This window comes from Taudactylus pleione, unplaced genomic scaffold (genome assembly GCF_031769625.1).
Source record: "Taudactylus pleione unplaced genomic scaffold, aTauple2 ptg000134l, whole genome shotgun sequence".
Lineage (NCBI taxonomy): Eukaryota > Metazoa > Chordata > Amphibia > Anura > Myobatrachidae > Taudactylus > Taudactylus pleione.
In genome coordinates this window covers 236,208-380,386 of record NW_028284536.1, presented here as the reverse complement: position 1 = coordinate 380,386, position 144,179 = coordinate 236,208, and the positions used below count along the sequence as shown (strand labels likewise).

Genomic DNA, 144,179 nt, shown 5'->3' with positions numbered 1-144,179 from the left:
CTCTGGTGCCTAACCCTAACCCTCCCTCTGGTGCCTAAACCTAACCCTCCCTCTGGTGCCTAACCCTAACCCTCCCTGCACCCTATCACTAAACTTCCTCCTAGTGCCTAACACTAACCATCTCTCTAGTGTCTAACAGCTAACCTCCCCTCTGGTGTCTAACCCTAAATCTACCTCTAGTGCCTAACCCTAACCCTCCCTCTGGTACATAACCCTAACCCTCCCTCTGGTGCCTAATCCAAACCCTCCCTCTAGTGCCTAATTCTAACCCTCCCTCTGGTGCCTATCCCTAACCCTCCCTGCACCCTAACCCTATCCCTCCCCACTTAGTGCCTAACCCTAACCCTCCCTCTGGTGCCCTAACCCTAACCCTCCCTCTGGTGCCTAACCCTAACCCTCCCTCTAGTGTCTATCCCCAACCCTCCCTCTACTGCCTAACTCTAACCCTCCCTGCACCCTAAACTTATCACTCCCCACTTAGTGCCTAACCCTAACCCTCCCTCTAGTGCCTAACCCCCCCTCTGGTGCCTAACCCTAACTCTCCCTCTAGTGCCTAACCCTAACCCTTCCTCTAGTGCTAAACCCTAACCCCCCCTCTGGTGCCTAATCCTAACCCTCCCTCTATTGCCTAACCCTAACCCTCCCTCTAGTGCCAAACCCTAACCCTCCCTGCACCCTAACCCTCCCCACTTAGTGCCTAACCCTAACCCTCCCTCTGGTGCCTAACCCTAACCCTCCCTCTAGTGCCTAACCCCAACCCTCCCTCTAGTGTCTAACCCCAACCCTCCCTGTAGTATCTAACCCCAACCCTCGCTCTGGTGCCTAACCCTAACCCTCCCTGCACCCTAACCCTAACCCTCCCCACTTAGTGCCTAACCCTAACCCTCCCTCTGGTGCCTAACCCTAACCCTCCCTCTAGTGCCTAACCCCAACCCTCCCTCTAGTGTCTAACCCCAACCCTCCCTCTAGTATCTAACCCCAACCCTCCCTCTAGTATCTAACCCCAACCCTCCCTCTAGTGCCTAACTCTAACCCTCCCTGCACCCTAAACCTAACACTCCCCACTTAGTGCCTAATCCTAACCCTCCCTCTGTGCCTAACCCTAACCCTCCCCCCCAACCCGCTACTTACCTTTGGGTTCCCAGCTGCCAGGATGTGGGCGCTAATATTCTGAAGCTGGTATTGTAAGGATTGGCATCCCCTTCGCCAGGATGCCAAACACATACCTTATTATATACATACTTCTGCCGTAGCACTATCCCAGATACTAAGCCAAATGCTTCTTTCTTTTGCTGGTCCACAGAATAGCCATAGAGGCTTCTATATTCACATGTCTCAGAGTCTGAAAGAAGCTGTAAGCCCGATTCAGCCTGACCAAAGTATGATGTAGAACTCTGTCCGAGTGTCTGGGCTCCCTCTTTTAAGCTTTAGGCCTGATTTAGAGATGGACGGATTTGCACAGATGTGCACAAGCGGCTGTACAAATCCGTCCATCTCCAATGCGTTAGACACCTCCTGGCTGTGGGCCTGATTCAGAGCCGGACGCAATTTGCAGACGGTCGTTCAGGAAAAGGGGGTGGCTATTCAAATGAACCGTTCGCTCTTTGCGGTCTGATCACGCCTCTATGTCTGAACGAGCGAACAAAACTTGCGATAGTTTTTTGGATAACTACGCCCCCTGGCCGCTTGCATCCTACGTCATATCCGCTATTTATTAGATTAATCGAGTACATCGACCAGCGTATGAACTGCTCGCTATTCTTGTGGTTGGTTTTTCCTACCACAATCTTGCGAGCAGTTCTGACTTTAAAATACCCCAGTGACGTGGTCAATGACGCTGCTGTATTAATTATGCACACCCATAAAACGCCCGTTTTGACCTTTAAGCACGCCTGTGTTCGGATCTCCACCTTCCCCTGTTACCACCCACAAACGCCTCATTCTGTCACTCAAAATAGCAGGCATTCGCAATTTAGCGAACAAACGATTTTCGGCTGCACTGACTGGTTCGCGCATGCGTTTTATGATCCGTATGCATGCGCAGTTGGGCAAACATCGCTCGGAGCGAACGAGCAGCCACTTGCGTCCGGCTCTGAATCAGGCCCTGTATCTGCAATCCCAGCACTGTGGCCGATGTCACAGGCTGGGATCACCATCACGACCATCGCTCCATTGGTCAGGCTGCGGTTCTGAAGCTTCCCGCAGCCTGGTCAGGTCCTGGTCACATAAGAGGTCAGGAACTTCTGCCGTCTACTCAGACCCTGGCCTCGTCCCCCCGGAAAATGGGGGTGACATGCCCATAGGCAAATGCAGAGGGGGTGTCCCCATCCTTAAACCACAGCATGAGGACCACAATATAAATAGCATATAATAGTAATGTTAATGTTGCATGTTTTTAAAATCCCTTCAGTGTCACAAATGAAATAATTAAGCTGCATACACACACAACCATTTTGTTACCAGCGATTATGAACGTTTATCTATCAGATTTCTGTCAGATTTTTTAAAGTGTTATTATGGTGCATACACACGGTCAGATTTTTCTTCAGATCTGAACGATAACAATTTAAAAAATCGTTCAATCGTTCATATCTGAAGGAAAATCTGACATATCTGACATGTCTGAACGATGAACGGTGAACGATGCGCGTTCCCGATGGTCAGATAACGATATCTGACATCTGATGTGTTTGCAGTCAGACTTGGACGATTCCATTCCTTTTAATGCAGTCAAAAATCGTTCATCTGACAAATCTGACCGTGTGTATGCTCCATAATGAACGATTTTTATGAACTACAAACAATTTTTACGTATATTAACTTAATGAAAATTGTTGAGTTGACAAGTCTGACTGAGCTACAAACTACAAACGTGAACGCGCATGAACGATAATTGTTCATCGTTTGACTCTTAGAGTGAACGATTTTTTCAAACGATTATCGTTAAACGATATCGTTTAACGATAATCGTTCCAAAAATCTTTGTGTGTGTATGCAGCTTTAGCATCATCTGTTGATCTTTTAAAATGTGTCAACCGGTAATGAATATACTTGTACACCAACTAGGAGATCTGGAAAACATGCACTGTTAGGGATGCACTGATACAGACAATCTACTTTATAGAGTAAATTATTAATACTGTATAATAATACACTATCCAGCACATAAGGAGACCGATCTGTACATCTATGTCCAGGGCAGTGCACATCTGAACTAAAAACATTCAGAAATATAAGGGGGGTAATGCAGATGCACACTCTATGCACTAAGAACACTGAATATCACTATATATATAATAAACTATCAATAAACATGGTTTTCAATTGAGGTTCTTAGTACATATTTGGCCAAAGATATTTGCCCACCTACCAAATCATGGTGAACCTCATCAGGTGGGTCCCTAACATCCCTAATACTGACACATTATATACATTTATCTAGGACTTACCTGTAATAGTGCCCATTACACGTGTGTACTGCACTGCGCAGGACCCATACTAACTAACATCACCTGGGGCAGGTGGGAGGCGTGCCAGCCCAGGAGAAGGGGTCTCACCAACAAGTGTACCTTATATACACACATACATAGGAAAAAAGGGAGGCTTGGACTGCACATCCTAATTTAAACACAATAGGAAGTGCTGCCTTGCTGAGACCTGTAGTTCCACAGCAGAAATAGAAGGGGGGAAATGCATACGCTCACTCTAAGCACTAATAACACTGTATATCACAATACATACAGTACATCATACATTCTGCAGGATTGGTTCCAGGGCACCCTGTGGTAACAGCAGCACAAGCCCCTGGTTTATGCCAGGCACACATCACACACACGCCTGCCCCCATGCAATATAAAGATCCTTTATGAGCAACAGAAATATTTATTAGGTATTTTTTAAACTGCTAAAAGATCTCTAATGCACTAATATATTAGTAACACATGCAATAAATAATATATACTGTAGGTAAAATAGTTTAAACACACTTGACATAGCAAATTCTATGCCCGAGTGACAAGGAAAGTAGAGCAGAGTATTCACAGCATAGATTGTGTAATGGTTAGCATTGCTGCCTCAAAGCACTGAGGGCATGGGTTCAATTCCCACCATGATGGCCCTAACTGTGTAGAGTTTACATATTCTCCCCGTGCTTACTTGGGCTTCCTCCGAGTACTCTGGTTTCCTGCCAAAATATATAGGTAGGTTAACTGTCTCCTGGCAAAAGATTAACACTAGTGTGTAAGTGTTTGTATGACTGTGTGGTAAGCTCCACTGGGGCAGGGCTTGTGTGTGTGATATATATATATATATACAGGTTGAGTCTCCGAAATACGGAATCATTTTGCCATGCCTGAGATAATAAAACCTTTAATTTTTGATGGTTCAATGTACACAAACTTTGTCTAAGGCACAAATTATTAATAATATTGTATAAAATAACCTGCAGGCTGTGTGTATAAGGTGTATATGAAACATAAATGCATTCTGTTTGTATATTTGGGTCCCATTCCTAAGATATCTTATTATGATATATAAATATTCCAAAATACGGAATATTCCGTTATCCAAAATATACCTGGTCCCGAGCATTTTGGATAAGGGAGACTCAACCTGTGTATGCAAATAAATTCACACCCAGCTAATTGCAAGCACTTACCCCTAACAACCCCTCCCTGTGCCTTTCCTAGACATATATCCATCCATCTATTCTGGATATGCCTTTCCATTTACTATACAAGATTTCCACACATCACAGTGCAAGCCACTGGGGACAGACAGCAACATCACATATTTACATGGGTGATTATACATTTGTACCCTGCCCTGAGCATGCAGAGAGAGATTTATGCAAGTTACCCCACACCACCTGACATAGGGGCCTATTCATCAACCGATAAATGGCCCGATAACCATGCGGAAATGCTAGTTTCTGCATTTTTAAGTTACCGGGCCATTCATCATTAGGGGTCCAATCGGATCCCCCCGGTATTCAGCAAACTCCGAAAACTGAAAGTTTTTTGAGTTTGCTGCCGAGAACAAGCACCATCTTAATATGGTGCTTGTTCTCAAATCCCCGCTCCTTCCTATATGAAGGAGTTCCGGGGATGCAAAGAGGGGTCCGAGGGGATCCCTCGGCCGCCTCCTCATCAGCTCCCCGGCGGCTGTGTGCATGCGTTGCCAGGATGATGGGGAGCAGGTAAGGAATGCAGGTACAGTAGTAGCTGCGATACTTTCCACAGGGACAGCTGCTTTTCGGAGCAGTTGTCCCCTCACCGGAGCAATGATGAATTGCTCCGGTGTCAGTCTCACCCCTGCTGTGAGTTGGATAATAAAGTATCGCTCGCAGCGAGTTCTGGACTTTATCATTGGAGGCCATACTGCCTTCGATGATGAAGAGGCCCCATAGTACCTGGTCTACATCAGTCTCAAGGGTCTATTCATTAAGATAAGAAATGAACTCACTGCTAGTTTAACCCAGGATTTTGGAGACATTCATCACATCATCCTATACACAATTATCACTTCTGAAAAAAATGCTCTTTTCGCAGAGACAGTTTTTGAAAATAGGAAACATTTCTCCTGCTGCCCGGAGAGAGAAGATGGAGGATCCAGACCCCCTCCCCCCCCCGCCTGCTCATCTGCTCGCTCTCCGCCACGTTTGCTCCAGGCAGCCCCGCTGTCCGGGCCTGATTCAGATCCGGTCGCAAGTGCTGAGTGCTCGCAACCGGGTCGTTGGTTTGCCCACAGCGCATGCGCACGACAGAGCCGGCTCTGTTGTGTGCATGCGCGAGACCCGGCTAGTGATGGGCAATCCGTCGCTCCGGGTCTCGCACCAAAGGGGGCGAGCTGTCGATGTTGAGTGACAGCTCGCTCCCTTTGGTGGGCAGGCCGGGGGGGTGGCTGCCCAAACGGAGGCGTTCCCGTGTGAACACCTCCATTTGGGGGCGGCCCCACTGACATCACGAGTGATGTCAGTGGAGAGATTCCGGCTCTGTTAGAGCCGAAATCTCTCTGGGGCTTGCGGCCATGAGACCCTACCGTAAGGGTCTCATCGCAAGCCCGATGGCCGCGATGGTCTTGACCATAGCGACCATCATCCTGGCCGCTTGCTATAGCTGTGGGTGGTCACAGCTATGCGAGCGGCCAGGAGGCCGCACAAAAAAAAAAAAGCGCCCTGATTCAGAGCGTCCGGCTCTGAATCAGGGCCTCTGTCCCCTGACACCTCGACGCTGCAAAGCTGCATCCACCACAGGAGTCTGTGACCCACACTCAGACTATGCAGCCCTGCCATGTCAGCCCCCCACTACCGCTGTAGTGCCCTCTCCCTTGCGTCTGGCTCACAGGAGGACTGTTGAAGGAGACAGGAAGGAGCCCCATTAATGTTAGAGGACAAAGCAGAGAGAGAGCTTTTCAGATCCCTCTGCTGCATTGGCTGCTGTGCGCCATCTGAGAACTGTCACATCCCCAGCGTATAGTATGTGCAGGGGTGTATTTATAATGGGTGCAGGGTCTGCAGTGCACACGGGCCCCTGGGTCTATAAGTCTGGTGCTGGCCACCGGATGGAGAGGAGGGGGCACTTGATGGAGACTGCACACAGGCCCCTTCCTCTATAAAAATGCCCCTGAGTATGCGGATAGTGGAAATTATTGGGGAACCATTGTAACCAGGGAGTATGAGTGATATCTCCTGCGTTACATGAATGATGAATTACCCTGACACTTCATTTCGACCAAAATCTTAATAAACTCCCCATCGCCAGATGTGTCCTCCCATTCCCAGTGTAGTGCAAAACCAGTAACCATAACAATATTGAAATAATGACACTGAGACATTGCTTAAGGGGAAAGGAAGGTCAGCTGTTATTTATTTTTCTATTCAAACTATAAATGACTATTTAAACTAGCAGATAATAAAAATACTAAAAAATACTAAATAACTTATTAGAGAAAAAGACAGATACAGAATGGTGGCACCGAAAGAATGGCCCACAATGCAAGATCCACCAACTGTCACTCCATACAAGAATGGCCCCACAATGCAAGATCCACCAACTGTCACTCCATACAAGAATGGCCCCACAATGCAAGATCCACCAACTGTCACTCCATACAAGAATGGCCCCACAATGCAAGATCCACCAACTGTCACTCCATGCCCCACCCCTACCAAAATTGGAGGTGATCAGACAGTCCATTACCACTGACCCCAGTAGGGAAGAATCAGCATAAGCCATGTATTGGGGGAGAGCACCTGAAGCTCCATAGACAGATGGCAACTGCATCCGTTCTTTCCCATCCTACCCCAAAGCTGACACCAATAATAAACTGAAAAAACAGGAAAGGAGGGCGGGGAACACACCGAAAGTAAGATGACCTAAAATATCTGCTACAGAAATCTCCCTGAAATGTCCCTGAAACCCCACCCCCTAGCATTCCTCCTATAGGCTGACCTAGCTCACCCCATACCATAACATTGCCTAGTAACTAAAACATTACCCCTCTATAGCCCGTAGTCAGACATCTCTGGCTCAGGTGCCTTATTTTACTCCTTGCATATGAAATGTACTCCGTCTTAATTTTCATCTACTTTTGTATAGATTGAGTGCTGATGTATAGACCTCTCATTGTGTAGAAATACCTGTCTGACAAGCCCTTGCTGTAAGATGCTGCACATGGTACATTATCTCAGTGTTTCTTCTAAAAAGAGCTTTTTTATTTGTGTACAGCATTTGCAGACTTTAAACCTACGGTGAGCTGTGATGGTGGAGTAATGGTGGCTTCTGTCAGTATCTGCCAACTGGAGCAACTTGGGTATGATTATAGCAGCACCCATCTGATTACCAACCCCGGTTACTGCAGCTCCTCATATCCTGGTGTTATCAACGATGTGAAAGTATGGAGTACTGAAGTGCAAGCAGCCGTAGGATGGTGCGGGAACATCTTCATGGTAAAACATTTATCGTATTTATATCATGACTTTGCTTTGAAGTGTCAAAAATATGCACCTGTTATTTCTGTATTATTATTGTTTATTCTATACTTCTAGCTTTTAAATTATCAACAGGTACCAGAGTCCCCACTTTTTGTAGATGACAACAGTAATGCTAGAGATGTGCGGATTCCGAACACACACGGAATTTAGGACTTATGAGTCAAACCAAGCTCGCCTTGTTAGGATTTCAAAATGAGACGAGGGGGTACATTTACTATTGTTTGATTTGCAGGTCGATTTGAGGAGGTGATTTAGCACTTTTCAAATTGACTCAAATTGAATGATTGAAAACCAGTGATTTTACTAGTTTACTATTATTCGATTTGAAGGTCGATTTGGGAGAAAAAAAATTCGATTTGAGTCAGTTTTGAAAAGTGATTTGCTGTTTGATTTGACAAGTTCATGTACAAATCAAACGGCAAATCACCCTTCAAAACGAACTGCAAATCTCCGACACACGAACTGCTTCATGCTTTTACTTTCACCATGAGCAGTTCGTTGTCACACAGATACATGCAGACATCAGTGAGATGCCTGCATGTATCTGCATTGAAAAAGTGTGCAAAGAGTTAAAATTAAAAACAAAAAATGTGAGGTCCCCCACCCAAATCAGAACCAGTCCCCGACTGCAGAAACCCAGTTCTGGTTGACTAAGTACAGGGAAAAGTGACGTAGGGTCTCCCTTTACTCAGTACAAGCAGCACTGGGCTATGGGAAGCAGGGTTGGTCCTGGATTTACAGGGACAACATGTGTAAGTATGCGGGGTGTGATGTAAAGATGCTAGTTAACTTGGGGCAGATGTGTGCGCATGAAGCTAATAAACAGCGTTCGCATGCAGGATATTGTGCATTCGCTACTGAGCGTCATGTTAGCAGCTCAATTGTGCATAATGTGCGGTGCTTATGCATGAGATTCCATCTATGATGGACTTAACATATTCATATATATATATACATGTACATACATATATATATATATATATATATATATATACATACATACATACATACACACACACACATCTCATTCCTCACTCACGGTTTCAGGCTGCAATTCAAATGTGTTACCCCCAGCTGTGAAGCCGGGGCCATTCTGTCTGGGTGTGGGACTAAAACCTGTTTAGGATTCAGACAAATTCAATGTGTAGATCAACGCCTGGGTTATATTACAATTGCCACAACTATACTTGTCTGCATACAGGGATTCCCAATTTGTATGTAAAACACTCACAGTATTCTAGTGCATTGTCTATTCTATTTACTTTTTCTCAGGAGGCTGTTCTTCCAGTTGCCCTTGGTAGATTATCAAAAACATTGCCATCTGTACTTAGCTTGTGAGTTGTAACTTAAAATGGCGCTGGTCGCAAAATGGCATCATGTAGATTCTTGTTTCTAAAATGGAGTCTAGCTGCACGCTTCAATTTTAAACTGATCTTGTCTCAGCCAATTATCCAGCTTCAACAGTCCACCCTTTGATAGCGAACAACATGCTATCACAATCTCATCTTAAAATTTAATTTAGGCTTACATTTATATATTATTTAGTGTTATTATAAGATGGCACAAGGTGGTTCTTAATCCATCAATAATGTGTCTCTGAGTGGGGACATAAAACTACTATTATACGTACACCGCGAATCTTGGAAGATCATGAGATAGGTGTGGGGATACACCAGTCCTATAAAGGCAGTCTTGAGGGGAAATTGAGACTTTACATTATCTGAGGTGTTTCAAAAAAAATAACATTTCAATAATACTTTCTATGCATGTCTAAATATAATACATGAAATGATGGTTGTAATGCAGTTCTATATTTACCTCGGTATTCATATTGTCATTTCTGACCACCATCATAATTTTATTCTTTCGTTTTACTCTATTTTTACATTTTCCACACTTCAACACAATAGGAACACAACGGACACATATGCCAATTATTATGATGACAATCAGTAAAAGGATCAAGAATTTGCCTATGCTGACGATCACTTCCTGGACCCATTCCCCTAGACCTGAGAACCATTTCACTGGGTTCAACCATGAGACCCATCCTTCTATCTTCTCCCCTACTTCAGCCACTGAAGCATTATGGTTCTTACGAAACTCCCATTTTAGCTGCAGAATTTCATCCATCTTCCGGTCTATCACTTCCTTAGGGTCGCTGGTATCATTGGTGACATAAGTGCAACATTTTACTCCAAATTGGGTGGCTAACGTTACGCAATACCCTCCAGTAACAGCAGTTAAATAATTCAACACTAGCCTGTGTTGCACCAGTTCTTTCTTGTACGCTTGCAATTCTCTCCCTGTATACCTGAATGTATCATCGTACAGCTCGGTAATATTATTTATCAATTTAGCAAGTTCCTGAATATATCTAAAATTTAACGTACCCCGAGCGATCCTGGTGGGATCCAGGGTGACTAAAACTTGATAGCCAGTTGTCTCACTAATTAACTGAGTGGCTTTATGCACATCACCAGGTATCATATTTCTTTTGCCTCTGTGTTCATATTGCGTGTGAAGATATGGTGATGTGTGTTTTTATGTATACCAAGCATTTCAACATGTGTGAGGGTCATAACTTCTGGGACTACTCTTTCCAGGTAAACAGTACTAAGATTGGTCAGACACTCCCCTGATTGGCATTGCACTCCTCCTGACTCCACTACATCAGCACTGCCATCAGCTCCCATTTCCTCAATTGGTCCTCCATCACAGACACTGAGTATCCTCAAACAGATCATCACGACAGAAGCTCTGGAAAAAAAGAACTAGGATGACCACAGCAGACCACTCCATTGCAGGAAGCACTGATCTACACATTTCTTTAGCTCAGATATCTCACCATCACCTTTTTAATCCTCCCGGCACAGGCTTGCAATCGACAGGTCCATGTTATCGGCCTCGTCTCCGCCTTGTATCTCCACCCCAGTTGGTTAACCTCCCTATAGTGAGTGGAATGGACCCATGTATCTTCCTCGGCCACCCTTTGAGGATGTGGTATCGTCAGATACGGACCTTTCCACCGATCAGTCAAACAACCTGAGCTAAAAAAAAATTTGGATCATAACAAATTCTCCAGGTTTGACATCATGACAGTTTGCATTAGACATGTTAGTTTATCTTCTTGAGACCCTGCACAGTAACCTCATTATCATATTTTCACATGAGGCTGCCTGTTTGAACAGTATCTCAAAGGGGGGCAAATAAAGGAAAAGACAGTCTGGGATAATCTTAGTGTTGTTACCCATCACCTTACACATGTTCTTGGAAACGTCACCTGTAAAATAAGTCCCCCTATCATTTTTAATAATTCTAGGGATATAGTATCTGCATACAGGTTCCTGCAATTAATTCTTGTTATTAATAGCTACTGCTCTAAATAATGCCTGGGCCACTGGGTAGGATAGTATTCTGAGTATTCGACCTTAGCCTGGCATGGCTGCCATTTATCCTTAGCAACCTTGTGTCCTGTCAGTGAGATATAAAGCACAACAGTTTAATATCATTTAAACATGACCTAAATACAACAATAAATCGTTCACATTTTACATTATAACAGATCCATTGGCAGGTTTTAAAGATTGTAAATTGTCATATAAGGCCTCGGAGAAGATACTGGGGTTACCTATGAACCCATGGGAAACTCGTGTTCATGTGTGGTGTTCTTCACTTTGCAGTACTTACTTATGTGTCCCACTTAGTGACAGTTAAAACATCTTTTTGAATGGGGTGGATGAAAGGATTGTTGTTGGAGTTGAACAAGAGGGAAAGATGGTGGGTATGGGTAAGGATATGAAGGATAAGGGTATTGTGGAAGGTATGAAGTTTGTGGGTAGTATGAGGCCTGTGGTTGTGTATGATATATGGGGTAAGGATGTGTTTGCTGTGGTGTGGGATTGGTGAGGACGTGTAATTGTTCAGGTGCAGGTGTGTCTACTGGCTGTGATGTTACCGTCATCACTTCCAGAGCTTGGATACTGACAGCCATTAATTTTTCGCTCTGGGTCTCTCTCTTCTTTGAGATGTTTTTATCATGTTCTATGGCAGATTCTATGAGTATGTCTATTGTGACTCCCCTCCAGGCAGGTTGTGAGGTCTGAACCTGAGTCTTTAAGTCATCTTTCAGACCGTCCATGAGTACCGTGACTATAATTCCCCTGTGGTGAGTGCTATCTTTAATATCTTCTATCCCAGTGTACTGGGTGATAGCTTGCAGATCCCGGTCGATCTTCTGCAGATTCACTCTCCTTTTGCTTAATGGTGAAAATTTTGTTCCAGTTAACTACTACTGGAAAATATATACCCAATTGAGTTGCAATGCAGGAAATGTTACCTTGGTTTACTTGGTCTGTTAAGGGAACGTCACCATCCAATACACAATCCGTGATAAATTTTGTCACGTCGGTATTGTGTGGCAGACAGGCCCTTAACACCACATGCCAATCTTTATTAGTTGGCTTATGTGAACTACCCAAATTTCTCAAAAATCTTTGACATTTGGCTAGTTCCTTTTTGGGATTGGGGAAATCATTTATGATGAAATTTAGTTCTGCTCTTGTCCAGGGACAATGCATTACTACTTCCCTTGTGGGAACTACACCGTTCGCATCTGCGTTTCCATTCGGAACAGTTATCGTCCGAATGGGATGCAGACCGGTAGTGCTGCTACCTTTGACCTGGTTACCTGGCTGGGGGTTTTATCTGCTGCTGCTACGTATGGTATTAACAACTTCCTCTATGGGTGCAGAGTGTGTTAACACTTCCCTTGCTGTTACCGATGAAGATGGCGGCACCACTCATGATTGTGGCGATGCAGCATCTATCATTTGCACAGCATGGGAAATGGCAGACGTTACAATAGGCTCATCATCCACATCATGAACATTTTCTTTATGGTTGCTTAAGAGAGGGTACAAATTGCTTGTTACATTTTTATGGGTATTTTTGGCAACTGTACTTGCACCTCCATCCACATAAGGTGGTGGAGGTGAGCGTGAACTGCTGGCAATACCCTCCACAATGCTACCTTGTCGCACGTGCGCGCCATTTTGCGGCTCGTCCGTATTGCAATTTATCGTCACAGATGTTTTCTCTGGCAATGCGCTCGTGACGCTAGTTTGCGTCGCTTGCACATTTTTAAGCCACACATCCCCTTCATGCTGTCACAAATTTAAACATTCATAATATTTTCCCTTTTTCTCTCCGGAGTGCATTAGACTGATGTGATCCCTGACATTATCTAATACATCCTTATCAAAACTTCGTCATTTTAATCCATACATCACAATACCTTATTGCATAAGTACCGTACTTAGTATGCATGATACGACGGGCCGATCCGATCGGCGCCTCCATTAGCAGCACATCATTGTCTAACATTTCTATTGTTTGCGCGGCTCCCATTCTGAGACAAAATCCTACGCTTTTCAATATAGATTTAAACTGGTGAAAGACAATCAAGATACTTTCCCTTGCCTGTAGACGATATTAACAGGATGCGCCCACACACCCGGATAAGATTTAAATAGGCAACTTCCACACCTATGGAAGTATAAGTCGGCTACTTCCATGCACCTCTCTGCAACAAAGACAACATGTACACCTGCAAATGTGTATAGAACGGTGAGCTGCTTACCGAGCGGCTAGTACTTAGCCCTTAAAGATCATACGGTACCTCTAACTGTAGGGAACAAGTTACCCCTACTAACAAATACTCACTGTTACACACTTTTTCCTGTGCAGAAAAATACACGTTAACCCAGATATTGATAACAATTGAAAAATGTAAACCTCAACGGTTTTATTTAAACACATGGCAGCACAACCGGAAGTACATATACGCTATCATGCTACCAGTCGCATACACAATAATGCGACTACCACACAACCGTATGATAACCTTTAGCTGCGTACACAAAAGTGCATCTTGACTGTGTGCAAAACTGTGACTCAGCCGCGTGCTCAATACTGCGGCACCCCTTTAAACGTTAGGTTCTATCAATAAAGGAAAACAAACTTTTTCCTCTCTTGTCCCTGGATTCTAGTCAGCTTCCTTGGCTCACACGAAAATGGGTAGCGATCTTTCAGCACAAAGCGGTTGCAGGTAAACCCTGCATGTGGCCACTACACCCTTTGCTGAGATATCGATAACCTTATGTGCCGTGTGAGTAGGTAAGTGACTTCACGATGAGCCCCCAACTAACGATACTGAATTTGAACCTCTATATACCCCTGTCTATACCTTCTAATATCCTACCTATAAACCACTAAGGATGATGCTATTTTGCGTACACAGTCATTCAGTAAATAAAGACTTCAGACCTAGAATCTGTGGTTCCAAAGCACAAAGTATTATTCAAGTAACGTACAGCAGTTACACGCTATGATCCTCATATAATCTAAGCGCAAAGAGATTATACAGACCCAAGTACAATTATACATACGCAGCGCTCTCTGGTCCAGATGTTAGGCATCAGCAAGAAACCCCTCATCAGTCGGCATTCAGCAAGAAGACTAAGACCCAGTGTTGGAGCACACATATTTATACCCCCCAGAAATAGACAACACAATAGAGAAGTTTGTTGCTGATGCCATTGGTCCTCAAGGGGGATGCATCTGTTACAGAGCATTTAACAGGCTGATTCAAATAGACACAACCCAGCCTTCAACAACTGAGGGTCTCTGGTTTCCTGCCCCATGCAACATCCTAACAGTTGTTCATATAATATACATTTTGTTGCTTGAAGTCTCTGCGGTCCATAAATTGAGAATGCATGATGCGATCTCCACACCGATAATACCAGAATTCTGTTGAAAGAGTACGCATCAGTACAATACCAAACACTACTTACCATGTATAAAACCTTAATTACCAAATAATCTTTATTTCACAGCATTTCTACTAACTGAACAAACTTAAATCTTATACCTTAAAGCTTATTAAACCTTTTATTTGAATATGTAATGTGTAAGTATGCGGGGTGTGATGTAAAGACGCTAGTTAACTTGGGGCAGATGCGTGCGCATGAAGCTAATAAACAGCGTTCGCATGCAGGATATTGTGCATTCGCTACTGAGCGTCATGTTAGCAGCTCAATTGTGCGTAATGTGCGGTGCTTATGCATGAGATTCCATCTATGATGGACTTAACATATTCATATATATATATATATATATATATATATATATGTACATGTACATACACATGTATATATATATATACATATATATATACATACATACATACATACACACACATCTCATTCCTCACTCACAGTTTCCGGCTGCAATGCAAATGTGTTACCCCCAGCTGTGAAGCTGGGGCCATTCTGTCTGGGTGTGGGACTAAAACCTGTTTAGGATTCAGACAAATTCAATGTGTAGATCAACGCCTGGGTTATATTTCAATTGCCACAACTATACTTGTCTGCATACAGGGATTCCCAATTTGTATGTAAAACACTCACAGTATTCTAGTGCATTGTCTATTCTATTTACTTTTTCTCAGGAGGCAGTTCTTCCAGTTGCCCTTGGTAGATTATCAAAAACATTGCCATCTGTACTTAGCTTGTGAGTTGTAACTTAAAATGGCGCTGGTCGCAAAATGGCGTCTTGTAGAGTCTTGTTTCTAAAATGGAGTCTAGCTGCCATTCGCAATATGGCGTCATGCACGCTTCAGTTTTAAACTGATCTTGTCTCAGCCAATTATCCAGCTTCAACAGGGTGTATCACCTTCAGCAGCAGCATCTAACATACTGTACAGTGCCAGCTCATTCACAGGCAGGCTACTCTCTGTATCACCAGCTTCACAATAAGACATACTGGTGTCAACATGTTTTGAAAAACTCAGTGATGTCATAAAATATCACAAATGGCTTGCCCCATATTCCTATAACATATGTAACATTGTGAGAGTATTACAACTGGGTGAATTTGAATGTCCCATGTTTTGTCCAAAAAATCTATTTAAACATTATACAGGAGATTTCTGGAGATTTTTGGCATCATGTAGAAGATTGCAGCGGCTGCAAGAACAGTTCATTGGTAGCTTGTTTTGTGGTTTGTTGTGTGGCCAAAGCAAACCAAGCACTTCAGCCACAAAATCCAAACACAATAATAAATGAAAACCAAAACATTAGTCAATGTGCACATCTCTACATAATAGGCTTGACAACTCTCCCGTAATGTCCTTGCCTCCCGAGTGATGTGGATGGCCCGGTGATTTAATGATGAGTTCTGCACTGAATATTGTCTCCATTCTCACTGTAAAACTGTTGATACTGGAGTGTTCAACTGTGCAGACTCCATTTTGTTCCTCCTCCATTTTGTTCATTCCCTGTTCCAAGATGGCCATGAAAGTTGTTCCTGAGCATGTGTAAGGCAAACATGTCTCTTCTAAAGGGAGTGACACAGGGCCTGATTCAGGTTGGATCGCAAGGCTGCGTTTGCACACACCCACACGCTACGATAATATGCTAATGAATGCGATCACATGGCAGCCGCAGCTCTATACCAAGACACCCATCAGCTTATAAAGCTGCCCACTTCCCAGTACAAGCATCCGCAAGTCAGCGAAAACATCGGTAACATCTAGAAACATCAAACCTGGGTGGGGGATGTTGCTCAGTGGTGCCTAGTTTATGGTTGGATACTGCTGGTGTTTACACAAACCCAGGGCTACATTTCTTCTTTGATTAGTGGAGCATTTGTGCTCAGCTGTACCATGTCTCAGTCAGACTTACTTTAAGTTCAGAATCAGTATAGAGGCAGCCAGAGCCGGCCCTAACTACTTTGGTGCCCTAGGCAAGATTTTGGCTGGTGCCCCCTAGCAGATAATTCCACCGCCAAGCTTACTGTTTATATACGGATAGCAAAAGTAACACATTGGTGAATTACTTCTTTTTTTGCATATATATATATATTTATACACACACACACACATATCTGTATGTGTAGACATACAGATAAATTATGTAAAGACAAAATAAATATAGAGGTTTGTGAGTAATTGGTGCAGTTCTGTGTCTGGGTCGAGCTGGAGCACAAGCAGGAGGGGGTTTCTTTGATGGTGATGCACTGATTCACCGCCTTCCACTCATAGCTGCAGGTGTACTCACCGCCTCACCACCTTCCACTCATAGCTGCAGGTGTACTCACCACCTTCCACTCATAGCTGCAGGTGTACTCACCGCCTCACCGCCTTCCACTCATAGCTGTAGGTGTACTCACCACCTCACTGCCTTCCACTTATAGCTACAGGTATACTCACCGCCTCACCGCCTTCCACTCATAGCTGTAGGTGTACTCACCACCTCACCACCTTCCACTCATAGCTGCAGGTATACTCACCGCCTCACCGCCTTCCACTCATAGCTGCAGGTGTACTCACCACCTCACCTCCTTCCACTCATAGCTGCAGGTATACTCACCACCTCACTGCCTTCCACTCATAGCTGCAGGTGTACTCACCACCTCACTGCCTTCCACTCATAGCTGCAGGTGTACTCACCACCTCACCGCCTTCCAGTCAAAGCTGCAGGTGTACTCACCGCCTCACCGCCTTCCACTCATAGGTGCAGGTGTACTCACCGCCTCACCGCCTTCCACTCATAGCTGCAGGTGTACTCACTGCCTTCCACTCATAGCTGCAGGTGTACTCACCGCCTTCCACTCATAGCTGCAGGTGTACTCACTGTCTCACCGCCTTCCACTCATAGCTGCAGGTGTACTCACCGCCTCACCGCCTTCCACTCATAGCTGCAGGTGTACTCACCACCTCACCGCCTTCCAGTCATAGCTGCAGGTCTACTCACCGCCTCACCGCCTTCCACTCATAGGTGCAGGTGTACTCACCGCCTTCCACTCATAGCTGCAGGTGTACTCACTGCCTTCCACTCATAGCTGCAGGTGTACTCACCGCCTTCCACTCATAGCTGCAGGTGTACTCACTGTCTCACCGCCTTCCACTCATAGCTGCAGGTGTACTCACCGCCTCACCGCCTTCCACTCATAGCTGCAGGTGTACTCACCACCTCACCGCCTTCCAGTCATAGCTGCAGGTCTACTCACCGCCTCACCGCCTTCCACTCATAGGTGCAGGTGTACTCACCGCCTCACCGCCTTCCACTCATAGCTGCAGGTGTACTCACTGCCTTCCACTCATAGCTGCAGGTGTACTCACCACCTTCCACTCATAGCTGCAGGTGTACTCACTGTCTCACCGCCTTCCACTCATAGCTGCAGGTGTACTCACCGCCTCACCGCCTTCCACTCATAGCTGCAGGTGTACTCACCACCTCACCGCCTTCCACTCATAGCTGCAGGTCTACTCACCGCCTTCCACTCATAGGTGCAGGTGTAGTCACCGCCTCACCGCCTTCCACTCATAGGTGCAGGTGTACTCACTGCCTCACCACCTTCCACTCATAGGTACAGGTGTAGTCACCGCCTCACCGCCTTCCACTCATAGGTGCAGGTATACTCACCACCTCACCGCCTTCCACTCATAGGTGCAGGTGTACTCACCGCCTCACCGCCTTCCACTCATAGCTGCAGGTATACTCACCACCTCCCCGCCTTCCACTCATAGCTGCAGATGTACTCATCGCCTCACCGCCTTACACTCATAGGTGCAGATGTACTGACCGCCTCACCGCCTTCCACTCATAGCTGCAGGTTTACTGACCACCTCACCACCTTCCACTCATAGCTGCAGGTATACTCACCGCCTCACCGCCTTCCACTCACAGCTGCAGATGTACTCATCGCCTCACCGCCTTCCACTCATCAGTGCAGGTGTACTGACCGCCTCACCGCCTTCCACTCATAGCTGCAGGTGTACTCACCACCTCATCGCCTTCCACTCATAGCTGCAGGTGTGTGCGTCTGAGTGCTGTGGGGAGCAGATTAAATAAAATGCGGCTGTGTTGATTTGCATGTGTGTGTTTTTAAATAAAGGGTCTATTTGTGTGTCCTGGAGGGGGTCTGGATAACTGGAGTGATGTGGGATCTTGTACAAAGAGGGAGAGGTATGAGGACAGGATAGAGGGGACATGATAAACAGTGTGTGATAAATATTAAATGCAGAGGGGGCTGTCAGGATAGAGAGGGGTGGGGGACATGACAGACAGGGTGTGATGAATATTACATGCATAGTACAATAAGCAGGAACACCCTGACCCTGGACTCGGAAAACCCCATCAGTCACATTGGAATTTATGCATAACAGACACTTTATATCTGACCCAGAGAGCAAGAAAAACATTTATTCAGACAGCTGACAGCTTAAAAAAAAACGTATATGCAAGTTGTAAGGTCTAACTATGTGCTTTACTCTCTGCACCCCTGCTCCAGCCTTTCTCTTTTCAGTTTGCATTCACTCATTCTTCTGCCCCCTCTGTGCTCTTCATAGCTCTTGCGCGCAGGCTGACTGGGCGATCCGGCGTTCAGACGTGATGACCCTGATGATGCTCAAGCCTCTGACTCACTGACAAACAGCAAGCAGAGCGATGCAGAGAGCTGAGCGTCACATTCTCTCCGTCTCCCACTTTAAGCTTCTGTCAGAATGATCTGATCAGATGCCGGCGGCCGCAAGGTGGAGAGAGATTAACTAAGAACCTAAGCTCCCTGCATCACGTATCTGATCCATTGCCACCTCCTGTGCTAATTAGATCCAGCCTCAGTGGTGCCCCCCTGCTCAGATGCCGCTCTAGGCATTTGCTTATTCTGCCTATGCCTAGGGCCGGCTCTGGAGTCAGCCGTCGATGACAATGGCAGCCGTGTATTATAAGCTAAAACACAAAACAATACTTAGGGCGCCTGTCTCTTAATCTGGTGACAATATTACTATTTGAACTGCAGCCTTCCACGGGGTATTGCTTCCCTTAGTTAGTACAATCAAGAAAAAACTTCAATCAATAAGTGGTAGGCGCTATTCAATTAGTAGGAATAAATATTCAATTTATTGAAAATAAAAAGCACATATAATCCACATATAAAATTAAATATTACACAATGCTTCTAATCCAGTTGGTACTTAATATTCCAATGAAATGTTATACCTTTTAGAACACATCTATTCAAAAGACCACATGATCATTGTATTCTCTCATTAGAATGGCTTAAAAATAGCATGCTTATAAAAAGGAAAAAATAGGTAAAAAATTAATTTCTTTTTATCCTAAGGAATTGTCCCTTAGGTACATTATTTTTCCACTGTTTTAAGTGGCTGCTTTTATAATTAATATATTTATTCTATTTATTATACCTTTTTAATATTTGTTTTTGTTATAACAGTATTATCCCTGACGGTCAATGTGATATCCAAAAAGTTTATCTCAACCGGGTGCATACTACTAGTAAACTTAAAGCCTGATTCAGAGTCGGTTGCTATTTGCGGTCGTTCGTTCAACAAAAAGGGGTGGCTATTCAAATGAACCGTTCGCTCTTTGCGGTCTGTTGACGCCTCTATGTCTGAACGAGCGAACAAAACTTGTGGTTGTAATTTTGAAAAAGACGCCCCCTGGCCGCTCGCACCATACGTCATGTCCGCTATTTATTAGATTAATCGAGTACATCGAACAGCGTATGAACTGCTCGCTATTCTTGGGGCTGGTGTTTGCTACCACAAATTTGCGAGCAGTTCTGGCTATAAAATAACCCAGTGACGTGGTCAATGACGCTCCAGTATTAATTATGCACACCCTTAAAACACCCGTTTTGACCTTTAGGCACGCCTGCGATCTGATTTCCACTCCCCGTTTTCAAGCACCTTCCCCTGTTACCACCCACATACGCCTCATTCTGTCACTCATATTAGCAGGCATTCGCTATTTAGCGAACAAATGATTTTCGGCCGCACTGACTGATTCGCGCATGCGTATAACGATCCGTACGCATGCGCAGTTGGGCAAACATCGCTCGGAGCGAACGAGCGGCCGCTTACGAGCAGCTCTGAATCAGGCCCTTAATTCCAAATTTGTTCTGATTGAGTGATTCTAAAAATAAGTGACTAGGTGATCAGATAGACAGCTTAATATCCTCTGAAAAATGTAAGATTAAAACTTTTATAATTTGTAAATCTATTTTCGTTATATATGTACTAATCTGTGGTTGTGGCCTACAATATTTGGGCCGTACCACAAGAACTTTAAATATAAGATTTATGGAGCATAAACGGAATATTGAGAAAAAAATAGGAATAATGCATTATATAGACATTTCTTTGAGTGCTCGCGAGGAGGAATAGAAAACAGCAATATTATAGCTATTGAACAAATAGGGAATACCTCAAGAGAGGGCGATAGGTATACCAGACTATGCAGGAGAGAGGGCGATAGGTATACCAGTCTATGCAGGAGAGAGGGCGATAGGTATACCAGTCTATGCAGGAGAGAGGGCGATAGGTATACCAGTCTATGCAGGAGAGAGGGCGATAGGTATACCAGTCTATGCAGGAGAGAGGGCGATAGGTATACCAGTCTATGCAGGAGAGAGGGCGATAGGTATACCAGTCTATGCAGGAGAGAGGGCGATAGGTATACCAGTCTATGCAGGAGAGAGGGCGATAGGTATACCAGTCTATGCAGGAGAGAGGGCGATAGGTATACCAGACTATGCAGGAGAGAGGGCGATAGATATACCAGACTATGCAGGAGAGAGGGCGATAGGTATACCAGACTATGCAGGAGAGAGGGCGATAGGTGTACCAGACTATGCAGGAGAGAGGGCGATAGGTATACCAGTCTATGCAGGAGAGAGGGCGATAGTTATACTAGACTATGCAGGAGAGAGGGCGATAGGTATACCAGACTATGCAGGAGAGAGGGCGATAGGTATACCAGACTATGCAGGAGAGAGGGCGATAGGTATACCAGTCTATGCAGGAGAGAGGGCGATAGGTATACCAGTCTATGCAGGAGAGAGGGCGATAGTTATACTAGACTATGCAGGAGAGAGGGCGATAGGTATACCAGACTATGCAGGAGAGAGGGCGATAGGTATACCAGTCTATGCAGGAGAGAGGGCGATAGTTATACTAGACTATGCAGGAGAGAGGGCGATAGGTATACCAGACTATGCAGGAGAGAGGGCGATAGGTATACCAGTCTATGCAGGAGAGAGGGCGATAGGTATACCAGTCTATGCAGGAGAGAGGGCGCTAGTTATACTAGACTATGCAGGAGAGAGGGCGATAGGTATACCAGACTATGCAGGAGAGAGGGCGATAGGTATACCAGACTATGCAGGAGAGAGGGTGATAGGTATACCAGTCTATGCAGGAGAGAGGGTGATAGGTATACCAGACTATGCAGGAGAGAGGGTGATAGGTATACCAGACTATGCAGGAGAGAGGGCTATAGGTATACCAGACTATGCAGGAGAGAGGGCGATAGATATACCAGACTATGCAGGAGAGAGGGCTATAGGAATACCAGACTATGCAGGAGAGAGGGCTATAGGTATACCAGACTATGCAGGAGAGAGGGCGATAGGTATACCAGACTATGCAGGAGAGAGGGCGATAGGTGTACCAGACTATGCAGGAGATAGGGCGATAGGTATACCAGTCTATGCAGGAGAGAGGGCGATAGGTATACCAGACTATGCAGGAGAGAGGGCGATAGTTATACTAGACTATGCAGGAGAGAGGGCGATAGGTATACCAGTCTATGCAGGAGAGAGGGCGATAGGTATACCAGTCTATGCAGGAGAGAGGGCGATAGGTATACCAGTCTATGCAGGAGAGAGGGCGATAGGTATACCAGACTATGCAGGAGAGAGGGCGATAGATATACCAGACTATGCAGGAGAGAGGGCGATAGGTATACCAGACTATGCAGGAGAGAAGGCGATAGGTATACCAGACTATGCAGGAGAGAGGGCGATAGTTATACTAGACTATGCAGGAGAGAGGGCGATAGGTATACCAGACTATGCAGGAGAGAGGGTGATAGGTATACCAGACTATGTAGGAGAGAGGGTGATAGGTATACCAGTCTATGCAGGAGAGAGGGCGATAGTTATACTAGACTATGCAGGAGAGAGGGCGATAGGTATACCAGACTATGCAGGAGAGAGGGCGATAGGTATACCAGACTATGCAGGAGAGAGGATGATAGGTATACCAGACTATGCAGGAGAGAGGGTGATAGGTATACCAGTCTATGCAGGAGAGAGGGCGATAGGTATACCAGACTATGCAGGAGAGAGGGCGATAGTTATACTAGACTATGCAGGAGAGAGGGCGATAGGTATACCAGACTATGCAGGAGAGAGGGCGATAGGTATACCAGTCTATGCAGGAGAGAGGGCGATAGGTATACCAGACTATGCAGGAGAGAGGGTGATAGGTATACCAGACTATGCAGGAGAGAGGGTGATAGGTATACCAGTCTATGCAGGAGAGAGGGTGATAGGTATACCAGTCTATGCAGGAGAGAGGGCGATAGGTATACCAGACTATGCAGGAGAGAGGGCGATAGTTATACTAGACTATGCAGGAGAGAGGGCGATAGGTATACCAGACTATGCAGGAGAGAGGGCGATAGGTGTACCAGACTATGCAGGAGAGAGGGTGATAGGTATACCAGTCTATGCAGGAGAGAGGGCGATAGGTATAAAAGACTATGCAGGAGAGAGGGCGATAGGTATACCAGTCTATGCAGGAGAGAGGGTGATAGGTATACCAGACTATGCAGGAGAGAGGGTGATAGGTATACCAGACTATGCAGGAGAGAGGGCGATAGGTGTACCAGACTATGCAGGAGAGAGGGCGATAGTTATACTAGACTATGCAGGAGAGAGGGTGATAGGTATACCAGTCTATGCAGGAGAGAGGGTGATAGGTATACCAGACTATGCAGGAGAGAGGGCGATAGTTATACTAGACTATGCAGGAGAGAGGGTGATAGGTATACCAGACTATGTAGGAGAGAGGGTGATAGGTATACCAGACTATGCAGGAGAGAGGGCGATAGGTATACCAGTCTATGCAGGAGAGAGGGCGATAGGTATACCAGTCTATGCAGGAGAGAGGGCGATAGGTATACCAGTCTATGCAGGAGAGAGGGTGATAGGTATACCAGACTATGCAGGAGAGAGGCATACTGGATATTCTAGTTACAAACTTTGGTACCTAATGGGCTAAATGATACAATCGAACTGAATGCAGTATGATCTCTCTCCTACTAGATATCGCTCTGGATCTAGTATGAATTATTCGTTTTGGAAAAATGTCTTCCTCCCCTTTGGGTATACATATACACATGTGTACGGATGGATTTACGTGTCCATGTGCGCAGTTATGTGTATATGGGGGCACACATGATGGAATATTAGATATTGTTAGACGTCTGGTATTGTGAAATGAATATATGCATATTGTAGTATAGGTTTTTAATAGTATACTGGTGACAATTTAGGAATATAAAACCAATAACTAATATAATATGTAGTCTTAATCTAAGTATGGTACATTTACATTATTTGATTGTATATATGCATGTAAATGTATGTATGTATATGTATATAACTATATATGCATGTATAAGTGTATGTAACATTAATAGAAAGACAAAGAAGATTATTATATGGTCTGAAGGAATTGAAATAAGGTTTAAGAGATATAAAAATGACTATGAGTATGATAGTGATAGTAATATGAGGTTTGAGAAATATCTAGATAAAAAGGGCCATTGGAATGGTAATAAGATTTTTTTTAATTAAAGATGGCCACTGGACATCCAAGTATATTTAGAAATGGCCGCTGGAGATTAGAATATGAAGCTTGGAAGAAACTTTATATAATGGCTGCCGGAGCTTTAAAAATGAGGCTTGAAGTACATGTAAAAATGGCAGCCGGGATCTAGAAATGAGGCTAGGAATACATCCTAATATGGCCGCTGGAGTCTAATTAAAGACAAGTCCTAAAGTGAGGCTTGGAACACATATACAAATGAGTTCCTTTCTTTTTATCGATGGCTGCCGGAACCTTAGAATGAGGCTTGACATGCATTTCAAAATGGCCGCCGGAGCCTTAGAATGAGGCTTGACATGCATTTCAAAATGGCCACCGGAGTCAATTTGGGGATGATGCCTAAGATGAGGCTTGAAACGCATAGCGCCAGTAAGCGCATGCGCGAGCAACTAATAAGGAAGGAGAGACCCATGCAATAAAAATGGGTCTAAGGGGAGGGTTGCTGCTATTTCCAAGTTGGAGAAAGGACCTCTGTGACATAGACACCACGTGACCGCTGCAGGAGGGCTGGACAGCTCCTGCATTACCATCCACTAGGGCATAGAGGGGGAATAAATATCTGTGGCGAGTGCAGCGAGCCACCGTGCCCGAAGCGTGGCGAACGTAGCAAGCCCGCGAGGGGACACTTTTGGTCCCCAGTTACTATTCCCACACCTCCCCCTTTCAGGCCGAGTCACGTGGGTGTGACGTCACAGGGCCATCAGCCCTGTATAGTCTAGACCTAACCCTAAGGTAAGGGGAGGTGAGTGATACATCTGAGGAAGCCGCTGACAGCATTTACAGGTGGAGAAACGCGTTATTTACCCCTTATCTACAGGAAACTGCGCAGTTGAATGACTTATCAGATGGTCTAATCCAGGAGAGACGTATACATTTCTGTTCAAGCTCTTTCAAACTGACTATGTGCTCTGGTATAAAGAGCCAGTAACAGGAATTACATACAACTGGTTAGAACTCCCTGGAAGCCTGGGCTGAGTTCTTGTATAATTATTAGGAACCTGCCAGAGGAATGATATATCTGTGTCATAAAGTGCAGCATGATGGAATAATCATAATAACTACAAATACAAGAGTTGGTTATTGGAGGAAAGGATGTTATTTGAACTGACTGTTACAAAGTGACTTTTTTTTTACAACAAAAGCCTCTTATTTTGTTCATTTTTTACCTATTTTTTCGTTTTTATAAGCACGCTATTTTTAAGCCATTCTAATGAGAGATTACAATGATCATGTCGTCTTTTGAATAGATGTGTTCTAAAAAGTATAAACTGTTATTGGAATATTAAGTACCAACTGGATTAGAAGCATTGTGTAATATTTAACTTTATATGTGGATTATATGTGCTTTTTATTTTCAATAAATTGAATATTTATTCCTACTAATTGAACAGCGCCTACCATTTCTTGATTGAAGTTTTTTCTTGGGTGTATTATAAGCACTAAGGGGTAAATTTACTAAGAATCGAGTTTGGTCGAGTTTTTTGGTTTTAAATCTCGATTTGCATAGCCGAAACTTGGGCAGGTTTTTTATTTTTGGTTCTGCAAATTTACTAAGAAGCGAGTTTAGGTGAAAGTCAGTTTTCCGATGGTGAAGCAACTCGAGATTTCTCTCCTGAGTTACAAGTGAAGATGAGATTTCTCACCCAAGATTGCAGTGTTTTCTTTCACTGGAAATCTCGCCCGAGCTAGCAGCCTGCACATATCAGTGAGATACGTGCTGGCTGCTTATGTTGTAACTGTAAAAAAAAATATTTTTTAAAAATAAAAATGACTTGAGGTCCCCCCAAAAAACATTCACCAGCCCCGGACTTGGCAGCCTGTCCTGGTACCTAAAATTACGGGGTACAATATGAATAGGGTACCCCCATAAATTAGGTAACAGCACCAGGCAGGTGGGACAGGGCTGGTTTAAATATAGGGGCAAAAATTTTGCGTAGGGGTACCCCTATATTTCAAACCAGCCCTGGACCCTTTCTAGCGGGGGGCTGATGCCACAGCCAGGGGAGCCCTTTCACCGGGCCACCCAGCCGCAGCATCTGTCCTAACCGCTAGTCAGCCCAGGCCGGGGATCCCTGTGGAGTTGAGTACCCCTTCAATCAAATGGTACCCCTCTCCAGAGCACCCCTGGCCTAGGCTGATAGCCAGGGGCTATCCCCGCCACCCCTGGGCAGTGGGTGGCAGGTTGATAGTGTCGGTGTTGTGTAAAATTAGATAAATCAACATTGTCTTTCAAGTCGAACTACAAGTGCCAGCAAGCCTCCCCCGCATGCTGGTACTTGGAGAACCACAAGTACCAGCATGCGGGGCATTAAAAGACTGCTTGGACCTGTAGTTCACCTGTAATTATTATTAATTATTAAAAAAACACTACACACAACGTGAAATAAGTTTTTTTACATACATACATACACAGACTTACCTGCTGCCAGATGTTTGCGTCCACTTGTCAACGTAAAGTATCCAAAGGACAAACCTGAAAGAAAAAGCCATCACTCACCCTTATGTCCCGCGATGTTCTCCGCAGATATCCAATTCTGTGGGCGGAGACACTGTAACAGCATGTATCACCATACTGTAACAGTGTTGCTAATGATTTCAGTCTCCCGGCCGACAGCCAATCAGCGGCGGCTTCCATTAGCAGCCGCTCATTGGCTGAGACCCATATGGAGGAGCCGCTCATTGGCTAAGTCCACGTGGGTCCCAGCCAATCCCAATGTATTTCTGACATGTTGAAAAGTTTCCGATATTTTCCGATATTTGCGGAAAGCGACGTAAGTAGATATTTAAATCTCGGGCGAGAAAACAGGTGCCTTTAGTAAATTTGCGAGATGGAAAACATGCCTAAAAACAGGAGAGATTGCAATCTCGACCAAACTCGATTCTTAGTAAATTTACACCTAAGTGTGTTATAACACAAAGTGAAATTTATATAACAGTTAAAAAACAGTTGAACAACAGCTACGACAAGGTAATTACAATATCATTCCTTAACTGTAGTTTGTGTGTTGTACATTTTTGAATGTTTTGAAAAAATGTATCAAAAACTTCTATTAATGATCTCACTCCATGGAATCGTCTCAAAAGCTGCCCATCCACTAGGTGATGCGGGAGACAACGGCACAATTACAATGCAGTCGTCTATATCTCTGCACTACCACACTGACCCTCCATACTCACCACTATATATCTGTACTACCACCCTGACCCCTCCATACTCACCACTATATCTCTGTACTACCTCCCTGACCCCTCCATACTCACCACTATATCTCTGCACTACCTACCTGTCCCTCCATACTCACCACTATATCTCTGTACTACCTCCCTGACCCCTCCATACTCACCACTATATCTCTGTACTACCTCCCTGACCCCTCCATACTCACCACTATATCACTGCACTACCACCCTGACCCATCCATACTCACCACTATATCTCTGTACTACCTCCCTGACCCCTCCATACTCACCACTATATCTCTGCACTACCTCCCTGACCCCTCCATACTCACCACTATATCTCTGTACTACCTCCCTGACCCCTCCATACTCACCACTATATCTCTGTACTACCTCCCTGACCCCTCCATACTAACCACTATATATCTGTACTACCACCCTGACCCCTCCATACTCACCACTATATCACTGCACTACCTCCCTGACCCCTCCATACTCACCACTATATCACTGCACTACGTCACTGACCCCTCCATACTCACCACTATATCACTGCACTCAGTGTTGGACTGGAGCACGAAGGGCCCACAGGGGGAATGCAGTGGTAGAGGCCCAATGTTCGGGGTGTGGAAAGTTACCACAGGGGCTTGGCCAGACAATGGAGACCATTCAACTGACCCTCTAATAGAGTAACAATGTATAATTCAAGTGTACAGTCTGAAACCTGACATAAGAGCAAGTGGTGGGGCCCACCAGGGATTTCCCCTGTACCCCTGTGGGCCAGTCCAACCCTGACTGCACTACCTCCCTGACCCCTCCATACTCAACTCTATATCTCTGCACTACCACCCTGACCCCTCCATACTCACCACTATATCTCTGCACTTCCTCCCTGACCCTCCATACTCACCACTATATCTCTGCACTGTCTCCCTGACCCCTCCATACTCACCACTATATCTCTGCACTACTTCCCTGACCCCTCCATACTCACCACTATATATCCGCACTACCTCCCTGACCCTCCATACTCACCTCTATATCTCTGTACTACCTCCCTGACCCCTCCATATTCACCATTATATTACTTCACTACTTCCCTGACCCCTCCATACTCACCACTAACTATCTGCTCTATTCTCTTGACCCCTCCATACCAAACACTATCTCTCTGCTGCTTGCAGTATCCTCCTGGACCCCCCTTCCCCTAACTTCCTGACTGCATCCCGTATTACCCTGTTTTTATTTGCAGCACATCCCATGTGCATTCCCAAGTGCCTTTGATTCTGCCTTCAGCTCAGCAGTATAGATAACCAGGGCCATTGAGAGCCTGGCCGGGCCCGGGTAATGGAGGGGGCATGGTCTAATCATGGGAGGCGTGGCCACGCCCAGTTGGGAAAAAAAAGCAATAATGATCACTTTTTCAGTGCCGTGCAGCGGCGCTGTGCACCGGGGAGGGGGGCGCTGTGAGCCCACAGCCATAGGAGACTGCTCCAGCTGCTGCAGCAGCCGCGAGCAGTCTCACACAGCAGCCCAGCACAAGCTGTGTGCTGAGCTGCTGTGAGGAAAGGGGGGGACGACGCCGGACCCAGGCCCAGCCGGGCCCCTCTAGCAAGCCCGGGTAAACTATACCCGCCCCCCCCCTCTCGGCGCCCATATAGATAACCTTTTGTAGATGAATGCAGTATTGACCTTTATTTGATACGGTGTATCCTGCTTGTTCTGTCTTCCGCTGTACCTTGTGTGTATAAATAAATCATTGACCAAGGAGCCCACCAGGCAAAAGAGATGGTGAATAAGCCTTTCCAGGAACCTTCTTTGGACCACCCCCACTGAAGAGAAAGCCAAAAATGGAAAGGGATGTACTGAGAAAGGCCTGGACATGTGTCCCATGCAGGTAAAAAGTTGAATGGAGGTTGTGAGGCTGGGTCACATGGACCAGCCCAAAATGGACAAATAGAAGATGACAGAAGACCCCTTGCACAGTATTATAGCAACTGAATGGTTCAGGAACAAGGCCAGTAATGGGGCCAAGAACTGGTGTGGGAGCCTTACTTCAATGCAGCAGGGGCGGAGGATTCCACAGCTCTACTGGGAGCTGAGCCACCTGCAGGCTGCCCATAGTCCTTGGCTAGATTAGATGCAGTATTACCACAATTTACTTCTGCTCCCCCACGCAGCAGCCCAGGAGGGTCCATGGTGACCGCTGTCTGCCGAGGCCATATGGAGTGCTGACCACTCCATATGGTTTGACTGACTAGAATACCCATTGCTAGTGGATGAAGAGGCACTCAAATTTGATGCAGGCTGCTACAGCATGTGCAATGCAAGATCACAAAAAGCTTAGGGATGGTGATTCAGCACTACCAGACAGCACTGACGAATATGATGAAGAGGAGGAGAAAAGAGAATTACTACTGTCAAGCCATCTTTCCGGTAACACTGGGAGCAACTCAACAGATGGCTCTGGCATAATATCACTGACGGGAAACAATGTGACTGACCCTGAAGCAGATATGAAACAGGAAAGGCTGATTGGACACTGGGTGACCCAGATGGAGCAAAAACTTTGGTGTCTCCCTTTTTCCTGTCTCCAAGGTCACAGGCAAAGCAAGTACAGTAGGAGAACCCCATGGAATAGGCCTAAAGCAAAGCATATGGGACAGGAGCACTGGCAGGGTGAATCAAACTCCTCAATGACTTTAACAGGTGGTCAATAAAAGATGTCAAAATGGGCCTGTAAATAAAAACATGCTCTAGGGAGAGGCAGGGGATGCCACAGAGAAAAAATAAATACAAATTGAATGCCAATTTACAAATGGTGAGGGAGATTTTTTTCTATTTAAATTTTTTTTTACTGTGATCACAGACATCAAATTCCTGGAATGTCTCCCATCAGTATCATCTCATTGATTGGTGAAAAACACTCACCATCGCCATCAGACCATTAGTGGTCACTACTGCAGCTGTGTCCACCTCTGAATTACCCTCTAAGACTGATGGCATATGAGGGGCACGTGGGGCAGATGGCATATAAGGGGCATCTATGGGCATCTGTTGATATACAGTAGAAATATACATGTGTAGGGGTCTCTAAGATCTATATTGGGTGTGTTTTGGAGTCTGACATATAATGAGCATATGGATGGGTCTGATTGCACAAAAAGGCCATATGGATGGTGCTGATGGCATATAAAAGGGACATTTCAAGAAGATTGTTTGCATATAAAAGGTATGTGAAAGGGTTCTATGACACAGAAAGGGTATATGGATGAGTCTTATGACATTTAAGTGGCATATGGATGAGCCTGATTACATATTAAAGGCATTTGGAGTTGAATGATCATATATAGGGAATCCATAGGGGCCTAATGGCATATGAAGGGCAGGTGTTTTAATCTGCAGGCATGTTGAGGGTCTGATGGTAAATAAGATATATGTGTGGAATCCGATGGCAGAAAATAGGTATCTTATGGTTTTAAAAAATTATTATGTGTTTTTCATAATATGTTCAAAGAAAATATTTACTACTAATTCAATTAACATTACTACTCTCAATATTCAGCTACAGGAATGCACAGCACAGCACAGCACAGCACATACTCTTTGGAAATAATCAGTGATGAGCTTAGTCTTTGATCTGGGTGACCGAAAGCCTCCCCCTGCATGATCCCCCATTATTGTGCCCAATCCAACAATTGACAGAATAATGCTTGTTTGCATGGATAGGTCTCTTCCTCTGTATTTGAAACATATATTTTATCACATCCATTAGGAAATTATATATATATATATATATATATATATATATATGTATGTATACACAGTATAACAAGCATGATTCCATTTGATTTTTAATTGTTCCCATTTTATTCCAATGTGTAGGTAGATGCATCAAAGATCTATATTACCAACACTCTTGAAATTGACCTAATTCGTAAACCTATAATTACCAAGAATCCTGTCAGCTACAGCTTTAACTGCACGTACAACCTGACCAACCAGGACAGCCTTGATTTTTATCCTTATAATGACATGAGGTAAGATCACCCAGGTATAATAATGGGTAATTTGTCCTTCATGGGATGTAGTCGGTATCCCGATGTGTGGGATGCCCACTGACTAAGTAACGGCATAGAAATCCTGACAGGACCAGTATCCTGACCTTTGGCATCCCGAAGGTAAGTATCGGGGTGTTAGGGGAGGGCAGCTTTAGCTAGTGGGGTTAGGGTTAGGCACTAGAGGGATGGTTAGGGTTAGGCACCAGGGAGGAGGTGTTAGGATTAGGGTGAGGGGAGGGGGAGGTTTTGTTTAGGCACTAGAGGGTAGGTTAGTGTTAGGCATTGGGGAGGGAGGGTTGGGGGTAGGAAAATACTTACCATTAGTTGCTATGGGTGTCGGGATTCTGGCTGTCAGTATTCTGACCAGCGGCATCCTGACAGCCGGGATATCAGTTCTTAATATATTATAAATCATGATGTAACATAGAACTGTAAGGTCACTGGGCCTGATTCAGAGCCGCTCGTAAGCGGCCGCTCGTTCGTTCCGACCAATGTTCTCACAACTGCGCATGCGAACGGATTTTAATACGCATGTGCGAACCAGTCAGTGCGGCTGAAAATCGTGTGCACGCTAAATAGCGAATGCCTGCTATTTTGAGTGACAGGAGGAGGCGTTTGTGGGTGGTAACAGGGGAAGGTGCTTGAAAACGGGGAGTGGAGATCCGAACGCAGGCGTGCCAAACGGTCATAACGGGCGTTTTATGGGAGTGCATAATTACTAAAGCATCGACTACGTCACTTGGTTGTTTTATAGTCAGAACTGCTCGCATGATTGTGGTAGGAAAAACCAACCACAAGAATAGCGAGCAGTTCATACGCCGACCGATGTACTTGATTAATCTAATAAATAGCGGACATGACGTATGATGCGAGCGGCCAGGGGGCGTTTTTTTCAAAATTACGTTCGCATGTTTTGTTCGCTCGTTCAGACATAGAGGCGTGAACAGACCGCAAAGAGCGAACGGTTAATTTAAATAGCCAGCCCCTTTTTCTGGACGAGCGAGCGCAAATAGCGTCCGGTTCTGAATCAGGCCCACTGTTTGATAGGATAGATAACATGCTATTCTGGTACCTCAATGTCCTTCAATATGTTTCCTATGGTTTGACCGTGCGGAGCACATTTCTGTGACCCTAAAGACATGAGTTGCAGAGTAATTCCTCGGTGTTGGTGGGTGGAAGTTATTACTGACCCCACATTTCCATCTGATGACACTAAACTGGTCTCATTCTGCTCTGAGGGAAGTGTCTAGCACCATTTTTATGTCATCAGTTCCCCTTCTCATCATCCTACCCCCCATCAACCTAATATCATGTCCCATCCAATCTCCACCCAAACAGCATATCCCCATCATTTCTCCCATCTCCCTCATATCACACACACAGGACCAATGACCACTTAAAGTTGTGCCCCATATTCTTAGTAAGCCAAATATTACTGGTGTATGTTATATAGTACATGTGCACTGCGCTGCCTTTAGCCTCTCTGGGGGGGGGGGGGGGGTGATAATTCGGAAGGGAGGTGAAGGGAGATGGCAATTCTGCACTGCTATGTGCTGGGAGTCATTGAGTGTGATAGTCTGTTTACCTTGGATGGATGAAGAGAGATACAGTACCAGCCATTCAGATCCTAACTGCCATGTCACAGGCTGTGTTTGAAAAATGACAGTTAGGAGCTGGTTGGTTGGTACTTTATCTCCATCCAAGGCTTAGTAAATAGACCACAGTCCTGGGCACACCCTGGTCCTTATGTGCACAGACTGGATATCTGCTATTCCTGATACCGTAGCAGTGTAGACTAGACATTGTCTTGAACCAGCTAGATACAAAACACACATAATGTATCCAGAACAATCATCACTGTTCAGGGCATGGACACCGGCAATACAAATATCCACCAACATCCATTCAACACTAACCCTATAAAATGCTCATTTACCTCATAGCGTAATGCAGAAACGGAACTGCAGCTATTGCAGGTGATGGTGGTGGTGGGGAAGGGGCCACCGGAAAAGGAATGGCGGCAAGTATACCCCCTGCCTCACCCACTATCATTTCAGTGCCAAACACCAAAGAGTAGACCAGGGGCCACAGCAGGACAGACTGTATCAGTGTGCCACCATGATGCCCATTAATGTACAGTGCTTCCCCTGGCACAAATGTTTTGGGAGAAGCCAAAGGTGTTAAAGTGATTAATAATGAGCACAAACAACTAATATTATATATCTGTGCAAAATAGTAACAAGAAACAGCATGTGAACCTGGGGTCAGATACAAATCAGGTGGAATGTATTCGATATAAAACAATATAGGTGGTAAAAAAAACTGTATGAAAACCTACTGAAATTGGCCATTTTATTATGTCCCATGTGAGCTGCATTCTGCTGTACTCAATGGCAGTGTGACTGAACTCATTTCAGGCAGAAGTGCAAGGGGCGCACACTTGGGGGAATTCTCATTGCCCAAACATGACATTATTACTATAGTTTTTAGCTTGTAACTATGCATATTTATTAAGCAGTGAATTTACAAAAAAACTTGATTTTTACAGATTTTACCTGCCAAATTTAAAAGATAAATAATAGTAAATGCTAAACAAGGCTTGTAGTATTATTATTAGTATTATTATTAGTATTATTATTATTAAATAGTGACATGAATAATGTGTAAGCGTAAATTACAGCTTGTTTTATAATAAGATGTTGTTACTTTTACAGTAAGGTATTTGTACAGCCTCCGCCCTATGATGGAAGCTCTTCATTTACTGTCACCATGGCTGCGTATAAGGATCCCGAATACACTGCTCTAATAACACAGGATGATACAGTGACTGTGGGAGCGTATGTCTATCTCACGTTACTTACTCCAGATGTGTATGCAGATATATATACCCTAAGGACAGAGACGTGCTTCTTCTCCCCCACCAGTGACCACAGTGACCCCAATTCTGTACGACTTGTGAGTGGCGGGTGAGTAACAATGATCCGTGTGATTTTCTGATCTTGACAATATTTAGGCTGAGTGGTGCGAATCAGTCTAATTGAAGCTATTCTGTTCTTTATGAAAATTGTCTGCCAATAAAATGTAAAGTGCATTGATGTGATCTGAACAATATCCTTCTTTACAGACAAATTAAAAGCTCAAACTCCAGGACCAATCCACTGACTCAAACATAGGGGTCTATTTACTAAGCAGTGTTAGGAGACAGAGTGAAACGTGATAAGGTACCAGCCAATCAGCTCCTAACTGTCATTTTTCAAACACAGCCAGTGAGATGACAGTTGGGAGCTGATTGGCTGGTACCTTATCACGTTTCACTCTGTCTCCTAACACTGCTTAGTAAATAGACCCCTTATTCTTCTAGTAGCAGATATGTGTTGTGCTGTAACCTAGTCATGTATCATCCATCTGTTTTCTCTTCACAGATGTGGAATTTATGGTGATGTTTTAACGAATGTTTTGCAAAATGGGAATAGTACTGAGGACAGAATCCAAGTCAGCTCCTCCATATTCCATGGATACAGCGCAATGTATATATTCTGTGACGTGCGTCTGTGTAACAGGAGTGAGGGATGTGTCGGGGTAAGTGAGAGGGTTTATTGTACATCACAGCTCTCATTCCTCACTATAGAAAGCACTGAGGGCTATATTTACTAAAGTGCCGGGTTTATAGAAGTGGAGATGTTGCCCATAGCAACCAGACATATTCTGCTTATCATTTATCTAGCACCTTCTAGAAGATAATAGCTAGAATATGATTGGTTGCTATGGGCAACATCTCCACTTCTATAAACCCGGCACTTTAGTAAATATACCCCATGGTGTCAGTTTATATACAGTTTGAAGTTTAAATGTGACTTGGTGAGTTGAATCTGATGTATACTTAGGGCCTTAGGGCCTGATTCAGAGCCGGACGCAATTAGCGCTCGCTCGTCCCGAAAATAGGGGTGGCTATTCAAATGAACCGTTCGCTCTTTGCGGTCTGTTCACGCCTCTAGGTCTAAACGAGCGAACAAAACTTGCGGTCGTTTTTTGGAAAACTAGGCCCCTAGCCGCTCGCATCCTACGTCATGTCAGCTATTTATTAGATTAATCGAGTACATCGATCAGGGTATGAACTGCTCGCTATTCTTGTGGTTGGTTTTTGCTACCACAATCTTGCGAGCAGTTCTGGCTATAAAATAACTCAGTGACGTGGTCAATGACGCTGCTGTATTAATTATGCACACCCATAACACGCCCGTTTTGACCTTTAAACACGCCTGCGTTCTGATCTCCACTCCCCGTTTTCAAGCACCTTCCCCTGTTACCACCCACATACGCCTCCTCCTGTCACTCAAATTATCAGGCATTCGCTATTTTGCGAGCACATGAATTTCGACCGCACTGACTGGTTCGCGCATGCGTATAACGATCCGTACGCATGCGCAGTTGGGCAAACATCGCTCGGAGCGAACGAGCGGGCGCTTACGAGCGGCTCTGAATCAGGCCCCTAGGGCGATGTTTGTGCTCTGAGCATACGTATGCATTGCAGTGTGCGTGCGCAAACCCGGCCACTGCATTCAGGAATAGATCGCAGTGAGCATGCAGTCCAATGATACAGTGATTAACAGGAAGTGACCATTTTGGGATGGTGATCGGGGATGGTCGGGCGAACGCAGGCGTGCCTGTGTGTATGAACGCCATTACAGAGGCGTAAATAATTAAGATCTTGCGGTTGTATACGCAGCCAGAGCTCTAGATGGCGACTGGAAGTTTAGCAGTTTGTGAGGTAGGGTCAGGTCAAACCACAACTGTCCGAATGGTTCTGATGTTACTCGATGTTACCGATGTTTACGCTGACATGTCATGGGAAGTGGCCGGCTGTATACAGTGATGGGCGTCTTAGTATAGTGCTGCGGTTGCTGTGCGATTACATTCATTAGTATACTTCCGCAGCTAGTGGGTGCGTGTGAACGCAGCCGTGCAATCCGTGCTGAATCATGGGATTGAGCTGTCATTAGTGCCGGGCTGCGAGCCAATCAGCGGCGGCTTAACATTAGTGGCCGCTCATTGGCTGGGACCCACGTGGACTTAGTCAATGAGTGGCTCCTCCTTTGAAGTCGACGTGGGTCCCAGCCAATGAGCGGCCACTACTGTGAAGCCACCGCTGATTGGCAAGCGCCCGACACTAATGATACCACATTCTTCATGAGCTGTCATTAGCATATTGTAAATACATGCTGTAGTGTGTAGTTACACTGTGCCCAGGGGTGGTGGGGATAGCCCAGGCTATCAGTATAGGACAGGGGTGCACTGGAGAGGAGGACCCCTTTATTGGAGGGGTCTCCAACTCCCCAGGGATCCCTGGCCAGGGCTGACTAGTGGTCAGGGCTGATGCTGTGGCTGGGGAGCCTGGTGAATGGGCACCCCTGGCTGTGGCATCAGTCCCCCGCTAGACAGGGTCCGGAGCTGGTTTTAAATATAGGGAGAACCTCACGGAAATTTTTTATCCCTACATTTAAAACCAGGTCTGGCCCTGCTTCCTGGTGCTGGTTCTTAAATTACTGTGGACCTCTACACATTTTGTTCCCTGTAATTTTATGAACCAAGACTGGCTGCCAAGTCCGGGACTAGTTAGTCTTTTGGGGGGGGGGGGACCCTATGTAATTTTTTAACTTTTAACCTATTTTTTTATTATTTACAGGCAGAATCATAAATGGATCACAGTGGTCCGTGTATGTTCCTGCCAAACTCTCAGATTACAGGCAGGGGACATTTTTTTCACCAGTTTTTACAGGAGAGTTTTCCCATCTAATGAGAGTTTAGAAACTCTCTGCTTCGTAAATTCCCAAATCCTATCTTCACCAGTGAAAAGGTTCTCGAGTTTTGCCGATGGTGAATTTAAGAGAATTTGCTAACTCCATAGTATTTTCCTGTAGCAAAGGAGATCTCTCTCCTGAGTTTTACATTTAGTAAATTAGCGAGTGGGAAAAAATTCCCAAAACTCTTCCAGACTCGATTCTTAGTAAATTTACCACTAATGATGATGTAGTAGATGATGTAGTATACTAATGATGATGTGGTAGATGATGTAGTATACTAATGATGATGTAGTAGATGATGTACTGTAGTATACTAATGATGATGTAATAGATGATGTACTGTAGTATACTAATGATGATATAGTAGATGATGTAGTATACTAATGATGATGTAGTAGATTATGTAGTATACTAATGATGATGTAGTAGATGATGCAGTATACTAATGATGATGTAGTAGATGATGCAGTATACTAATGATGATGTAGTAGATTATGTAGTAGATTATGTAGTATACTAATGATGATGTAGTAGATGATGCAGTATACTAATGATGATGTAGTAGATGATGTAGTATACTAATGATGATGTAGTAGATTATGTAGTATACTAATGATGATGTAGTAGATGATGCAGTATACTAATGATGATGTAGTAGATGATGTAGTATACTAATGATGATGTAGTAGATGATGTAGTATACTAATGATGATGTAGTAGATGATGTAGTAGATTATGTAGTATACTAATGATGATGTAGTAGATTATGTAGTATACTAATGATGATGTAGTAGATGATGTAGGATACTAATGATGATATAGTAGATGATGTAGTATACTAATAATGATGTAGTAGATGATGTAGTATACTAATAATGATGTAGTAGATGATGTAGTATACTAATGATGATGTAGTAGATGATGTAGTAGATTATGTAGTATACTAATGATGATGTAGTAGATGATGTAGTATACTAATGATGATGTAGTAGATGATGTAGTATACTAATGATGATGTAGTAGATTATGTAGTATATTAATGATGATGTAGTAGATGATGTAGTATACTAATGATGATGTAGTAGATGATGCAGTATACTAATGATGAAGTGGTAGATGATGTAGTAGATTATGTAGTATACTAATGAAGATGTAGTAGATGATGCAGTATACTAATGATGATGTAGTAGATGATGCAGTATACTAATGATGAAGTGGTAGATGATGTAGTAGATTATGTAGTATACTAATGATGATGTAGTAGATGATGCAGTATACTAATGATGATGTAGTAGATGATGCAGTATACTAATGATGATGTAGTAGATGATGTAGAATACTAATGATGATGTAGTAGATGATGTATTATACTAATGATGATATAGTAGATTATGCAGTATACTAATGATGATGTAGTAGATGATGCAGTATACTAATGATGATGTAGTAGATAATGTAGTATACTAATGATGATGTAGTAGATGATGCAGTATACTAATGATGATGTAGTAGCTGATGTAGTATACTAATGATGATGTAGTAGATTATGTAGTATACTAATGATGATGTAGTAGATGATGTAGTATACTAATGATGATGTAGTAGATGATGTAGTAGATTATGTAGTATACTAATGATGATGTAGTAGATGATGCAGTATACTAATGATGATGTATTAGATGATGTAGTATACTAATGATGATGTAGTAGATGATGTAGTATACTAATGATGATGTAGTAGATGATGTAGTATACTAATGATGATGTAGTAGATGATGCAGTATACTAATGATGATGTAGTAGATAATGTAGTATACTAATGATGATGTGGTAGATGATGTAGTAGATTATGTAGTATACTAATGATGATGTAGTAGATGATGCAGTATACTAATGATGATGTAGTAGATGATGTAGTATACTAATGATGATGTAGTAGATGATGTAGTATACTAATGATCATGTAGTAGATTATGTAGTATACTAATGATGATGTAGTTGATGATGCAGTATACTAATGATGATGTAGTAGATTATGTAGTATACTAATGATGATGTAGTAGATGATGCAGTATACTAATGATGATGTAGTAGATGATGTAGTATACTAATGATGATGTAGTAGATGATGTAGTATACTAATGATGATGTAGTAGATGATGTAGTAGATGATGTAGTAGATGATGCAGTAAACTAATGATGATGTAGTAGATGATGCAGTATACTAATGATGATGTAGTAGATGATGTAGTATACTAATGATGATGTAGAAGATGAAGCAGTATACTAATGATGATGTAGTATACTAATGATGATGTAGTAGATGATGTAGTAGATGATGCAGTAAACTAATGATGATGTAGTAGATGATGTAGTAGATGATGTAGTAGATGATGCAGTAAACTAATGATGATGTAGTAGATGATGCTGTATACTAATGATGATGTAGTAGATGATGTAGTATACTAATGATGATGTAGTAGATGATGTAGTATACTAATGATGATATAGTAGATGATGTAGTATACTAATGATGATGTAGTAGATGATGTAGTATACTAATGATGATGTAGTAGATGATGTAGTAGATGATGCAGTAAACTAATGATGATGTAGTAGATGATGTAGTAGATGATGTAGATGATGCAGTAAACTAATGATGATATAGTAGATGATGTAGTAGATGATGTAGTAGATGATGCAGTAAACTAATGATGATGTAGTAGATGATGTAGTAGATGATGTAGTAGATGATGCAGTAAACTAATGATGATGTAGTAGATGATGTAGTAGATGATGTAGTAGATGATGTAGTAAACTAATGATGATGTAGTAGATGATGTAGTAGATGATGCAGTAAACTAATGATGATGTAGTAGATGATGCAGTAAACTAATGATGATATAGTAGATGATGTAGTAGATGATGTAGTAGATGATGCAGTAAACTAATGAAGATGTAGTAGATGATGTAGTAGATGATGCAGTAAACTAATGATGATGTAGTAGATGATGTAGTAGATGATGTATTATACTAAAGATGATGTAGTAGATGATGCAATATACTAATGATGATGTAGTAGATGATGTAGTATACTAATGATGATGTAGTAGATGATGTAGTACACTAATAATGATGTAGTAGATGATGTAGTAGATGATGTAATATACTAATGATGATGCAGTATACTAATGATGATGTAGATGATGTATTATACTAATGATGATGTAGTAGATGATGCAATATACTAATGATGATGTAGTAGATGATGCAGTATGCTAATGATGATGTAATAGATGATGTAGTATACTAATGATTATGTAGTAGATGATGTAGTATACTAATGTTGATGTAGTAGATGATGTAGTATACTAATGATGATGTAGTAGATGATGTTGTATACTAATGATTATGTAGTATAGTGATGATGATGTAGCAGATGATGTAGTATACTCTCTCATCCTGCCTACTGCATATATTCTATGCATAGACCTTCATACAATCCTGTGTTGTTTATGGTATATATCTGGCCTAGTTTTTGCTCCAACTCAGAGCAAGTTATCTCCTTTGATCAGCAGACCAATTGAGTCAGATGTAGTCTGTCTTAATTAAGGATACCACTCCTTTATATTCAGTATAGGGGCAGCTGGGTTAAAAGCACCAAGTGTTAAAGGCACAAAGTGTGATAACATAACAGTTAATTAAACAGTTGAACAAACATTGACCAACATATAAAGTCATTTCAGATTTAGATACATTTTAAGGAAATCAGTTTTTTAAAGTAACTTACCCAATACTCACCATGTACTACACATTTCTTTTCATCAAAACTATTCTTTATATTTTATCTAAGGAAATAACATCCTTAACTCTCCCTCTATCTCACCTCTCTGTGCTCTTTGCAGCTGTTTTGATTCACTCACCTCTAAAACTACTGAGCTTTCTTTTCATCATACATTGACTATTACAACCTCATTGTGTCACTATAAAAAAATTACGCACCTCCTACAACTATATCTACTTCTCCATCCTCCTGCTTTTATTATCTGGTGACATATCACCAAATCCAGGCCCCACACACATACAGCAGATTTAACTATGGAATAAATACCCTGCAAATCTCACATGTCCCCCATCACACTCCAAATCAATAAATATGCCTTATAAAATCCACACTCTATCACTACTTATCATTATTTTACATCTAAACATCTGTTTACAACTATGATTTCACCAATTTTACATTTACCTCAGACTGCTGGTTCACACCTTAACCATACAGTAACAACCATAGCTTTCCCCAGACACCTACAGTAACAGCCATGGCTTTCCATAGACACCTACAGTAACAACCATGGCTTTCCCCAGACACCTACAATAACAACCATGGCTTTCCCCAGACACCTACAGTAACAACCATGGCTTTCCCCAGACAACTACAGTAACAACTATGGCTTTCCACAGACACCTACAGTAACAGCCATGGCTTTCCCCAGACACCTACAGTAACAAACATGGCTTTCCCCAGACACCTACAGTAACAACCATGGCTTTCCCCAGACACCTACAGTAACAGCCATGGCTTTCCACAGACACCTACAGTAACAACCATGGCTTTCCACAGACACCTACAGTAACAACCATGGCTTTCCACAGACACTTACAGTAACAACCATGGCTTTCCACAGAAATCTACAGTAACAACCATGGCTTTCCCCAGACACCTACAGTAACAAGCATGGCTTTCCCCAGACACCTACAGTAACAACTATGGCTTTGCACAGACACCTACAGTAACAGCCATGGCTTTCCCCAGACACCTACAGTAACAACCATGGCTTTCCACAGACACCTACAGTAACAGCCATGGCTTTTCACAGACACCTACAGTAACTGCCATGGCTTTCCCCAGACATCTACAGTAACAACCGAGGCATTTCACATACACCTACAAAATCTGTCACATAAATTGGAATGTCAGAGGTGTGAGTCTTACTCCATCTTACCTGCTCACATAATGTAAAACAGGAATCCACCCATCTGTCACCGTAACCCTCTGTTCCATGCTCAGTGTCTACCCCATCTGTGTCACCCCTGTCTGTCTGCCATTCCCCTTTATAATGTAAGCTCTCACAAGCAGGGACCTCTTCCGTCATGTGCTTTTCCTTCCTTTACTTATATTGTTATCTACTCTATACTCCTCATAACAGCACCTAACCCGTGACTACTGTTGCAGCAATGTCTATATACCATGTACTTGTCCTGCAATGTCTTATACTGTATGTCAGTGTTTTCTTGTTCTGTTCAACTGTTTTTATTTACTGTTTCTGTACTTTGTTTTTTTACTTGTTAGGCGCTGCGGAACCCTTGTGTCGCCATATAAATAAAGGATAATAATAATAATAATAATAATAATAATAATAATAATAATAATAATAATAATAATAATAATAATAATTATAATATACTAATGATTATGTAGTATACTAATGATGATGTAGTAGATGATGTAGTATACTAATGATGATGTAATAGATGATGTAGTATACTAATGATTATGTAGTAGATGATGTAGTATACTAATGATGATGTAGTAGATGATGTAGTATGATAATAATGATGTAGTAGATGATGTAGTATACTAATGATGATGTAGTAGATGATGTAGTATACTTCTGATGATGTAGTAGATGATGTAGTAGATTATGTAGTATACTTATGATGATGTAGTAGATTATGTAGTATACTTATGATGATGTAGTAGATGATGTAGTATACTTCTGATGATGTAGTAGATGATGTAGTATACTAATAATGATGTAGTAGATGATGTAGTATACTAATAATGATGTAGTAGATTATGTAGTATACTTCTGATGATGTAGTAGATGATGTAGTATACTAATAATGATGTAGTAGATGATGTAGTATACTAATGATGATGTAGTAGATGATGTAGTAGATGATGCAGTAAACTAATGATGATGTAGTAGATGATGCAGTATACTAATGATGATGTAGTAGATGATGTAGTATACTAATGATGATGTAGTAGATGAAGCAGTATACTAATGATGATGTAGTATACTAATGATGATGTAGTAGATGATGTAGTAGATGATGCAGTAAACTAATGATGATGTAGTAGATGATGTAGTAGATGATGCAGTAAACTAATGATGATGTAGTAGATGATGCTGTATACTAATGATGATGTAGTAGATGATGTAGTATACTAATGATGATGTAGTAGATGATGTAGTATACTAATGATGATATAGTAGATGATGTAGTATACTAATGATGATGTAGTAGATGATGTAGTATACTAATGATGATGTAGTAGATGATGTAGTAGATGATGCAGTAAACTAATGATGATGTAGTAGATGATGTAGTAGATGATGTAGATGATGCAGTAAACTAATGATGATATAGTAGATGATGTAGTAGATGATGTAGTAGATGATGCAGTAAACTAATGATGATGTAGTAGATGATGTAGTAGATGATGTAGTAGATGATGCAGTAAACTAATGATGATGTAGTAGATGATGTAGTAGATGATGTAGTAGATGATGTAGTAAACTAATGATGATGTAGTAGATGATGCAGTAAACTAATGATGATATAGTAGATGATGTAGTAGATGATGTAGTAGATGATGCAGTAAACTAATGAAGATGTAGTAGATGATGTAGTAGATGATGTAGTAAACTAATGATGATGTAGTAGATGATGCAGTAAACTAATGATGATATAGTAGATGATGTAGTAGATGATGTAGTAGATGATGCAGTAAACTAATGAAGATGTAGTAGATGATGTAGTAGATGATGCAGTAAACTAATGATGATGTAGTAGATGATGTAGTAGATGATGTATTATACTAAATATGATGTAGTAGATGATGCAATATACTAATGATGATGTAGTAGATGATGTAGTATACTAATGATGATGTAGTAGATGATGTAGTACACTAATAATGATGTAGTAGATGATGTAGTAGATGATGTAATATACTAATGATGATGCAGTATACTAATGATGATGTAGATGATGTATTATACTAATGATGATGTAGTAGATGATGCAATATACTAATGATGATGTAGTAGATGATGCAGTATGCTAATGATGATGTAATAGATGATGTAGTATACTAATGATTATGTAGTAGATGATGTAGTATACTAATGTTGATGTAGTAGATGATGTAGTATACTAATGATTATGTAGTAGATGATGTAGTATACTAATGATTATGTAGTATAGTGATGATGATGTAGCAGATGATGTAGTATACTAATGATTATGTAGTATAGTGATGATGATGTAGCAGATGATGTAGTATACTCTCTCATCCTGCCTACTGCATATATTCTATGCATAGACCTTCATACAATCCTGTGTTGTTTATGGTATATATCTGGCCTAGTTTTTGCTCCAACTCAGAGCAAGTTATCTCCTTTGATCAGCAGACCAATTGAGTCAGATGTAGTCTGTCTTAATTAAGGATACCACTCCTTTATATTCAGTATAGGGGCAGCTGGGTTAAAAGCACCAAGTGTTAAAGGCACAAAGTGTGATAACATAACAGTTAATTAAACAGTTGAACAAACATTGACCAACATATAAGGTCATTTCAGATTTAGATACATTTTAAGGAAATCAGTTTTTTAAAGTAACTTACCCAATACTCACCATGTACTACACATTTCTTTTCATCAAAACTATTCTTTATATTTTATCTAAGGAAATAACATCCTTAACTCTCCCTCTATCTCACCTCTCTGTGCTCATTGCAGCCGTTTTGATTCACTCACCTCTAAAACTACTGAGCTTTCTTTTCATCATACATTGACTATTACAACCTCATTGTGTCACTATAAAAAACTTTTACGCACCTCCTACAACTATATCTACTTCTCCATCCTCCTGCTTTTATTATCTGGTGACATATCACCAAATCCAGGCCCCACACACATACAGCAGATTTAACTATGGAATAAATACCCTGCAAATCTCACATGTCCCCCATCACACTCCAAATCAATAAATATGCCTTATGAAATCCACACTCTATCACTACTTATCATCATTTTACATCTAAACATCTGTTTACAACTATGATTTCACCAATTTTACATTTACCTCAGACTGCTGGTTCACACCTTAACCATACAGTAACAACCATAGCTTTCCCCAGACACCTACAGTAACAGCCATGGCTTTCCATAGACACCTACAGTAACAACCATGGCTTTCCCCAGACACCTACAATAACAACCATGGCTTTCCCCAGACACCTACAGTAACAACCATGGCTTTCCCCAGACAACTACAGTAACAACTATGGCTTTCCACAGACACCTACAGTAACAGCCATGGCTTTCCCCAGACACCTACAGTAACAAACATGGCTTTCCCCAGACACCTACAGTAACAACCATGGCTTTCCCCAGACACCTACAGTAACAGCCATGGCTTTCCACAGACACCTACAGTAACAACCATGGCTTTCCACAGACACCTACAGTAACAACCATGGCTTTCCACAGACACTTACAGTAACAACCATGGCTTTCCACAGAAATCTACAGTAACAACCATGGCTTTCCCCAGACACCTACAGTAACAAGCATGGCTTTCCCCAGACACCTACAGTAACAACTATGGCTTTGCACAGACACCTACAGTAACAGCCATGGCTTTCCCCAGACACCTACAGTAACAACCATGGCTTTCCACAGACACCTACAGTAACAGCCATGGCTTTTCACAGACACCTACAGTAACTGCCATGGCTTTCCCCAGACATCTACAGTAACAACCGAGGCATTTCACATACACCTACAAAATCTGTCACATAAATTGGAATGTCAGAGGTGTGAGTCTTACTCCATCTTACCTGCTCACATAATGTAAAACAGGAATCCACCCATCTGTCACCGTAACCCTCTGTTCCATGCTCAGTGTCTACCCCATCTGTGTCACCCCTGTCTGTCTGCCATTCCCCTTTATAATGTAAGCTCTCACAAGCAGGGACCTCTTCCGTCATGTGCTTTTCCTTCCTTTACTTATATTGTTATCTACTCTATACTCCTCATAACAGCACCTAACCCGTGACTACTGTTGCAGCAATGTCTATATACCATGTACTTGTCCTGCAATGTCTTATACTGTATGTCAGTGTTTTCTTGTTCTGTTCAACTGTTTTTATTTACTGTTTCTGTACTTTGTTTTTTTACTTGTTAGGCGCTGCGGAACCCTTGTGTCGCCATATAAATAAAGGATAATAATAATAATAATAATAATAATAATAATAATAATAATAATTATAATATACTAATGATTATGTAGTATACTAATGATGATGTAGTAGATGATGTAGTATACTAATGATGATGTAATAGATGATGTAGTATACTAATGATTATGTAGTAGATGATGTAGTATACTAATGATGATGTAGTAGATGATGTAGTATACTAATGATGATGTAGTAGATGATGTAGTATGATAATAATGATGTAGTAGATGATGTAGTATACTAATGATGATGTAGTAGATGATGTAGTATACTTCTGATGATGTAGTAGATGATGTAGTAGATTATGTAGTATACTTATGATGATGTAGTAGATTATGTAGTATACTTATGATGATGTAGTAGATGATGTAGTATACTTCTGATGATGTAGTAGATGATGTAGTATACTAATAATGATGTAGTAGATGATGTAGTATACTAATAATGATGTAGTAGATTATGTAGTATACTTCTGATGATGTAGTAGATGATGTAGTATACTAATAATGATGTAGTAGATGATGTAGTATACTAATGATGATGTAGTAGATGATGTAGTAGATGATGTAGTAGATGATGCAGTAAACTAATGATGATGTAGTAGATGATGCAGTATACTAATGATGATGTAGTAGATGATGTAGTATACTAATGATGATGTAGTAGATGAAGCAGTATACTAATGATGATGTAGTATACTAATGATGATGTAGTAGATGATGTAGTAGATGATGCAGTAAACTAATGATGATGTAGTAGATGATGTAGTAGATGATGCAGTAAACTAATGATGATGTAGTAGATGATGCTGTATACTAATGATGATGTAGTAGATGATGTAGTATACTAATGATGATGTAGTAGATGATGTAGTATACTAATGATGATATAGTAGATGATGTAGTATACTAATGATGATGTAGTAGATGATGTAGTATACTAATGATGATGTAGTAGATGATGTAGTAGATGATGCAGTAAACTAATGATGATGTAGTAGATGATGTAGTAGATGATGTAGATGATGCAGTAAATTAATGATGATATAGTAGATGATGTAGTAGATGATGTAGTAGATGATGCAGTAAACTAATGATGATGTAGTAGATGATGTAGTAGATGATGTAGTAGATGATGCAGTAAACTAATGATGATGTAGTAGATGATGTAGTAGATGATGTAGTAGATGATGTAGTAAACTAATGATGATGTAGTAGATGATGCAGTAAACTAATGATGATATAGTAGATGATGTAGTAGATGATGTAGTAGATGATGCAGTAAACTAATGAAGATGTAGTAGATGATGTAGTAGATGATGTAGTAAACTAATGATGATGTAGTAGATGATGCAGTAAACTAATGATGATATAGTAGATGATGTAGTAGATGATGTAGTAGATGATGCAGTAAACTAATGAAGATGTAGTAGATGATGTAGTAGATGATGCAGTAAACTAATGATGATGTAGTAGATGATGTAGTAGATGATGTATTATACTAAATATGATGTAGTAGATGATGCAATATACTAATGATGATGTAGTAGATGATGTAGTATACTAATGATGATGTAGTAGATGATGTAGTACACTAATAATGATGTAGTAGATGATGTAGTAGATGATGTAATATACTAATGATGATGCAGTATACTAATGATGATGTAGATGATGTATTATACTAATGATGATGTAGTAGATGATGCAATATACTAATGATGATGTAGTAGATGATGCAGTATGCTAATGATGATGTAATAGATGATGTAGTATACTAATGATTATGTAGTAGATGATGTAGTATACTAATGTTGATGTAGTAGATGATGTAGTATACTAATGATTATGTAGTAGATGATGTAGTATACTAATATTTATGTAGTATAGTGATGATGATGTAGCGGATGATGTAGTATACTAATGATTATGTAGTATAGTGATGATGATGTAGCAGATGATGTAGTATACTCTCTCATCCTGCCTACTGCATATATTCTATGCATAGACCTTCATACAATCCTGTGTTGTTTATGGTATATATCTGGCCTAGTTTTTGCTCCAACTCAGAGCAAGTTATCTCCTTTGATCAGCAGACCAATTGAGTCAGATGTAGTCTGTCTTAATTAAGGATACCACTCCTTTATATTCAGTATAGGGGCAGCTGGGTTAAAAGCACCAAGTGTTAAAGGCACAAAGTGTGATAACATAACAGTTAATTAAACAGTTGAACAAACATTGACCAACATATAAGGTCATTTCAGATTTAGATACATTTTAAGGAAATCAGTTTTTTAAAGTAACTTACCCAATACTCACCATGTACTACACATTTCTTTTCATCAAAACTATTCTTTATATTTTATCTAAGGAAATAACATCCTTAACTCTCCCTCTATCTCACCTCTCTGTGCTCATTGCAGCCGTTTTGATTCACTCACCTCTAAAACTACTGAGCTTTCTTTTCATCATACATTGACTATTACAACCTCATTGTGTCACTATAAAAAACTTTTACGCACCTCCTACAACTATATCTACTTCTCCATCCTCCTGCTTTTATTATCTGGTGACATATCACCAAATCCAGGCCCCACACACATACAGCAGATTTAACTATGGAATAAATACCCTGCAAATCTCACATGTCCCCCATCACACTCCAAATCAATAAATATGCCTTATGAAATCCACACTCTATCACTACTTATCATTATTTTACATCTAAACATCTGTTTACAACTATGATTTCACCAATTTTACATTTACCTCAGACTGCTGGTTCACACCTTAACCATACAGTAACAACCATAGCTTTCCCCAGACACCTACAGTAACAGCCATGGCTTTCCATAGACACCTACAGTAACAACCATGGCTTTCCCCAGACACCTACAGTAACAACCATGGCTTTCCCCAGACACCTACAGTAACAACCATGGCTTTCCCCAGACAACTACAGTAACAACTATGGCTTTCCACAGACACCTACAGTAACAGCCATGGCTTTCCCCAGACACCTACAGTAACAAACATGGCTTTCCCCAGACACCTACAGTAACAACCATGGCTTTCCCCAGACACCTACAGTAACAGCCATGGCTTTCCACAGACACCTACAGTAACAACCATGGCTTTCCACAGACACCTACAGTAACAACCATGGCTTTCCACAGACACTTACAGTAACAACCATGGCTTTCCACAGAAATCTACAGTAACAACCATGGCTTTCCCCAGACACCTACAGTAACAAGCATGGCTTTCCCCAGACACCTACAGTAACAACTATGGCTTTGCACAGACACCTACAGTAACAGCCATGGCTTTCCCCAGACACCTACAGTAACAACCATGGCTTTCCACAGACACCTACAGTAACAGCCATGGCTTTTCACAGACACCTACAGTAACTGCCATGGCTTTCCCCAGACACCTACAGTAACAACCGAGGCATTTCACATACACCTACAAAATCTGTCACATAAATTGGAATGTCAGAGGTGTGAATCTTACTCCATCTTACCTGCTCACATAATGTAAAACAGGAATCCACCCATCTGTCACCGTAACCCTCTGTTCCATGCTCAGTGTCTACCCCATCTGTGTCACCCCTGTCTGTCTGCCCTTCCCCTTTATAATGTAAGCTCTCACAAGCAGGGACCTCTTCCGTCATGTGCTTTTCCTTCCTTTACTTATATTGTTATCTACTCTATACTCCTCATAACAGCATCTAACCCGTGACTACTGTTGCAGCATTGTCTATATACCATGTACTTGTCCTGCAATGTCTTATACTGTATGTCAGTGTTTTCTTGTTCTGTTCAACTGTTTTTATTTACTGTTTCTGTACTTTGTTTTTTTACTTGTTAGGCGCTGCGGAACCCTTGTGTCGCCATATAAATAAAGGATAATAATAATAATAATAATAATAATAATAATAATAATAATTATAATATACTAATGATTATGTAGTATACTAATGATGATGTAGTAGATGATGTAGTATACTAATGATGATGTAATAGAAGATGTAGTATACTAATGATTATGTAGTAGATGATGTAGTATACTAATGATGATGTAGTAGATGATGTAGTATACTAATGATGATGTAGTAGATGATGTAGTATGATAATAATGATGTAGTAGATGATGTAGTATACTAATGATGATGTAGTAGATGATGTAGTATACTTCTGATGATGTAGTAGATGATGTAGTAGATTATGTAGTATACTTATGATGATGTAGTAGATTATGTAGTATACTTATGATGATGTAGTAGATGATGTAGTATACTTATGATGATGTAGTAGATGATGTAGTATACTAATAATGATGTAGTAGATGATGTAGTATACTAATAATGATGTAGTAGATTATGTAGTATACTTCTGATGATGTAGTAGATGATGTAGTATACTAATAATGATGTAGTAGATGATGTAGTATACTAATGATGATGTAGTAGATGATGTAGTACACTAATAATGAAGTAGTAGATGATGTAGTATACTTCTGATGATGTAGTAGATGATGTAGTATACTAATAATGATGTAGTAGATGATGTAGTATACTAATGATGATGTAGTAGATTTTGTAGTATACTAATGATGATGTAGTAGATGATGTAGTATACTAATGATGATTTAGTAGATGATGTAGTATACTAATGATGATGTAGTAGATGATGTAGTAGACTAATAATGATGTAGTAGATGATGGAGTATACTAATAATGATGTAGTATACTAATGATGATGTAGTAGATGATGTAGTATACTAATGATGATGTAGTAGATGATGTAGTATACTAATGATGATGTAGTAGATGATAGAGTATACTAATAATGATGTAGTATACTAATGATGATGTAGTAGATGATGTAGTATACTAAAAATGATGTTGTATACTAATGATTATGTAGTATACTAATGATGCTGTAGTAGATGATGTAGTAGATGATGTAGTATACTAATGATGATGTAATAGATGATGTAGTATACTAATAATGATGTAGTATACTAATGATGATGTAGTATACTAATGATGATGTAGTAGATGATGTAGTATACTAAAAATGATGTTGTATACTAATGATTATGTAGTATACTAATGAAGCTGTAATAGATGATGTATTATACTAATGATGATGTAATAGATGATGTACTGTAGTATACTAATGATGATATAGTAGATGATGCAGTATACTAATGATGATGTAATAGATGATGTATTATACTAATGATGATGTAATAGATGATGTAGTAGATGATGTAGTATACTAATAATGATGGCTGTTGCCGTGGATGGAAAAATTAGTGGGCAGATCTGCATTACTTCTGGGGCTGCACAGATCCTGGCACTGGCCCTATGGAAATGCACATTAGTGTCCAAATAACATTCAGCCCCTAAGAGAGACACCTGCCTGAAGCAGAGGGAAAATTAGGCTTAGATACAAGATAACTCTGGGCTATGATAAGATCGTGTTAATACATATGATATATATATATATATATATATATATACAGTCACGGTGGTGTGAGAGTGACTTTTGTCACATTATTCATACATTGGGTTTTGTATTTTAGTTCTGAGCTGTCAGTTGTATACTTTAGGTCTAACCCAAGCAGAGCAAATCACATACTGCTCCTGTATAAATTGCTTTAGTGTATTTTGTTGACATTGTCGTACTGACTATGTCAACATTCATCTCTGAATTTTGACAACACTATCCATTGGGTCCAGCGGTGACTTACTTTGTTTAGTAGGTATGGCAGCCTAACCCTCCCCTTAGTGCCTTACCCTGACCCTCCCATCCCATAGCCTAACCCTCCTACTAGTGCCTTACCCTGACCCTCCCATCCCATAGCCTAACCCTCCTACCCTATTATAGAGCAGCAAAACCCTCCCCTTCGTGCCTTACCCTGACCTTCCCATCCTGCAGCTTAACCCTCCCACTAGTGCCATACCCTGACCTTCCCATCCTGCAGCTAAACCCTCCCACTAGTGCCATACCCTGACCTTCCCATCATGCAGCCTAATCTACCCACTAGTGCCATACCCTGACCCTCCCATCCTGCAGTCTAACCTACCCACTAGTGTCTTACCCTGAGCCTCCCACCCCACAGCCTAACACTGCCACTAGTGCTTTACCCTAACGCCCCCATTCAGTAGCCTAACCCTTGCACTAGTGCCTTACAATGACCCTCCCATCTCTTGCAGCCCAACTCTTCCACTAGTGTCTTACCTTGACTCGCCCATCCCTCAGGCTAACTCTGACCCTCCCATTCCACAGCCTAATGCTCCCACTAGTGCCTTACCCTGACCATCCCATTCCATAGCCTAACCCTACACTTAGTGCCTTACCCTGACCCTCCCATTCCATAGCCTAACCCTACACTTAGTGCCATACCCTGACCCTCCCATCATGCAGCCTAACCTACCCACTAGTGCCATACCCTGACCCTCCCACCCCACAGCCTAACACTGCCACTAGTGCTTTTCCCTAATGCCCCCATTCAGTAGCCTAACCCTTGCACTAGTGCCTTATAATGACCCTCCCATCTTTTGCAGCCAAACTCTCCCACTAGTGTCTTACCCTGACTCGCCCATCCCTCAGGCTAACTCTGACCATCCCATTCCATAGCCTAACCCTACACTTAGTGCCTTACCCTGACCCTCCCATCCCACAGCATAACCCTACACTTAGTGCCTTACCCTGACCCTTCCATCCCACAGCATAACCCTCCCACTAGTGCCTTACCCTGACCCTCCCATCCCACAGCATACCCCTACCACTAGAGCCTTACCCTGACCCTCCCATCCCACAGCCTTACCCTCCCACTAGAGCCTTACCCTGACCCTCCCATCCCACAGCATAACCCTACACTTAGTGCCTTACCCTGACCCTCCCATCCCACAGCATAACCCTCCCACTAAAGAATAACCCTGACCATGCAATCCCACAGCCTAACCCTCCCACTAGAACCTTACCCTGACCCTCCCCTTCCACAGTCTAACACTCCCACTAGTGCCTTACGCTGACCATCCCATTCCACAGCCTAACCCTACACTTAGTGCCTTACCCTGACCCTCCCATCCAGCATCCAGATCCAACCACTAGTGCCATACCCTGACCCTCCTATCCCACAGCCTTCCCAGTAGTGCCTTACCCTGACCCTACCATCCCACAGCCTAACCCTCCCACTATTGCCTTACCCTGAGCCCCCATTCAGCAGCCTAACACTCCCCAAGGTGCCCTAACCTGACCTTCTTATCCCACAGCCTAACACTACCACTACTGTTTTACCCTGACCCTCCCGTCCCACAGCATGAACCTCCCACTAGTGTCTAACCCTGACCCTGCCATCCCGCAGCCTAACCCTCCAACTAGTGCCATACCTTGACCCTATCATCCTGGACCTAACCTTCCACTAGTACTTTACCCTGACTCTCCCATTCCACAGCAAAACCCTCCCAATAGTGCATTTCCTTGACCATCCCATTCCACAGCCTAACCCTACACTTAGTGCCTTACCCTGACCCTCCCATCCAGCAGCCTGATCCACCCACTAGTGTCTTACTCTGACCCTCCCATCCCACAGTATAACCCTCCCACTAGTGCCTTACCCTGACCCTTTCATTTCGCAGCCTAACCTCCCACTAGTGCCTTACCCCAATCTCCCCATTCAGCAGTCTAACCCTTCCACTAGTGCCTTACCCTGACCCTCCCATCCAGCAGCCTGATCCACCCACTAGTGTCTTACTCTGACCCTCCCATCAAGCAGCCTGATCCACCCACTAGTGTCTTACTCTGATCCTCCCATCCAGCAGCCTAACACACCCCTTAGTACCTTTACCCTGACCCTAATATCCCACAGCCTATCCCTCTCACAAGTGCCATACCCTGACCTGCTCATCCCTCAGGCTAACCCTGACCCTCCCATTCCACAGTATAACCCTCCCACTAGTGTTTTACCCTGACCCTCTAATCCCACAGTATAACCCTCCCACTAGTGCCTTACCCTGACCCTTTCATTTCGCAGCCTAACCTCCCACTAGTGCCTTACCCCAATCTCCTCATTCAGCAGTCTAACCCTTCCACTAGTGCTTTACCCTTACCCTCCCATCTCTTGCAGCCTAACCCTCTAACTAGTGCCAGTCAGTAAGTAAGTGTAAGACTAATGCATATTTTATCATTATCTATAAACACCTGGATCACGTATAGCTCGTATAGATGTGTATTCTGAAATTTATCATACAATATTTTTGTTTCGTGCATTGAAATTCTGCACACTAACAAATACCTGACCAAGGCTACAATACAGGAACAACAATAAAGAAATGCATTCAGTAGACAGAATAATAGGTATCATCATCCCAGTGATTACTTCTAACATCTTCTTCACTGTACATTTACCATAGAGACACTAATCAGTGATTGCCAGGGTGACAATGTAACACACTCTTTCTGTTCTGTTTTGTTCTCACAGTGTGACAATAGCTGGTCAGGAGGATCAGTTGTTTCTGGGCTAGGACTACACCTGCAATTTCAAGGTAATACTAACACGTAAAGCAGAGTTTATGTGTGTTTAGGGCATCATTGTCTTCTGCAAGAAGTTGGGTCCATTAGAAGTGCTGTGCATTCGCTGAGCCGGACACTCAGGGCGTGACGCAGAGCCACACTCAGGGCGTGACGCAGAGCCACACTCAGGGCGTGACGCAGAGCCACACTCAGGGCAATGCTAAATATACAGATGTTACAGGAGGCATCTTCTATACATAGACACCTCCTACTGGCATCTCTGATCCACTGCTGCATCTAAGGACACAGCATCGGACCAACTCAGTGAATATGGGACATCTGAGTAACACTCAGGTGAAATCACACTGCCAGGGTCACTGGATTTAGTATGCCTAGAAAGCAAGGCCAACATGCCCATTTTCTGGAATACTGCCCATTGCCACCCTGTCATCACCCCCAAACTCCAGCAGCATGTCACTCATGTTGGTGTTTTTGTGGTACTGCAAGATGCATTGCTGGACCTGCGGCACATACGCAGATCAGCAAAAATTGTCAAACTGCAAAAATATCGCTCCAGCGTACAACTATGAATTAGTCCCGCAGAGCAGCAGTATCAGCAGAGCAGCAGTATCATCAGAACAGCAGTATCAGAAGAGCAGCAGTATCAGCAGAACATCAGTATAAGCATAACATCAGTATCAACAGAGCAGCAGAGCAGCAGTATCAGCAGAGCAGCAGTAACAGCAGAACAGCAGTATCAGCAGAACAGCAGTATCAGCAGAACAGCAGTATAAGCATAACATCAGTATCAACAGAGCAGCAGTATCAGCAGAGCAGCAGTATCAGAAGAGCAGCAGTATCAGCAGAGCAGCAGTATCAGCATAACATCAGTATCAACAGAGCAGCAGAGCAGCAGTATCAGCAGAGCAGCAGTAACAGCAGAACAGCAGTATCAGCAGAACATCAGTATAAGCATAACATCAGTATCAACAGAGCAGCAGTATCAGCAGAGCAGCAGTATCAGCAGAGCAGCAGAGCAGCAGTATCAGCAGAGCAGCAATATCAGCAGAGCAGCAGTATCAGCAGAGCAGCAGTATCAGCAGAGCAGTAATATCAGCAGAGCAGCAGTATCAGCAGAGCAGCAATATCAGCAGAGCAGCAGTATCAGCAGAGCAGCAGTAACAGCAGAACAGCAGTATCAGCATTATCTCTGTGGACTGATTCAGCATGGCCTGCAGCCCAATCTCCAGTTACTAATAAATTAGTGCAACTGGGAGGCAATGAGGTGGCTGCACATAGCATGGGCATTGTTGGGTCATGGGTGTGTAGATAGAATAGTAGGCTGATCAGTAATGAGCCTCTGGAGAGTGCCAGGGAGATATGTATCACCAGGGACAGCGCTGGTTACAATACGCACTAGTGATGATGAAGGTAACCTTCACAAGCAGACTGTAGGGGCAGAGCAGCCTCACATATCCATCCAACATCATAACTGCCAACATTGTTCTGTCTACATTATGACTACATCCCATCTGAGTGTGTAACAACACCATAAAGGGTGGAATATGACAGATTGTAAATACAATGTCCTGTGTGGCGTCAATGTCCTGTGTTGGGTTCTTTGTGGGCACTTATCCCATTGGACGTGGCATTGTTACTGCCATAGCTTGTGCGGCTTCCTCCAAACTTTTTCATTTAGAAGACCCACCTTAGAGATACAGAGAAATGTTGGTATGGCCACCATTGCAGCATCACCAACCAGGGGCCAGCAGTTATTGTTCCTTACCTACATTTACATATGTAGCTGAGATACTTACACTTAGTATTTAAGGGGAAGAGGCTTGTGTCTCCCTTTTCTCACCACTATACAGGGCACCCATCTGTGCCATCCTCTGAGGGGCACTTCTGTAGTGCTGATAAAGCACTCAATGTATGGACTATGCACATGAACTAATGAACATTGGACCCGATTCAGTCCCGCTCGCCAGGATGCGTTCGCATGCAGCCAGCCGATGTTTGCAATCTGCACATGCGTACGCATCGCAGTGCCCATGCGCAAACCAGTGCGAGTGATCTGGAAGCGTTCGCTCGCTGCGAATAGACAGCCCGGTAGAATGAGTGACAGGAGAAGCCATTTGTGGGTGGTGACAGGGGCTGGCCACTAGAAACGGGGGAATAGAAGTGCGAACACAGGCGTGCATAATTAAGAGGCAGTGTCATAGTACACGTCACTTGGCTGAATTTTACACTGACGCGCTTGCAGTGCTTGCGGTAGGGTATAATCAACCACAAGCGCTGCGCTCGCTTCTGATGGTACTCGATGTTATCGATCGTTGCATACACTTCCTGGAGAAGACGCGCGCAAGTGGGCATTTTAAGACAGGCTGGTGGGCATCTGCATACATAGCGGGCTTGCTAATGCCTTACCAAGCGATCGCCTGCCTTGCCGAATTTGCATACTCATCTAGCGGGCGGGTCTAAATCGGGCCCATAGTGCACACAGCGCCATGTTACAGAATATATTATTGTGTGCTCTCTTTTCCATAATGCATGTATCTATATTACGGAGGGCGTAGTTGTGACTATTATAATCCCTTGCTATTGCTGGATAGTAGGATACTAATCAGAGAGATGACATCGGGTTTGTATTATGTAGAGGGGCTTCATATACAATTGTTTGTTATTCCATGTTAATCTGCATTAATGCAGTGTCATAAACATGATAAAAACCATCAAGGTGTTCATGGTAACATTCCCTCTGGGAGGAGAAGAATGGTGATTACTAATGGTCTCTATCTAACACAGAACAGAAGGTTCCTCACGATGGGCTGATTCAGAGCTGGACCCAATTACAGCGTCTCTATGCTGATGTCACAAACCAATAGTCTCCTTACTGGGATGCCCAGGGACTGCCGCTGTGCAAATTAAGATGCAGCATTGGTAACACCATTGAATATTTCACCTATCCTATGGCAGGTGCAATTTATCTTTCGGAACGTGGCCACTGGTGTCCATGCAACCGAGTCTTTAGACTTAATGGCAACTCATTGTTCTCTTCAGGGACTGTCAGTCATAATGCAATGTCAAGAGGTTTAAAGTTAGGTTTGTCAATTTGCCGAAAATTTTCCTTGTTCCTTGGCTGCAATGTAGAGATATCATGTGTTCTCCTCCTGCCCCAGAAGGTATCTGTAAGGATTTTTACTTGGTTGAATATGTGTTTGGTGTTGTACACTCCACAGGACATTGACACCACACAGGACATTGTATTTACAATCTGTCATATTCCACCCTTTATGGTGTTGTTACACACTCACCTGTTGAGTAAGAAGCATGGCAGGAGTAAGCAGAGGTGGATCTTCTGGGTCATTACAAACCAAAGTCAAGGATGTGGTACTGACCAATGTGTATTGTGGTGGGAATGTAGACACTGATCTGTGGTTACTAGCGCTAATTTGTCACTTTCAGGAATTTCCAATCTGCTTAGTATAAGAACTCAGGCCCTGTGAGCCATGAGGTGTATTTATGGAGACTGGCTGTGACCGCTCTTGTATTGTGGGCTGCAGGGTTGTGAATAGTGGATACAAAGTGCCACTATTTTGGATTGGTGATCTCCTGATCTGTAACACCCAATTGTTGACATAAAGTTGGTATTATCTGGTCTTGATGAATATGTAGCCTAATGCTACTTTACTGTCCGCTAAATCACCAGGTAGTACTAGAGCACAAAGTTCCAGTCTGGGTACCGTCTGCTCTGGATGTGGTGATAACTTTGCTTTGTTGATAACATCCAATGTGATATTTAGGGGCCTATTCATTAATACCTAACTAGCCTTGGAGGTGATTAGGTATAGTGCTCGCATGGAGTTGTACCTAATTACTGGAGGGATTCATCATTCCTCCTCCCCATAACTATCTATTCCGAAAAGCTGTCATTTTTTTGATGGTACCTTTCCCTGCCAGCTCTAACTTACCGCAGCTGTAATCAGTGCTGCGCATGCGCTGTTATGTTCACCAAAGCGGTGCGTACGCTATACTGATTAAAGCTGACCGGGTCACAGTGCAGGATGGGAGACCAGCTGACCGGAGCCACGGAGGACATCACCGAAGCACCGCTCACCAGAGGTAAGTGAAATTAAGGGGGGGCGCGATCGTGGGGGGGGGTAGCATAAAATACAGTGAAAAGGCTGCGCGGAGGATTCGCAGGGACAGAGCCTTATCGCAAGCTATGTCCCTGCGAGGGGTTTTTTAATAAAATCCTGTGATATTGCCTGAATTCACAATGCGGATTGTAGTAAATAGAGCCCATGACACCTCTCAAATATTTGGGCTATGAAATAGAGTAAGATACTGTAACTCTCATCTCTGAAAATCGCATTTAAGTACCTGCAGCCTGTTGTTGGGTAGGTGATGATTCTGTGCTGTTACTGGTAGAGGAGCAGCCTGTTGTTAGGTAGGTGATGTCTCTGGGCTGTAGCTGGTAGAGGAGCAACCTGTTGTTGGGTAGGTGATATCTCTGGGCTGTAGCTGGTAGAGGAGCAGCCTGTTGTTGGGTAGGTGATGTTTCTGTGCTGTTACTGGTAGAGGAGCAGCGTGTTGATGGGTAGGTGATGTTTCTGTGCTGTTACTGGTAGAGGAGCAGCCTGTTGTTGGGTAGGTGATGTTTCTGGGCTGTTACTGGTAGAGGAGCAGCCTGTTGTTGGGTAGGTGATGTTCCTGGGCTGTAGCTGGTAGAGGAGCAACCTGTTGTTGGGTAGGTGATGTTTCTGTGCTGTAGCTGGTAGAGGTGCAGCCTGTTGTTGGGTAGGTGATGTCTCTGGGCTGTAGCTGGTAGAGGAGCAGCCTGTTGTTAGGTAGGTGATGTCTCTGGGCTGTAAGTGGTAGAGGAGCAGCCTGTTGTTGGGTAGGTGATGTTTCTGTGCTGTACCTGGTAGAGGAGCAGCCTGTTATTAGGTAGGTGATGTTTCTGTGCTGTAGCTGGTAGAGGAGCAGCCTGTTGTTGGGTAGGTGATGTTTCTGGGCTGTTACTGGTAGAGGAGCAGCCTGTTGTTAGGTAGGTGATGTCTCTGGGCTGTAGCTGGTAGAGGAGCAACCTGTTTTTGGGTAGGTGATGTTCCTGGGCTGTAGCTGGTATAGGGGCAGCCTGTTGTTGGGTCGGTGATGTTTCTCTGCTGTTACTGGTAGAGGAGCAGTGTGTTGTTGGGTAGGTGATGTTTCTGTGCTGTTACTGGTAGAGGAGCAGCCTGTTGTTGGGTAGGTGATGTTCCTGGGCTGTAGCTGGTAGAGGAGCAGCCTGTTGTTGGGTAGGTGATGTTTCTGGGCTGTAGCTGGTAGAGGTGCAGCCTGTTGTTGGGTAGGTGATGTTTCTGGGCTGTAAGTGGTAGAGGTGCAGCCCAGCTATTTGCCCTCATCTTTGTTCTCCATTATTTCCAATAGTAGTTTGCACTTGATGGACATTCCCATCCAATGAGCCTTCTTTGTCCTCTGGAAATCCGTGTACACAGACATGGCTGACACCCCCCATCTTATAATTTGCAGTCTCATCGCTGCCCTTAAATGCCATCTCTATGTCATTCATGCTGCAGCATTTGTGTCATTGCGAGCGTCAGCGCAGCCCCAGATCTGCACATGTGCACTGCGGATTCTCAGGCTTGCCTACCCTCCCTATTTGGTCGGGAGCCTCCCGAATATCGGGTGCCGGTCCCGACCCCCCGGAAAGGCAGGCAAGCCTCCCGGCTGCCGCCTGACCCCCCCCCCAACTACTACAAGAAACCCCCGCAGCGGGGGGCCCGATGACGCGATTTGCGCTGAATCGCATCATCGTGGCTCCGCCCCCAGTTTCACAATGCCAATATCGTGGCTCCGCCCCTAAAACGGCATCATCGCCCGGCCACGCCCCCACTGTGCACAGACATTCAGCTCCCTCCCGAAAGGAGGGAACGGAATGTCGGCATGTATGCGGATTCTTCACTTGCACTGATATAAAAACACGACAGATGCGAGTAAGCGTCAACTTTATGTACATCTCTGGGTTAGGACCAATACTAGAAAATGATTTGCAAAACTCTCTCTGCAATTATCCTACAATGTGTTTCCCATGTTACAGGCTGCTTTCCCAGGAGAGAGGGAGGTAAGGTCTCACATACATAGCTTACACATTATTGGCACTTTTTTAATTGGTTAATTAAAATAATTACAGTGAATTAAAATGATAAAAATTATAGAGGTTGGTAAACGCGCCAATGTGGCCCCAGATCCTTCACTTGATATAGTAATAACCAACAATTAATAATAACATGTGTTTTTCTCTTTCTTACAGCGGCTCAATGTTACAGTAAGTACTTTATACATTCATATTGTTACCTTAGAACAATCACTGTGATAATAATTCACATTACTGTCAGTGATAAAAGATTAAGGGGCCTATTTACTAAGCAGTGTTAGGAGACAAAGTGAAATGAGATAAGGTACCAGCCAATCAGCTCCTAACTGTCATGTCACAGGCTGTGTTTGAAAAATGACAGTTAGGAGCTGATTGGCTGGTACCTTATCTCCTTTCACTCTTTCTACTAACACTGCTTAGTAAATAGACCCCTAATTCACTAGTGAGTTATATGGTAATGCAGTGCTGTGATTGGTGCCTATAGATCAGGTGATTAGGATAGATGCACAGTGCTGTGATTGGTGGCTATATATCAGGTGATTAGGATAGATGCACAGTGCTGTGATTGGTGCCTATAGATCAGGTGATTAGGATAAATACTGTACTCAGTGAATGATTTCATATTTTGCAATATAATTCCAGTCACATTCATAGGAGATGAGTCCTGATGATGTTCTCAGACTGTGGTATTATAAAGACAATGTGTAATGGGATCATATGTTTCCATCGTTACATTGACTATATGTACAGCTGTGAGAACATATAAAACCTTTACAAATATACAACAGAGCATTTCATTTGGATAATTATATTATATACTGTATGTGTCAGGTGCTCCCAGCATCCTACGCCAAGCATACTGCTCTCACAGTCACCTCCCAGCACCAAATTCCCAGCATCCCATTCCCAGCATCCTGCTCCAAGCATCTCACTCCCGTTATCTCACTACCAGCACCTTACTCAAGGTATCCTACTTCCAACACCCTATTCCCAGCATACATCTATACTAGGGGTGTGCATCGGCCACTTTTCGTGTTTTGTGTTTTGGTTTTGGATCTGGATCTTTCTTCGTGTTTTGGATCTGGATTGGTTTTGCCAAAACCACACTTCCGTGTTTTGGGTTCTGGGTTTTGTGTTTTGGATCTGTATTTTTTTGAAAAAAAAAGCATAAAAACAGCTAAAATCACAGAATTTGTGGGTTTTTCTGCTCCTATGCTATTACTAACCTCAATAACAGTAATTTCCACTCATTTCCAGTCTATTGTGAACACCTCACACCTCACAATATTATTTTTAGGCCAAAACGTTGCACCGAGGTAGCTGGATGACTATGCTAAGCGACACGAGTGGGCGTCACAAACACGTGACCCATCTAGGAGTGACACTGCAGTGGCAGACAGGATGGCAGTTTGAAAAACTAGGCCCCAAACAGTACATAATGCAAAGAAAAAAAAGAGGTGCAAGATGGAATTGTCCTTGGGCCCTCCCACCCACCCTTATGTTGTATAAACAGGACATGCACACTTTAACAAACCAATCATTTCAGCGCCAGGGTCTGCCACACGACTGTGGCTGAAATGATTGGTTTGTTTGGGCCACCACAAAACAAGATGGCAATTAATCTGTCCCTGCACAAACTGGCTCTATGGAGGCAAGATGTCATCCTCATCCTCCTCATCCATCGATTCCTCACCCTCTTCAATGTTGTGTACATCCTCATCCTCAGAGTATTAATTCATCCCCCTGGAATCCACCACGACAGGTCCCTCTGTACTTTCTGGAGGCTGGTCTCCCTGGAAAAATTGATAATTAATTTTGATGAACATCATCTTCACCACATTTTGTGGAAGCAACCTCCAACGCCTTTCGCTGACAAGGTTCCCGGCTGCACTAAACACTCTTTCGGAGTACACATGTGAGGTGGGGCAACTCAGGTAAAATAGAGCCAGTTTGTACAGCGGCCTCCAAATTGCCTCTTTTTTCCTGCCAGTACAGTACTGTCTAACATGCCTACTTGGATGCTGTCACTGATGTAATCCTCCACCATTCTGTCAATGGTGGCAGTATCATATGCAGTGACAGTAGACATGTCAGAAATTGTTGGCAGGTCCTTCAGTCCGGACCAGATGTCCAAACTTGGTCCTGCCTACCTTGCATCACCGCCAGCGGGTTGCTTGGGATACCTAAGTTGTTTCCTGGCAGCCCCAGTTGCGGGAGAAAATGATGAAGGATCTGTTGACATGTCAAGTTCTGCTTCAGCTGACAGTGTTTTCACCAGCAGGTCTTTGCACCTCTGCAGGCTTGTGTCGGACAGAAAGAGAGACACCACGTAGGCTTTAAACATAGGATCGAGCACAGTGGCCAAAATGTAGTGGTCTGATTTCAACAGATTGACCACCCTGGAATCCTGGCAAAGCGAATGAAGGGCTTCATCCACAAGTCCCACATGCCGAGTGGAATCGCTGCGTCTTAGCTCCTCCTTCACTTTCTCCAGCAGCTTCTGCAAAAGCCTGATGAGGGGAATGACCTGACTCAAGCTGGCAGTGTCTGAACTGACTTCACGTGTGGCAAGTTCAAAGGGCTGGAGAACCTTGCACAACATGAAAATCATTCTCCACTGCTCTTGAGTCAGGTGCATACCCCCTCCTTTGCCTATGTCATAGGTGGATGTATAGGCTTTAATGGCCTTTTGCTGCACCTCCATCCTTTGAAGCTTATAGAGAGTTGAGTTCCACCATGTCACAACCTCTTGCTTCAGGTGATGGCAGGGCAGGTTCAAGACTGTTTGCTCAAGCTCCAGTCTTCGGCACACAGTCACTGAATGGTGAAAGTGGCCAGAAATTTTTTGGGCCACCCAAAGTGTCTCCTGCATGTCCTTGTTGTGTTTCAGAAAATTCTGCACCACCAAATTTATTGTGTGAGCAAAACTTGGGACATGCTGGAATTTACCCAGATGTAATGCCCACACAATATTGGTGGCATTGTCAGATATCACAAATCCCCATGAGAGTCTAAGTGGGGTAAGCCACTGGGCAATGATTTCCCTCAATTTCTCTAAGAGGTTGTCAGCGGTGTGCCTCTTACTGAAACTGGTGATACACAGGGCCTGATTCTGACCCTCTCACGAGCGCTGTTCGCTCGCAAGCGGGTCGATGGTGCAGAAGTGTGCATGCGCACGATGGAGGGAGCTCCGTTGTGCGCATGTGCAAGACCCGGCGAGCGATGAGGAAGTCGTCGCTCCGGGTCTCGCACCAAAGGGGGCGTGCTGTCGATGGTGAGTGACAGCACGCCCCCTTTGGTGGGCGTGCCGGGGGCGTGGCTGCCAGATGGGGAACGCCCACCATGGGAACGCCTACCATCTGGATCCGGCCCCACTGACATCACTAGTGATGTCAGTGGGAGTGATTTTGGCTCTGATAGAGCCAAAATCACTCTTGGCTTGTGGTCACCGAGACTCTACCGCAGGGTCTCGTCGCAAACCCGATGGTTGCGATGGTCTTGACCATCGCGACCATCATCATGGACGCTCGCTATAGCTGTGGGTGGTAACCCACAGCTATGCGAGCGTCCATGAGGCCTCTCCAAAATGAGGTAGGAGGGCCCTGATTCAGAGCGAGCGCTCTGGTCAGAGCGTTCGTCTCTGAATCAGGCCCACAGTGTATCCTGCCTTGGAACAAGCTGGCATTTCTGAGCTGCTGCTACTGGTGACGCTGCTGTTGCTGCTGCATAAGGTGATACATCTACCCAGTGGGCTGTCACAGTCATATATTCCTTAGTCTGCCCTGTTCCACTTGTCCACATGTCCATGGTTAAGTGGACATTGGGTACAACTGCATTTTTTTGGACACTGAGGACCCTTTTTCTGACGTCTCTGTACATTCCCGGTATCGCCTGTCTAGTGAAGTGAAATCTAGATGGGATTTGTTTCTGGGGACACACTACCTCCATCAATTTTCTAATTCGACTGCACTAATGGCGGATACCAGATGCACATCTAACACCAACCTAGCAGTCATGTCCTCAGTTATCCGCTTTGCTTCAGGATGACTGCTGTCGTACTTCATCCTCCTCGCTAAGTACTGTTGGTGGGTCAATTGCTAAGTACAAGGTGTAGTGGTGTTCCTACTTTCCTCTCTGGGATGATGAATGACTCCCAACAGCGGCAGCAGTAGGCGTAGCAATGCAGGATCCTCCGGAGGAATCCCGGATAGGAGAGTAGTCAGTCAAGCCAATGACATGGCCTGCAGGACTACTTCTGATCCTAACTGAGGAGGAAATTGACAAGGAGGGAGTTGACGGTGTGGTTTGCAGGCGCTTGGATACAACAGGACAAAGGGATTTAGGTGACCCTGGACTGCTTACAGTCTTAGCCAAAGTTTCTGAACTTGACAGTAACTTATGAATGCTCTGCAGGTGGCGTATAAGGGAGGATGTTCCTAGGTGGTTAACGTCCCTACCCCTACTTATCCCACCTTTACATATGGTACATATGACAATAAAAGATCTAATGCATCTATAAATTGCACTCCCCAGTTTACAAATTCACCTAAAAAATATATATGTGAACACCCTGTGAGAAGAGTCACACAAGATAAAACAAAAAAAAATATTATCACCAATGGAACATAATGATGTGCAGACTCCAAATAACGTAGTGGATATCTTCAACTATCCCTCCTGCAACTGAAATGTGGATGTCTTTCCCCTTCTTTTATGCTTATAGCATTTTCCAGTGTAGGAGAAAACATACACAAACAGGAGAAAAAGAATATAGTGTAGTCGTCCTTTACATTAAAAAGATTTAATAATGGCTTACACTTACAAACATAGAAGAAAAAAAGGCATATCTGTATATCCAACACAGGCACACAGCAAGGTCCGTGAGTCTAGAAAGCCAGAAGATAGTAGCAGACAAGAATTCCGGATACCCCATCTGGTAAGGCACCTGGGATTGCAAGGATACCGTCTCCAAACGAGCAGCTTAACGCGTTTCTGACCTTAAAGGTCCTTCATCAAAAGCATGTGATGAAGGACCTTTAAGGTCAGAAACGCGTTAAGCTGCTCATTTGGAGACTACATTATTTGGAGTCTGCACATCATTATGTTCCATTGGTGATTATATATATTTTTTTGTTTTATCTTGTGTGACTCTTCTCACAGGGTGTTCACATATATATTTTTAGGTGAATTTGTCCACTGGGGAGTGCCATTTATAGATGCATTAGATATTTTATTGTCATTTGGTTATTTATTGAGTACCATTTGGGTGTGTACTCTTTTGTACCTCAATAGCTGCACCCCAGTGTTATTGCACATTCATTACTACACCATTTATTCATATGGTACATATGGCAAGACAGTTGTTGTCCGGATTTTAATAGAAATATTGCCAGACCAAAGAGGTAGAATGTTTGGTCTTCTGCCCAGGCATGACCGTGATGGGCTTTTTCATCCCACGGACAACAACTGTCTCAACCGGAGCCTGATTTAAACAAATCTCATCACCATCAGAATCCTCCTCCCAACTTCCTCCTCAGCACCAGCTACACCCGTATCCTCATCCTGTTGTACTTCAACAGTGACATCTTCAATTTGCATATCAGCAAGTGGACTGTGATTGCTCCTTCCAGCACTTGCAGAGGGCATGCAAATGGTGGAAAGAGCCACCTCTTCCCGTCCAGTGTAGGGAAGGTCAGGCATCGCAACTGCCACCACACTTGGACTATCCTTGGGGATTTGTGATATCTTCTTAGAATGCACAGTTCTTCACTGTGCTTTTGCCAGCTTAACTCGTTTAATTTTTGTAGTGGGAGGAGGGCTTCCATCGTTATGTGAAGCTGAACCACTAGTCATGAACATAGGGAAAGACCTTAGCCGTTCCTTGCCACTCCGTGTCATAAATGGCATATTGGCAAGTTTACGTTTCTCCTCAGATGATTTAAATTTATTTTTTAAGGTCATTTACCTGAACTTTGTCATTTGGGATTTTATATGCCCTCTTCTAAGGCATTGGGCATCGGCCTTGGCAGACGAAGTTGATCGCATTTTATCGTCTGTCATGACTAGTGGCAGCAGCTTCAGCACTACGAGGAAGTGGCTCTTGCTCTTTCCCTATTTTATTTTTATCGGACAAATTTTTGTCCTCCATTTATGTGATATTGATATATACTGAACGTGCGGCTAAGGCGCACACAAACACAGAAAAGATTTTTTTTGGATGGAGCGCACATTGGGGGTTACAGCATCCTTCAACAGATGAGCCAGCCAGCCCTTTACTTCTGACACAGGCGCACGCTTGGTGCAACTTTGTTGATGCACATGCGGCTACAGCGTACACAAGTCACAAACACAGAAAAATATTTTTTTTATTTTTTTTTCTTGGATAGAGCACACTTTGGGGGTTATAGCACCCTTCAACTGATGAGCCAGCTGGCCCTTGACTTATGACACAGACGCACACTTGGTGCTGATACTCTGTTGATGCACGTACAGCTACTGCGCACACAATTCACAAACACAGAAAAAAATATATTTTTATTTTATTGGGAGCGCACTTTGGGGGTTACACTACCCTTCAACAGATGAGCCAGCCGGCCCTTCACTTATGACACAGGAGCATGCTTGGCACTGCTACTTTGTTGATGCACGTGCGGCTACTGCGCACACAATTCACAAACACAGAAAAAATATATATTTTTATTTTATTTGGAGCGCACTTTGGGGGTTACACTACCCTTCAACAGATGAGCCAGCCGGCCCTTCACTTATGACACAGGCACACGCTTGGCACTGCTACTTTGTTGATGCACATGCGGCTACTGCGCACACAATTCACAAGCACAGAAAAAAATAATTGTTTTTTTTTGCACTTGGGGGAGCACCCCTGATGGACAGATCACCCCCTGGACAACAATACAGCACCCCTGTAGGATTACAGCCTTAATGCGACACTGCACAGCCCAGCCAGCCCCTATGGACAACAGCAGCACAACACAACCCAGCCAGCACCTATGGACTTTGGAGTGGACACAGGGCCTGATTCAGAGCCGGACACTCTTTCAGAGCGATCGCTCTGAATCAGGGCCCGCCTATTGTATTTGTAGAGCGGCCTCCAGGCTGCTTGCATAGCTGTGGGTTACCACCCACAGTTAGTGCGAGCAACCAGGATGATGGTCACGATGGTCAAGACCATCGTGACCATCAGACTTGTGACGAGACCCTTGGACTTGTGACAAGACTTGAGACTTGTGACGAGACCCTTGTTGCCGCAAGTCCCAGTGGACTTCTTGCTCTTGTGACGTCAGTGGGGCCGGCCCTAGACGGTAGGCATTCCCATGGGAACGTCTCCATCTGGGTAGCCACGACCCCGTCACGCCCACCAAAGCGGGCGTGCTGTCACTCAACATCGACAGCACGCCCCCTTTGTAGCGAGACCCAGAGTGATGGCTTGCCCGTCGCTATCCGGGTCTCGCGCATGCGCACGATGGAGCTGCCTCCATCGTGCACATGCACACTGGGCCAACATCGATCCACTTGCGAGCGCTCAGCACTCACGAGCGGGTCAGAATCAGGCCCAAAGCACCTATGGACAACAGCAGCACAACACAGCCCAGCCAGCCCTAGCTCCCACCCTCCCTCTTCACTGTCTACAGCTTGAGTGAAAAATGGCGCCGACGCGGGGACCTTTTATAGAATCCAAATCCTGTGAGATCCGACAGCGGGATGATGATGTTTTGCCTCTATTTCAGATCCGAGTCAGGCAGGAATACCCGAACCAGGCTCGGTTCTTGGCTCGGATCGGGGGGGGGGGGCTCAGGGGGGATTTGGATTTCATCAATCTGAACCTGCTCATCCCTAATCTAAGTGCATACTACTCCCAGTATCCCACTCCCTTCATCCTACTCCCAGTATTCCACTCCCAGCATCTTACTTCCAACATCCTACTCCAAGCATCCTACTCCCAGTATTCCACTCCCAGCATCCTGCTTCATACATTCTGCTCTCAACATCCAGTTCCCATTATCACACTCTCAGTATCTTACTTCCAACATCCTACTCCCAGCATCCAGTCCCTTTATCCCACTCCCAGCATCAAGTTCCCAGTATTCCACTGCCAGCATCCTACTTCCAACATCCTACTCCCTGTATTCCACTCCCAGCATCCTACTTCCAACATCCTACTCCCAGTATTCCACTCCCAGCATCATCCATCATCCTACTCCTAGCATCCAGTTCCAAGTATTCCACTCCCAGCATCCTACTTCCTACATTCTGCTCTCAACATCCAGTTCCCATTATCACACTCTCAGTTTCTTAATTCCAACATCCTACTCCCAGCATCCAGTCCCATTATTCCACTCCCAGCATCCAGTTCCAAGTATCCCACTCCCAGCATCAAGTTCCAAGTATTCCACTGCCAGCATCCTACTTCCAACATCCTACTCCCAGTATTCCACTCCCAGCATCCTACTTCCAACATCCAACTCCCAGTATTCCACTCCAAGCATCTTCCATCATCCTACTCCTAGCATCCAGTTCCAAGTATTCCACTCCCAGCATCCAACTTCCTACATTCTGTTCTCAACATCCAGTTCCCATTATCATACTCTCAGTATCTTAATTCCAACATCCTACTCCCAGCATCCTGTTCCCAGTATTCCAGTCCCAGCATCCAGTTCCCATTATCCCACTCCAAGCATCCTACTTCCAACATCCTACTCCCAATATTCCACTCCCAGCATCCTACTTCCAACATCCTACTCCCAGAATTCCACTCCCAAGATCTTACTTCCAACATCCTACTCCTAGCACCCAGTTCCCAGTATTCCACTCCCAGCATCCAGTTCCCAGTATCACACTCCAGGCATCCAGTTCCCAGTATCCCACTCCCAGCATCCAGGTCCCAGTATCCCACTCCCAGCATCCAGTTCCCAGTATCCCACTCCCAGCATCCAGTTCCCATTATTCCACTCCCAGCATCCAGTTCCCAGTATCCCACTCCCAGCATCCAGTTCCCAGTATTCCACTCCCAGCATCCTACTTCCAACATCCTTCTCCCAGTATTCCACTCCCAGCATCTTACTTCCAACATCCTATTCCTAGCATCCAGTTCCAAGTATTCCACTCCCAGCATCCTACTTCCTACATTCTGCTCTCAACATCTAGTTCCCATTATCACATTCTCAGTATCTTACTTCCAACATCCTACTCCCAGCATCCAGTTCCCAGTATTCCAGTCCCAGCATCCAGTTCCCATTATCCCATTCCCAGCATCCAGCTCCCAGTATCCCACTCCCAGCATCCAGTTCCCAGTATTCCACGGCCAGCATCCTACTTCCAACATCCTACTCCCAGTAACTTACTTCCAACATCCTACTCTCAGTATTCCACTCCCAGCATCTTACTTCCAACATCCTACTCCCAGCACCCAGGTCCCAGTATCCCACTCCCAGCATCCTGCTTCCTACATTCTGCTCTCAACATCCAGTTCCCATTATCACACTCTCAGTATCTTACTTCCAACATCCTACTCCCAGCATCCAGTCCCTTTATCCCACTCCCAGCATCAAGTTCCCAGTGTTCCACTGCCAGCATCCTACTTCCTACATCCTACTCCCTGTATTCCACTCCCAGCATCCTACTTCCAACATCCTACTCCCAGTATTCCACTCCCAGCATCATCCATCATCCTACTCCTAGCATCCAGTTCCAAGTATTCCACTCCCAGCATCCTACTTCCTACATTCTGCTCTCAACATCCAGTTCCCATTATCACACTCTCAGTTTCTTAATTCCAACATCCTACTCCCAGCATCCAGTCCCATTATTCCACTCCCAGCATCCAGTTCCAAGTATCCCACTCCCAGCATCAAGTTCCAAGTATTCCACTGCCAGCATCCTACTTCCAACATCCTACTCCCAGTATTCCACTCCCAGCATCCTACTTCCAACATCCAACTCCCAGTATTCCACTCCAAGCATCTTCCATCATCCTACTCCTAGCATCCAGTTCCAAGTATTCCACTCCCAGCATCCAACTTCCTACATTCTGTTCTCAACATCCAGTTCCCATTATCACACTCTCAGTATCTTAATTCCAACATCCTACTCCCAGCATCCTGTTCCCAGTATTCCAGTCCCAGCATCCAGTTCCCATTATCCCACTCCAAGCATCCTACTTCCAACATCCTACTCCCAATATTCCACTCCCAGCATCCTACTTCCAACATCCTACTCCCAGAATTCCACTCCCAAGATCTTACTTCCAACATCCTACTCCTAGCACCCAGTTCCCAGTATTCCACTCCCAGCATCCAGTTCCCAGTATCCCACTCCAGGCATCCAGTTCCCAGTATCCCACTCCCAGCATCCAGTTCCCAGTATCCCACTCCCAGCATCCAGTTCCCAGTATCCCACTCCCAGCATCCAGTTCCCATTATCCCACTCCCAGCATCCAGTTCCCAGTATCCCACTCCCAGCATCCAGTTCCCAGTATTCCACTCCCAGCATCCTACTTCCAACATCCTTCTCCCAGTATTCCACTCCCAGCATCTTACTTCCAACATCCTACTCCTAGCATCCAGTTCCAAGTATTCCACTCCCAGCATCCTACTTCCTACATTCTGCTCTCAACATCTAGTTCCCATTATCACATTCTCAGTATCTTACTTCCAACATCCTACTCCCAGCATCCAGTTCCCAGTATTCCAGTCCCAGCATCCAGTTCCCATTATCCCATTCCCAGCATCCAGCTCCCAGTATCCCACTCCCAGCATCCAGTTCCCAGTATTCCACGGCCAGCATCCTACTTCCAACATCCTACTCCCAGTATCTTACTTCCAACATCCTACTCTCAGTATTCCACTCCCAGCATCTTACTTCCAACATCCTACTCCCAGCACCCAGGTCCCAGTATCCCACTCCCAGCATCCTGCTTCCTACATTCTGCTCTCAACATCCAGTTCGCATTATCACACTCTCAGTATCTTACTTCCAACATCCTACTCCCAGCATCCAGTCCCTTTATCCCACTCCCAGCATCAAGTTCCCAGTATTCCACTGCCAGCATCCTACTTCCTACATCCTACTCCCTGTATTCCACTCCCAGCATCCTACTTCCAACATCCTACTCCCAGTATTCCACTCGCAGCATCATCCATCATCCTACTCCTAGCATCCAGTTCCAAGTATTCCACTCCCAGCATCCTACTTCCTACATTCTGCTCTCAACATCCAGTTCCCATTATCACACTCTCAGTTTCTTAATTCCAACATCCTACTCCCAGCATCCAGTCCCATTATTCCACTCCCAGCATGCAGTTCCAAGTATCCCACTCCCAGCATCAAGTTCCAAGTATTCCACTGCCAGCATCCTACTTCCAACATCCTACTCCCAGTATTCCACTCCCAGCATCCTACTTCCAACATCCAACTCCCAGTATTCCACTCCCAGCATCTTCCATCATCCTACTCCTAGCATCCAGTTCCAAGTATTCCACTCCCAGCATCCAACTTCCTACATTCTGTTCTCAACATCCAGTTCCCATTATCACACTCTCAGTATCTTAATTCCAACATCCTACTCCCAGCATCCTGTTCCCAGTATTCCAGTCCCAGCATCCAGTTCCCATTATCCCACTCCAAGCATCCTACTTCCAACATCCTACTCCCAATATTCCACTCCCAGCATCCTACTTCCAACATCCTACTCCCAGAATTCCACTCCCAAGATCTTACTTCCAACATCCTACTCCTAGCACCCAGTTCCCAGTATTCCACTACCAGCATCCAGTTCCCAGTATCCCACTCCAGGCATCCAGTTCCCTGTATCCCACTCCCAGCATCCAGTTCCCAGTATCCCACTCCCAGCATCCAGTTCCCAGTATCCCACTCCCAGCATCCAGTTCCCAGTATTCCACTGCCAGCATCCTACTTCCAACATCCTACTCCCAGTATCTTACTTCCAACATCCTACTCCCAGTATTCCACTCCCAGCATCTTACTTCCAACATCCTACTCCAAGCATCCTACTCCCAGTATTCCACTCCCAGCATCCTGCTTCCTACATTCTGCTCTCAACATCCAGTTCCCATTATCACACTCTCAGTATCTTACTTCCAACATCCTACTCCCAGCATCCAGTCCCTTTATCCCACTCCCAGCATCAAGTTCCCAGTATTCCACTGCCAGCATCCTACTTCCAACATCCTACTCCCTGTATTCCACTCCCAGCATCCTACTTCCAACATCCTACTCCCAGTATTCCACTCCCAGCATCATCCATCATCCTACTCCTAGCATCCAGTTCCAAGTATTCCACTCCCAGCATCCTACTTCCTACATTCTGCTCTCAACATCCAGTTCCCATTATCACACTCTCAGTTTCTTAATTCCAACATCCTACTCCCAGCATCCAGCCCCATTATTCCACTCCCAGCATCCAGTTCCAAGTATCCCACTCCCAGCATCAAGTTCCAAGTATTCCACTGCCAGCATGCTACTTCCAACATCCTACTCCCAGTATTCCACTCCCAGCATCCTACTTCCAACATCCAACTCCCAGTATTCCACTCCCAGCATCTTCCATCATCCTACTCCTAGCATCCAGTTCCAAGTATTCCACTCCCAGCATCCAACTTCCTACATTCTGTTCTCAACATCCAGTTCCCATTATCACACTCTCAGTATCTTAATTCCAACATCCTACTCCCAGCATCCTGTTCCCAGTATTCCAGTCCCAGCATCCAGTTCCCATTATCCCACTCCAAGCATCCTACTTCCAACATCCTACTCCCAATATTCCACTCCCAGCATCCTACTTCCAACATCCTACTCCCAGAATTCCACTCCCAAGATCTTACTTCCAACATCCTACTCCTAGCACCCAGTTCCCAGTATTCCACTCCCAGCATCCAGTTCCCAGTATCCCACTCCAGGCATCCAGTTCCCTGTATCCCACTCCCAGCATCCAGTTCCCAGTATCCCACTCCCAGCATCCAGTTCCCAGTATCCCACTCCCAGCATCCAGTTCCCATTATCCCACTCCCAGCATCCAGTTCCCAGTATCCCACTCCCAGCATCCAGTTCCCAGTATTCCACTCCCAGCATCCTACTTCCAACATCCTTCTCCCAGTATTCCACTCCCAGCAACTTACTTCCAACATCCTACTCCTAGCATCCAGTTCCAAGTATTCCACTCCCAGCATCCTACTTCCTACATTCTGCTCTCAACATCTAGTTCCCATTATCACATTCTCAGTATCTTACTTCCAACATCCTACTCCCAGCATCCAGTTCCCTGTATTCCAGTCCCAGCATCCAGTTCCCATTATCCCATTCCCAGCATCCAGCTCCCAGTATCCCACTCCCAGCATCCAGTTCCCAGTATTCCACTGCCAGCATCCTACTTCCAACATCCTACTCCCAGTATCTTACTTCCAACATCCTACTCCCAGTATTCCACTCCCAGCATCTTACTTCCAACATCCTACTCCTAGTATTCCACTCCCAGTATTCCACTCCCAGTATCTTACTTCCAACATCCTACTCCCAGTATTCCACTCCCAGTATCTTACTTCCAACATCCTACTCCCAGTATTCCACTCCCAGTATCTTACTTCCAACATCCTACTCCCAGTATTCCACTCCCAGCATCTTACTTCCAACATCCTACTCCCAGCACCCAGGTCCCAGTATCCCACTCCCAGCATCCAGTTCCCAGTATTCCACTCCCAGCACCCTACTCCCAGCATCACGCTTCCTGGATCTTTGTTCCAGTATCCTACTCCCAGTATTCCACTCCCAGTATCTTACTTCCAACATCCTACTCCAAGCACCCAGGTCCCAGCATCCCACTCCCAGCATCCAGTTCCCAGTATCCCACTCCCAGCATCCAGTTCCCAGTATTCCACTCCCAGCATCCTACTTCCAACATCCTACTCCCAGTATTCCACTCCCAGTATCTTACTTCCAACATCCAACTCCTAGCATCCAGTTCCCAGTATTCCACTCCCAGCATCCAGTTCCCATTATCCCACTCCCAGCATCCAGTTCCCAGTATCCCACTCCCAGCATCCAGTTCCCATTATCCCACTCCCAGCTTCCAGTTCCCAGTATTCCACTCCCAGCATCCAGTTCCCAGTATCCCACTCCCAGCATCCAGTTCCCAGTATTCCACTCCCAGCACCATACTCCCAGCATCACGCTTCCTGGATCTTTGTTCCAGTATCCTACTCCCATTATCACATTCTCAGTATCTTACTTCCAACATCCAACTCCTAGCATCCAGTTCCCAGTATTCCACTCCCAGCATCCAGTTCCCATTATCCCACTCCCAGCATCCAGTTCCCAGTATCCCACTCCCAGCATCCAGTTCCCATTATCCCACTCCCAGCTTCCAGTTCCCAGTATTCCACTCCCAGCATCCAGTTCCCAGTATCCCACTCCCAGCATCCAGTTCCCAGTACCCCACTCCCAGCATCCAGTTCCCAGTATCCCACTCCCAGCATCCAGTTCCCATTATCCCACTCCGAACATACAGTTCCCATTATCCCACTCCCAGCATCCAGTTCCCAGTATTCCACTCCCTGCATCCTACTTCCAACATCCTACTCCCAGTATTCCACTCCCAGTATCTTACTTCCAACATCCTACTCCCAGTATTCCACTCCCAGCGTCTTACTTCCAACATCCTACTCCCAGCACCCAGGTCCCAGTATCCCACTCCCAGCATCCAGTTCCCAGTATTCCACTCCCAGCACCCTACTCCCAGCATCCCACTTCCAGGATCTTTATTCCAGTATCCTACTCCCAGTATTCCACTCCCAGTATTCCACTCCCAGTATCTTACTTCCAACATCCTACTCCTAGCACCCAGGTCCCAGCATCCAGTTCCCATTATCCCACTCCCAGCATCCAGTTCCCAGTATTCCACTCCCAGCATCCTACTTCCAGCATCCTACTCCCAGTATTCCACTCCCAGTATCTTACTTCCAACATCCTACTCCTAGCAACCAGTTCCCAGTATTCCACTCCCAGCATCCCGTTCCCAGTATCCCACTCCCAGCATCCAGTTCCCAGTATCCCACTCCCAGCATCCAGTTCCCAGTATCCCACTCCCAGCATCCAGTTCCCATTATCCCACTCCCAGCATGCAGTTCCCATTATCCCACTCCCAGCATCCAGTTCCCAGTATCCCACTCCTAGCATCCAGTTCCCATTATCCCACTCCCAGCATCTAGTTCCCAGTATTCCACTTCCAACATCCTACTCCCAGTATTCCACTCCCAGTATCTTACTTCCAACATCCTACTCCTAGCACCCAGGTCCCAGTATCCCACTCCAAGCATCCAGTTCCCAGTATTCCACTCCCAGCATTATACTTCTAGAGAGCAGGATGCTGGGAGTATAATGATGTGCGTAGTGCTACTATATAGTCTTCTGTCCTGGTGGAGTCTGTGAGATTAGAAAATCCTGGGTTTATTACTGTACAGTATCTAGATAATATTGTGTGTAGCTGAGTGTGGAATAATCCTGTGTAATATATACAGAATACACGTCCTGGGCACATGACGGTGTAATATGCACCCTCTCCATTCTCCATCATACAGTATCTTCTGCTTTCTCTATGGTTACCATCCTCTTTTATCCAGTTCCATATTAGTGACAATCACACCTGTGTGTCTGTGATTTCCTGCAGGTGGCTCTGATCCTGCTCCGTGCTCGGATTGTGGAGGGTTATGTGATCGTGATTATGGATGTCTATGTCCTGATTTTGTTACACCTTGTGTTCCGCGTGGTGATGCTGAGTGTCCAATGGGGTCCAACGACTGCTGCTATGGGCTCAGTAACTGGTACTGGGACTCAGACCAGAAATGCTGCACAGGTGAGTCCTGTCACTGGGTTACCTGACTATAATATACTCACCACTATACAGTAACTCCATTATACACTATCAGGGAAGTGTCTCCCATACTCCTACAGACTCATTTATGTACTAACCATTATTATCTGCCGCAGAGATGAAGCAATGCAGCCCCCCGTGTACAGGTGACAGAGTCTGTGATACGACAAGTTATCTACCTACCTGTGTCTGTAATAAGAACACATACTCAGGGATAAGTAAGTATCATCTATATTTATATACCTGACATTACATCAATAAATACAATTATTACTCTTATCTGTGAATGTGGCAGGTGGGTTATTATTACCAATGATATATAAATGCCCATATATAACCCAAACATACTGTATGACAATCATCTCATATTTTAACTACAGTATACAGTTAGTAGTCATTGCACTTGGAGAAAGCCGTGTATAGAATTAGGCTACGTCAGGTTATGCATTGGGATCTTAAAACAAGTTAAATCAATGTCAATTTTTAAAATTGTAATTTTATACCATAATGCTGGAAATAACGGGTAACATGTTCACATTGGGCCTGTTTGTGAAGGGCACGGTACGCCGATGTGGGATGCACTAGAGCAATTTTTTTATTGCGCACGTGTCTAAATCACACAGCGCTTACATCCCGTGGTAGAATAAGGCTAGGTGGCATCGACCGCTATCAGCTGCCCTAAGGTGTTGTGTTATGGAGTAATAAAGATACACAATGGATAATAATGTACACAATGGATAATAATGTACACAATGGATACTAATGTACACAATGGATAATTATGTTACACAATGAATAATAATGTACACAATGGATAATAATGGTACACAATGAATAATAATGTACACAATGAATAATAATGTACACAATGGGTAATAATGGTACACAATGAATAATAATGTACACAATAGGTAATAATGTACACAATGAATAATAATGGTACACAATGGATAATAATGGTACACAATGGATAATAATGGTATACAATGGATACTAATGGTACACAATGGATAATAATGTACACAATGGATAATAATGGTATACAATGGATAATAATGGTACACAATGGATAATAATGTACACAATGGATAATAATGGTACTCAATGTATAATAATGTACACAATGGATAATAATGGTATACAATGGATAATAATGGTACACAATGGATAATAATGTACACAATAGATAATAATTGTACACAATGGATAATAATGGTACACAATGGATAATAATGTACACAATGGATAATAATGGTACACAATGGATAATAATTGTATACAATGTATAATAATGGTATACAATGGATAATAATGGTACACAATGGATAATAATGTACACAATAGATAATAATTGTACACAATGGATAATAATGGTACACAATGGATAATAATGGTACACAATGGATAATAATGTACACAATAGATAATAATTGTACACAATGGATAATAATGGTACACAATGGAGTCTTCTGATGATTTTTGATGCTCGGTCATATAGCGCAGGCAGAATCAGATTTGCAGCTAAGTGTCACATGCTCATCAGGCCATAGTTACCCACTTTCTGGCTGCTAAAGTGGGCAGTGCGGGGGTGTTTACTCGTTAAGTGGGTGCTACCTGGTGCGGCACCCGATTTTCAGGAGGCTCCTGGCCATCATGGGAGAGTAGACAAGTATGCATCAGCCTTATATGCCAGAATTGTTGAATACATATGCAAAGCACAGGTTATAATGTACACCCATCTTACCAGTCTCCTGGGATACAGTCAGGAAGCCGACGGTCGAAATGCCGACCGCCAGCTTCCCGACTGTCAAATCCCGGCAGACTACTAAAGACAGGCATAGCATAGCGCTTGCAAGCGGGTCGATGGTCGGGTAGGTGAGTGAGGGTCTGGTGGTGGCATTTATTAGTGGTAAGGTGAGTGAGGGTCTGGTGGTGGCAGGGTCTGGTGGTGGCAGCAATGAACAACTGAATTGATCTCACACACAAACATTTGCTGGTGTATACAGTAACTCTCCCTTATACTTTACAATGTTGGACCCATCCAGCTATATGGTGTCACTTTACCCAGTAGGGGAGACAATGGCAAAACATTTCCACAAGGAGAGCGCACCCAGAACAAACAACACTTTATAAAATGGCAAAACTGCCGATCTTTACCACCACAAGGAAGACCTCCTAATGCCACAGCAGCACCACCACCAAAACTAACACAGAACTAAAAACAGCCCAAATTCCCAGAAACATATCCTACAAAAAACACATCAGCATTGAGGTCCACAGCAACAGGGCAGCACAGATGGGCGTCCTGATAACAAATTACATGAGGCCAGAAAACCTAACAAGCATTAATAACCATAAAACAAACCACTGACAAGTTCACTTCATCCCATCCAGCCATTCACACCTCAGCACAGTCTCAGGCCACAATATGACCAGAGATAAATCCATCACAATAGTCAACCACAATTCCAATAAAGTCCACCTACCAAGAAACAGTAATTCCCATCTTGATGAACCAGCAGCACTCCAGGAACATGGAACCTATATGGCCGAACCAGAGCCATCAAATGAGACATAAGAGCATCTGAATACATAGACCTATAACCAAACCTGCATACAAAGAAAATTCCTGGGCCACAGGTAAATTAGAGGCCCAGAAGACTGACCTATGCCCGAAACAGGTCAGTCATCATAAAATCCTGATGAAAAAACACAATAAAAAACACATCAGCAAAACACAACCAGAAAAATATGGAGCCCGGGGCAGGGGCATAGAAACCGGGGGGCAGAGGGGGCAGTTGGGTGAACAAACAATTATGCCAGTGCCGCGGACACCTAACAGATCCAAGAATCTTTACAAGCAGCCAAGGAAATCCACCTTCCATGACCGAGCTGCTCTGACTTAGGGGGTGATTTAATAAAGCTCGGAGAGAGATAAAATTGGAGATAAATAGCACCAACCAATCAGATCCTAACTGTCTCTTTACAGGTTGTGTTTGAAAAATGACAGTTAGGAGCTAATTGGTTGGTGCTATTTATCTCCAATTTTATCTCTCTCCGAGCTTTATTAAATCACCTCCTTAGTATGCTGAATGTGACAAAGGAGATACAGTAATTGCGATAACCAAAACAACTCGGAGAAGGAGCGTCCCATAAATACATATAGATATGGCCACCAATTACTGATACAAAACGATCCATGAAACGCCATCGCAAATGTCAGTTTGAAGAGAACAATTTCCAGCTCCGATATACAAGCCATCTCCACTGCTGCAGGCAATTCCAACAAAAGCTGATAATCAATAGGTCACCTATGATCCACCGGCAACAAAGCTGCCCTTATCCAGCTATGCAAATCTTCAGCAATCACTAAACTTTTAGTAAGGTTGCACATCCCTCATACTAAACAAAGAATGAAATCCCTGTCAAGGATCTTTGCACAGAAGCTAATCGTCACAGCGTGCTGGGTACCCGATCTCTCTTACTGGGTCCGGCAGCATTGGCTTCCTGTGAGGACTGTGCTGCCATGGTGGGTCCATCAGAGCCCACTGCGATGATTCTTCTTGTAGCTGCCGGGTGGTGGACGGGTGTACCGGCGGCTGCTGTATTTCTTAGTGCAGGCGGCTTGAATTTGCCATGTGCCATTTGCGCCCAGTGTGACGTCACACTGGCTCCTAATTTGAAGTCCCTCCATTCATAAGGACGGCTCTGAGCACTTTTCAGTGCCAGAGTATAGGCTCCCTAACCTTACTCCAGCATCCTTACCTGTGATACTGCTGCTCGTTCCTGACCTTGGCTTTGTTTATGACCTTACTCTGTCTGCTCCCAGTACTGCACTTGGTATTCCGGTTTGACCATTGGCTATCCTTCGTGACCTGCATATGTCTGCTCCCTGGTACAATCTTGTCCATTTGGTTCTAACCCGATTTTCAACTCGCTGTATGTCTTTATCATAATCTACTCTTGTCCAGAGAACACCAGCAACTGTATTAAGGAACCTAAACTGAGGGCTGCGACCTGCGTGTCAGAAACAGCTAAGTCCAAACGTCCTTGTGAGGGTCCCTGGTGAATACCACCGTGCCGGTGGTATTCACTGGCATGGTACTGTTAGACTCCGCACCCCAGTTAGCTAACAGAGGGCCTGATTCAGAGCCGGACGCTATTAGCGCTCGCTCATTCAGAAAAAGGGGGTGGCTATTCAAATGAACCGTTCGCTATTTGCGGTCTGTTGCCGCCTCTATGTCTGAACGAGCGAACAAAACATGCGGACGTTTATTTGAAAAATACGCCCCCTAGCCGCTCTCATCCTACGTCATGTCCGCTATTTATTAGATTAATCGAGTACATCGAACAGCGTATGAACTGCTCGCTATTCTTGTGGCTGGTTTTTCCTACCACTATATTGCGAGCAGTTCTGACTATAAAACAACCAAGTGACGTGGTCAATGACGCTGCTGTATTAATTATGCACACCCATAAAATGCCCGTTTTGACCTTTAAGCACGCCTGCGTTCTGATCTCCACTCCCCGTTTTCAAGCACCTTCCCCTGTTACCACCCACATATGCCTCCTCATGTCACTCAAAATAGCAGGCATTCGCTATTTAGTGAACAAACGATTTTCGGCCGCACTGACTGGTTCGCGCATGCGTATTAAGATCCGTACGCATGCGCAGTTGGGCAAACATCGCTCGGAACGAACGAGCGGCCGCTTACGAGCGGCTCTGAATCAAGCCCAGAGCCCCTGTGTAAAAACATTGCACAAGCTCCTTGTCGCTATCAAAAGACTTTTATTTAACATTGCACAATTCAGGAGGAATCATATCATTAACCAGAACACCAGCAGGGAAAGTAAGACTGTGAATCATCCTAAAACATCCCAACAGCTTCTTGGGAACAACACCAACTGGAGAAAGCACCAGATTCTCCAGAGACAGCGGGCACAATCTGTGGTGGACTCCAAACCATCACATCATAGGCAGAGGTGCTGAAAATAATACTGCGAACCTGCCGCACACGTGGAAATGTTTATAGCATATCACATTCCCATACTGGCACCATGGGAGGTGGAGATGTAGGAATTCCGAAAATGTCACACTGAGGGGATACAGGATGGAGAAGCAGGAGCATGTGTGACTTCCAGCCATACGTCTAAATCATTGCACCAAAATTGATGACTGCAGATTGTTTTACTCGGAAATCCTCATCGTAGGAGTACCAGCACAGGACACACAGTGTTATAGACAAAGTGAAGATATTTTACTATATTCAAAAGCATCAACAGTAAATGTGCTTTTCCAGGAAACAGGATGCAGAGATTTATATGCCTGCCAAACTGATGAGTGGTACATGTATTCACCAGCACTGCGGCCTCCAACACATTTTTTAGTTGAAGTAAATAGGTCCATGTTTTACTAGGGGTGTGCACCGGCCACTTTTCGTGTTTTGTGTTTTGGTTTTGGATCTGGATCTTTCTTCGTGTTTTGGATCTGGATTGGTTTTGCCAAAACCACCCTTCCGTGTTTTGGGTTCTGGGTTTTGTGTTTTGGATCTGTATTTTTTTTTAAAAAAGCATAAAAACAGCTAAAATCACAGAATTTGTTGGTTTCTCTGCTCCTATGCTATTATTAACCTCAATAACCTTAATTTCCACTCATTTCCAGTCTATTCTGAACACCTCACACCTCACAATAGTGTTTTCATGTCCAAAAGGTTGCACCGAGGTAGCTGGATGACTATGCTAAGCGACACGAGTGGGCGGCACAAACACGTGACCCATCTAGGAGTGACACTGCAGTGGCAGACAGGATGGCAGTTAGAAAAACTAGGCCCCAAACTGTACATAATGCAAAGAAAAAAAAGAAGTGCAAGATGGAATTGTCCTTGGGCCCTCCCACCCACCCTTATGTTGTATAAACAGGACATGCACACTTTAACAAATCAATCATTTCAGCGCCAGGGTCTGCCACACAACTGTGGCTGAAATGATTGGTTCGTTTGGGCCCCCACAAAACAAGCTGGCAATTAATGTGTCCCTGCACAAACTGGCTCTACGGAGGCAAGATGTCATCCTCATCCTCCTCATCCACCGATTCCTCACCCTCTTCAGTGTGTACATCCTCATCCTCACAAAGTATTAACTCGTCCCCACTTGAATCCACCACCACAGGTCCCTCTGTACCTTCTGGAGGCTGGTCTCCCTGGAAGAGCTGATAATTCATTTTGATGAACATCATCTTCTCCACATTCTGTGGAAGCAACCTCCTACGCCTTTCGCTGACAAGGTTCCCGGCTGCACTAAACACTCTTTCGGAGTACACACTGGAGGGGGGGCAACTCAGGTAAAATAGAGCCAGCTTGTACAGGGGCCTCCAAATTGCCTCTTTTTCCTGCCAGTACAGGTATGGACTGTCTGACATGCCTACTTGGATGCTGTCACCGATGTAATCCTCCACCATTCTGTCAATGGTGACAGTATCATATGCAGTGACAGTAGACATGTCAGAAATTGTTGCCAGGTCCTTCAGTCCGGACCAGATGTCCAAACTTGGTCCTGCCTGCCCTGCATCACCGCCAGCGGGTTGCTTAGGATACCTAAGTTTTTTCCTGGCAGCCCCAGTTGCGGGAGAAAATGAAGAAGGAGCCGTTGACGTGTCACGTTCCGCTTCAGCTGACAGTGTGTTCACCAGCAGGTCTTTGCACCTCTGCAGGCTTGTGTCGGCCGGAAAGAGAGACACCACATAGGCTTTAAACCTAGGATCAAGCACGGTGGCCAAAATGTAGTGGTCTGATTTCAACAGATTGACCACCCTGGAATCCTGGCAAAGCGAATGAAGGGCTTCATCCACAAGTCCCACATGCCGAGCGGAATCGCTCCGTCTTAGCTCCTCCTTCACTTTCTCTAGCTGCTTCTGCAAAAGCCTGATGAGGGGAATGACCTGACTCAAGCTGGCTGTGTCTGAACTGACTTCACGTGTGGCAAGTTCGAAGGGCTGGAGAACCTTGCACAACACGGAAATCATTCTCCACTGCACTTGAGTCAGGTGCATACCCCCTCCTTTGCCTATGTCATAGGTGGATGTATAGGCTTGTATGGCCTTTTGCTGCTCCTCCATCCTCTGAAGCATATAGAGGGTTGAGTTCCACCGCGTCACAACCTCTTGTTTCAGGTGATGGCGGGGCAGGTTCAAGAATGTTTGCTGGCGCTCCAGTCTTCGGCACGCAGTCGCTGAATGGCGAAAGTGGCCAGAAATTTTTCGGGACACCCAAAGCGTCTCCTGCACGCCCCTGTCGCTTTTCAGAAAATTCTGCACCACCAAGTTTATTGTGTGAGCAAAACATGGGATGTGCTGGAATTTGCCCAGATGTAATGCCCGCACAATATTGGTGGCATTGTCAGATATCACAAATCCCCAGGAGAGTCTAAGTGGGGTAAGCCACTGGGCGATGATTTCCCTCAGTTTCTCTAAGAGGTTGTCGGCGGTGTGCCTCTTACTGAAACCGGTGATACACAGCGTAGCCTGCCTTGTAACGAGCTGGCGTTTCTGAGATGCTGCTACTGGTGACGCTGCTGCTGTTGCTGCGTAAGGTGATACATCTACCCAGTGGGCTGTCACAGTCATATAGTCCTTAGTCTGCCCTGTTCCACTTGTCCACATGTCCATGGTTAAGTGGACATTGTGTACAACGGCATTTTTCAGGACACTGAGGACACTTTTTCTGACGTTTCTGTACAGTCTCGGTATCGCCTGCCTAGTGAAGTGGAATCTAGACGGGATTTGGAACCGGGGACACACTACCTCCATCAATTGTCTAAATCCCACTGCACTAATGGCGGATACCGGACGCACGTCTAACACCAACATAGCAGTCAAGGCCTCAGTTATACGTTTTGCTTCAGGATGACTGCTGTCGTACTTCATCCTCCTCGCTAAGGACTGTTGGAGGGTCAATTGTTTAGTAAAAGTAGTGGTGTTCCTACTTCCTCTCTGGGATGATGAACGACTCCCAGCAGCAGCAACAGCAGCAGCGGCAGCAGTAGGCGTAGCAATGCAGGATCCTCCAGAGGAATCCCGGATAGGAGAGTCAGTCATGCCAGTGACATGGCCTGCAGGACTACTTCCGATCCTGACGAAGGAGGAAATTGACGAGGAGGGAGTTGACGGTGTGGTTTGCAGGCGCTTGGATACAACAGGACAACGGGATTTAGGTGTCCCTGGACTGCTTACGGTCTTAGCCAAAGTTTCTGAACTTGACAGTAACTTTTTATGAACGCGCTGCAGGTGCCGTATAAGGGAGGATGTTCCTAGGTGGTTGACGTCCCTACTCCTACTTATTTCACCTTTACATATGGTACATATGGCAAGACAGTTGTTGTCCGGATTTGGATAGAAATATTGCCAGACCAAAGAGGTGGAATGTTTGGTCTTCTGCCCAGGCATGACCGTGATGGGCTTTTTCATCCCACGGACAACAACTGTCTCCCCCGGAGCCTGATTTAAACAAACCACATCACCATCAGAATCCTCCTCGCCAACTTCCTCCTCAGCACCAGCTACACCAGTATCCTCATCCTGTTGTACTTCAACAGTGACATCTTCAATTTACATATCAGCAAGTGGACTGTGGGTGCTCCTTTCAGCACTTGCAGGGGGCGTGCAAATGGTGGAAAGAGCCACCTCTTCCCGTCCAGTGCTGGGAAGGTCAGGCATCGCAACCACCACCACACTTGGACTCTCCTTGGGGATTTGTGATATCTTCTTAGAAAGCACAGTTCTTCGCTGTGCTTTTGCCAGCTTAACTCTTTTGATTTTTTTAGTGGGAGGAGGGCTTCCATCGTCATGTGAAGCTGAACCACTAGTCATGAACATACTAGGGATCGACCTTAGCCGTTCCTTGCCACTCCGTGTCGTAAATGGCATATTGGCAAGTTTATGTTTCTCTTCAGCTGATTTAAATGTATTTTTCAAGGTCATTTTCCTGAACTTTGCCATTTGGGATTGTATGTGCCCTCTACTATGACATTGGGCATCGGCCTTGGCAGACGACGTTGATGGCATGTTATCGTCTATGTCATGACTAGTGGCAGCAGCTTCAGCACTAGGAGGAAGTGGTTCTTGATCTTTCTCTATTTTATTTTTATCGGAGAAAGTTTGGTCCTCCATTTATGTTATATCGATTTGATATATACGTGCGGCTAAACACAGAAAATAATTTTTTTTTTGGTTTAGACTGGAGTGTACTTTGGGGGTTACAGCACCCTTTAACGGTCAAGCCAGCCGGCCCTTTACTTATGACACAGGCGCACGCTTGGCACTACTTTGTTGATGCACGTGCGGCTACTGCGCACACAATTCACAAACACAGAAAATAATTTTTTTTTGGTTTGGACTGGAGTGTACTTTCGGGGGTTACAGCACCCTTTAACGGTCAAGCCAGCCGGCCCTTTACTTATGACACAGGCGCACGCTTGGCACTACTTTGTTGATGCACGTGCGGCTACTGCGCACACAATTCACAAACACAGAAAATAATTTTTTTTTGGTTTGGACTGGAGTGTACTTTCGGGGGTTACAGCACCCTTTAACGGTCAAGCCAGCTGGCCCTTTACTTATGACACAGGCGCACGCTTGGCACTACTTTGTTGATGCACATGCGGCTACTGCGCACACAATTCACAAACACAGAAAATAATTTTTTTTTTGGTTTGGACTGGAGTGTACTTTGGGTGTTACAGCACCCTTTAACGGTCAAGCCAGCCGGCCCTTTACTTATGACACAGGCGCACGCTTGGCACTACTTTGTTGATGCACGTGCGGCTACTGCGCACACAATTCACAAACACAGAAAATAATTTTTTTTTGGTTTGGACTGGAGTGTACTTTCGGGGGTTACAGCACCCTTTAACGGTCAAGCCAGCCGGCCCTTTACTTATGACACAGGCGCACGCTTGGCACTACTTTGTTGATGCACGTGCGGCTACTGCGCACACAATTCACAAACACAGAAAATATTTTTTTTTTGGTTTGGACTGGAGTGTACTTTCGGGGGTTACAGCACCCTTTAATGGTCAAGCCAGCCGGCCCTTTACTTATGACACAGGCGCACGCTTGGCACTACTTTGTTGATGCACGTGCGGCTACTGCGCACACAATTCACAAACACAGAAAATAATTTTTTTTTTGGTTTGGACTGGAGTGTACTTTGGGGGTTACAGCACCCTTTAACGGTCAAGCCAGTCGGCCCTTTACTTATGACACAGGCGCACACTTGGCACTACTTTGTTGATGCACGTGCGGCTACTGCGCACACAATTCACAAACACGGAAAATAATTTTTTTTTTGGTTTGGACTGGAGTGTACTTTTGGGGGTTACAGCACCCTTAACGGTCAAGCCAGCCGGCCCTTTACTTATGACACAGGCGCACGCTTGGCACTACTTTGTTGATGCACGTGCGGCTACTGCGCACACAATTCACAAACACAGAAAATAATTTTTTTTTTGGTTTGGACTGGAGTGTACTTTCGGGGGTTACAGCACCCTTAACGGTCAAGCCAGCCGGCCCTTTACTTATGACACAGGCGCACGCTTGGCACTACTTTGTTGATGCACGTGCGGCTACTGCGCACACAATTCACAAACACAGAAAATAATTTTTTTTTTGGTTTGGACTGGAGTGTACTTTCGGGGGTTACAGCACCCTTAACGGTCAAGCCAGCCGGCCCTTTACTTATGACACAGGCGCACGCTTGGCACTACTTTGTTGATGCACGTGCGGCTACTGCGCACACAATTCACAAACACAGAAAATAATTTTTTTTTGGGTTTGGACTGGAGTGTACTTTGGGGGTTACAGCACCCTTTAACGGTCAAGCCAACCGGCCCTTTACTTATGACACAGGCGCACGCTTGGCACTACTTTGTTGATGCACGTGCGGCTACTGCGCACACAATTCACAAACACAGAAAATAATTTTTTTTTTGGTTTGGACTGGAGTGTACTTTCGGGGGTTACAGCACCCTTAACGGTCAAGCCAGCCGGCCCTTTACTTATGACACAGGCGCACGCTTGGCACTACTTTGTTGATGCACGTGCGGCTACTGCGCACACAATTCACAAACACAGAAAATAATTTTTTTTTTGGTTTGGACTGGAGTGTACTTTCGGGGGTTACAGCACCCTTAACGGTCAAGCCAGCCGGCCCTTTACTTATGACACAGGCGCACGCTTGGCACTACTTTGTTGATGCACGTGCGGCTACTGCGCACACAATTCACAAACACAGAAAATAATTTTTTTTTTGGTTTGGACTGGAGTGTACTTTCGGGGGTTACAGCACCCTTAACGGTCAAGCCAGCCGGCCCTTTACTTATGACACAGGCGCACGCTTGGCACTACTTTGTTGATGCACGTGCGGCTACTGCGCACACAATTCACAAACACAGAAAATAATTTTTTTTTGGGTTTGGACTGGAGTGTACTTTGGGGGTTACAGCACCCTTTAACGGTCAAGCCAACCGGCCCTTTACTTATGACACAGGCGCACGCTTGGCACTACTTTGTTGATGCACGTGCGGCTACTGCGCACACAATTCACAAACACAGAAAATAAATTTTTTTTTGGTTTGGACTGGAGTGTACTTTCGGGGGTTACAGCACCCTTAACGGTCAAGCCAGCCGGCCCTTTACTTATGACACAGGCGCACGCTTGGCACTACTTTGTTGATGCACGTGCGGCTACTGCGCACACAATTCACAAACACAGAAAATAATTTTTTTTTTGGTTTGGACTGGAGTGTACTTTCGGGGGTTACAGCACCCTTAACGGTCAAGCCAGCCGGCCCTTTACTTATGACACAGGCGCACGCTTGGCACTACTTTGTTGATGCACGTGCGGCTACTGCGCACACAATTCACAAACACAGAAAATAATTTTTTTTTTGGTTTGGACTGGAGTGTACTTTCGGGGGTTACAGCACCCTTAACGGTCAAGCCAGCCGGCCCTTTACTTATGACACAGGCGCACGCTTGGCACTACTTTGTTGATGCACGTGCGGCTACTGCGCACACAATTCACAAACACAGAAAATAATTTTTTTTTGGGTTTGGACTGGAGTGTACTTTGGGGGTTACAGCACCCTTTAACGGTCAAGCCAACCGGCCCTTTACTTATGACACAGGCGCACGCTTGGCACTACTTTGTTGATGCACGTGCGGCTACTGCGCACACAATTCACAAACACAGAAAATAAATTTTTTTTTGGTTTGGACTGGAGTGTACTTTCGGGGGTTACAGCACCCTTAACGGTCAAGCCAGCCGGCCCTTTACTTATGACACAGGCGCACGCTTGGCACTACTTTGTTGATGCACGTGCGGCTACTGCGCACACAATTCACAAACACAGAAAATAATTTTTTTTTTTGTTTGGACTGGAGTGTACTTTCGGGGGTTACAGCACCCTTAACGGTCAAGCCAGCCGGCCCTTTACTTATGACACAGGCGCACGCTTGGCACTACTTTGTTGATGCACGTGCGGCTACTGCGCACACAATTCACAAACACAGAAAATAATTTTTTTTTTGGTTTGGACTGGAGTGTACTTTCGGGGGTTACAGCACCCTTAACGGTCAAGCCAGCCGGCCCTTTACTTATGACACAGGCGCACGCTTGGCACTACTTTGTTGATGCACGTGCGGCTACTGCACACACAATTCACAAACACAGAAAATAATTTTTTTTTTGGTTTGGACTGGAGTGTACTTTCGGGGGTTACAGCACCCTTTAACGGTCAAGCCAGCCGGCCCTTTACTTATGACACAGGCGCACGCTTGGCACTACTTTGTTGATGCACGTGCGGCTACTGCGCACACAATTCACAAACACAGAAAATATATTATTTTTTTAGCACTTGGGGGGAGCACCCCTGATGGACAGAGCACCCCCTGGACAACACTACAGCACTCCTTTAGGACTGGGACACTGCACAGGACTTTGGAGTGGACACAGCCCCTATGGATAACTGACTGCACAACACAGTCCAGCCAGCCCCTATGGACTTTGAAGTAGTGGACACAGCCCCTATTAACAACAGCAGCACAGCACAACACAGCCAGCCCCTATGGACTTTGAAGTAGTGGACAACAGCAGCACTACACTACACTACACTACACAGCCCTAACTCCCACCCTCCCTCTTCACTGTCCACAGCGCGGGTACCTTATATAGGATCCAAAACCCGCGAGACTCGGAAGGCGGGATGATGACGTTTTGCCTCGATTTCAGATCCGAGTCAGGCGGGAAAAGTCGAGCCTGATTCGGATCGGACTCGGATCGGGGGGGCTCGGGGGGGTTCGGATTTCAGAAATCCGAACCCGCTCACCCCTATGTTTTACTGTTGCGAATCTGGTTGGAATGCATGGTTGCAAAACTTGCAGATACAGAGTTTTATTGCACTGGGCAACACCAGCATGAGGAACACTAATAACATCAGAACTCTCTTCACCAGAGGACCAACACTGTCTAGATCTGTGCCTTTCCTTGTCTGGATTGTGGGCCTGATTCAGACCCAGTCGCAAGTGCTGTGTGCTCGCAACCGGGTCGATGGTGGGCCAGTGCGCACGCGCACGACTGAACCGGCTCCGTCGTGCGCATGCGTGAGACCTGGCTAGCGACGGGCAATCCGTCACTCCGGGTCTCGCACCAAAGGGGGTGAGCTGTCGATGTTGAGTGACAGCTTGCCCCCTTTGGTGGATGGGCTGGGGGGGTGGCTGCCCACATGGAGGCTTTCCCATGTGAACGTCTGCCGTTTGGGGGCGGCCCCACTGTGACATCATAACCATGTGCCCGTGTTCCAGCCCGTGTTCCAGCCATAACCCCTGCAGAAGCAACCCCCAGAAAAACAGAGAGGGCTGCAGTTACAGCTCCCCCCATAACACACAGTGCTTGAATTGTAGCCATGACCCCAGAAACCGGCCCCTTGGAGGCCACAGCCAAGGTGTACCTTATCACCTGGGTTGTCAGTGTTGCAGTAACAACAGCAGAAGAGCGCCCTGGCAGAGCACCCTAGCAGATACCCACTTGGCTCGACCCAAGGGCCTGGATCTTGCATCTAAAGACATCTAAAGGCCAATCAAGCAGTGTCCAGAAGTCCCTGGCTGTGAATGAACAAGGAAGTCCCTCAGCTGCCGGTATCCGACCCATCTGGAAATGGTTTACATTCAATGTGCTGGGCTGCAGTCAATACAGATTAGCTCCAGTCACTCCCTCCTGAGCAGGATGAGAGCGGCGCAGTGTCGTGGCCCCCCAGATACTTGTCCAGAAACTCCCTGCCACCCAGTAATTGAGCAGATAGGATGGTAAGGCACTGGGGAAGAGACATGAGCACAGAATTGGGAGAGAAAGGAGAGAGGACAAATTAGATGAAAGGATATAACAACAATAAAAATATAGAGAGCAAAGGAAAAGGCAGATTAAGCTTATGTGCAGGGGAGGCCGGGACAAATGTGTGTGCTTCAAATTCATGGCCAAGGTGCAAGGGTCATGGTCTAGGTGCAAGGGTCATGGTCTAGGTGCAAGGGTCATGGTTTAGGTGCAAGGGTCATGGTGTAGGTGCAAGGGTCATGGTCTAGGTGCTAGGGTCATGGTCTAGGTGCAAGGGTCATGGCCTAGGTGCAAGGGTCATGGTCTAGGTGCAAGGGTCATGGTCTAGGTGCAAGGGTCATGGCCTAGGTGTAAGGGTCATGGTCTAGGTGCAAGGGTCATGGTCTAGGTGCAAGGGTCATGGTCTAGGTGCAAGGGTCATGGCCTAGGTGCAAGGGTCATGGCCTAGGTGCAAGGGTCATGATCTTGTGGGAGATGCCATAGCCATGAGCCACGCCCCAGTTTTCGTCATGCTGGGTGCATGTCCAGCTCTCTGTGAGTTACTGGACAGCCCCCAGCCTCTCCCAGAGATAGCACAGTGTGTGTGGATGGTATGCACAGAGCTAGGGTGACAAAGTGTCCCCCCAACCCCCCTTCTCTGGGGGACAATGTGGCCCACGGGTGAGACAGCAGGACAATGCCCAAAAAAGCAGGACTATTCTGCTGAAATCAGGACAGGGGAGCTATGGAATAAGGAAGGAGACACATTTGATGCAAGGAGCAGAGTTACAGTAGATATGGATAAAAAAAAAACAGTATACCAAATAGTAGGATCACTAGTATTCTCTTGTCGGAAGATTTTAGAATAAAAAAATTGACTAGTAAGTGAACCCTGCCCTTATCACACACAAAATCCCTCCGATAACCAACTGCCACACTTGTGGCCAATATGGGTGACACTCAAACCCAACACAGATAAAGCTTAAAGGGGACAAAAAACCACGTGACATCTGGGCTCATTCCTCTAAGCCTCAGGGTTTAGTTCTATCAGGTTCTAATAATAACAATTAAAATTAGTTTCTCACTGATTTCCATGTAAGGAGCTAGTGAATCACACAGTACATTAAGAGTACAGAATAAAAGTTATTTTTTATTTTATTTAACCACATCAGTTATAAGGTAACGGTACAGTAAGATCCCCTCTGCAAACCCATACATAAAATACACATTCTGTAGGGATTTCAAACGTTGAATACTTTATTTAATCTGAAAGTAATATTGTTATAGATAACCTGTAATAAGCTCAGCACAGCCCCAGTAATGGCACAAATAGGAGGCAGCCAGATATTAACTGTATATAAAGTAATAACTGGCAACAGTCAGGTTATATTGTAGCATAAAAGCTTAAAGCTCAGGCAAATAATCACTTACTGATAGTCAGGGGAGATCCTCTCTGGTGATGCTGAACAGTAGATATAATGGATATGGAATTGGTATGGGATGCCAGCAGTCGGGAAAGGGTTAGCATACCGACATTCGTTGTTTGGAATGTTAACCCTTCCCTTCTCCCTACTCTAACCCTTCCCTTCTCCCTACTCTAACCCTTCCCTTCTCCCTACTCTAACCCCTCCCCTCTCCCTACTCTAACCCTTCCCCTCTCCCTACTCTTCCCCTCCCCTCTCTCTACTCTAACCCTCCCCCTCTCTCTACTCTAACCCTCCCCCTGTCCCTACTCTAACCCTCCCCCTCTCCCTACTCTAACCCCTCCCCTCACCCTACTCTTCCCCTCCCCTCTCTCTACTCTAACCCTTCCCCTCTCCCTACTCTAACCCTCCCCCTCTCCCTACTCTAACCCTCCCCCTCTCTCTACTCTAACCCTTCCCCTCTCCCTACTCTTCCCCTCCCCTCTCTCTACTCTAACCCTCCCCCTCTCTCTACTCTAACCCTCCCCCTCTCTCTACTCTAACCCTCCCCCTCTCTCTACTCTAACCCTCCCCCTCTCTACTCTAACCCTCCCCCTGTCCCTACTCTAACCCTCCCCCTCTCCCTACTCTAACCCCTCCCCTCACCCTACTCTTCCCCTCCCCTCTCTCTACTCTAACCCTTCCCCTCTCCCTACTCTAACCCTCCCCCTCTCCCTACTCTAACCCTCCCCCTCTCTCTACTCTAACCCTTCCCCTCTCCCTACTCTTCCCCTCCCCTCTCTCTACTCTAACCCTCCCCCTCTCTCTACTCTATCCCTCCCCCTCTCCCTACTCTAACCCTCCCCCTCTCCCTACTCTAACCCCTCCCCTCACCCTACTCTTCCCCTCCCCTCCCCTCTCTCTACTCTAACCCTCCCCCTCTCCATACTCTAACCCTCCCCCTTTCCCTACTCTAACCCTCCCACTCTTCCTACTCTAATGCTTCCCCTCTCCCTACTCTAACCCTCCCCCTCTCCCTACTCTAACCCTTCCTCTTTGGTGCCTAACCCTAACCTCCACCCCTAGTGCTTGAACCTAACTTCCCCCTCCCCACACCCTAAACCTCCCCTCCCCCTAGTGCCTAACCCTAACCCTGAACCCTAACAATCCCCCCCCCTCCACCCCGCTACTTATCTTCGGTATCCCGGCGGATTCTGGTGCCAGTAATATCAGTGCCAGCATCTCGGTCGCCGGGATACTGACTATATCCCGGTAATATCAGTGTCAGCATCGCGGCCGCCGGGATACTGACTGTATCCCGATATAACACAGGTAATGAGTATACTTCATATAATGTAGAGGACTAAGGGCTTCTGCTACTTTCTGGAATGCAGTAATCACTTACCATGAGATACATGTACCTGAGTCTTTCTTATAATAAAAATCATATGTTTATGTCCAGCAACTGCAGACGTGCAGCCTACCGTGGTCTGCGCTGGGGATGGTACAATGACAATATCTGTCAGTATCTGCCAACTGGAGCAACTGGGGTATGACTATAGCAGCGCCCATCTGATTGACAGCTCCAGTAACTGCACCTACCCGTATCCTGGTGTCATCAACAATGTGCATGTATGGAGTATTCCAGGAAAAACAGCCTTAGGATGGTGCGGGAACATCGCTCAGGTAAAACATTATTGTTCTGTATTTACGTCATGATTTTACCTGGAAGTTTTGTAGTGTTGTCATATCTTTCTTTTTAATCTTTACTTTTAGTTTAACAGCAGCTACCGGAGTCTCAGTGTCCTGCAAATGACGTACAGGGATATCTAATGTATTATTTCCTGAATTCCCCATTCAAGAAAATGACAAAACCCCATCACAATATTACAATCAGTTAACAAATGTCTTATCCTATGGAACATAAAATGTTTTCCCGATTAGTAATTTGACATCTCATTTCCTTCCCTTGTGCATTAAGCAAATGACCTAATGTACAAACCTCCTACAAGATTGTCAGGATACAATCAGGGACCAGACCCTGAAACTATTTCCTTGGTTGCATATCTCACGTCAACATTCTAAGGTGGTGCGACCAGCGCCATGGCACAGGGCACCGCAGGGCAGTTGTCAGTTTTCCTGTTTATTATCATTCTCACTTGTAGCTTCTTCTTATTTTATCCCCAGCATCTCCTGGCCTCCCCTATCTCTTCCCTGGCCCCTCCTATCTCTTCCCTGACCCTTCCCCATGAGGCCATGGCCCTCTCTCAGGTGCACTATATTATGTCCCTATTTATCCCCAGCATCTCCTGGCCTCCCCTATCTCTTCCCTGGCCCTTCCCCATGAGGCCATGGCCCTCTCTCAGGTGCACTATATTATGTCCCTATTTATCCCCAGCATCTCCTGGCCTCCCCTATCTCTTCCCTGGCCCTTCCCATGAAGCCATGGCCTTTTTTTCAGGTGCACTATCTTATGTCCCTATATAAAAAAAAGGGGGAGGGGGGCACCAATGTTCTCTCTGGCACAGGACAACAAAATATCTAGATACGGCTCTTGGTGACATCGTAGAGGAATGTGCCACACACATAGACACAATGGAACGTTACTGTGTGACAAGAAAAGTTACCAGTAAAAATAATGTGACAATATGTCTGATATTTTGCATATAGATCGAATTGTGCTGCCTTCAACAAATCCCGCCTTTGGTGTACACACTGATAGATATCTATGATAGACATTGGGTGTACACACTGCTAGATATCTATGATAGACATTGGGTGTACACACTGATAGATATCTCTGATAGACATTGGGTGTAAAACACTGATTGATATATATGATAGACATTGGGTGTACACACTGATAGATATATATGATAGACATTGGGTGTACACACTGATAGATATCTATGATAGACATTGGGTGTACACACTGATAGATACCTATGATAGACATTGGGTGCACACACTGATAGATATATATGATAGACATTGGGTGTACACACTGATTGATATATATGATAGATATTGGGTGTACACACTGATAGAGATATATGATAGACATTGGGTGTACACACTGATAGAGATATATGATAGACATTGGGTGTACACACTGATAGATATATATGATAGATATTGGGTGTACACACTGATAGATATATATGATACATATTGGGTGTACACACTGATACTGTATCTATGATAAACATTGGGTGTACACACTATAGATATCTATGATAGATATTGGGTGTACACACTGATAGATATATATGATAGATATTGGGTGTACACACTGATAGATAGATATATATGATAGATATTGGGTGTACACACTGATAGATATGTATGATAGATATTGGGTGTACACACTGATACTGTATCTATGATAGACATTGGGTGTACACACTGATACTGTATCTATGATAGACATTAGGTGTACACACCGATACTGTATCTATGATAGACATTGGGTGTACACACTGATAGGTGTATATGATAGACATTGGGTGTACACACTGATAGATATATATGATAGACATTGGGTGTACACACTGATAGATCTCTATGATAGACATTGGGTGTACACACTGATACTGTATCTATGATAGACATTGGGTGTACACACTGATACTGTATCTATGATAGACATTAGGTGTACACACTGATACTGTATCTATGATAGACATTGGGTGTACACACTGATAGATATCTATGATAGACATTGGGTGTACACACTGATAGATATATATATGATAGACATTGGGTGTACACACTGATAGATGTATATGATAGATATTGGGTGTACACACTGATAGATCTCTATGATAGACATTGGGTGTACACACTGATAGATATCTATGATAGACATTGGGTGTACACACTGATACTGTATCTATGATAGACATTGGGTGTACAAACTGATAGATGTATATGATAGACATTGGGTGTACACACTGATAGATACCTATGATAGACATTGGGTGTACACACTGATACTGTATCTCTGATAGACATTGGGTGTACAAACTGATAGATATATATGATAGACATTGGGTGTACACACTGATACTGTATCTATGATAGACATTGGGTGTACACACTGATAGATATATATGATAGACATTGGGTGTACACACTGATAGATATCTCTCAGTGAAGTCATCCTGCCACATCTTTGAATAGGCAATTCTTGACAATATCGTCAGATTGGCCTGCATGTACGCATGACAAAAGACATCGTTAATGACCCGCAGGGGCGTGCATCATTGGCCGTTCACTTCATACACACTAAGCGATATTAACGCTATATCCTTTATCGATATCATTATCATCCATATCTTTAATAAAAATTGTCTAGTGTGGATGCGGTTGTACACATCACATAGTTTTAAATCTCACAATGATAGACATACTGTAGTGCACAGGGGGATCTCGCACCAAGTAATTTTAGAGGAACATCAAGTCCTCAGTGGATGTAAATTCAACAAACATAAGGTGCATCACAGTGTGGTTGTATTAGAAAGTTACAGTAATACAATACCCATTGTAGTTGAAGTCCAATTACGCAACACTGTGCAATACTATATCAATAATACAATACAATACAATAATACAATACAATAATATAATACACTGTAAGTGGTATCAGAAGATAGACTTTGATCTGTTGTTCCCCGCTGATACCACATTGATACCACTATACCACATAAGGATGGTCCTCACAGCCTGTTACTTCTCCAAGTGCATACTCACTATTACCAAACATGATAAACAAATGACATGAGCTCCAGCATTGGTGCTTTTGAATCACAAAACACAGGGAGTTGCCGAACAGGAATTGGAATGACAAGTGGGATGGTGTTTGGGCGCTAGTGCTGGAGCAGGGCACAACTACACTACAGATTTCAGTGGTGTCTGACTCCTGCCCCTCTCTGTCTCTTCTCTGGAAATACTTCATTTTCTTACTAACAAAGCCCAGGAGAAGGACTAAACAAACCATTAAGCAATCAAACAACCAGAACAAAAATACCAGAGAAACTGGGAAGGAATCACAGTGTCCCCCAAATGGATTTAGAGAAACCTGTTTTACGGTGCTTACACAAATCCTATTTTCACTTTCATCCATATTGGTGGACACTGCTGTACCTTGGGCGACATGCCATAGCTAGGGGTAGGGAAGGGTAAGATCAACAGTTGGGGTGCACAGAACTTTTTGCCCATAATCAGCATCCTTAGATACAAATATGTTGAACCTGTATAATGTTGTGAAGGTATGGACAGAGGAGCAGCCTGCAGCTTGGTTCCAGTGAGGCTCCATAATGTACCAACCAGGAGGCATTAAATAGAATGTAGGAATAAGCTGTGACCTAATCCTGAACAGGACACTTTCAGAAACATAGTCTTGGAGAATGGTGGCTATGATTCAGCGCAAATTGGACTGCTTCATAGCAAACCAACTTATCTTATGGTCATTATAGAAGACAAAATGATAGTCAGTCCTGGCAAGGAGGGTTTTCCCCTCACACAGATCTTCAAGGCTTCCGCTGCATCCACGAGTGATTGAAAGTGGACAACCGCAAACAGCTGGAATTACTATTTCATGATAGAATTTAAATATACATTTGGGTTTTCAGGATGATAGAAAGAGAAATAAGTTTTATTCTGTGAATATTTCTATCTATGAAAATAAGCTTAACATTAGAAATTGTTAAATATGCTGTATAACAAGCAAATTACACAGAGCTACTAATTTTTGCCCAAAAACCATGCTTAGTACACCTAATGCATTATATATATAACGCTCAGTGACTTCATCTTGGTACAGTAAATGGTTCTTACTTCAAGATCCTCGGTAATCCTCTACTATTGGGCATCATATAGAAATAAGAATTGTATGCAGATTAGTCTCTTCCTCTATGCTGTGAATAGAAGTTTCAGTCTATCCCTAGAAAATGAGAAACTTGTAAAAGAAATGATATTTATAGTTTTGCATTATACCATTTAATTTTTACCGCGACCTATTCCCTTATGCAGGTAGATGATGCATCAAAGATCTATTTTACCAACACTCTTCAAATTGCTGAATATAACATTACTGGGAATCCTTTCAGCTACAACTTTACCTGCACATACAACCTGAGCAAGCATGGCAGCATAAACTATTATCCTAATGGTGACATAAGGTAAATTGATCCAGGTATATCATGGGGTAATAGCTCCTAATACTGTACATCATGGGGTAATAGCTCCTAATACTGTATATCATGGGGTAATGTACATCATGAAGTATTGGTGTAACACTGGTGACATGAGGTAAGGTGCTCCAGGTATTTCATGGGGTAATAGTTTGATAGAATAGACAATGTGTAATCCGTGTACCCCGATGTCCTATCATATGTTTCCTTATCTCTGTTTCCTCTCACGTCAAAAGCTACCATGTGACTGAGCCTTTAAAATGAACCATAGGGTCCAGCATATGACACCCAACATCTGTGTATTCCCTAAAAAGCCATGGGAGTGTTAACCTTTGTTAGCTTACAGTTGAAATATATTCAGGCTTGCCAACCCTCCCGATTTGGCCGGGAGCCTCCCAAAAATCGGGTGCAGCTCCTTGCACCCCACAAAGGCAGGCAAGCCTCCCGGCAGCCGCTGATCCCCCCCCCAACCCCCCCACGTTAAATAGTTAGACCCCCGCAGTGGAGGGGGCCAGTGACATGATTCACACTGAATTGCGTCATGTTTTCCCCGTCCACTGCTCCACATTGCCTGTATTATCGGCATCGCGTAGCAGGGGGCGGTCCAAAATGGCACATCATGTGGCTCCACCCCCACCACGCCCACAAATGCATGTGACCCGCCTGGCTACTCCCCCTTGTCACGGCCAAGGGGGAGAGGCCAGATGGTCGGAAGGAGCAGCCAGAAAGTCGGCTGTTTAAATGATTACCACCCGATAGCATTAACATCACTTGTGATGAAAAGCTTTGAACGGCTAGTGCTGCTTGTAAATTATGTAAAGTCTCATTTCGTAGCAGGTTTTGACCCGTGGCAGTTAGCTTATAGGGCGAATCGATCAACGGAGGATGTAATCTTAACTGTTTTACATCAGGTGCAAGCCCACGTAGAAACTAGGAATACCTATGCAAGGATTTTATGTGTAGATTTTAGCTCAGCATTTAACACTATTGTACCTAGTGCTTTGATTACAAAGTTGTTTGGTTTAGGCCTAAATGGGTTTACCTGTAGATGGTTGCTAAGTTTCTTATCTGACAGACCCCAGGTGGTCAAGTTGGGGAAAACTAGCTCCATGGAGTTGGTGCTGAATGTTGGAGTCCCGCAGGGGTGTGTATTGAGCCCTGCTCTGTGGGCCTGATTCAGACCCGCTCGCGAGAGCTGAGCACTCGCAAGCGGGTCGATGTTGGCCCAGTGCGCATGCGCACGAGGGAGCCGGCTCCCTCGTGCGCTTGCGCGAGACCCGAAAAGCGACGGCCAAGCCGTCGCTATGGGTCTCGTACCAAAGGGGGCATGCTGTCGATGGTGAGTGACAGCACGCCCCCTTTGGTAGGCATGCCAGGGGCGTGGCTGCCCAGACGGAGGCGTTCCCATGGGAACGCCTACCGTCTGGGGCCGGCCCCACTGACATCACTAGTGATGTCAGTGATGTCAGAGGGAGTGCTGTCACTAGTGAGGTCAGTGGGAGTGCTTTTGGCTCTGATAGAGCCAAAAGCTCTCCAGGGCTTGCGGCAGATGAGACCCTACCACAAGGGTCTCGTCGCAAGCCCGATGGTCGCAATGGTCTTGACCATTGCGATCATCATTTTGGCCACTCGCATAAGCTGTGGGTGGTAACCCACAGCTATGCGAGCGTCCAAGAGGCCGCAACAAAAAAAAAAAAACCTCCCTGATTCAGAGCGGGCGCTCGTTCAGAGCGTCCGGCTCTGAATCAGGCCCTGTATTCTTTGTTCACTCATGATTGTGTATCCCAGTCTCGGTCTGTTAAGATCGTTCAATTTGCGGACGATATCACTATCGTTGGTCTAATAACCAACGGGGATGAACTTGCTTATAGAGCTGAGGTGGATAGTATGTTTGAGTGGAGTAGGGGAAATTGTCTCCTTTTAAACACAATGATAACAAAATAAATGATTATCGACTTTAGGAAGCGTGGTACTCCTATAAGGGCCCCGGTGTGTCTAGGCGGTTTGCCCATTGAGGTAGTACCCTCCCTTAACTTGTTGGGGTTTTATGTCTCAAACACTTTGTCATGGTCCTTAAACTCAGCCTTCTTGGTTAAGAAGGTGCACCGACGTTTGTTTTTTCTGTGCCGCTTGCGATCTGCGTGTGTGAGTAGGGGAATCCTGTTAAATTTTTACCGTAGCATTGTGGAAAGCGTTTTGACTTGGTATTGTTGCTTGGTACGGGAACTGTACTGTGGCTGAGCGGAGGGCGTTGAATAGGGTGCTTGGAACTGCTAGTAAAATCATTGGAGTGGTGCTACCGCGCACACAGGAGATATATGGAAAAAGGCTCCAGAAGGAAACTAGTTCTATCTTAGCAGATTCCAGCCATCCTAATCATGTTCTTTTTGAGAAATTGCCATCAAATAGGCATTTTAGAGCATTGCGCACTCACACAAAGCGTCTGCACAGTAGTTCTTTTCCTGCAGCCATGCGTACGTTAAACGGTATATGGTGTTGTGTTACAGTGTAATCTTGCTGCCTGTATTACTATATGGTATGTGTTGTATTGTTTTTTCATTGGCATCACTTGTGCTGTCAATGACAAATAAAGAATTATTATTATAAGTATGAATATATTTGTTGTCTATGGGGGTTGTTTAATTAGCCCCGGTAATTTACTGCATACTAATTGATCCCCTGGGGCTATTCAATTTGCCCTAAAGGCACACCGCAGGCTGCACTTAACGGGGCTCTGAAAGAAACCCCTGATATATCGCCTGTTTTTGGATACCGTGAACGTGTTAACATATACGGTAGGTCCATGAACTCAACACACATTCTATGAATCCCATTAAAATGTTAATTTAACAGAGTTAAAAGGGGGCTCGGGTGAGATAAAGGCTGGATTTGAATAGCCCCATGCTACCACCCTTTATCTCCCTCATTAAATTAACAGGTCTAATTGAATATGGTGATAAATGTGTCTGGTGATTTTATGATGAGCTGATTTTCTGTATATTATAGAGAACTCTGTGAAGTCTCTATATATATCTGCATGTTACAAATAGGAAGGTATTAGTCGGAATGGCTTATAAAGCTTTGCAGTGATTCCGTCTGTTTGATATCACTGTATCCAGCACACGGCAAAGAGACTTTACAGGTTTCCATAAGATGTCGCTCAGGTTGTCTCCTGGCACAAATGCTGCCTGATCATTTAAGGGAAACAATTCTGCTTATCGGTGTGTGCAAGGGATCCGGCTTTGACTGTCACTGTGAGGTCATCAACGTAGTTTATTATTTTTGTGTTATGTAACAGTGAGTACATCGCTGATAATTTGTACAACTGTTGATTTATTTTTGTAAGTCCTTTAAATAATAGCCATCTATAGTCTAAGCAGGGTTTCTAAAACTCTGTCCTCATAGAACCCTAACAGTGCTGGTATCCTCAGGAATAATTAGTGCCAACTGTTAATCTTTTGTGATAGTCAATTAACAGATGTGTGTTCCAGCTGAATGTTCAGCAAATCATGTACTGTTAGGACTGTTGAGGACCGGGCTTGAGAAATACTGACGTAAATAGTTTTGTTTTGGAAGTGGGGGATTTTAGGATTGTTTTATTTATTCTCCGTAATGTTCTACCCTTAGGCTTCTCAAGTGCACCAAACATATGCCCCCATTTAACAACGAAGGCAAATATCAGCTGATTTTTTTGTTTAGTATCACTGTGATACTAACGAAAAATTCACTGGTATTTACCATACTTACCCCTCCGGCGAGGTCCCGCAAAGTCCTGTCCTTGTCGAGGTCCTCAGCTGGGCTGCTGGTAGCCTAACGCTGCGAGCGATGGTAATGTCTAATCCCCTTCCCGGAGAGGACCCTGACATCATCAGCTACTGTCCAACTTCATTCACTACCATCCATGTGGGCATAGAGGGGGAATATAATGTTGTGGCGAGTGTAACGAGCCAGTGAGGGGTCTTTTTTTTTTTTTAGGTGGCTTTAATGGGCATGGAACTGCACTTCTGCCCTCAATCACGTCACTTCCAGGTCCCTAGCCAGAAGGGGAAATAAGATCTACCACCAGCGACTGGGCTCAGTGTAATGAGCATATGCAACGGTCCGTCTGCGCATGTACATGGCATGGTGACCCAGCAGTGGAAAGCTTCAAAGAAGCAAGAGGGGCATCACCGGGTCGCCATTGCCGGCAAAAGCTGGCGAGAGCAATGCTTGATAAACAGTGGTAATCATAGATTACAGCTGTTTGTTAAATCCAGAAATGGTGGCATAACCCCTGTAGCGAGCGTTAAAGGGGTAATGTTTCACAGTCAAAAATGGGGGCCATAGTCATGAATGCTAAGTGTCACGGCTTGGCGTGCGCTTGGACCCGGAGTGGAGTTGGATGAAAAATGAGGACTTGTTTGCTGGTACTTGAAGGCAGCCGGCCTTAGGGGAGTATGACTCATGATGCAGTGGCACTCGACGGGATCAGAACCAGGCTGCGAGACACTGGCGGAACTTAGAGACCCGGGGAACGAAATGAACCATTTTGGAGCAACGATCCACTACTACCCAGATGGTGGTAAACCCATTAGAAACAGGTAGATCCGTTACAAAGTCCATGGAAAGGTGTGTCCAAGGATGGGTTGGTACTGACAGAGGTAGGAGTGTGCCGGCAGGAACCTGTCTGGATGTTTTATGTTGAGCACACTGTGGACAGGAGGCGATAAAAGCTTCAATTTCCGACTTCCTAGCAGGCCACCAGTATGATCGTTGTAGGAATTCCAAGGTCTTGCGTATGCCCAGGTGTCCGGCAAAACGAGAGGTATGAGCCCACTTCAAAAGCTGCTTGCGCATATCTGAGGCCACAAATGTCTTCCCGGGAGGAGGTTGAATGCAAGTTGTAGTGAATACTCTGGAGTCTAGAACTGGAGTTTCCTTATGACTTTCGGAAGATGCATCGGAGGAGAGTGATCGAGAGAGGGCATCTGCCTTTTGATTTAGTGAGCCTGGGCGAAAAGTTAAAATAAAATTGAAACGAGAAAAGAATATTTACCATCGAGCCAGGCGGGAACTCAGGCACTGAATATTTTTTAGGTATAGGAGATTCCGATGATCTGTATAAACGGTGATGGGATACATCGCGCCCTCAAGAAGATAACGCCACTCTTCAAAAGCTAGTTTCACAGCCAATAATTCCTGCTCTCCAATGGGATAATTCTTTTCTGCTTGGGAAAATTTCTTTGAGAAGAAGCCACAGGGATGAAACTTGCTATCCTCGAGTTTCTGGGATAGTACTGCCCCTACCGCTTCAGAAGAGGCGTCTACCTCAAGAAAGAATGGGTAGTTAATGTTGGGTTGTCTCAGCACGGGGGCAGAAATGAAGGCTTGCTTTAAGAGTTGAAAGGCAGTTTCAGCCTCTGGAGGCCATCGGGATGGATTTGCCCCCTTGCAAGTTAGGGCGGAAATGGGTGCCATGAGAGTGGAAAATCCTTTGATAAACCTTCGATAATAATTTGCGAAGCCCAAAAATCTTTGTACTGCCTTCAAAGAATTCGGACGAGACCAGTCCAATATTGCCTGAACTTTCTGGGGATCCATTTCAAGGCCGGCACCTGAAACGATGTAACATAAAAAGAGAACTGAGGGAACTTCAAATATGCATTTTTCAGCTTTGCAGTACAGGTGGTTCTTTCGTAGGCGAGTTAACACCTCCTTGACTTGGGATCGATGCCTGACAATGTTGGAGGAGAATATCAGAATATCGTCGAGGTATACTACCACAGAGATATATAGTAAGTCCTGAAAGATCTCATTCACAAGGTTTTGGAACACAGCAGGAGCGTTACAGAGACCAAAAGGCATTACCAGGTATTCAAAATGCCCGTCTCGAGTATTGAATGCTGTTTTCCATTCATCCCCGGCTCGTATCCTAATGAGATTGTAGGCCCCTCTTAAATCCAGCTTGGTAAAAATAGTAGCACCTTTTACTCGATCGAAAAGTTCGGTAATGAGGGGTATCAGGTAGCGATTTTTGATGGTTATATCGTTTAAGCCCCTGTAATCGATGCAAGGACGCAGGCCTCCATCCTTCTTAGACACAAAAAAGAATCCTGCCCCTGCCGGTGAGGAGGATGGTCGAATGAACCCCTTTTGCAGGTTCTCCTGGATGTATGCTGACATGGCTTCAGTCTCGGGTAGGGAGAGTGGGTAAGTACGACCTCGCAGAGGAGTTTTGCCAGGAATCAACTCAATAGGACAGTCCCACTCCCGATGAGGAGGCAGAATATCGGCTCCGGTCTTACAGAAGACATCGGAGAAGGAGCGATACTGGTAGGGAATTGGAGTAGTGGTTGCAATGTAACTTCCTTTGACGGGTTTGATTTGAGGAAGGCAGGATACTTGACAAGTTTCTCCCCAGGACAAGATCTGCATGGTGCCCCAATCAATATTGGGGGAGTGCTTGCGTAATCAGGGGTATCCAAGGATGACCTCATGGGAGGCTTTGGGAATTACTAGGAATCGGATAGTTTCAGTGTGGAGAGCTCCGATACGAACTGGCACAGGAAGGGTATGTTGAGAGACGATTCCGTTGGTAATCTGAGTGCCATCTACAGCAGATAGAGTGATGGTGTGGTCGAGAGAGGAGACAGGAAGCCGGAGCCTCTGGACAAGTTCAGCGGTGATAAAATTTTCAGCGGCCCCTGAATCGAGGTGAGAAAGAACAGTTTTAGAACCAGTGGAGATCTCAAAAGTAATGGAGAGGGTAGATTCATTTTTTGACGGAGACGGAGTCATCACTCCTAACCTTGTGTCTCCGGCACAGATTAGGATCGGGAGTTTCCCGGACGATGTGGGCAGGCTGCAACCATATGACCGGTCTCCCCGCAGTACATGCATAGATTTTCTCGTCGGCGTCTTTGCCGTTCTTCTACCGTGAGGCGGGCCCGGTTAATCTGCATGGGTTCGTCACCCGTAGGTTCAGACGGAGGGAGGGTTGGAGTAGTGGTCGGCCGGAACCTAAAGCGATCTCCCCTAGTTTTTTCAGTCTGGCGTTCTCTGTACCGCAAATCCACTTTATTGCAAAGGGAGATAAGCTCATTGAGGGTAGCCGGCGGATCACGAGTGGCGAGGTCATCTTTTATGCGATCTGTCAATCCATTCCAAAAGGTGGAAGTCAGGGCTTCTTCATTCCATTTTAGTTCCGAAGCCAGCGTTTGAAATTGAATGATATACTGACTGACTGGTCGGTTCCCTTGGCGAAGTCGCAGGATTTCCGTCGCCGTGGAGGTTGTTCTGCCGGGCTCGTCGAAAATCCTCCGGAAGGACGTGAGGAATCCAGAGTAGTTGTCTAGTAACGGGTCGGACCTCTCCCAGAGAGGCGAAACCCAGTCCAGGGCAGAACCGGTCAGTAGAGACACTATGGGCCAAATGTAATAGGGTGAGAGTTTAGAAAAGTGAGAGTTTCTGACACTTTTTAAACTTTGCAAATGTAATAGAGTCCAAAAACAAAGTAACAGAGTGAACTTGCATGTTTTTTTAGACTTAAAAAACTCTCAGGATTTAAAATCTCATTCAGATGTTTTCCCATTTTGAAGATAAAACTCAACCAATGAGAGAGATTACTGCTAAACTCTCACATTTTCTAAATGCTCACCCTTTTACATTTGGCCCTATATATGCCACTTTGGATTTTGGAGATGGAAAGTTTGCAGGCTGTAGTGTGAAGTGGACGTCACACTGGTTGAGAAACCCTCGGCACAACTTGGGGTTCCCGTCAAACTTATTGGTTGGAAGGTGCAAATGAGATGGTGCAGGTGGAACAGGGACAGCTGGAGCTGCTGGCTGGTTGGTGGCGGCAGGCAAATTAACAGTAACCAGGGAAGCTTGCAGCATATCCTGACGAAGAGACATTTCCTGCAGGAACTGAGCCATTTGGCGCTGAGACGCCTCTAGTCCCTCTAGGCGACTGGCGATACCCTGGAGCAAGTCGGCCCTCAGATCCTGTCCACTGGCCGAATCCATCGGGCCAGTGCAAACTGTCACGGCTTGGCGTGCGCTTGGACCCGGAGTGGAGTCGGATGAGGAATGAGGACTTGTTTGCTGGTACTTGAAGGCAGCCGGCCTTAGGGGAGTATGACTCATGAAGCAGTGGCAGTCGACGGGATCAGAACCAGGCTGCGAGACACTGGCGGACCTTAGTGACCCGGGGTAGGCTGGCTAATAGCAGATAGCCGGTGTCAGGAGACAGGTAGTAAAAGGAGCAAACTGCACCAAGGCTGAGAGGTGACTCTGCAGAAACACACTGGTACTGACACTTTAAATGAGCAAAGGAGCACAGAGAACTAGCTCACAGCATACGCTGTGATAGACATTGCACTGGCAACTAAAGAGCTTCTGGACAGCCCTTTAGTACCCTCAGGTAGTGCAGCATTGGTTGCTAGCCTCCCCAGCCCAGACTGAACCTGATTGGCCAGAAACGACATGTGACCCAAATCCAAGATGGCCGCACCCAGTGGTCACAGCATGGAAGCTCTGCCAGTCTCAGCCCCTCTCACCTGCCTCCAGATGGAAGCCCTTAGTCTGCGGAGACTCACAGCACCCAGCGCTATTCTCCAGGAACCTGCACCTCTGCTGGAAACACCATGCCACAGCGCCCGGAGCGGTAAGCGCCGTGATCTCAGCAGCCTGTCACCCCTGGTCGTGACACTAAGTGATCAATTGGGAAAAATTACTTTATATATATTCCTTAGGTCAGGTGACTAGCGTGTGATCAGGGCCGGCTCTGCATGTGATGTAACAGGAGATGACGGTTACAATGATGGGATGAGACAGGTCAGGTGACTAGCGTGTGATCAATGCCGGCCCTGCATGTGATGTACCAGGAGATGACGGTTACATTGATGGGATGAGAGGTCAGGTGACTAGCGTCTGAAATCCGAACCCCCCCGAGCCCCCGCGATCCGAGGCCGATCCGAGTCAGGCTCGACTTTTCCCGCCTGACTCGGATCTGAAATCGAGGCAAAACATCATCATCCCGCCTTCCAAGTCTCACAGGTTTTGAATCCTATATAAGGTACCCGCGTCGGCGCCATTTTCTCACTCGGCTGTGGACAGTGAAGAGGGAGGAAGGGAGTTAGGGCTGGCTGGGCTGTGTAGTGTAGTGTAGTGTAGTGCAGAGTAGTGTTATGCTGTGCTGTGCTGCACTGTGCTGCTGTTGTCCATAGGGGCTGTGTCCACTCCTTCAAAGTCCATAGGGGCTAGCTGGACTGTGTTGTGCAGTCAGTTGTCCATAGGGGCTGTGTCCACTCCAAAGTCCTGTGCAGTGTCCCAGTCGTAAAGGGGTGCTGTAGTGTTGTCCAGGGGGTGCTCTGTCCATCAGGGGTGCTCCCCTCAAGTGCAAAAAAAAAATAAAAAAATTCTGTGTTTGTGAATTGTGTGCGCAGTAGCCGCACGTGCATCAACAAAGTAGTGCCAAGCGTGCGCCTGTGTCCCATAAATAAAGGGCCGGCTGGATTGACCGCTAAAGGGTGCTGTAACCCCCAAAGGGCACTCCAAACAAAATAAAAAATGTTTTTCTGTGTTTGTGAATTGTGTGCGCAGTAGCCGCACGTGCATCAACAAAGTAGTGCCAAGCGTGCGCCTGTGTCCCATAAATAAAGGGCCGGCTGGATTGACCGCTAAAGGGTGCTGTAACTCCCAAAGGGCACTCCAAACAAAATAAAAAAAAAAATTCTGTGTTTGTGAATTGTGTGCACTGTGGCTGCACGTGCATCAACAAAGGAGCAGCGCCAAGCGTGCGCTTGTGTCCCATAAGTAAAAGACCGGCTGGCTTGTCCGTTAAAGGGTGCTGTAACCCCCAAAGGGCACTCCAAACAAAATAAAAATATATATTTTTTTGAGTTTGTGAATTGTGTGCGCAGTAGCCGCACGTGCATCAACAAAGTAGTGCCAAGCGTGCGCCTGTGTCCCATAAATAAAGGGCCGGCTGGATTGACCGCTAAAGCGTGCTGTAACCCCCAAAGGGCACTCCAAACAAAATACAATTTTTTTTTCTGTGTTTGTGAATTGTGTGCACTGTGGCTGCACGTGCATCAACAAAGGAGCAGCACCAAGCGTGCGCCTGTGTCCCATAAGTAAAGAGCCGGCTGGCTCATTTCTTAAAGGGTGGTGTAACCCACAAAGTGCACTACTCTCCAGCAAAAATAAAAAAATATTTTCTGTGTTTGTGTGCACCTTAGTCGCACGTATATATCAATATAACATAAATGGAGGACCAAACTTTCTCTGATAAAAATAAAATAGGAAAAGGTCAAGAACCACTTCCTCCTAGTGCTGTTGCTGCTGCTGGGAGTTGTTCATCATCCCAGAGAGGAAGTAGGAACACCACTACTTTTACTAAACAATTGACCCTCCAACAGTCCCTAGCGAGGAGGATGAAGTACGACAGCAGTCATCCTGAAGCAAAATGTATAAGTGAGGCCTTGACTGCTATGTTGGTGTTAGACGTGCATCCAGTATCCGCCATTAGTGCAGTGGGATTTAGACAATTGATGGAGGTAGTGTGTCCCCGGTTCCAAATCCCGTCTAGATTCCTCCTGCATCCTCAAAGCAGCAGCGACAAGCGTGCGTCTGTCTGTTAAAGGGTGGTGTAACCCTCAAAGTGTGCTCCACAAACAATAAAAAAATTCTTCTTTTTTTTTTCTGTCTTTGTGAAATGTGTGGGATGTAGCCGCACCTGCATCCTTAAAGCAGCAGCGACAAGCGTGTGTCTGTCTGTTAAAGGGTGGTGTAACCCTCAAAGTGCACTCCACAAACAATAAAAATATTCTTCTTTTTTTTTCTGTCTTTGTGAATTGTGTGGGCTGTAGCCGCAACTGCATCCTCAAAGCAGCAGCGACAAGCGTGCGTCTGTCTGTTAAAGGGTGGTGTAACCCTCAAAGTGCGCTCCACAAACAATGAAAAAATTATTCTTTTTTTTTCTGTCTTTGTGAATTGTGTGGGCTGTAGCCGCACCTGCATCCTCAAAGTAGCAGCGAAAAGCGTGCGTCTGTCTGTCAAAGAGTGGAGTAACCCCGGAACTGCGCACGACAAAAAATAAAATAATCTTCTTTTTTTCTGTGTTTGTGTGTGAAATGTATGCGCAGTAGCCGCACCTGCATCCTCAAAGCAGCAGCAACAAGCGTGCGTCTGTCTGTTAAAGGGTGGTGTAACCCTCAAAGTGCGCTCCACAAAAAATAAAAAAACATTTTTTTTCCTGTCTTTGTGAATTGTGTGGGCTGTAGCCGCACCTGCATCCTCAAAGCAGCAGCGACAAGCGTGCGACTGTCTGTTAAAGGATTACATTGGTGACAGCATCCAAGTAGGCATGTCAGAAAGTCCGTACATGTACTGGCGGGAAAAAGAGGCAATTTGGAGGCCCCTGTACAAACTGGCTCTATTTTACCTGAGTTGCCCCCCCTCCAGTGTGCACTTCGAAAGAGTGTTTAGTGCAGCCGGGAACCTTGTCAGCAAAAGCGTAGGAGGTTGCTTCCACAGAATGTGGAGAAGATGTTGTTCATAAAAATGAATTATCAACTCTTCCAGGGAGACCAGCCTGCAGAACGTACAGAGGGACCTGTGGTGGTTTATTCCAGTGGGGACGAATTAATACTCTGTGAGGATGAGGATGTACACAACACTGAAGAGGGTGAGGAATCGGTGAATGAGGAGGATGAGGACGACATCTTGCCTCCGTAGAGCCAGTTTGTGCAGGGACAGATTAATTGCCAGCTTGTTTTGTGGGGGCCCAAACGAACCAATCATTTCAGCCACAGTCGTGTGGCAGACCCTGGCGCTGAAATGATTGGTTTGTTAAAGTGTGCATGTCCTGTTTATACAACATAAAGGTGGGTGGGAGGGCCCAAGGACAATTTCATCTTGCACCTCTTTTTTTTCTTTGCATTATGTACAGTTTGGGGCCTAGTTTTTCAAACTGCCATCCTGTCTGCCACTGCAGTATCACTCCTAGATGGGTCACGTGTTTGTGACGCCCACTCGTGTCGCTTAGCATAGTCATCCAGCTACCTCGGTGCAACCTTTTGGACATAAAAACACTATTGTGAGGTGTGAGGTGTTCAGAATAGACTGGAAATGAGTGGAAATTAAGGTTTTTGAGGTTAATAATAGCATAGGAGCAGAAAAATCAACACATTCTGTGATTTTAGCTGTTTTTATGCTTTTTTAAAAAAAAATACAGATCCAAAACACAAAACCCAGAATCCAAAACACCGAAGGGTGGTTTTGGCAAAACCAATCCAGATCCAAAACAAGTAGAAAGATCCAGATCCAAAACCAAAACACAAAACACGAAAAGTGGCCGGTGCACACCCCTAGTTTAAATTATATATTTTATTTCACATCAGCTAAAATAATAGTGGGTACAGACACTGTAAATGATTAGCCTGCCCTATACAAAACACACACTATAATATGCCATATGCTATAAATTATTTATTCTTAGGACCTGATTCATTACTGATCGCAACTGCAACAGCGTACGCAGAGCAGCCGATGGTGCGTACTGCGCATGTGTATGTATCGTAGTGCATGTGCGTGAGTTAGCATTTAAGGATTCTTGATTTTAAACTCTATACCTTCTAATATCCTGCCTATACCTTCTAATATCCTGCCTATACCTTCTAATATCCTGCCTATACCTTCTAATATCCTGCCTATAAACCTCTAAGGATGACGCTATTTTGTGTACGCAGTCATACTTTAAATAAAGACTCCAGACCTTGAACCTGTGGTTCCAAAGCACAAAGTAATATTCAAGTAATAAAGTACAGTCAGTTACACGCTATGATCTAAGTACAATTTAGCGCAAAGAATTATACAGACCCAAGTACAGTATACATACGCATGCGCTCTGGACCAGATGTAGGCATCAGCAAGAAACCCCCATCTATCAGCATTCAGCAAGAAGACCCAGACTGGGGTCACAACACACATTTATACTCTCACAGAAACAGACAACACAATAGAGAAGTTTGTTGCTGATACCATTGGTTCCCAAGGAGGATGCATCTGTTACAGAGCATTTAACAGGTTGATTCAAATAGACACAGTCCAGCCCCTAATAACTGGTGGTCTCTGGCTTCCTGCCTCATGCAACATTCACAGAAATACATTTTGCTGCTTTAAATCTCTTTGGTCCATAAGTTGAGAATGCCTGTTGTGATCTTCACACCGATGATACCGGATTGCTGTTGAAAGAGTGCAGATCAGTATAATATCAAACATGACTTACTTATCATGTATTAAACCTTAGCTAACAAATAACCTTTATTTCACAGCAATTATAAAAAATGAACATACTTGAATCTTATACCTTAAAGCTTATGAAACCTTTTAAGTGAATATGTAATGTGTGATTATTTGGGGTTTGATATAAAGACGCTAGTTAACATGGGGCAGATGCGTGCGCATGAAGCTAATAAACAGCGTTTTCATACAGGATCTTATGCATTCGCTAATATGCGACTAGTTAACAGCGCAATTGTGCGTATCAATGTGTGTATGAGAAATGGTGAAAGATGCAATCGCATGATGCTAATAGTATTATCGCCATATGTACTTAAGTGTGAGTTTACTTAAAATGGCGCTTGGGCGGCCATTCGCAAAATGACGTCTTGCGATTTCATTTTCTAAAATGGCGTCTTGTGGCCAGTCGCAAGATGGCGTCTTTACAATCTAATTTTAAGCTGACCTTGTCTCAGCCAATTATCCAGCTTCGACAGTCCGCCCTTTGATAGCGAACAACATGCTATCACAATATGATTTTAAAATTTAATTTAGACTTACATTTATATATTATTGAGTGTTAATATGGGATGACACAAGGTGGTTCTTAATCCATCAATAATTTGTCTCTGGGTGGGGACATAAAACTACTATTATACGCACACCGAGGATCTTGGAAGATCATGTGAAAGGTGTGGGATACACCAGTCCTATAAAGGCAGTCTTGAGGGGAAATTTAGAACACACCGGACACATATGCCAATTATTATGATGACAATCAGAATAAGGATCAAGAATTTGCCTATGCTGGCGATTACTTCCTGGACCCATTCCCCTAGACCTGAGAACCATTTCACTGGGTTCAGCCATGAAACCCATCCTTCTATCTTCTCCCATACTTCAGCCACTGAAGCATTATGGTCCTTACGAAACTCCCATTTTAGCTGCAGAATTTCATCCTTCTTCCGGTTTATCACCTCCTTGGGGTCGCTGGTGTCATTGGTGACATAGGTGCAACATTTTACTCCAAATTGGGTGGCCAAAGTTACGCAGTACCCTCCAGTAACAGCAGTTAAATAATTTAACACTAGCCTGTGTTGCACAAGTTCTTTCTTGTATGCTTGCAATTCTCTCCCTGTATACCTGAATGTGTCATCATACATCTCAGTGATATCTATCAATTTAGCAAGTTCTTGAATATATCTAAAATTTAATGTACCCTGAGCGATCCTGGTGGGATCCAGTGCAACTAAAACTTGGAAGCCAGTTGTCTCACTAATTAACTCAGTGGCTTTATGCACGTCACAAGGTATCATATTTCATTTGTCTCTGTGTTCATATTGTATGTGAAGGTATGTTGATGGTGTGTTTTTATGGATACTAAGCATTTCAACATGTGTGAGGGTCATAACTTCTGGGACTACTTTTCCCAGGTAACACAAACCTTCAAAACTCGGGGAAAGCAACTTATACGCCTTTCTTCCACATATAAAATACACATTATCGGGGAGAACATAAGGAATGGTATGCATCATTATCATTAAACACATTTCCCTTGCAAACAATCATATCTTAGACTCTTCCATCTGGTATATGCAAGTTTCTGGTTGTATTATTTTAGCACAATAACCATCTGGTACCTTACCAATAATTTCTTTGGTGAAACTCAATGTATACCGGTACCTAAAATGTTTCCCACTAGATTTAATTGAACATAACAGATCATGATTTATGGACTCATTATCAGCTCTCTGTGAAAAGGTCATCATCTGATTATTCCCCGTCACTTCCCAACTCCCGAGTTTATTGGGGTTGGTTATGTTCAAAAACAAAAGTGATCTATCTACTTGGAATTGATAGAGTTTAAAATGAGGTGGTTTGGATGAGAGGAATTTTCCATCCAATGTTTTCCCTTTTTGCAATACAAAATTTCCATGATATTCAGTGGAAATGGCACCAACCCTACATTATGCTGTCCCTGTGGCACATGTGAACACACCCAGCAATCAGTTTGATTTAATACTTTGCCTACCATGCTATGATAATCCTCTAAAGGATACCCACCCCAGTACGGGTTATATTTAGGCTGGCACCGTTGGATACAGTTCTCATCAACTAGGGACCCACAAAGCTCACAAATACAGGAATCTTCAGATGATAAACTTCCACACCGTCCCTGAGTATCCGGAATAACAGCTCTCTTAACAATAACAGTACTAAGATTGGTCAGACACTCCCCTGATTGACATTGCACGCCTCCTGACTCCACTCCATCAGCACTGCCATCAGCTCCCATCTCCTCAATCAGTCCCCCATCACAGAAACCGGATATCCCAGAACCGACCTGGATGGTGAACACTCTAAAAGAGAATATGAAAATGAACACAGCAGGCCCGTCCATTGCCACAACAAGACCTGCAAATTTCTTTTAGTTCAGGTATCTCACTACGACCTTTTCAATCCTCCCGGAACAAGCTCGCGATTGACAGGTCCATGCTATCAGCCTTGTCTCCGACTTGTTTCTCCACCGGTTGATTGACCTTTTTGCAGTGAGTGGAATGGACCCAGGTATCTCTCTCAGCCACCTTCAAAGATGTAGTACTTGTCAGCAGCACCTGGTATGGACCTTCCCACCGATCAGTCAAACAACCTGAACGCAAGAAATTACTGATTATAACATATTCTCCTGGTTCAACATCATGACAGTTAGTTTCAGGCATATCATTGGACAACAATTTCAGTTTCTGATGTTGCTGTTTTAACTGCTTACTCATTGATATAAGATACCTTACAGTTACCTCGTTGTTACCTTTCAAGTCTTCCTGTGGACTTATAATCATATGAGGTTGTCTATCGAACAGTATTTCAAAGGGCGACAGATTTAGAGGGGTCTGGGAGTGGTCCTTATACTAAACAGGACCAACGGTAATGCTTCTGGCCATCCTAGTCTAGTCTCTGCCATGATTTACTTAACTTATTTTTAATAGTCCTGTTCATCCTCTCTACCTTGGCACTGGCTTGCGGTCGGTAGGGGGTGTCAAGTCTACTATTAATACCCATCAGCTTACACATATTTTGAAAAACATCACCTGTGAAATGAGTACCCCTGTCATTCTCGATAATTTTAGGGATACCGTATCTGCATACGAATTCCTGAACTATTTTCTTGGCAGTAAACGCAGCAGTATTAGTGGCCGCTGGGTAGGCCTCAACCCAACTAGAAAATACGTCAGTGCACACCAATACATACTTGAGATTCCTGCAGGGTGGTAATTGTATGAAATCAATTTGTATCACCTGGAAAGGTCCATCAGTCAGTGGAATGTGGGATGGTTCGGGAGGGATCGCTTTCCCTATGTTCTTCCTCAAGCAGGTCAGACAGGACATTGCTATCTTTTCTGCTTGTGAAGAAAAACCTGGTGCACACCAGTATGCTCTTACCAATTTGCACATACCTTGCTTTCCCAGATGAGTCAGACTGTGTGCTGCCTCAGCCAGGCAGGGGTAATATGCCTTGGGGGCTACTGGTTTACCTTGTCCATCCCTCCAGGGCCCGGAGGACTCTTGCCCACATCCCTTGGACTTCCACATGGACGTTTTCTGAATTGAACACAAATTTTGCATCTCAATTAATTTCAGCATATCAATTGTTTGGAAAGACATAATTTTTTCAGTTGCAGAAAACATTTTTTAACCCTGCTGCCCATTTTGCAGCTTCATCGGCTCTGTTGTTGCCCAGTGACACCAGATCATCCTCACATGTATGGGCTTTACACTTAATCACTGCCACCGCTTTGGGCAGTTGGATTGCTTCTAAAAGATGTTTTATGTGTCAGGAATGTGCAACTGGTGTGCCTGCTGCTGTCATAAAATTTCTCAGACGCCAAAGAGTCCCGAAATCGTGCACCACCCCGAACGCATACCTCGAGTCAGTGTAAATGTTAGCAGACTTGCCTGCTGCCAGTTCACACTCTCTAGTTAGTGCTACTAACTCTGCCACCTGGGCTGAGTGAGGAGGACCAAGAGGTTCAGCTTCTATGATGTCTGTGTCATTTACAACAGCATAACCTGTACATAATTCACCTGTGTCTGTTTTTCTATGACAACTCCCATCCATGTAAAATGTCACATCTACATTCTCTAAAGGTGTGTCACATATGTCAGGTCTAGCAGTAAAGGTCTGATTCAGATATTCCATACAATCGTGTGCATCATTATGTCCGCTGAACTCACCTCCCACCAGCAACTCGCCTCCTTCCACCCTTTGTACATCATGTTGTACATATGGTAAATATGTTGCTGGGTTCAGTGTGCTGCAACGTTTGTTTGCAGGTGCGATTAAAACTAGTTCCCATTTGGTAAACCTAGCCGAAGAGACGTGTCAGGTTTGAGCAGAGTTCAGCAGAGCAGATAGAGCGTGGGGAGTGTAGACAATCATATCATGACCCAGTACTACGTCCTCACTTTTACTCACCAATAGAGCGGTAGCTGCTACACTTCTCAAACAGGTGGGGAGGGATCTTGTCACAGTGTCCAATTGGGCACTGTAGTATGCTACGGGCCTACTGGCATCACCATGTTTTTGTGTGAGGACACCTGCAGCACAACCATCAGCTTCCGTGCAATACAAATTAAAAGGTTTTTCATAATCAGGTATTCCCAATGCAGGTGCTTTTGTCAGACTATCCTTAAGATTAAGGAAAGCCTTCTCTGATTCCTCTGTGTGTATGACACGATCGAGCTTTGAGGAAGAGACTAAGACCCTCATTCAGAGGCGGTCGGAGGATGCAAGTGGTCGCTCAGAAACTGGGCGGCCACTTGCATCCTGACCGGCCACCTCTGTTTTGGTCATTAGGCTGTGGGTTTACACCCACAGCTCTAACAACCGCTAGGGTGATGGTCGCGATGGTCATAGACCATCGCGACCATCAGGGCTTATGACGAGACCCTAGGGTAGGGTCTCACTTGTCGTAAGCCCCAGAGAGCTTCTGGCTCTGTCAGAGCTGGAAGCTCTCCACTGACATCACTAGTGTTGTCAGTGGGGACACCCCCAAATGGCAGGTGTTACCATGGGAACTCCTCCGTTTGGGCTGCCACCCCCCGGCCTGCCTTCCAAATGGGGCGAGCTGTCAATCAACATCGACAGCTCACCCCCTTTGGAAAGAGACCTGCTACGACCGGCGCTGTCGGTCGTAGCGGGTCTCACGCATGCACACGAAGGAGCCGGCTCCCTCATACGCATGCGCACTGGACAAACATCGAGGTGGCCGTGCGGTCGTAGACCGTACGGCCGCCTCTGAATGAAGCCCTAAGTCCTGCAAAGGCAAAGCCAAAATAGAAAAACCTGGGATCCACATTCTACAGTATCCACACATTCCCAAGAAGGTACGAATTTGCTGTTGATTCTGCGGCAGTGTCATGTTCTGTATGGCCTGGATTCTATCATTTGTGAGATGTCGTAACCCCTGGGTTAGGCAGTGTCCCAAATATTTTACTCTGGATTGGCATGGCTGTAGTTTGTCTTTAGCCACCTTGTGTCCTGTATGCGAGAGATGAAGCAACAAAAGTTTAGTATCATTCAAAAATGACATAAATGAATCAGAACATAGCAATAAATCGTCCACATATTGAATTAGAACAGATCCATTGGCAGGTTGAAAAGATTGTAAGCAGTCGTGCAAAGCCTTGGAGAAGATACTGGGGCTGTCTATGAAACCTTGGGGCAACCGTGTCCATGTATATTGTACACCTCTGTATGTAAATGCGAACAAATACTGACAGTCAGGGTGGAGAGGCACAGAGAATAAAGCAGAACAGAGGTCAATGACTGTGAAATGGGTTGCATTTGGTGGGATCTGCATCAGGATGACAGCTGGATTTGGCACTACTGGGATTTGTCTCTCTACTATCTTATTAACCCCTCTAAGGTCTTGTACCAGCCTATAACCCCTCCCACCACTCTTCTTCACCAGAAAGATGGGACTGTTGGCTACACTAGCTGTACGAACTAAAATTCCCTGTTGCAATAATCGCTCAATTATTGGAAAAAACCCTAATTCTACCTCCTGTTTTAGTGGGTACTGGGGAATTTTTGGAGCTTGCCTACCGCTTTTTAAATGAACCATTACGGGGCTTACATTTGCCATTAATCCAGTGTCCTGTCCATCCTTAGTCCAAAGGGAATCTGGAATTTGGGACAACATTTGATCTACCTGAGATGGATTTTCATTTAAAATTGAAGAATGATACATTATCCTTTGGGGAGTGTCCAACATATCCCGCACCTCATGCGCAACTCTCTCTGGGATATCTAGAAATACACCATCAGGGGTGCAATATATAACACATCCCATCTTACATAACAAATCTCTACCCAGCAGGTTAGTAGGAGCCGCAGCAGCCAGAAGGAAAGAGTTTGCCTGGTATGCAGCTGCCCGAGAGTAACCTCTGTGGATTTTGTTAAAGGATAATGTTTCACTTTACCTACATCAACCATCATGACCGGTTCTTCCCTAGTACTTCCCGTTAACCTGACTATCTGTAGACTACAGGTATGACCTGACCCCTAGCGTTGGCTACCATTCTCCAATAAAGCATTAACGGCCACAATTGGTGCTGGGGTTTGCTGGATATTTGCTGGTCTCTGTGCATATCCCTTATGGGGATATGCAGGTTTTCCCGGATTTGGGGGTCCTACCCTTTTTACTCTGCAGTTTCTACTTAAATGTCCTGTCTGGTTACAATTAAAACATGTTCATGGATCGAATGAAGACACGGGTTTATGTGAGGTTTGAGCAGGGGGAAAAGGTGATGCATATGGGATAGGGATATGGAGGATACGGGTATTGTGGGGGGTATGAAGTTTTTGAGTAGAATGGGACCTGTGGTTGTGTAGGGTTAGTGGAATAGAGCTGTGTTTGCTGTTGCGTGGGGTTAGTGAGGGTATATAACTGTTCAGGTGTAAGTGTGTGTGCAGATGCTAGTGTGTCTGTTGGCTGTGATGTTACCGTCATTCCTTCCAGAGCTTGGATACTGACAGCCATTAGTTTTTCGCTCTGGGTCTCTCTCTTCTTTGAGATGTTTTTATAATGTTCTATGTCAGATTCTATGAGTGTATCTATTGTGACTCCCCTCCAGCCAGGTTGTGAGGTCTGAACCCGGGTCTTTAAGTTTTCTTTAAGACCGTCCATGAGTACCGTGACTATCATTCCCCTGTGGTGAGTGCTATCTTTAATATCTTCTAACCCAGTGTACTGGGTGATAGCCTGCAGAGCCCAGTCGCAATAATCTTCTGCAGATTCACTCTCCTCTTGCTTTATGGTGAAGATTTTGTTCCAGTTAACTACTACTGGGAAATATACACCCAATTGAGTTACAATGCGGGAAATGTTACCTTGGTTTACTTGGTCTGTTAAGGGAACGTCACCATCCAATACACAATCCGTGACAAATTTTGTCACGTGGGTATTGCGTGGTAGACAGGCCCTTAACACCACACGCCAATCTTTATTAGTTGGCTCATGAGAACTACCGAAATTTCTCAAAAATCTTTGACAGTTGGCTAGTTCCTTTTTGGGATCGGGGAAATCATTTATGATGGAATTTAGTTCTTCTCTTGTCCAAGGACAATGCATTACCACTTCCCTCGTGGGCACTACACTGTTCGCATCTGCATTTCCATTCGGAATAGTTATTGTCCGAATGGGATGCAGACCGGCAGCGCTGCTACCTTTTGACCTTATTTCCTGGCTGGGGGTTTAATCTGTTGCTAACGTATGGTATTAACTTCCTCTACGGGTGCAGAGGGTGTTAACACTTCCCTTACTGTTACTGATGGAGATGGCGGAACCACCCGTGATTGTGGTGATGCAGCATCCATCATCTGCACAGCATGGGAAATGGCAGACATTACAATAGGCTCATCATCTACATCATGAACATTTTCTTTATGGTTGCTTAAGAGAGGGTACAAATTGCTTGTTACATTTTTATGGGTATTTTTGATAACTGTACTTGCACCTCCATCCACATAAGGTGGAGGTGGTGTGCGTGAACTGCTGGCAATACCTTCCACATCGCTACCTTGCTGCACATATGCGCCATTTTGCGGCTCGCCCACCTTGCAATTAAGCGTCGCAGATGTATTCATTGGCAATGCGCTTGCAACGCTAGTTTGCGTCACTTGCGCATTTTTAAGCCACGCATCCCCTTTATGCTGCCACAACTTTAAACATTCATAATATTTTACCTTTTTCTCTCTGGAGCGCATCAGACTGATGTGATCCCGGACATTATCTAACACATCTTTATCAAAACTACCAATTCTGGGAAACGGTCTAACACTCTTCATCGTAATTTCAAACCATACATCACAATACCTTATTGCATAAGTATCGAACTTAGTATGCATAATACGACGGGCCGATCCAAACTGCGCTTCGATTAGCAGCACATCATTGTCTAACATCTCTATTGTTTGCATGGCTCCCATTCTGAGACAACTCCTACATTTTTCAATAAAGATTTAAACTGGTGAAAGACAGTCAAGATACTTTCACTTACCTGTGGACGATTTAAACGGCAGCGCCCACACACCTGTGAAGATTTGAAGAAGGCTACTCCACACACCCGGATAAGATTTAAGACGGCAACTTCCACAGCTATGGAAGTTTAAGTCGGCTACTTCCACGCACCTCTCTGCAACAAAGACAACATGTACACCTGCAAATGTGTATAGAACGATGAGCTGCTTACCGAGCGGCTAGTACTTAGCCCTTAAAGATCATACGGTACATCTAACTTTAGGCAACAAGTTACCCCTACCAACAATACTCACTGTTGCACACTTTTTTTCCTGCGCAGAAAAATACACGTTAACCCAGATATTGATAGCAATTGAAAAATGTAAACCTCAGCGGATTTGTTTAAACACGTGGCAGCACAACCGGAAGTATGTATACGCTATTGTGCGACCAGTCGCGTAAACAAAAATGCGACTACCACACAACCGTATGACAACCTTTAGCTGTGTATACAACAGTGCGTCTTGACTGTGTGCAAACTGCGACTCAGCCGTGTACTCAATCCTACGGCACCCCTCTAAACGTAAGGTTCTATCAACAAAGGAAAACAAACTTTTTCCTCTCTTGTCCCTGGATTCTAGTCAGCGTCTCTTGGTCACACGATAACGGGTAGCGATCTCTCAGCATCGAATGGTTGCAGGTAAGACTGCTTGTGGCCACTCCACCCTTTGCTGAGATATAGATATCCGTGTTTATATCGTGTTATTAGGTACGTGACTTCACTATGAGCCCCCAACTAAGGATTCTAGATTTGAACCTCTATACACTCCTGCCTATACCTTCTAATATCCTGCCTATACCTTCTAATATCCTGCCTATACCTTCTAATATCCTGCCTATAAACCTCTAAGGATGACGCTATTTTGCGTACGCAGTCATACTTTAAATAAAGACTCCAGACCTTGAACCTGTGGTTCCAAAGCACAAAGTAATATTCAAGTAATAAAGTACAGTCAGTTACACGCTATGATCTAAGTACAATTTAGCGCAAAGAATTATACAGACCCAAGTACAGTTATACATACGCACGCGCTCTGGACCAGATGTAGGCATCAGCAAGAAACCCCCATCTATCAGCATTCAGCAAGAAGACCCAGACTGGGGTCACAACACACATTTATACTCTCACAGAAACAGACAACACAATAGAGAAGTTTGTTGCTGATACCATTGGTTCCCAAGGAGGATGCATCTGTTACAGAGCATTTAACAGGTTGATTCAAATAGACACAACCCAGCCTCTAACAACTGGTGGTCTCTGGTTTCCTGCCTCATGCAACATTCACAGAAATACATTTTGCTGCTTTAAATCTCTTCGGTCCATAGGTTGAGAATGCCTGTTGTGATCTTCACACCGATGATACCGGAATGTGCGTATTAATGTGTGTGAAAGAAGTTGTTAAAGATTCAATCGCATGATGCTAATAGGAATATCGCCATATGTACTTAAGTGTGAGTTTACTTAAAATGGCGCTTGGGCGGCCGTTCACAAAATGGCGTCTTGCGATATCATTTTCTAAAATGGCGTCTTGCGGCCAGTCGCAAGATGGCGTCTTTACAATCTAATTTTAAGCTGATCTTGTCTCAGCCAATTATCCAGTTTCGACACATTGAATATGCTCTGCGATCACCTACACAGATACAAAGCCATCGCAGAGTGAGGGACGGGATGTCAGCGTTCGGGGGAGGTGATGGGGAAGTGGTCGGAGAAACGCAGGCATGCCAGTCCATTAGAAAGCTGTTACATGGGCGTGTATAAATTAGCCACTGTGATGGCATACGCGGCTTGTGTACTCACTGCGTGCGATGAGGTTAGTAATCTCTGAGTAAGGTCAGACCTGATGTAATTGTGCCTGAGGGGCCGATGTTACTCCATGTTCCCGATGTATACGCAGGACTGCAAGGTATTATGGATGTGCGAGAGCGGCAGTGGGCGTCTCTATGCTGGCTGTGCGACGGCTTTAGTGATTGTCGTCATTACGTTATTTTCGCTGCAGACCTGCATGTGTAATCACAGCTGTAATCGCAATGTATAGTGAATCAGGCCCTTAGGCGTACTTCACACTTGCCGGGTGTGAAATATAGTTATGCAGGGAAGCAGATGGGTCCTTTTACACGGCCCGGTTGCCGTCTAACAGCCTGAAATATCTACTGAGAAGGTTGGCTGCTGTGCCGTGCCCGTGCCGTCCCGGCTCGTCAGTGGTGTATTGGAAACAATGTTTCCTTGCACACACACCAGCTGGCTTATGGCGCTGCTGCTGCGCATGCCCAGTACAGAAATATATATTTTTTTAAAAATATTAAAAGCGTCTCAAAGCTGCTGCTTGTGATGGGCACTGAGTGCCTGAAAAAAAATGTCCGGCTTCTGACTGTGAAACAGGCCTTCGGGTCTGATTCAGAGGCACTCACAGTTTGCGAGCGCTTGCTCTGAATCAGGGCGTTGTTTGTTTTTTTTTGTTTCCGCCTCCAGGCCGCTCGCAAAGCTGTGGGTGACCAATCACGACCATCTGGCTTGTGTCGAGACCCTGCGGGAGGTTCTCTGCTCCCGCAAGCCCGAGTGGACTTCCTGCTCTAATAGAGCAGGAAGTCCACTACTGACATCACGAGTGATGTCAGTAGGGTCACCCACAAACGCCAGGCATTCCTAAGGGAACGCCTGCGTTTGTGCAGCCACCCCCCCTCCCCGCCTACAAAAAGGGGGGAGATGTCAATCAACATCAACAGCCTCCCCGCCTTGTAGTGAGCCTCTAAGCGACGGAGCCGCCGTCACTCGCTGGGGTCTCGCATTCGCACGCCGGAGGCGGCTCATGCGCAGTGGGGGAACATCGACCCGCTTGCGTGAGCGGTTCTGAATCAGGCCCTTAGTACATAAATAAAGGTACAGTAAATGTCTATTGGTTAAAAATATTGTAGTTATTAACACTTTAACGTTTAATGGCAAAAATATTTTTATTAAATATCCGTTTCTAATATGATCAGAAAGCAGGAAAGCAAATTTGTGGGTAATTCTTCTTGATAATAAACCATATACAGGTTGAGTCTCCGATATCCAAAATGCTTGGGACCAGGGGTATTTTGGATAACAGAATATTCCGTATTTTGGAATAATTGCATATCATAATGAAATATCTTGGGAATGGGACCCAAATATACACACAGAATGCATTTATGTCTTATATACACCTGATACACAGCCTGCAGCTAATTTTATACAATATTTTCAATATTTTTGTGGCTCAATCAAAGTTTGTCTACATACATGAAATTCAGTTATGTTTCATATACACCTTATACACACAGCCTGAAGGTCATTTTATACCATATTTTTTATAATTTGTGCCTTAGACAAAGTTTGTGTAGATTGAACCATCAAAAATCAAAGGTTTCATTATCTCAGTCATGCCAAAATTATTCTGTATTTCAAAATATTCTGTATTTCAAAATATTCCGTATTTCGGAATATTTGGATATGGGAGACTCAACCTGTGTTAACAATATACCAATAATACTAACACGCACAGCATTTTCTGCTTAATTAAAATTTTTACTATTTTGAAATAAAAAATAATGAAATATATTCTCTGGTGAATCCTATAGGCAGACTGAGTAATAAAATAGTTATTAATAATAATAATAATAATAATAATAATAATAATAATAATAATAATAGTAATAATAATAATAATAATAATAATAATAATAATAATATTATTACTATAATAACCAACTGAAAAAATATTAAAATTGATCTGGCTCAGAAGGAATAGAGAATATATTGTGAGTAATGGGCTTAAGTAACTGAGGGGCTGATTCAGACCCGCTCGCTAGGCTGCGTTCGCACGCAGCCAGCCGATGTTTGCAATCTGTGCATGCATTACAGTGTGCGTGCGCGAACTAGTCCATGCGATTGGGAAGTGTTCGCTCGCTGCGCATAGATAGCTCGCTAGAATGAGTGACAGGAAAAGCCATTTGTGGGTGGAGACAGGGGTTGGTCGATGAAAATGGGGGAGAGTGGTGGTGCGAATGCAGGTGTGTCAGAGTGTCCTAACGCCGTTTCAGAGGCGTGCATAATTAATTAACAGCGTCATAGTACACGTCACATCGTTGTTTTACACATTGAAGCACTCGCAGTGCTTGCGGTAGGGTATGGTCAGCCACAAGTGCTGTGATCGCTTCTGATGGTCTTCAATGTTTCCGATGGTCGCATACACTTCCTGGACATGACGCGGGAATGTGGGCATGTTAAGCCAGGCTGATGGGCGTCTGCATATACACAGTGATCGCACGCTAAGACATAGTGGGCGCGCTATTGCTTTACCTTGCGATCGCAGATTTGCATACTTTCGCTGTGTGCAAATGCATCTAGCGAGCGGGTCTGAATCGAGCCCTCAGCTCCTGAAAATAATTCCTTCCTGAAACCTTCTTCCTGACCAAAGGTCTTTTGCTTCGTTCCCACTTCATGTACATTTATAGGACCATAAAATGACAGCAGAAATCCCATATTCGCCATTGTGCGTTACTGTCATTGTCACACATATCAGAGGTATTTTGAGGATTGTGTAAAATCTTCCCTATGGGAATCTGTTATAATAATGTAAATATAAATGATATTTTCTTTAATCAAATGTTTTTACTTTTACAGTACAGTATTTATACAGCCTCCGCCCTATGATGGAAGAACGTCATTTACTGTCACCATGGCTGCGTATAAGGATCCCGAATACACTGCTCTAATAACACAGGATGATACAGTGACTGTGGGAGCGTATGTCTATCTATGGTTATTTGCTCCAGATGTGGATGGAGATGTATTTACCCTAAGGACAGAGACGTGCTTCGCCTCCCCCACCAGTGACCGCAGTGACCCCAATTCTGTACGACTTGTGAGTGGCGGGTGAGTAACAATGATCGGTGTGATGTGTTTGGTCCTGACATTGTTAAATAGACTGAGAGTTCATAATTAATAGACATGAGACCACACTGCCCCTCTTGATCGCTGTACCATAATAAAATAAAAATGACATTCATGTGGAAAATATTCTTCTATACAGATAACCTGAGAGTTTGTATTATAATGTATCATTTAATTTGTTATCTGTTACCAGCTGTGGAGTTTATGGTGAGAAACCAACTGTAGTGTTACATAATGGACAGAGCCTGGAGACCAGAATCCAAGTCAGCTCCTCCATATTCCATGGATACAGCGCAGTGTATATATTCTGTGACGTGCGTCTATGTGACAGGAGTGACGGATGTATCGTGGTAAGTGAGAGGGTTTATTGTACATCACAGCTGTAATATCTCATTACTGTGGGCACTTTAGTATGTTCATCCCATCAGTTTATATATAAAGTTACAGAGTGACTGGGGAAGTGGAACTTGATGCATAATTTAGTACTTTTCAGTCTTAAACCCTCTATTGTCAGAGGTCAGATAAATGACCCAAACTTAACATTACCATACAGGACGTATCTAATATAAAGACATAAGACCAGAATATGGAGTTAAAATATAGTCAGCTTCTCTTTCTAAGCAAGTAGGAGGTAACTGACACCCATACCAATACACCACAGGTTCTCAAACTCGGTCCTCAGGACCGCAAACAGTGCATGTTTTCCATGTCTCCACAATGAATCAAGTGAAATAATTAGCTCCACCTGTGGACCTTTTAAAATGTGTGACCTGCAAAACGTGAACTGTGTGGGGTCCTGAGGACCGCGTTTGAGATCCTCTGCTATACACTATCCATGCTCGCATGGGTGACGCAGATCACGTAACACATAAGCTCATTAGAGGATATAAACACACATAATAACACTGCCCACTACCATCCCAATAGACCTGACATTCACCAAACAAACTACCGTAAACCCCACCTAGCAAGATGTACTGTAATAACTCTAACTTTATCATCAGAGGTCAGATAAGCAAAATAAATAAACCAAATTTATCTAAAGGTGCCCACAGATATAGCGATATAGCGATCTGCACACGATCAGCCGATGTGTATGATTTCCCTTGAAACTCTCCCCGGCAGCTCAGCACACGATCTCCACACGATCTGCACACGATTTGGTGTCCAATCCTCAAACGATCTCTCCTGCATACATGTCACAGTGCATCGCCTCCTAGATTGTCAGATCTACCCTACTGCACGGCAGATCTGACGATGTGATGTACGACCAGTGGGGACTCACGATTTACTCATGATTTGGCCATATTTTACACAATCTGTCATTCCAATGTGTCGGAATCGGCCAGATCGGGTAATGTGTGTGGCCAGCTTTACATAAACCAGGATGTGGCATTCAAAAATGGTCAGCTTTATTTATAACAGATGTTTGATGGCAGTAAAAAGAATGGCCAGCTTTAAGAGTCCACTTGATTTAGGCATTGAGACATTGCAACTTGTGAGGGCCAACTGTCCCAATATCAAAAGTGAGATAACAACTTACACTGACACGCCTATAGTCATGGGATAACAGTATGTAAAGCTAATGGTAGGTAGGTGGTGCCTCCATAATATGACATCTTGGAAAAGCCCAAACTTGCATCAGTTGTAATCTGGCACAATCTCGTCAGTCAGATTAAACACTAGCCAGGATGCTCATGGCAAAGCAATGTGAAATGTCAGAGTTTGAATGGGGCAAGATAGTGAGTGCCTTACGGATGGGACATTCCATTTGTGACGTTGTGCAGACATTTACCATTCCACGTGTTTGACAGCAATACCTCATGGAAGGCATTACCACCCACTGTGAACAGTGCAGTGGCCAACCATGGATGCTTAATGGTTATGACCAGTGGCATCTGGCCAGAATTGTATATGGTAACAGACAAGCAACACTGGCTCAAATCACATCCAAATTCAATGCAGGAGGTGCCAGATGCATATAGAGCAGGCCAGTGTAATAAGTCATGGTTCCAGTTGTTTTGGGTTAATGGTAGGGTTCTGTTGTGGTGCAGACCCCATGAAGCCATGGAACCCAGTTGGTGGATAAATAATGGTGTGGGGTGTGTTCATGCAGTATGCGGTGGGTTCGCTGGTCTGCCTGAACACATCATTGACCAGTAACTGCTACACTGCATTGCTTGATGGCCATTTCCACCCCTTCATTGACTGCATGTACCTACACAACAATGGAATATTCCAGCAGGATAATGCACTATGTCATCGGTCCCAAGTTGCCCATAATTTGTTGAAGGAGCATTCTGGAGGTTTCAGATGAATAATGTGGCCAGCATTTTTGCCAGAAGTGACCCAAATGAGCATTTATGGGACAGGGTGGAGTGGTCCATTTGTACCCAAGATCCGCACCTACAAACATCAGTGAGCTGTGGGAAACTAACTAGATGGCATAGGTAAACATCCACTTGAGGAATCAAGGCTACATTGAGTTACTGTATTTTGCGGGGCTAGAGGGGGTCCAACATGATACTAGACATCTATCCCATGACTTTTGTCACTTCAGTGTACTGGGGTTCTAAGCAGGTGTTAGGTAGCTGAGACCCATACCAATACAATATCCAGGTTTGCTAGCCCCAATATAATGACCTAAGCCTAACAAGTGTATTGAAGAGGAGCACACACCCAGACTGCAGCAAATTGGATGACAGGCTGTTGATTATTCTCGCCAAGCATCACCATCCCGAGCAACTATACCAACAAACTAGCTCACTAAACCCTCAATACTTTCTAAGAACAAAAAGTGTTTTCCTGTGTTAGGTGCACAACCTCCCCCTAAAGAGATGGGCATCCTGGAAAATAATTAATGATTAGTTAGCCCCCCCAAACCTCTCAGGGCCAAAACATACCTAACAACCCAAGCATTGAACCAAGTCATGAACTGTAGCCTGACACAACTCCAACAATGTCCTCTGACACAGGCCATTGCCTCCAGATGTACAACCAACACTATTGGGGCACCAAACCCAGCTACAGACCTGTGAGGTCTGGGCAACAAAGCACTCTACACCATACCCCTGAACACAAGCCACATTACACTAACTTTGAGAAGGCAGACAGATCTGAGCCCTAAAGCTGGCCACACATCTAAAGATTATCTGTCCAACCAGCCAACTAGTTGATTGGTTGGAATGAAAATCTGGTAAGGAATACAATCAGCAATTTGCTTCCAAACGCTGGAAAATGGACCAAAACTGTTGTTTGAACAAATAGTTTAGATCAAACATCTAACAAAAATATCTGAACGACCATTTTCATCTGTTTTCAGGCATTTAGGAGCAAATTGCTGATCATCATTTATTCCCATACGTTACCAGATTTTCATTCCAACCAATCAACAAGTTGGCTGGTTGGATGTAAGTTGGTCTAGTGTGTGGCCAGCTTTAGTGGATGAGAAGCCCAAACAATAAAATAATGACTTTTGAACCAAGTAGGCTTAAAAAACATAAAACCCTGCTGGATCTTTCCAAATTCACTACTGTATATATTAACTTGCAACCCAAGTTTATGTTTAGCAACTCAACCTGCTCCTGGTGCAACTCCTCCTCATACTGATGCAAGTAGGAACTGTGGGATGATGCACTAAGTATGGGCACTGGATCAAATTGATTTTATTGATTCAGCAGATTGGTTTCCTCCATATAGCTTCCTATAAAAGCCCTAAAATCAGTAAGATAATTTGTATAGGATCTAAAGGCTTCTTCCTCAATCCCCTCTTTCAATGTGGCCACTTCTAAAGCCTTTTTTTGGCTTGGAAGTAAAGGCAAAACTAGATATGTATTTACCCTTCTTGAGAATTTTAGCTGACAGCCAACAAAACACTGCGGTATTGGGGCAGTGCATCACATCTGACAGACCTGCAGCCCATTCCCTGCTGATGTTGCTACAGTTTGATTGCTTGCTATTGTCATCTGAGTGTCTAGAACAACCATGCCTTGCCCTACACAAACTCCTCCACTTAACATGCCTAGTTCTGCCACTAGAACACAAAGATACACCATTTCATTACCCCCTCCAAACTCCTCACTGGAGGGAGCACTGACAGCAGTGTCAACACCTGAGATGTCAGCAGCAATGAGAGCAGCAGCTGTCAGCCAATCAGTGATGCTTTCATCTGTAAGAAAAGGACAAGAGTCAGCATCCTGCAGATAAGGACTAGACATTGGCGTCACTATGGGGTTGCTGGACGCACCAAAGGTATGACACCAAAATACAGGCTTCTCCTTAGTGACAAGAGCCAGATGCTGCACTGTGACATTCTCCCGCAGTACTCATCTTCTGTCACAGAGGAGCATGTCTGGGAATGCTGGGCACATCCCTGGAGTGATGCAATTGGGATGGCCCATGAGGCCATGCCCCCTTTATATTTGGTCATGTCCCCTTAATATTTGGTCATGCCCCCTTTTCAGCCATGCAGGGGGGATTTAAAGTGTGCATTGGATGTCACCAGACATGGTGACACCTCTGGGAATAGAGACAGGGTGCTAAGAGTGCACAGCAGAAATATGAAATAAAATGAAAAGAACAGAGGGCAATGGCTAAAAGACAGACAAAGACCTGTTACGATTCCCACATGCTGATGGGATCACAGGACTGCTGAACAGGGACAATACTGGGCAGAGGAGTGGCAGTCCTTCCACTACTGGTACTAGCTGGAGTGTGTTGCAGGTAAATGGTACTAGAACTGATGTACAAGACATGGTATTCTAGCAATGACAGATGGTTATGATCTCAGATATACTGTAGAATGTCTTGGGACTGTGATGCAGCTGGGTCGTCAGGCAGGAAATGGCTAGACAACAAACCCAAGCTGCAGAGCAGGAGTGACTTGAATTGTGGTATAGCAGAATAAGACAAGACAGGACAGGACAGGCAAAGCACAGTCTATGACAAGACAGACAAGAAGCGGACAAAGACTAGACGGACAAGGTAAGAAACACAGATCAGACAAACACAACAAAGGAGGACAGGATACTGGATGTGGCCTAGAGAGCCAAGGTGCAGCTTTGAGAGCTGAAGTATTCTTGGCTAAGATGCGGCCATGGTACAGCTTTGAAAGCTGATGAAAACTTGACTGGAATGCGGTCTAGTGGCCGAGGTACAGCTTTGAGAGCTGAGATGATCTTAGCAAGATTTGGCCTAGGGGCTAGGGTGCAGGTTCTGAGCCATAAGGTTATGGACTTTGAAGCAGCCTACGGGCCATGATGCAACTTAAGACAGTCGAGATGCTGCTACTGAGCTGGGATGGTACAGACAAAGTTCAATGCAGCCTTGCAGGCCGAGGTGCAGGAACCAGATGGCAGACGGGTGCACTCAGACACAGCAGGAACACAGGGCTGGAGGCAGTGAGCTGGAGGATGCTACAGGTAGAAAAGCTGGAACAAAACAGACAAGGCTTGACAGGCTGTGGTATGGAAAGGCCGCAGGGCTGGATACTGATAGGTTTAGGTTCAAAACTATAGAGCTAGGAAGAACGGCTAGGACTCAAAGTTCTGAGGACAGACCAGTATAATCAGCACAGAGTGCATGGCTGGCTGTAACTTCTGAAATGCAGGATCCAATCAGAGCCATTCCCTGTAGAGAGTCTTTCCTAATGACAGGCTGATGAGCAGCTGGGTTCAGCATAGGGATACAATTAATTAGTGTGCAGCTGAAATCTGCACACAGACAGACAGGCAAGATTACAGCTCAGCTGAAAACAGACTAGACATGATTTTCAGCTGCCTGTTACAGACGGAATAAGGACAAGACATAATGTAGCGTCCCAGTAGCAACTATGACTGGGAACTGCCACCTAGATGATCTGCTAACTGCAAATCCTAACAAGACCTGACTGAGCTGCTTCAAAGGAGGCCCCAACTGTGGCTACATTAAGGACTCCATGTTCAGGGTGGAGGAAGCCCCTGCACCAGCAGCTAGTTGAGGTATAAAGGCTGTTAAGTCTGTTTTTCCTTCCATTATTCAACTCAGCAGCACAGGAAAAAAATTTAAATGTAGCCATCCTGTGGCAGCAAGTAAATAAGACTTGTACATAGAATAACTCAAACTACCTTTAGATTCTAATACAACATTATCTGAGGTGTCTTTCATCACTAAGCTTCTCAATGTTCTGAAGTGACTGTTCCATGCTTGCTGTGTAATCATACAGTATACAAACACAGGGTCATTCCCAGGTCTACTAGTACCCTGTGTGAGAAATGTTGGTGTGCCACCCTCCCCTCAATCCAATTATATCCAAAATTAATTCTTAATTAAAATTTTTATGATCATTATTTTTTATTATTAAAAAACACGCACATTGGCCCCTATAGGAAATAAAACAAACATTGGTCCCAACAGAATAATAAACAAAGACATTGTAATATAATAGAGAGAGAGGAGCTCCCACTCCCAACCTTGCCTTCACATTCAGCTGTGGGCGGCATTGGCAAGCAAGAAGTCGCTGCAGAGCACTGTGCTTGTGGGATGGCATGCGACTGCGTCACCTATGACATCACACCACTGCATCACAATACTGTAGGTCATGGCTCAAGCTATGTTTGAGCCACACAAAAGAGCTAAGCTCTGCCCGTGCCTGAAATTAGCACTGGCAGTGCTGCCGGCAGCTGCAGTTGCCACCAAGACTGCAAGTTATAATTGTTCCAGACCCCTATGTGGTGGTGCCACCATCCGGCGTCTCTGCCAGAATTGCTCTTGTGCTGGCCCTGTACAAACTCTATATAATGTTATTGAGAATAACCTGCATCCAAATTCCTTGACAACTTTGCTTCCTGGCTCCCCAACTTTCTGTGTTCAGACATTCCCACACTCATCTTGTGGGACTTTAATATCACTATTGGTGTCCTCACATAATGCCTCTAAACTCCTTTCCTTCACATCATCCTTTGGTCTCTCCCAATGGACCTCAACACCATCCCTCGTGAGGGAGTCTGTATGAAATACCGCCGGCTGCATGGCCGGCGGTTCGATTCCCGTCAGCGGCAGCCCAACATCAGCAGAAATCCCGGCAGCAGAAGCCCGACAGCGCTGGAAATCCTGATCGTGGATAGGTGAGTATCTACTAACCTAACCTAACCCTAACCCTCCTTAGGGGTGCCTAACCCTAACCTCCCCCCCAAGTGCCTAACCCTAATCCCCCCTCTAAGTGCCTAACCCTAACCACCCCCTTCCCTGCTGCCTAAACCTAAGTCCCCCGGGGGTGTGCCTAACCCTAACCCTCCCTACCCCTAGCCTAACCCTAACCCTCCCAGGGGGGTGCCTAACCCTAAGTCCCCCCCGGGAGCCCTAAACCTAACCCTCCCCCCCCCGCGGCTGTCCGCTCGCGGTGCCTGGCATCACTACGATCGGGATGCAGGGCACCGGTCTCCCGGCGTCGGAGAAATGCCGGGCGTCTACATCTTGATGCCCGGAATTTCACCCTTGCTGGGATATGACAGTCGGGAAGCCGGCTGCCGGTATTTAGGCAGTCGGCTTCCGATTGCATACCCTTGTGAGTAGACACTCAATTGATCTGGTCTTCACTCTGATTACATTAATTTCCCATTTCTTTTATCTAACCATTCCCTTATGTCGTTTAACTTATTACTCACTCCTTCTCCACCTCTGTCCTCCAAGACCATCATTAAGCATACAATTGAGGCTATCAACAATAAATCCTTATCCTCCATACTCAACTCACTTCTCTCCTCTTTTATCTCTCTCTCCTGCCCTGACCAAGCCATTTCCTTATTCAATGTCTCCCTTGACTATGTTGATCTGGCAATCATTACTCAGATCCACACCTCAACCCTGGCATTCCATATGTGCCAGATACCTACAAAAGTGTTTACAATTCACTCATTAAAAGTGGAGGAAATCACGTTTTAAGGCAGACTTCCTCCATTTTAAACTTATGCTCTCATCCTACTGTACAGTGCTGTCCTCTCCCTCTCTAAACAGTAATATTTCAAGAACATAATCTCCCCTAAGTCTTCAAACCCTCATCATCTCTTCACCACTTTCAACTCCCTACATTACTTATCCCCTCCTTTACTTACCCCATCCTTATCTCCCTTCCTCACTTTCTGCACTTGAATTTGCCACACACTTCACAACTAAAATAGAATTCATACGTCAAGACATCACATTCCACCAGACCCTTAGCACCCCACCCCCTCCTTTCCCAGCCAAACCTTCCCATCCATCTTACCAACTCTGTCCTCTATATCCCCATTGTCACGGCCAGGGTATTTCAGCATGGCGCTAGGCGGGCGTTACCTGTGAGGTCGTTGTGGCGCGGGCTGTCTGGTGGCGGAGCTGGTGTCTGGCTGGGGGCTTTGGCTGCGCGTGTTGTTGTGCGGGCCTGTTGTCACTCTGCGCTGGTAAGGCCTGGCGGCGTCTCCATTCCGTTTGGCATGGGCGCCACCATTTTGCCTTCTGGCCATGTGATGCGGCTGGCCAATCCTGGTGAGTCACATGTTCCCTCCGGCCAGTAACAGCACGGCATGGGGTAATTAGGAAGGTCAGTGCCTTCTTTCTTTGCCAGTGCAACATGTATCTCAGCCTAGCTGAGAGGGAGTTCTCTGTGCTTATACAGTTCCTGTGAGTTCGCTGTCTGCCAGTCTGCCTGTCAGCTCCTAGCTCCCGCTGGACTACCCCGCTTCCTCCACCACCCTTGCCCATACCTGAGTGCCTGAGCCTGCTGACATCCTGCTCATTACCTTAGTTCACTACCTGCAAACCTGGCTTATTATTTCCTGCATCACTACCTGCATACCTGGTTGATTATTCCAGTCTCACTACCTGCACACCTGGATAGTTCTAATTGTTTCTACATTAACCCATTACTCCCACCACAGAACTTTAGTGCACGTTTATATATCTGGACTTTTATTTACTGCCATATTTTATGTCTTCTCAAGCACTTATTAAAAATCCTAGTTTTATTTTCAAACCCGCTTCTGTGATTGCTCCTGCTACCACCCCGGGTCTACAAACAACCCAGAACATAACACCCCGTATCTGGAGATGAAGTCTTGTCCCTCATCTAGTCATGATCCACCTACCATCTTGACCCCATCCCCTCCCTCTTCCTCCTCTACCTCTATCCTGTTGCCTGTTCCTACTGTATCTTTCCCATCTTTTCAATCTCTCCATCTAATCATACACTGTCACCTCTGCCTCCAAACATGCCTTTGTCTTCCCCATTCTTAAAAACCCACCATTGAACCTAATATACTCTCCAACTACCACCCAATCTCTATCCTCCCATTGATTTCCAGACTTCTTGAGCGAATTGTCTACAACAATCTTACTGCCTTTCTATCATCCAACTCCCTGTTTGACCCATTTCAGCCTGGCTTTCATCGTCTCCACTCCACTCCAATAAAACTAAATGTGAAAAAAAGTCAGCAATGATCTCCTTGCTGCCAAAGCTAAGGGTCGCTACTCTCTCCTCATACTCCTGATCCTCCCGCTGCTTTTGGCACTGTGGACCACCATCTCCTTCTGCAAGTCCTTCACTCCATGGGTCTACAAGATACTACCCACTGCTGGCTGCACTCATACCTTGCTGATCGTTCTGTCCCCTCTCATGGCTCCATTCTTCCCCCTCCAATAATGGTAGATGTCCCTCAAAGTTCTGTTTTTAGACCACTACTATACCTATTTAGTTTAGCTTATCAGCTCCTTTGGCCTCAATTTAATCTCTGTGCTGATGATATTTAGATCTACCTTTCCTCCCCTGACCTCTTCCCTTCTCTTCTCACTGGTACTGTATCTTTAATTTTCTTTTTGCTGTGTCTTCCTGGATGTCCCAGCACTTTCTTAAACTTAACATGTCTAAGACTGAGCTGATCATCTTCTCTTCCCTGATACTAATTGTACACTGAGGGGGGTTTGGCTGTGCAGAAGCACTGATTGAATCCTGCTTCTGTTAAGCTGCTCTGTCCATGGATACTATCTTCTTTATCATCAGGTCTACCTGGAAACCCTTATTGGACCTTGTACTGAAATTCAGCCTCAGTACTGCCATTGCTGCTGCATTACTACCTGCAACAATCAGAGTTCAGTCCTGCTTCCTTGGCATTTCATCATACCTATTCCAGCCTATTCTCCTGTGTACTGTCCAGAGTTTAAGACCTGATGGCATCTCAGGACAAGTGAAAGTGTCAATCTTTATGGGAAAAGGGCAACTGTTATAGGCAGAAGACTCTGTATTGTGATTCTAGGGGTCTTATATAATAACTTGGGTGTTTCATAACACCATTGACAGCACAACTGCCTCCTCTAGCCACCAAGTATGTTGTCTTGGAGTTATTTTTGACTTCTCATTCTCCTTCAAACCACACATTCAGTGCCTCTTGTAGTCCTGCCTTTTTAATCTCATAAATATTTTAATGATCATGCCCTTTCTCACAATGGAGGCAATTAAGACCCCCATACAGTCACTGGTCATCTCCAGATTGGACTACTGTAACCATCTCCTATCTGGTCTCCCTGACTCCTACCTCTCTCCTCTCCAGTCTGTCCTCAATGCTGCTGCCAGGCTCATCTTGCTCTCCAATTGTTCTACATCTGCCTCCCCTCTCCTACAAGCTCTCCATTGGCTCCACTTCCCCTTCAGAACCCAATTCAAGGTTTAACACTCATTTACAAAGCCCTCACCCAATCCTCTACCATTTACATCTCTGACCTCATCTCCCATCACTCTCCTGCCCTCACACTTTGCTCAACAAATGCTGCCTCTTCTGCCAACTGATTACTTCCTACCACTCCAACCTCCAAGATTTTTCTTGTGCTGCTCTCTACCTCTGGAACACGCAATCTCTCCCTTTCAGTATCACCACTTCTCTACTAAACTTCAAACAGGCTCTCAAAATCCGCTACTTCATCAAACCTTCCAGCTCTCATCCTAACCTGCTGCTCCTTTCTCCTTATCATTGTTTACCCCATCTATTTCACCCATGTCTGCTTGTTACTCCCCATTAGAATTTAAGCTCTCACAAGCAGGGCCCTTTTCCTTCATGTGCTTTTCCTTCCCTCACTTATATTATCATCTACTTCATACTCCCTTTTTATGGTAACTAGGTCTAGGAATGGTAAATATACTAAGAATCATTTCAGGTCGAGATTGGCTGAGTAGAAACTCCATTTGCATCACTTATTTTTGCCTAATGAAACTCTAAAATTTACCAAGAATCAGGATTTTCTGAAATCATGTTTTCTGATGGTGTGTGTGATCGAGATTACTCTGCCGAGTTCCCTGAGTCTGATCACATCCAAACTCACCCGAACAAGCAGCCTGCACATATCAGTGAGACATGCGAAGGCTGCTTGTGTATTTAAAAAATAAATAAATAGTTACTGTTAAAAAATAATGATCTAGGGTTCCCCCCCAAAAAGCATAACCAGCCCCGAGCTCCTAAGATAGTCCTGATTCTAACAATAAGGGGGAAAAAATCAAGTAGTGTTCCCCCGTAATTTTGGAACCAGCACTGGGCTTCCAGAGCCAGTCCAGAATTTAAAAATAGAGGGAAAAAATGTGTGGGGTTGCCTCTAATTTTAAAACCAGCACTGGACTCATATCTAGCTGGGGTGTAATGCCACAGCCAGGGGACCCTTTCACTGGGTCACCCTGGCCAAAGCATTAACACTCCTAGTCAGTACAAGCTGGGGATCTCAGGAGAGGTGGGGACCCTCCCTATAAAGGAGTCCCCCCACTCCCAAGCACACCAGGCTTATGCTAAAGCCTAGGGCTCTTCCCTGCACCCCTGGCCCAGCTAGAATTGAGTCTGGTGCAGTTTTTAAATTAAGGGAACCCCACACATTTTTTTTCCTCAGCCAGTCCTGTTTCTTTTTAAAACCAGGACTGACTGAGGAGCCCAGTGCTGGATACTAAAGGGAATCCTACTTGTTTTTCCCCTGTATTGTTAGAACCAGGACTGGCTCAGAGGCCCGGGGCTGGATATGATTTTTTGGGGGGAACCTTACATCATTTAAAAAAAAAATATTACCCTTTTGACAGTTATTACACGCAGGAACATACACAGATCACACTGATCTGTTTATGTTTCTGGCAAACTCACAGCCCGAGCAGTAGTCTATTTAAAACTTCTATATAGTTCAGAGTTTGCTTAAATTACACCCGTCATAATAATGACAATTCTTGATAAATTTTTCCATGAAAAGTACTTGTCAGTTTGGCTGATGGTGTATTGATTCGTGATTGCATTCTCACCCGATTGTTTTTAAAAATAAAGAATTTATACAAAAAAAATAAAGACAGATTTTTATAACAAAAAATCAGTACAAAACATAATACTGCACAGAAAAAGTGCAACAATACAGATCCATAATAGACATTTAAAAAAAATACCAAAACATAAATAATATAATAAAGTCTAAAGTGCAGCGTATTCCACCATAAAACAATCATAAAAATAAAAACAAAAGTGAAGAGAAGAAAATAACATAAAGAGAGAGTTAATGGGAGAAATAGGTGGGACGAGAGGGGGGGGATTCAAGTAGACACTGAGTACACCGATGTCCGAGACAAAACAACAGAGATATCTATAAGTTAAGATTGTGGAATGAGGGCTGCATACAGTATGAGGCAGAGGATTTAAAATCAATCCAACTTAACCGCAGACCAGTAATCTCAGAGTGTTTCTCAGGGGCCGAGTAGAGAATATCATCCATGGTCATGAATAAGTCAAGACGTTGACACCATCCCACACTCTAGGAGGAGTCTGAGAGCACCAGCAGACTGGAAGCATCCACCTTGCAGAATTATTAATATGTCAAATGAGCAACTTTTTATATAGAGCAATCGGGACAGATGCTCTATATAAGAAATCCGGGCCAGACGGTACAGTATGGCCTAAGAGATCCAAGGCTATTATCTAACCCCAAAAGGGGGGCAATTAATGGACAATCCCAATAGATTTGCATCATTGTACCTGTTTTCACAAGGACCCTCCAGCAGAGAGGGGACACTGTGGGATAGTACTTATGGAGAATGACCGGGCAGTGGTACCATCTTGTCAGGACTTTATATTGCGTTTCCAGAATTTCCAAACTGTTGGAACATGGATTAGTAACTTGAAACACTTTGGCCCTGATTCAGACCCGCTCACAGGGTCTGTGGGCGATTTTTTTGTTTTTTTGTCTCCATGCAACTCGCAAAGCTGTTGGTGACCACCCACAGCTGCTGCGAGTGGGCTGGAGACCGTCGCGATTATCACGGCCATCTGCCTTACGACAAGACCATGTGGTAGGGTCTAAGCTGCCTCAAGGCCGAGTGGACTTCCTGCTCTAGTAGAGCAGGAAGTCCACTACTGACATCAGTAGTAATGTCAGTAGGTCCTCCCACAAATGCTAGGCATTCCTAAGGGAATGCCTGTGTTTGTCCAGTCACCCCCCCCTACCTGAATACAAACCAGGGCGAGCTGTCACTCACCATCGACAGCCACCCCGTCTTGTAGCAAGGACAATCAGGGCCTAATTTCATATTATTCAGGCCTATATTGTACAGGGCAGAGTAAAAAGTCTGAACACTGCTGCAATATCTTTGACAATATGGCAGAGTTTACCAGTAGGATCCTTGAGACGTTGAAGGTAAGTCAAGGATCTCTGAGCTCTAAGAGTCCTTGCAAGCATTTTGCCTAGTTTGTTCCCCCAACGATAGTATTTATGGCAGCATCTTCAAAATCCACTCCTAGTCCCTAATAATACATGTGTTGGCCTCCAAGATTGAGACAGGTGAAACCTCATCAGTGACATTATGAGAAATGTAGCCTCTCAGGGTCTACTCGATTTGAACTTTACAATAGGAATCACATAGGAACTGCTCATTAAACTTCCAGTACCACTGGCGAGGGGGAAGATCTCAAAAGGTATAAAGTTAAGAATATTTGGACATGGTCAGAACCAGTAATCTGCCCAATAGTTGCATCTGTAAGGAGGTCTAGGTTGGAGTGATCAACACAAAAATAGTCTATGCGGGAGTAAGAACTATGGGCCTGATTCAGACCCGCTCGCGAGTGCTATGCGCTCGCAAGCGGGTCGATGGTGGCCCAGTGCGCATGTGTACGACGGAGCCGGCTCCTTCGTGCGCATGCGTGAGACCCGGATAGTGACGGACAATCCGTCACTCCAGGTCTCGTACCAAAGGGGGCGTGCTGCCGATGTTGAGTGACAGCACGCCCCCTTTGGTGGGCAGGCCGGGGGCATGGCTGCCCTGAAGGAGGCATTCCCATGGGAACGCCTACCGTCTGGGGCCGGCCCCACTGACATCACAAGTAATATCAGTGGGAGTGCTTTCGGCTCTTTTAGAGCCGAAAGCACTCTGGGGCTTTTGGCAATGAGACCCTACCACAAGGGTCTTTTCGCAAGCCCAATGGTTGCGATGGTCTTGACCATCTACCTGGCCGCTCGCTATAGCTGTGGGTGGTCACCCACAGCTATACAAGCGGCTAGGAGGCCATTCACAAAAACAATAGGCCGGCCCTGATTCAGAGCGAGTGCTCTGTCAGAGCGTCCGGCTCTGAATCAGGGCCTATGTGGGGAAGAAAATAAAAAGTGTAATCCCTCTCTGCCGGGTGTAGGAGTCTCTAAGTATCTACCAATTGGAAGTAGTGGAAAGTCAGTTTAAATTTCATAGTCTCTTTAATAGAGGTGCATGAGGATCCAGAAGAGGTATCAAGAGAAGGCTCCAAGGCCCAATTAAAAGCTCCACCAACCACTTGGATGCCCTCCAACTGGTCCTCTATCAATTCTAATGACTTATTCAGAAAGCCAGACTGACCCCTGTTGGGTACATATAAAATTACCAGAGAAAATGTTTGATTAGCTCTGGTAACCTTGACCAATAACCCCCTGCCATCTCCAATATGGACAACTGAGATATCAGAAAACCTTAGATGCTTAGAAAACAAAATGGGCACACCCCTAGCCACGCCTTTCTTAAAATGTGTCTCCTGGACAAAAGCTATATCTACCTTATCCATATGCATCATATGTAGAAGACGGGATTTTTTCTCCGGTATATTAAGACCCTTTACATTGTTAGAAAAAATAGATAACTTAGCCATATTTAAAGTGTGTGGGTGGACGTCTTGATTCTCTGATGCATGAATCAATTACGTGAACACAAATAGTGTCTATCAGCAAATTAAAAAAATTTGAAAAAGGGGATACACAGGATCCAAAAGAGAAGGAAAGAAGAAAAAAAAGAACAACAAAAATATAGAACAAATCATAATAAGCAAATGACATATTAGCATCAAAATAAATCTCCATTCATAACTGAAGGTGGTAATAGCAGAAAAGCAAAACTCTGTATTGAAGGCAATGAAAGCCCCTAAGGGGTCCATGGACATTATATACACAACGGAGTAGGGGGGAATAAGAGGGTAATAATGAACATGGCACCCCAATAGGTCCAAAAACAATTGGGATCTACCTAAGTTAATACACAAACAAATTTTCACCTAGATCAGTAGAATATTTAGAAACCATAGAAAGATATTATGCTAGAGTATTAATAATAAACCAGGCAATAACCAGGCAAAACATATTAACTGCTCAGGACCTATCGGAACCTATTTAAGCATGCAACAGAATCACAAATAAATGTAAATATAACAGTATCAAACATCCCAGAAGGTGCAGAGAAAATAACATAGATCAAATAAATAATCCATTAAAAGGCAACGGGCACAAAAAAGGATATTATGGACAATAGTAGCTTTCCTGGTCAGGTATTTTCTTCGCTCTCAGCCATAGGGTCTCTTCCCGGCCTAGATCTGGAGCCTCAAACTAGCTGCCAGGTCTTCTTACGAGGTGGCAAGCTGGTATCCAATAAATCCAGCCAGTTTTGGACTGAAACAGCAGGCAAACAAGAGAAGAAGAGAATTGGGGCACTTCAATAGATTCTCGAAGAATATGGAGTTTCCCCTCATGCATTACTTAGTAGAAAACCCCAATGGAATTTAATGTCCCGCTTGTGCAATTCCTCTGTGAGCGGGCGGAGAAGGCACTTCTGTTGAAGCGTTGACCTTGAGAGGTCCTGGAAAATCTGTAGTGGACATCCATTGAAGTCAATTTCCTCTGTTTTTGTGGCTTGTCGTAGAATTTGCTCCTTTACCCTATAATAGTGCTATCGGCAGATAATGTCTCTGCGTCTTTCAGAGGGCATACCTTTAGGGCGCAATGCCCTGTGAGCTCAATCAAATTGGATCCTAGTATCTGGATCAGTATGCAAAAGTTCATTAAATATTTTAGGGAGAGCATCTTCAATTCCAGACTGAGGAATATCTTTGGGGATCCTACATGTCCGCAGATTATTTCGCCAACCCCTATTATCAACATCATCCAGTCTATGCTGCATCTCTATCAATATACGGGAATGACGAGAAAGCAAAACATTGTAGTCACCGAGCTGGGTATCAACAGATTTCACATGTTCTTCCAAAGAAACCACTCTCTCCGTTACTTGAGTAAGATCCGAACGAATGGAGGAGATGTGAGTCTGGACTATTTCCTGAATCCTTTTTTCCAATAATTGTAGATCTTGTTGAATGTCCTGCCATGTCGGTAAGGACCGTAAATGTTGTAGAATATCAGACGAATTAGCAGGTACAGGTGGAGTTAAATGAAGTGAGTGAAACTCTAGGGTAGAGCCTCCATCTGTACCCGCTGAAGCCATATGTGGAGAGTTAGGAGCCGGTGGAGTACCAGTCGTAGGTGTAGAAACACCAAATAGAGTATGGAATGCAGTATCAGGTGACTTAGCTGGAGTGGCAGTGGGGCATTTAGCTATACTCCGTCTACCCATGAGGAAACATATCAGAGCAGATTTACATAGAAAGGAAAGGACGGATTACTAGGCATAGCATGAAATGGTGCCAAAGTTCAAGTTCCTCTCGCTGCCATATATTTATATCATGGCTGAGACTGTCAGAACATACATTCTAGATATTTCGTGTCCAGTAAGTGCAGAGGGATCACCAATCCTGCACAGAGGCTCCTCCAATGTAATGTAGCTGTGAGAGTTTGGATTACATTCTTATTAACAGCATCTCCAGGAGCCAGTAACAGAACAATGATGGAGCCAGACAGACAGGACAGAGCAGGCTCTACTCTCACCAGACAGACAGGACAGAGCAGGCTCTACTCTCACCAGACAGACAGGACAGAGCAGGCTCTACTCTCACCAGACAGACAGGACAGAGCAGGCTCTACTCTCACCAGACAGACAGGACAGAGCAGGCTCTACTCTCACCAGACAGACAGCACAGAGCAGGCTCTACTCTCACCAGACGGACAGCACAGAGCAGGCTCTACTCTCACCAGACGGACAGGACAGAGCAGGCTCTACTCTCACCAGACAGACAGGACAGAGCAGGCTCTACTCTCACCAGACAGACAGGACAGAGCAGGCTCTACTCTCACCAGACGGACAGGACAGAGCAGGCTCTACTCTCACCAGACAGACAGGACAGAGCAGGCTCTACTCTCACCAGACAGACAGGACAGAGCAAGCTCTACTCTCACCAGACGGACAGCACAGAGCAGGCTCTACTCTCACCAGACGGACAGGACAGAGCAGGCTCTACTCTCACCTGATATTTTCAGTGTAAAAAGAGAAATCTCTCCCGAGTTTTCCAAGTTGAGGAAAATGGTTAAACTCACTCAAGATTGCAATCTCGTCCAAACATGATTCTTA

General features: G+C 44.6%; 1 protein-coding gene and 2 long non-coding RNA genes across 3 annotated transcripts in view; all 3 read left to right on the top strand.

Annotated features, from left to right (window-relative positions):
- The window catches only part of LOC148523014 (uncharacterized), a 16,797-nt gene extending 8,868 nt beyond the window's left edge, over positions 1–7,929 (top strand). The window contains exon 3 of the long non-coding RNA XR_015878469.1: positions 7,728–7,929. This is a non-coding gene — a long non-coding RNA (uncharacterized LOC148523014). The remainder of the gene's footprint in view (positions 1–7,727) is intronic.
- Positions 7,930–35,426: 27,497 nt separating this feature from the next.
- Positions 35,427–61,976, top strand: LOC148523013 (uncharacterized). The gene is made up of 3 exons (XR_015878470.1): positions 35,427–35,575; positions 55,612–55,675; positions 61,960–61,976. It is a non-coding gene; the product is annotated as an uncharacterized LOC148523013 (long non-coding RNA).
- A 15,858-nt stretch (positions 61,977–77,834) lies between these two features.
- On the top strand, positions 77,835–142,383 carry LOC148523012 (pancreatic secretory granule membrane major glycoprotein GP2-like). The gene is made up of 8 exons (XM_088473292.1): positions 77,835–77,922; positions 94,930–95,153; positions 99,501–99,649; positions 126,149–126,400; positions 126,612–126,716; positions 135,733–135,857; positions 139,986–140,068; positions 142,213–142,383. The coding sequence occupies exons 2-8, from the start codon at positions 94,977–94,979 to the stop codon at positions 142,381–142,383; spliced, it is 1,062 nt and encodes a 353-aa protein (XP_088329418.1). The 5' UTR covers positions 77,835–77,922; positions 94,930–94,976.
- The last annotated feature ends 1,796 nt before the right edge of the window (positions 142,384–144,179 follow it).

Coding starts and splice junctions, on each gene's coding strand:
- LOC148523012 (XM_088473292.1), top strand. CDS start 94,977: ATGACAATATCTGTCAGTATCTGCCAACTGGAGCAACTGGGGTATGAC. Junction 99,650..126,148: donor TATCCTAATGGTGACATAAG/GTAAATTGATCC, acceptor TTACTTTTACAG/TACAGTATTTATACAGCCTC. Junction 126,717..135,732: donor TTCCATGGATACAGCGCAGT/GTATATATTCTG, acceptor ATTGATTTCCAG/ACTTCTTGAGCGAATTGTCT.